Raw genomic sequence first — 122584 nt, 5'->3', positions numbered from 1 at the left:
TTTGTGGAAGCTTTATGGGCTTTGCTTTTGTCAGTCAAAGGAGGAGAGGTGGCACAGATTGTGTCATCCTGTCTGTGTCTAATGCTGTAGTGTGCTTAATATAATAATAATAATAATAATAATAATAATAATTGATACTGTATTGATCCTCAAGGGGAAAATATGTTCCTGCTGTTTGACCCATCCATTCATTCAGTAGTGTGTACAGTTGGAGCAGCCTCTAAGCAGACAGCAGCCGGGGAGCAAGGTGGGGGTTGGGTACTTGCTCAGGGCACTGCAACTATGGACACAGGGGGAGGTGAACCAAGCTGTACCCCTAACCACTACTCCACAGCCCCCCCGTTGGCCATCAGTCTGAAAACCATTTCACTGTAAGCTGAACACTGCACATCAATACCAACCTCCCATCCCCACAGTGAAACATGTTGCTGGGATGCTTCTTCCAACAAGCACCAGCAGGCTTGTGAGAGTAATGAAGCAAAGTAGTTTCTCTTCTCTTTCTGAAATAAGACAAACTAGTCAAGTCAAAAAATATGGTTTTTACAGATGTGTCATGTACAATTAGTCTGCTTTACTCTATCGCAAGAAACTGTCCTTGTTTAACTATGAATTACTGTAAATCAGAATCAGAATCACAATGAGAATACTTTATTAATCCTTTAAGGAAATTGTTTTGTTAAAGTCATTGAATGAGCTTGGAGATTGAATAAAAATGATCTGTTTTTATTCCTATGTTAGCCTTTTTACTTTCTAATCTGCAGCAACATGTATGTGAACAAAACTCTCCCACAAATGAACTGGAATATGAAGCATTATGTAACAAATCTAGGGGATATGACGCTGGTTATCATGTACTTGTAATATTGATTAGGATGAAATGAACAATTTGAAATTGAAATTAAAACAAACTTGGAGATTAAATTAAAATGAACTCTCTTTCTCTCCTCTTAGTCCTCTTACTCATTTTTTTTACTCACACTTTACTTGACTTTACTGTAAAAAGAAAGAAAGAAAGAAAGAAAGAAATACTGTAGCCCATACAATGTTGAATAACTTATTCATGTGTATGTACATAAACACTTTGAAATCAAGAAAAGTTTATCGAAAGTTTATAACTCTTTAGTTAGAAGTTAGTTATTGTTAAGTACACTTAAGTTATTGTTTAGCAAGTATTGTGGAAACAACACAACATATTCTGATTGTTATGTTACATTTAAAGATATGTATTTGTTAATTAATTAAAGAAATGGCAAAACTAGATATAGAGATCAACACTTTATATGATAAAGATCTGTAAAAGTAATTTAACATTACTGAAGGCCTCATTGCAAGAAATTTTGGAAGAAAACTTCACATCTCATGTAAAGAATTTCTCCATGTCTTATCAGTAAAGGAATTATTATTATCATTATTATATATAATCTCATCTTAACATAACATGAGAGATAACCATTGTTAAAACACTCCATAATATGTGGATACTTTAATATCTGTGTCATGTTCTATGTGAGCTTGCCTGTATTTGTATTGCGTTTCCTCCCCCTACTGGCGTTTAAGAGGAGCTCATTACTTCTTGTTTAATTCAAGCCTTTGTTGTGATAGGTCGATTTAGTCACATGACACTGTGCAGAGCGTCTGATTCGAAAAGCATTGGCCTTTACATTAAAGGTGCAGTAGGCAGGATTGCGAAGATCCAGGACTTAGCCAAAAAATTTGAACATCGACAACTTTTCAGTCCCTCCTCACTTTCCGCTAAAGCCCAAAACGGTGTCCCAAGCCCCTCCCCCCACAAGGGAGAGCTGTGCACGATAGAGCGCGTGCATATCGGCCCTGGAATACTGTGCACGAGCAGAGAACCGAGAGAGAGCGAGTAAACAAACTGGCATGGAACACACCGACGTAACAACAACAAAATAGTTTTTATAATAGCCTACCCTTCGTTATTGCTAAATAATTTTAGGTCAAAATATTTAGCAATAGTCAACTTTAGGACAAAACCAAGGTTAGGATGTTTCTGAAAGTAGCCTACATCGGTGATGTTTGCAATCAGTAACAGTTAGAAGCATTCATTGTGGCGTTTTATTCCACAGTTTAGATTTATCAATTTGCTATGTGGTAGATATATGACCGCTACCTGTTGATGTGGTTAGACGTTTGAGAGTGAAGCTGAGGCACAGGCCTCAGACGAGGATTACGTCCCGGCTCCTTCTACACGCCCACGGACAAGTGGTGCGAGGTGGTGGAGGGAGGAGAGGGCGCTATGAAATGCGTGTCCATGAGCAGTGATTGACACTCTGTTAGAGGTCGCGCAAGATGGCGACTGCAGCAGACGTGTAAGTGCGAAGCTCTGCAGCATTAACGAGTATCTGATGGTAATTTTGACGAGGCCAACGGTTTGAACGGCTTGTTAAACGGCTAAACACCAACCAAACAAGGATAGAAGAGTTTTAATGATAGGTTGAAGATTCTGACGAGTGACGACCTACGGACATTAACTCTCTTGACACGTGCGTCAACTAAGCTATAAGCTAGTCTACGAAGCTAACACCAACATTGCACCAGTGAGCCGAAATGACAAAGAGAGACGCAAAAAAAGTCACAAAAGGGAATCTGGTGATGGATATGGAGCCAGAGGAGAGTTTCTACGGCTTGTGTTCTCCTCTCCCCGAGACTCCCAGCAAAAGTCCAAACCCGAAGAAACTGTGTGGAGAAAACAAGGAGAAGGACACGGTTTCTAACTCCGACATCCTCCAAGCCATACGTGAGTTAAAGCGGGGTTTTTCCGTCTTTGAGCAGCAAATGAAACTAAACACTGCGGACATTAAAGAGGCAAAAGAAGTAATTAAAGGGCTAAATTTTCAAGCTAAAGAAACTGAGGATAAAGTGATAACGCTGGATAAAAGAGTGGACGAACTGAAAGGAAAAATCGAAGAAGGAGAAAGATACAGCAGAAGATGGAATCTGCGCCTCATCAACCTCCCAGAAAAAGAAAACGAAGATGTGAGGCATGAAGTCCTCAAAATATTGAGCCAGATTGCACCGGATGAAAAAAGTAAGATGGGGTTCCTGGTTGACACGGTACACAGAGTGGGACGCCCGAGGGATGATAACAAACCGCGTCCAGTCATCATCCAGTTCAACATGCGGACCTTCAGGATCAAGATTTGGAGAGAATCACGCAACGCTGACATCCTGAAGAAGATGAACCTCCGTATGGCCGAAGACCTGACCCGCTTCGAGAAAGACTGCAGAAACAAACTGTGGCCTTTAGTCGAACAGGCACGTAAGGATGGAAAGAAAACCAGATGGCAAGGGCCGATCGTCTTCATCGATGGGGTAAAATTCACTGCGTGAAAAGCCAGCTCTGAAGACCATGATGCTTATTAAAAGTAAAAAAAAAAAAAAAAAAAAAAATTAAGAAAGCTCATTACAAGTAATGTTATGGCCTCAAAACAGCACAATTTATATGCCTGATACTCATAATGTTCAGAGTTTTTCTAACTTTTTCCAAAGGTAGAGTTTTTTTTAAAAAAAAAAAAAAAAAGCTCTTTTCTTGTTGTTGTTTTCCTTTTGATTGTTCAAGTTAGTCGGCATCCAGCTATTTTTTTTTATTTATGGCCACCAACAAGTTCATCAACCTTAAAGTACTTTCTCTTAATGTCAATGGTATACGCAATATTTCCAAAAGAAAGGCAATTTTTTTGTTTTGCAGAAGGTCTAACGCCGATTTATTTTTTCTACAAGAGACACACTCCTGTGAAGATGATCGTAAGTTCTGGAGAAGTCAATGGGGAGACCAGATTTATTTAAGTCATGGTTCTAATAACTCAGCAGGAGTAGCTATTCTGTTTAATAAATTTAAAGGGGATGTTATAGAATCTCACTTATCTGAAGAAGGTAGATGGATCATTTTAGTGCTTAGAGTAAACAATGTGATTCTGGTGGTGAATAACATTTATGGTTATAATTATAATGCTCTAGCAAAAAATATGATTGTCCAGCTGACAGCAAAACTTTTGAAGCTCAAAGAGAAATATAAAGAGGCTCACTTAATAATTGGCGGTGACCTAAATGATGCAGCTGATGACTTAATGGACCGAGTACCAGCAAGAATATCTTCCAGTTCAAGATTTAAAGTGATATCACACTTAGATGAGCAACTTAATGTTATAGACGCCTGGCGATATATCCACCCTTACCAAAAAGAGTATACATGGAGTAATGCTAGTGGTTCTTTACAATCTCGAATTGACATGTGGTTAGTATCTTCTTACACTATGCAATTTGTTTCCGAAATATCACATAGTTATGCCCCCTTTTCAGATCACAAAATGATAGTCATTTCCTTTACTAATCCTCTAAAACAAAAAGCAACACTGCGTGGTTACTGGAAATTAAATTGTAATTTACTGAAAGATGAAGCTTTCTGTAACTCAGTCAAAGCAATTGCTGGGAATATTTTCAATGGGAAAGAACTTAGTAATATACAAAAATGGGAATTTTTTAAATTTAAAATCAGAGAATCAGCTATTAGACACAGTAAAGAAATGAAAAAACGCAGCAATCTTAAAGAATCTGAAATTATGAAAGAACTAAATATCCTAATAAACAAAAGTTCCCCTACTCCAGAGGAAGAAATTAAACTGATAAAATTGAAAGATGATTTAGATAGTTTATATATTAATATGACCAAGGGAGCCTTTGTACGCTCCAGGGCTAAATGGTTAGAGGAAGGTGAGAAGAATACAAGCTATTTTTTCGCCCTAGAAAAAAGGAACTACAAGAGAAATAATATCACATCTCTAAAAATAGATAATTCTGTAACCTCCAACCCAACTGATTTAGCAAATCACACTTTTCAATTTTATTCTGACCTATACAGCTCTAATTATAATTCAATAAAAGGTGAAGAATTTATTAATAATGTTAAAGAATTTACTCCTAAAATATCAGATAATTTTAAATTGGATTGCGAAAAACCTATCTCTAAAGTTGAAATCCTTGAAGCTGTAAACAAAATGAAAAAAGGTAAATCTCCAGGAATGGACGGTCTTCCTGTCGAATTCTACCAGTGCTTTTGGGAAATAATTGAAAGTCCTCTTTTTGAAATGCTGAAAGAATGTACAAATAATGAAGAAATGTCCACAACCATGAAACAAGGCATAATAACTTTGATTCCCAAGCCAGACAAAGACCACCTTCTATTGGATAACTGGAGACCAATAACATTGCTCAATGTTGACTATAAAATACTCTCACTAATTTTCGCCAGGCGTTTAAGAAAAGGTTTAAGTGAAATCATACATGAAACTCAAACTGGCTTTATGAATAATCGCCACATAAGTTGCAACATTAGGTTTATCCTTGACTTAATAGATTACTCTGAATATGTTGATTCAGATGCTTTAATTTTATTTTTAGACTTCTACAAGGCATTCGATAGTGTAGAGCATCAATTTTTATTTAAATCTCTTCAAACCTTCGGTTTTGGTGAAAATTTTGTATCCTATATTAGAATGCTCTATAAAGATATTAGTAGCTGTGTCATGTTATTCCCAAATACCACAAAAAGATTTTCAGTGTCTAGGTCAGTCCGTCAAGGATGTCCTTGCTCTCCATTTCTCTTTCTTATAGTCGTTGAATTGCTTTCAATACAAATTAGACAGAGCAATGTCTTTCGAGGGTTGAAGATTTTTGAGAGAGAGATTAGGATAACTCAATTAGCGGATGATACAGTCTTATTTTTGGAAAATAAACAACAAATAGAGACAGCACTTATGATAATAGACACCTTTTCTGTTGCTTCAGGTTTAAAACTTAATTTAAAAAAATGTGAAATACTATGTCTCTACAACACAAATGAAACACTTATATGTAAAATACCAATTAAAGAAAATATTAAGTATCTTGGAATTTATATTTCTAAAAATATAATTGAACGTCAAACAAAAAACTTCAAACCTAAAATACAAAAAACTAAAAATATTTTCAATATGTGGCTCCAAAGAGATCTGTCCCTATTAGGTAGAGTTCTTCTGAGTAAAGCAGACGGTATCTCTAGATTTGTATATCCTACTCTCTCTCTTTTTGTTCAACAATCCCTTTGTAAAGAAATAAATAATACCCTAATAAGTTTTGTCTGGAAAAACAAATGCCATCGTTTAAAAAAAGAGATCTTGGCAGCCCCGAGAGGGGATGGTGGTATGGAGCTGTTAGACTATATGGATATGAACTATACCTTTAAGACAAAATGGATAAAAGAATATTTGAAAAAACCAGAATCTCTTTGGTATTTTATACCTCAGAATATCTTTGGGAAAGTTGGAGGGTTACCTTTTCTCCTAAATTGTGATTATGATGTTTCAAAATTACCACTAAAATTATCTAAATTTCACCAACAAGCCCTTTCAGCAGCAAAACTATGTTTTGTCCATAACTTCTCTCCACATAAAACTATTATATGGAACAATGAGTTCATAACTAGGAAAAATAAATCACTATTTCTGAAACATTGGATTGAAAAAGGAATAATATATCTTAAGGATTTACAAAATGATGTAGGTGAAATTTTTAGTTATGAAGAATTTCTTCGATCTAAAATCTTCCCTGTTACCTATAAAGAATTTCAAACAGTGATAAAAGCTATTCCCAGTGGCATTCTCCAATTGATAAAAGGTCATTTTGAAAGGCAAGAGGCAGAGAAAGTTGACTTTACCCTCTTTATTAATGGTATAAACATTATGAGTCACTATTGTAATAATAAACATATAAGGAATCATTTTTTCAGGAAAAGGAAAATTACACCTCGAGGAAAATCTGTATGGTCTTCCTCTTTTTCTGACATTAATTGGAAAACAACATGGCTCCTTCCACATAAATTTGTTATCTCCAATAAAATCAAAGAAGTTCAATTTAAAATTATACATAACATTTACCCCACTAACAAATTTGTGTCAAAATTTGTCAATATTGATGTCAATTGTGTATTTTGTAATGCCGAAGTGGAAACGATTAGGCACCTTTTCTTTGAATGTAATTTTTCCCAGATTTTTTGGAAAAAAATTGAAGCTTACATCACATCACACTCCAACATACCAATTAACTTTAATGCCAAAGATATACTGTTATACTATAATAATAAAGATAGGAAAATGCAACACTTAATTAATCTGATTATTCTAATTGCAAAATTCCACATACATAAAACCAAATTTTCCAAAGGTCGACCTTTCTTTCCTGTTTTTGAAATTGATTTCAAGAACTACCTTGAATGTATTAAAAGAATTGATAATAACAAATGTATACACACTGTTAACATAATTGAAGAAATATTTGGAGAAATATAATATGTCCTGCCATTTTCTTTCTTCCTTTCATTTAATTTCATTTATTTTATCACATTTATGTTACCCCTGTAATGACTTATGCACTTCATCCACTTTATGTCTCATACTGTATTTGTTTATTTAATTCCTTGATGCCTGACTCCTTTGTATTGTCCACGGTCAATGTTCTGACTGTGATTGGAACCTTTAAATAAAGTTTTGGAAAAAAAAAAAAAAAAAAAAAGACACTCTGTTAGATACACCCCTGGACTTGATTGGTGCATCTGAATGTGGAGCGGTGGATGTCTTGCAAATCGCGCTACAGGCTCTAGGTGGGGCCAGAGGAGCCGAATTATTTTTTTTAAATGACCTACTTCATGCAATTATACTTGAACATAGGTTCAGTTTCAGCAAATATGACAGAAAGTTAGTTTTATAAAACTTGCCTACTGCACCTTTTACATTCCTTGCGGTCTGCTTGTAGCTCCAGCTGTCATCATAGAGGCGCTGTTCCATATTCTTCCCGCTGTTTGTACCAAAGAAAATGATCGCTTTTGAGTTAAGTTCACATTTTCTCTTAATTCTGTTGTTACACAGATATTCGTGTAGTGCATTACATAAATGTTTAGTTTATTTCCATGTAAATGTTGCTAATGCTAAATTAACAGTGGACTACAACTACAGTTATCTGCGTTATCATGTCTGTGAATATATTATATTATTTGAGTGACCAGTCAGTAATTAGTGTTTTTTTTGTATCATTTCTGTTTTACAAAATTGTTTCATGAGAATGAAGACATCAGTAAAGACCATTCAACTTTACTCCAGCCCCTGAGTTTCTCTTGAAGCTTGTTGGCTATCTGTCGATATGTGTACAGACACACACACTGAGAACAGAATAATCTGCTTACTTTTCTATCCCCTGCTCCTCAAACTGTTGCCCACCTACATAAAACGATCACGAGATGGCGACATTGCTCACTTATTTGGGTTCAGTTTTGTGTAACTGATTTAATAAAACCTGACCATGTCTTCAATTGAGCACTGACTTTTCTTTTGCCTTCTTTTTGTACTGGACCTGGGTGATAAGTTCTGCATTTAGGATGACATTTGGTTGTGTATCAAGAGGTATTTGAAGTGTCTGTTTGAAGATAAAATGATCTTATTTTCAGACGCTACCACTTAAAAGTTAATTTCCTTTGAATATTGATAATTGAAACACCAAAAAGATTGAAGTGCTTTAGTAATGTGAAGATAAACAGTTCTATTTGCTTTCATATGTTTTAACTACTTTTAAGAATTTCCAAAAAAAAAGATAAAACAAAGGCAACCAGCTCTAAGTGGGGAGTTTCCGTTTGTGGGTGGTGCCCACAGATGATGACAAGCCCAGTTTGGTTTTTGAATATATTGTGACCCAATGATTAAGAACCTTCACAGATACTTTTGTGAATATCTTGTCAAAATTATGCTGATTAAATTGATCATAGGGAGGAGAAATAACAACAAAGACATAATATAAAAAATGTACAAACATTTTACATTAACCTACGCACATAGCTGACGCTGGTGCAAGCCATTTATACTTGTGCGCCCACTCTGTAAAAGCTACACTAGATATGTCTTTTTCGGTGGTTAATTTTTGTTTCTACTTCCTGCTTCACTTTTAATTATGGTGCAGGACTGCATTCCCTTCCTCTAGTATACCTAATTAATTGGCAGGTGAGTTTATGTTTAATTTATATCATTTGATATTATCCCTGAGTATGGTACATTATTCCCATAAGCCTGCACTACCACATATTACACAACCAGTCTAATACAGTATCTGAACTGTTTGCCAGCAAAAGTGATAACCAAAAGATTCAGGTGTGTGTTCACCAAAATGACGTTTTCACATTACACTTGTTTTGTCGACCAATAACTGAGAGGAAAAGGGTAGAAATGTAAAGGCCACTGGCACAGAAGCAGCTAAACACCTCTTAACCTGTTGTATCAGAGAGTGATTGGAGGGATTATTAAATACAATGAAAAGTTGATTCTGAGATGAGGTTTACCAGGCTATGCAACAATACAAAGAGGTACATTTAAATAGTCAATTTACTGGGATATCCATCTGTAGTTTTGGCCCTTCCTGACAACACAGGTTTAATCATTTTAGTTGATTGACAACTAGTCAGGTGGAAGCATCTTAATTCACCACTGATCAGCTCCATCTCAGCTGGATTCAGTCTGTCTTCTAGTTCTGCCAGAGGTTTTGTCCAACTTTGTCCTGGCTGCTACTGCCAGGACAAAGTTGTGTTTGTGTTAAATGCAAACATAAACTGAAACTGAACAGAGCCACAGTTCTGTAAATTATAGACAGGACAGGGCATTACAAACTAATGGAAACTGATGACCAGATCCAGCATTTTAGTCAACCATTTTATACTGGTATAAAATAAATAATTATGTTGCCCAAACTCACCACACACATACTACACTATCTACCTTTACATTCTTGATGTGGGGAAGAGAAAATGACTAAAATGGAGGGATGAAAGTAAAGAGTTTTATTCTAAATCAACCAGACACCACAGATCATCTAAACAGTAGTACAATTCAAAGGCTCTATTAAGCTTTTAGGTTTCCCAGTTAGACAAACATTATGCTATAGAGTTACAGTGAATATGCACACAGTGATCCAAACACAACAATACACAAACTATGCCTTAATCACATACATTATTTCATTCAGCTTCCCATGATGTTTCATGTAGTCAAATCCCATCCAAAATCAGAATATTTCATAAAATTACCCATTAAATATTATAATTACCATTAAAACCAAAAACCACTAATTAGACCCCAAACAAAAACTAAATATTCACGTTAAATGACTCTGTCACACATTTGATTCAACTCTTTTAAAAGCCCCACAGTTCCTGACAACATAGAAACAAGTCTGTGACTGATACCTGAATATAACAAACATGACATTTTAAGAAGCCACGTCTGATGGTCAACAACAAAATTACACACATGCTATAAAACAGTGATTAGGTTATGTATTGTATATGTGTCATAAAAAGCTGCAAATGGGAGGGAGTCTAAAAAGAAAGAATGGTGATCCCACTAAAATAAAGATATAATGGGTCTATAAAACCTGAGTACAGGTCTGAATAAGTATTTTTCATCACGTTCACTCTCACTGTACCAGTGCCAGAGTGTTTCTTTCCTTTTTCAGTTTTGAGCTTCAACTCCAGCTCCAGCTCCAGCTCCAGCTTCATGGTCCAAGATCCTTTTAAATTAAAATGAGCAGTGTATAGTGAGAGATGTGATTCAAAAGAACCAAATAGAAACACACACACAAATTAAAATAAAAAATAAAAAACAACTATTGGACAAAACAAAACAACTAGCTGCTTAAAGAGACTGTTATAAGAAGCCTTGTACTTGTTTTTGAAACCCAGTTTCACACATAAAATGTTTAATGTTGTTTGATTTGTCATATTTTGAAGAGGACTGTGCACAGATGCCGCCCCGTGTGCAGGTGGTTCAACTATGTATTAGTTCAGGTGTGTGCAGGTATTTTCCTCTAAGCTTTTGTTTTTATCTTTTTTTTTTTTCTGGTATGTGCCACATTGATTTTCAGTACTGTTGCATGGGTTGCAGTCTTTTAAAGAAATGTACAAACATTCATTCCTTGATGTTTCTACATCACAAAAACCTGCTGATTTAACAATGGTGTATAGACTTTTTATCCCACCGTCAGCCCAGAATCCAGCGGGATCAGAGACTAATAGAACTTACAGTCTGATCCCAAGTTTCTGAAAGGTTTACATTTTTAACTGCTCCTCCTCCCATCACATTGATTGTAATATACTGAAGCTTGTCACTGTTATTCATTAGAACATTTGGCCTGACAACAAAGAGTATCTATATTATAGTTCACATCCTAGATCTAAATCTTACCTCACTACTTCAAACCCGTTTCTCTTGCACCAATCACTAAACACTGCTTGGGCAGCTTCCAGATTTGCCTCATCAGTGTCCTTCCAGTAAACCCGAATGATGTTCTCAGAAAAGCGCGCTGGCAGAAAGCTGGACACCTGACAAGAACAGCAACATAAGTTTGCAAATGAATATGTAGCCAAAGAAATACAGACTAACAGAATAATAACACTAAGATTAAATTTTCATTGTCATTGCTGTAGTTCAGACTTGGGAATAGCTGATTGGGTATGCTCTGTCAGACTTCTCCTTTCCGTAGAAATATGTATCTTTAAGGGGGTCCTTGTCTTTCATCCCATAGTCAAAAGTGGCGACCTAAACGAAGATGTGTGAGAGAGAAACTTGTGTATATATTCACAAATGAATATCATCCAGTGGAGGAAAGAAAACATGTTACAATCAACAAAAGAAGAAGAAAAGTGTAGGGAAGTGATTTTATGAAACACTCACAACAACTTCAAAGTCATCAAGTGGATTTTCAGCCTTAGGAAGGACCTGAGTCAGTTCCTGGTTCAAACTGTCAATAGTATCCTGACAGACAGGAGAGAGACCATGTGTCTTTATATTTATCTTTACATTTTTATGATTATTTGTTTTTAAATCTTAATTGTGTTTTCTTACCTGTTGTATTTTGCTTCCTGGGTGGTCCTTGTTCTTGAGTTTAGGAAGGGTGCAAAGTGAGAGGGAGCAGACATAGTGAGTTACTCACTAGCAAGAGGACATTCACATTAAGGTGTCAGTTTATAAAAGAACCAGCTGTACAGTCTGTTTTGTCTCTTTTCACACTAATACAGGATTTATTTCCAGCTGCAAAATCATACAGATGGATCCTCTCAAACCTGCTCCAGAGGAAAATATTGTCTGACAGGATGATATGAATTTTGGTTTCTGAAAAGAGGTCATCTCTGGAAACAGAAAGGGGTTTAATTGATGCTGTTTAATGGGCTGTCACCTAGCAGAGTGTCTGGAGCCAGCTGCTGTACTGATACACTATAGTTGTCTCTGAATAGTATAACATAATAATCTATTTAGCTGGCTGCCTTTCCATTGTCATTTTTACATCCCTTCACTGGGTACAGAGATATCTGTGAAAACTATTAGAAAACACTTGTGTTCTCATACAAATAACTGCATTTTACCAGTGAGACAGTTGTACATTAGGCCCTACAATTTTAAAATGTTTTACTGACTTCATACACAAACTCAAATAGTGTGTCAAAATGAACATGAACACCTCTCTACACACCATGGCTTCACCCACAAACTTGTACAGGTTTCGAGAGACAATCCTCTGAAGAATCTCTCTTGCCTCCTCCAGATCTTCTGACTCAGAGAAGAGTATTTCTTCGAACAAGTGATCTGCAGAGCAAACAGAAATGAAGCGGAAGTTCGAACTGAATCACTTTTCACAATCTAATTTACAATAGAAGCATTTGAAACAGTAGTTGCTCCTACTCCTCAATTACCATTTTTAACACTCTCCACCAAATATTGTTTCTTCCAATCAAGGCTATTTACAGTATACTACCTATCATTGGTGACTCTGTAGGCCTCAAGCACCCCCAAATTTAGTCTTTGCACTACTAAATGATACTAAGAAGAAAAAATAGACTAGAAGTACTAGTAATAATAATAATCTCGCCAACTTCAAACATAAAAGTTTAATGCCGTGTTCTTTGTGTCAGGTTTGGCATACGGTGCATTCACAAGATCATATTTGCATATTAGTTCTCTAAATCATGTCAAAAACATTGTCTGATGGAGGCTAGTTCAACAGAGATTACTATCTAATATAAACTTTCTTAACTTTTAATCTGCAGGCTCCAGTCAAGCAGCCAATAGATGTCCTTCATTATTTGATTTCGTTTTCTATTGTGACCAAATGGTTGCTTGGTTATTTACACTATGGACAGTTAATTAAAGTACTGAAAGCTACTCTGACTTACTGGAAATGATATTTTTTTCATAGATGAATATATATGTGTTTCTATAGAAACTAAAACAGCCAGATTGGATTAGTGGTGAGAGAAGGTCAAAGTTACTCTTGTCATGCTCTCTTTTGTCGGCGACCAGCTGCAGCCCAATATTATGAGGGACGGCAAGATCAAAAGGTGTCGTATCTCATGCCATAGCACAAGCCAGTGATGGTTGTTATAAACTGATCTGGAACAATTGATGCATTTTGTTGTTTTTGATTGTTATGTTTACCTTCTGGATGACAGCATACAAAGTAAGAGACCAGTATAGTGAGGAAAAGGAGAGAAAGCAGGATGTAGATAGCAAAAGGAGAGAGAAAGAGCCATGTCTAATGAATGAATAATTCTATTTTAATCTCCTGATAATTTGGTGGACTGTGCCCATGTTGTTAAGTGACTGTGATCATTCAAACTAACACTGTAATGTGCGACTGCTTTCCAAGCAGCTAAACATTACTCAGAGTAATTTATTACGTATTATTGTTGTATCAATGTATTAATTGCAAGGCACTGTATGTGTGACATTCTGATCTAGGCCGCCCTAAAAGTCTGGTCCTCTGATCACCCCTGATGTTTGAGACAGAGTCCTGCTCTTTACTGGATCTGGAGGGGAATTACCGTTTTTTCTACCTGGACCTTATTTCTGGCATAAAATACGATTGTTTACTCACCCATATAACTTTGATTTCATTTGGAGTCGTTCGGCAGATATTTAGATCTGCGTATATCCATACAGTGGGAGTGATCGCGGCAGAAAACGCAGCCTCTAAATAACGAATTATCTGCCTATCATTTCATTCGTTCATTTCACCAATATTTTGTTATGATACGCTAGTGCTATTCCCCGTTGAGTCTGGAGTTACCTGTCTGTATATTAATTACTATTCATATAAATGACAGGTAAACCAGCCGACTGTCGTGCTCAGAGATGACATCATCCAGGTCAGAGGTCTGTAGGTCAGTCTACATGTTATGATGATAACAGGTAACTCCGGACTCAACGGGGAACAGCACTAGTGAATCATAACAAGATATTGGTGAAATGAACTACCACTATATGGATATACGCGGATCTAAATATCTGCCGAACGACTTGGTAATTCCCCTTTAAGGAGTCCAACAAACCCAGTCAAACTTGTTAAAAGTGGCAACATACAGTGTGCAACATAGAAACAATAACAATTATTCAAAGCTCAGGAGCCAAATAGGTTCACGTTAAAATGTCTGATAGCTGTTCTGGTGCTCATCAAGACATTTAGATGTTATAGACTGTGATGTCAACTTAAGCACCTCAGTAGTGGATCTCTGTGTGATTAAAGGTGCAGTAGGCAGGATTGCGAAGATCCAGGACTTAGCCAAAAAATTTGAACATCGACAACTTCTCAGTCCCTCCCCACTTTCCGCTAAAGTCCAAAAAGGTCTCGCAAGCCCCTCCCCCCACAAGGGAGAGCTGTGCACGATAGAGCGCGTGCATATTGGCCCTGGAATACTGTGCACGAGCAGAGAACCGAGAGAGAGCGAGTAAACAAACTCGCATGGACACACCGACGTAACAACAACAAAATAGTTTTTAAAATACCCTTCGTTATTGCTAAATAATTTTAGGTCAAAATATTTAGCAATAGTCAACTTTAGGACAAAACCAAGGTTAGGATGTTTCTGAAAGTAGCCTACATCGGTGATGTTTGCTATCAATAACAGTTAGAAGCATTCATTGTGGCGTTTTATTCCACAGTTTAGATTTATCAATTTGCTATGTGGTAGATATATGACCGCTACCTGTTGATGTGGTTAGACGTTTGAGAGTGAAGCTGAGGCACAGGCCTCAGACGAGGATTACGTCCCGGCTCCTTCTACACGCCCACGGACAAGTGGTGCGAGGTGGTGGAGGGAGGGGAGGGCGCTATGAAATGCGTGTCCATGAGCAGTGATTGACACTCTGTTAGATACACCCCTGGACTTGATTGGTGCATCTGAATGTGGAGCGGTGGATGTCTTGCAAATCGCGCTACAGGCTCTAGGAGGGGCCAGAGGAGCCGAATTTTTTTTTAAATGACCTGCTTTATGCAATTATACCTGAACATAGGGTCAGTTTCAGCAAATATGACAGAAAGTTATTTTTGTAAAAGTTACCTACTGCACCTTTAATAACTGAGTCCTCTAGCACTGATAATGCTTAAAGTAATTCAGAAAATTGCAAAATATAAATAAATCTCTATTATGTATCTATGTGAACAAAGCAAACACAGTATGGGATATAACATTGAAGACAGAGGATGTTTTGAAATCATGTAGTATGTTTTAAACATGTAAGAGTTGGCTTCCACTGACCTGTCACCTTGCTGTAGGCCTTCATGTTATTTTTGGCTGTAGAAAGACTGAACATGTGCCCATCTGAACCTTGAATCTGGATGTGATCATCTGCTTTTATGAAGGCATCTTTTATCCTGATAAACAGACCCAACAAATAACAACTTTGTGGAACATTTTGCTGCATCCGATAGAATAGAGAGAATCATTGAGTACCAGCATGGGAGGGGTAGGTACTCACATAATCTCTATATTCACTTTTACTCTATGCTGGTAGGCTCTTCTGTGGAGGTAGTTCCTTGTATGGAACATGTTATACAGATTGTCCACCTCCTGTTGAGAGGAATGTGTATAGTTTAGTCACAGATAATCAGGTTAATTAATTGTTGTTTTAAAGATAAAATCAGGAGTAGACACCTTGTCTCTGGAGCAGATTTGCTTTTCCCCCTGCACCTCACACACCCTGGCAAACTTTATGAAGCGCCAATGGTCAAAGTCATTCTGGATGCCCAGGTGGTGGCAGTCCCTGAGGTGAGAAGATACATGAGTAGAAATATACTGTATGTATGATGTTAAACTCTTCAAACTCTTAGAATGCAACAGAAATTAAAACTAGTCAGGACAGTATTGTAATTATTTATGGGAAGCAACACACAGTAGCTCCTCACTATACACCACAAAGTGAATTGTTCTAAAGCATCTCCACCTGGCAAAGTAGTCAAACTTGTCCACATCAATGCCGTTTCTCTTGTTTGACACAATTTCATAGAGGAAGGATTTGTCCTTTGTACGACCTTTATACGGCCACTGTGGAGGCAACAGCAGAATAGTGGCGTTAGACACTGACAGTAAAGATGATACTGACTGATTTCACAGTATTAGTAGTGACAGTACCTCGCCCTGAGCTGTAGTAGGGTTCAGAGGTCCTCTAATCATCTCCTTGATGAAATCTAGGTCAGGTGGAAGGTCCAATCCAAAACTCTCCATCACTTTCCTCAGATCATCAGAGTCCACCAGGTGATCAAACATTTCTATAGAAGCATCCTCATGCTACAAGGTATGAGAAGTTTAATGGTCAGGTATTAAAAATACAAATACAGTGGCTCACTGCTCAAGTAGAAGATCTCTAACCTCTTGACCTCTGCTATTGTACAAAGAGTTATGCACATGATGTTAGTTGATGTGCAATATGTAGAAACTTCTTTCTTCTTCTTTCTCCCCATTTCTCTTTAAAATTAGTTCTGTTCATTTTGACTATAATGTGTTTTCAAGTTCATTCATTCATTCTTCTGTAACCGCTTGTTCCTGTGAAGGGTCGCAGGGGGTGCTGGAGCCTATCCCAGCTGTCATCGGGCGAAAGGCGGGGTACACCCTGGACAGCTCGCCAGTACATCGCAGGGCTAACACAGAAAGACAGACAACCATTCACACTCACACCTACGGCCAATTTAGAATCACCAATTAACCGGTGGGAGGAGGCCGGAGTACCCGGAGAGAACAGACACAGGGAAAACATGCAAACTCCACACAGAAAGGCCCACTTGGCCCATGGATTTGAACCCAGGACCTTCTTGCTGTAAGGCATCAGTGCCAACCACCCACTGTGCCACCCATGTGTTTTCAAGTTTAAATTCTAAATTCAGAAAGGTTTTTTGTTTGAGCGCAATAATTATCAATGTCAGTTTCATGAAAAACACACACATACAATCAGACACAGATACTCTGATGCAGTTTTGTTCTGTGCTATTAAGTCAAACATCAAATACAACAAAAATAGTAACCCTCCATCTTTCTTGGCCTTTGCATGCTTCAGGAATGAACATCCCATCAAAGAGGTGAGAAAAGGGCCCATGTCCTAGATATGGAGAAATATTAATAAATGAATGAATACATAAGTAAATCAATATTGTATTGACATTAGAAAAAGAAATTTCTGCATCATTGTTTATGTCAGTGCGACGACAACAACAGAAGTCACATGGATATGCCATGCTCAGAAATCTAAAGAAAAACTGGAATTAAATAGTTTCCATGTAACAAAGGTTTCAACTAAACTTTGAGAAAAAAACAAAAAGACTACACATTTTTAGAATGACTTGAAGAGACTGTGATTAATAAGCATCCAAAATCTCAGTGAACTGTGAAATATAATACTCTATCATTGTAAATTTAACACTGAAAAGACAACATCTGGAGGGAACATTTCTTTCCTTCCTTCATTAAAAACAGAAACAATCATTACACATTAGACTTTATTATTATCAATATTATAAAATCGTGTTGTTTCACAATCTGTGAAAAGCTTCACTATATGTTTCACATTTAATCACACCCAACAATAATCCTTTAAAATCAAATTCATGTAGAAGTAGAGAGGTGTGTATCACTTACCCAGGTCATGACAAAGACCTGCAATCTGGACACAAAGGATGTCTCTCTCATCTATGTCGGCCGGATCATCTATGGCAACCTGATCATCTTTCTTGAGTTCTGGCTGCCTTGATTGCAGAGCTTTTGCAAGCTCTCCTGCTAAGTATGCCACCCTGTGTCACCAAATAGAGCACACACATTGTAAACATGATTATACCTCTACTAAATTAAACAGTCTGTTTACTTTGGTTTTATTGTCTTCAGTTGATGCTTTGTCACACACCAGTCTTTCCCTTAATTTGGACAGTGTGCTGGTGTGACTCCAGGAGGACGTACCCGATTGAGTGCTCAAAGCGGTTGTGGGATGCTCCAGGGTAAACAAAATAGCCCCCACCAAGCTGTTTGATGTTTCTTAGTCTCTGGAACTGAGGTGTGTCAATGATTTTGACAAGAAGAGGGTGTAACTCCACATGGCCATGGATGGGATCACTAAACACCTGGTGAATGGAAATGAAGCCAAGTAGACACAGTTCTCACACAGATGTCGGCCAATACTGTCTGAGTCATTATTTTTCCCAGTCTCTGCATCAAATTTGTTGTAGACCGAGAATGCAATCGACAACAGAAAATAAACATGCCCAACTTTAAAGGTACAGTAGGCAAGTCTTATAAAACTAACTTTCTGTCATATTTGCTGAAACTGACCCTATGTTCAAGTATAATTGCATGAAGCAGGTCATTTAAAAAAAAATTCGGCTCCTCTGGCCCCACCTAGAGCCTGTAGCGCGATTTGCAAGACATCCAACGCTCAACATTCAGATGCACCAATCAAGTCCAGGGGTGTATCTAACAGAGTGTCAATCACTGCTCATGGACACGCATTTCATAGCGCCCTCCCCTCCCTCCACCACCTCGACCTCGACGGGTCGCATACAGTGAATGGTCGCACCACTTGTCCGTGGGCGTGTAGAAGGAGCCGGGATGTAATCCTCGTCTGAGGCCTGTGCCTCAGCTTCACTCTCAAACGTCTAACCACATCAACAGGTAGCTGTCATATAGCTACCACATAGCAAATTGATAAATCTAAACTGTGGAATAAAATGCCACAATGAATGCTTCTAACTGTTATTGATAGCAAACATCACCGATGTAGGCTACTTTCAGAAACATCCTAACCTTGGTTTCGTCCTAAAGTTGACTATTGCTAAATATTTTGACCTAAAGTATAACGACTGTATCGTTGTACTTTAAGTCAAATTATTTAGCAATAACGAAGGGTATTATAAAAACTACGTCGGTGTGTTCCATGCTAGTTTGTTTACTCGCTCTCTCTCTGCTCGTGCACAGTATTCCAGGGCCAATATGCACGCGCTCTATCGTGCACAGCTCTCCCTTGTGGGGGGAGGGGCTTGGGAGACCGTTTTGGGCTTTAGCGGAAAGTGGAGAGGGACTGAGAAGTTGTCGATGTTCAATTTTTTTGGCTAAGTCCTGGATCTTCGCAATCCTGCCTACTGCACCTTTAATTTTGTGGTTCATTCACTGACGATGGCCTCATATTACCTTGTCTTGTCTTGTCTTGTCAGCTGCTGTTGCTGCCATTATAATCCCTAGATATAACAAACAAGAAGCACGAGAGAGAGGAAAGACTTTCAGGTTGTTGTCATTACACTGCAGTATTGATACTGTTTGAGAAGGTTTGACTTTGTACACATTTGTTTCTTTATATAGTTGTATAGATGTTGTTGCTATGATTTAGGAGTGACTCACCCTATGCCTGTTAAACCCAGATAAGCAAGACTGGAATCTTGAGGACTGCTAGCAAGTTTTTTCTTATTTTATTTATTTTTTCTTAAGAATACTTAGTTAAAAGAAATGTATGTGTATTTTTACTAAGACAAGTAGGCTTTATATTAGCTGAAAATGTCATTATTTAATCATTAATTACAAATACCAAACCAGAAAGCTCACCTCTAGATAAATCTTCAAATCCTTCTTTTTGCAGGGATGTCCACAAATATGTTAGATGTCAAATCTGCCTCTCACTCATGTAGATCTGGCAAGTGCTGAGCAGATATTTCAGGATAGGCTGATGAGTAATATTCTATCCCACAGTTTAACACAGCTGATCAGGAAAGAAAACACAGTCACCTACCTGGGGTTTTGATACCAGCCTTTTATACATTGGCCACACCTATGAGATTGGTCTCTGCCATCATTCTGAAAATATTTCATATACTTCATACATGATAGTACATGTCTTCCCCGTTCTAACCTTGACAAAGTAGAAAAAAACAGTAGGCTGTTTATAATTCTTCTGCTGCTTCCTCTGCAGCAACATGTATGTGAACAAAACTTGCCCAAAAATGAACTGGGATATGAAGCATTATGTAGCAAATCTAGAGGATAACTTGCTGGTTATCATGGACATATTGATTAAGATGAAATGAACAATTTACTAGATGGTTGTACAGCTGAAGGTTTGCCGAGTCATACACATATAAAATTATGAAAGATATTTAGGACATAATGTCTTCTTATGAGACCCAAAGAGTCCAAGCATAAAACCAAAGGAAGGCATTTAGGAATGTCTACAAGCTCTTCAAGATTGCTTGTTTGTTCTATGTCTCTAGAAAATGCAGAGTGAGGCACATTTAGATACGTGTTAGATTATGATGAGTCATCTGTCAGAACTTATTGAAAGTTTGTAACATTTTAGTTAGAAGTTACTTATTGTTAAGTACACTTGTGTTATTGTTTAGCAGGTATTATGGAAACATTACATTTTGATCATTATGTTTAATTCATAATTAAAAGAGTTTACTATGGAAACATACAAATGATCAAGCCGAATGATATTCACATATGCACTGTTAAACTTTTCATCATAAATTTACAGTCATTTACTGGCAGCAGCTTCGCCAGAAAACTACTGTATTTTAGAATTACAGTATATTACTGGAAAGAAATCTACAGTTCATTGTTGTAAATTTACAACATGATATTGATGTTTTTTCAGTAAATTACTGTATATTTACAGTATTTGAACTGTATTTGAATCTACAGTATGTATCCTGTATTTAATGATAATTATGGAATGTTACTGTACTACTACTACTACTACAACTACTACTAATAATAATAATGATAAAGAAATGACAGCATGACAATATTCATTATGCAGTTCTTTTTCAAATATTAAAAACAATGCAATACAAGTAAAACTAACTTTTGGACCATCTTGCCGCTCTTCTTGCCTTATACCTTCTCACGGCTTTCTTTTGTGTCCCTCTCAGGATTGATGTCAATGCAGCTTCTGAAAAACAATATAGAAAGACAAAAATATTTTTCTTTCAGGTGATATTGGTCTAGGGCGGCACAGTGGAGAGGTGGTTAGCACTGATGCCTCACAGCAAGAAGGTCACCGGTTCAAATCCATGGGCCGGCTGGCCTTTCTGTGTGGAGTTTGCATGTTCTCCCTGTGTCTGCGTGGGTTCTCACCGGGTACTCCGGCTTCCTCCCACCATCCAAAGACATGCTCATTAGGTTAATTGGCGATTCTAAATTGGCCGTAGGTGTGAGTGTGAGTGTGAATGGTTGTCTGTCTCTGTGTTGGCCCTGCGATGGACTGGCGACCTGTCCATCGAATGAATGAATGATATCGGTCTATGAATGCGACATATCAAATAAGAGCATGTTCAGTACAATTTAGTGATGCAGAACGTTGAACTACATTAAAAAGGAGTATCGGCCTTAACAATTTTACTAGAGGCAGTAGTTATGTTTGTAGTTGCTGCAATGGTGTTGTGTGAAGAAAAGTTAATCAAGTCAAGCTCTGTGGTACAATGTATGTGAAAAAGAAGCTACCTCTGAATGAGTTCCAGCATGCATGCTGCATCATGTTGATACTGACGGTTGAAGTTGTCATAGGAGGAGAAGAGTACAGCAAGCCCAAGCACAAAGGACGTTCCTCCTATGCTAAACATCCAACGTTGGTTTGTCTGTGTCATTGGACCTAAGAAAAAGATTACAAGTTAGAAACTAATGGAATCAATCTCTTCTGATGTTTGACCAGGACAACAGTTGTACTATAAGATAGGATATAACAGTCAGAACTGTAAATAAAACAATAAGGACTAAGTTAGACTTACTACCTTTCTAAATTAGTAGCTAAAATATCTACCAGCAAAAGTATCAGTGTTTGTTAATGTAAACCGATAAACAATGCTGAGATTCGCTAATTTTAGCTAACTAGAACATTGCAAATAGAAACTTTTCGTGGCTCTTTTTATCGATGTGGAAACAGGCACAGAAAGCACTATAGGTTAAACTGGCTACGTTACTACGTTACTAGCGTTGATATAAATTGAGACAAAATGCTGACATGTTCTAATTTTGGCTATCTTGCAAAAATGAAACTTTTCAACAGCTTTGTTCTAACACTGTTCTAAATGGCAGAAAATTCAACTGGACAAATCCTGTAGTGGAAATTTTCTGGGTACTAACATAACAAAATATTGATGAAATGAACGTGTTTTTTAGCAGATAGTGTGTTATTTAGAAGCTGTGTTTCGATGCCCCATTCACTCCCGTAGTGGAAAATTCCTTAAGCACTGACTGTCTTGTTTTTGCTCACACGTACCAAAACATATCTGCACCTGCTCAGCCGTTTCTGTGAGAACCTTCTCAAGGTCCCACGGTTGTTGAGAAAACTGATAAAGACAAAACCTCCTACGAGAGGAACAAGAACCAATGAGCAGAATGTACTTGTACAACGCCTTGTTTCAAAGATAAAAACCGTCTGCAAAACTAAAACTGGGGAGAGAATCTGCGGAGTTTTTCACAGATGTTTCTTCCCCCTTCATGAACGGTATACCTTTGTTTTCTGCAATAAAACTCACAAAGACAAAACTTTTGTTTTGAGATCTTTTTATTCGAAGTAGTGAAAAAAATCCACTACAATCCTCCTCCTAAGTCAGAAAAAAATGGTGAATTAATATGAACTTACTCAGTGGAGGACGTCAGACGGCTAAGGACATCTGTGACAAAAGGCTGAGCACGTAGTCCTGTGACTGCCTTCATGGAAACAGAGACTGGCTGGCAGACTTGCACCAAAGTTAAACAAAAATAAAATGCAAGCTGCAAAAAACAAACTTTTGCCAGATAATGAAAAGGTCTTGCTATGTCACTAGATTTACAAATTTTAGTTCCCGCACTTTCCTTTCATCTTCCCATGATGCTCAGTTGCACTGTTAAGAATTTTCCTGTAAAATAACAGTAAAGAACTGGCAGCAGGGTTGCCATTATGTTACTGTAAAATTAACATTTTTTTACTGTCACTAAAACTTAGTTTTGTACTGTTATTGAAAAATACAGTATGGGACTGTTTTTTTTATTACTTTCCTGTAAAATAATGGTAAAGAACTGGCAGCAGGGTTGCTATCATATTACTGTAAAATTAACATATTTTTACTGTCATTTTACAGTTTTGTGCTGTTATTGAAAAATACAGCGTTTACTGTTAAGATTACTTTCACAATACTTTACAGTCAGTACTGCTTTGTTTAAAAATACATTATCAGTCTTCACAAAATCTACAAACTCTGAAGGGTCGCAGGGTCTGCTGGAGCCTATCCCAGTTGTCATCTGGCGAGAGGTGGGGTCAACCCTGGACAGGTCTCCAGTCTATCGCAGGGCTAACACAGAGAGACAGACTCACACCTACGGCAAATTTAGAATCACCAATGAACCTAACCAGCATGTCTTTGGACGGTGAGAGGAAGCTGGAGTACCTGGAGAGAGATGGAGAACAGGGAGAACAGGGAGAACATGCAAACTCCACACAGAAAGGCCCAGTCGGCCCGTGGATTCAAACCCGGACCTTCTCGCTGTGAGGCATCAGTGCTAACCACCTCTCCATTGTGCCACCCGAACAGATCCAGCTTCCCATGTGTAGTTTGGGTTAAATTTCCCAGAATGCAAAAAATACATCATGATACCGTGATAGGTTTGGATGAATGATTAGCGGTAAAATGCTGTATTTTAGGAAAACACTATAGTTCTTTTAAAAGAACAGTAAATCACCAAAATTTCACAGCTTTTTGTTTGTATTAACAGTAGAGTGATGTATTCAAAAATAACAGGTTAATACTGTTGGAATTCTGCTGTAAATTAACCGGCCATCGCTCCCTGTGTGGCCGCCACAGCGCCCTCCTGGCCGCCAGCCAGTTCCTGTCCTCGCCGTCCAGCGAATCCGTTGCCCCGGGGAGTTGGACGGTGGTACAAGCTCAGACCCCGTACATACATACTTTGTATGTACTCGTTATTTAGTGTGTGTGTATAGATCGGCCTATTTTCATATTTTATATGAAGTGGTGGGGCTGCCGGGGCAGGAGTGACGGGCCTGTGGGTGGGCAGTCTAGGGGTGCCATATGCTGCAGGTTAGCCGTGTGTGGGGTGGTGTATGGACTCCGCGTGCTGTGTTAAAGCGTGCCTCAAAAGCTAGTGATACTAGCCTCATGTGCAGTGGGTTCTCATTCCGCGTGTTGTGTTGAAAGCGTGCCTTAGAAGCTAGTGAAGCTAGCCGATGTGTAGTGGTTTGTCATTGAGTGATATTAGAGGCGAGCCTGTCGTTGTTGTGACCCTCCAGAAGGAAGCCTGCGTCCCCGACTGGCATCTCTCTGTCAGATCGGAGCCCCCACGTGTTTTATGAACTCTTGTCAATTATTAATAAAGATTATTCCCTATTATACACCATCCCTGTCTGTGTGTTTGTTCAGAGGTTCTGACATCCTTAGCTTTTATAGCTAAAAGTGAAAACCCAACCATTCACGGTAAGCCTCCTTCTTCAGCCTGACAGCTCCCCTTACCTCCGGTGTTCACTAGCGGGTTTGGAGATTACCGCTGTGAACAGCACCAACAACCTTGTGGTCGCAACTCGCAAAAGTCGCCTCCACAATGGTGGAGCAGAACATGGCCCATTTGGACTCAATGTCCCACACCGCCCCCGGGACGCGGTTGAAGCCCAGGCATTCTCAGCAGACCCTCACTATTCGTTTGGGCCTACCAGGTCTGTGTGAGGTCATCCCTTGCCATCTGATCCAACTAGAGATGTAACGTTATGAAAATATGATATCACGGTTATTGTGACCAAAATTATCACGGTTATCAATATTATCACGGTATTGTTAGATGTCATCGGCTAATATGCATAATTTGTCATTTGGATGTAATTGTGATGGACGCTGTAGGAGAGAGGAATAATGTGAATAACAAAGAGTAAAAAAAAAAAACTAAATATGTTTAGAATCTACTTCTGTTGATTCTTGGTTGTTTTTGAAATAGGCCATCACCTCTCAAAATAATTTCATGACTAATGCTTTGCCTAGCCCCACAAAATTAATTTTGTCCTGTATTATTAACGCTACTCCTTTTTCCGGGCTTCGTATTGGCAACTGACTCTAAAGAGACACTCTGGCAGAGTTACTTAAGTTTTTTTTTTTTGTTAGTTTTAGTTTTCTTAAGTTTGGTTTAGTTTCTAATCTTATGCTCCACTTAGGAGCCTACAACAAGTCACAGCATTTTTTTTTTTTTTTGCCATAACTAGAACATTTTTAACATTTTTTGTATAAACGGTTTTAACTTTAAAAATTAACAATCTAAATGGATTATTATTTTATTATTTATTTTAGTGTGACAGTGAAGAAACATTTACATCCCGCTCTGTAAACGAGGGCGTGATCAGCGGCAGCTTTGCGCATGCGCCTTTCGTTTGCAGTCTGGACGCGGAGTGCCGTGGGTCTCCCTCTCTGCTCTGAAGGTTGAATTATGCTTCCGCGTAGTGATCACGCAATGGTCACGCAATGGCCACGCAGTTGCTTGGACGCAGTGTGAGACCGTGATGGTTCTGCGTGGGGTTTACGTGTCGAAATGCATGCCACACCGGTAGAGGGCGCTATGGTTTTTTGTGACCGACCGACCGACACTCTTGTGACTATCTCGCCTCGTTATTTACCTTCCGGCTTTTGCCGTAGTCACAGTGAACGATGGACACCGAGACAGAGAGACTGGCGTTGGAGCTCCAAATTATTCAAGCAGAGGAAGAAATACTTCTATTGCAAATTAGGGCACGACAAAGGAGACAATTATGTTTATGAGTGGAAACCGGAAAAGCGGTCTCCAGCGGATGTAGTTAGCGGACCAATCACAGCCAATGCCGCTGCGTTGCTGCTGCGTTGCTGCTGCGTTGCTGTTGCGTCGCCTCGACGCGCGTCGAGGATTTTTGGGAGGTGCGCGTCTGGCTCTTGCGTAGGACGCACGGGGGTCCGCAAGGACGCAATAGGTCCGTAATAGGTCCGTACGCACGGACGCGCTGTGTCAACGCGGAAGCATAATTTCGGCTTGACTGCTGCTGCGCGGGGCTACTGTGAGCTACTTTGGCACGGGGGAGGGGCTCACGGCAGCACCCGATGCTTGTTGAGGACAGTAACTGAACCGATATGTGCTTTCACATCAGAGTCTCCAGAACCAGAAAAGTCTCCAATAACACCAGAAAAAATCGCTAGATTTGTCGCTAGTCGCTTTTGACAAAAAAAATAAAAATAAAAAAAAAAGTCGCCAAGAGGATTTGAAAGTCGCTGGATTTGGCGAGAAAGTCGCCAAGTTGGCAACACTGCAGACAGTGCAAACTGCGCATGCGCGCCCGCTTCTGAGAGAGTGCCGTTCAGGTGCCGCTGCTTCAGGAGATGAGCAGTGTCACTGAGTTTTTTGGTAATCAGTTGCGGTAATCAATCATGGTTTTAACGATAATTAAAATTTGAAATGGTAGTACTAACCGTCGGGAATTTTACCACGGTTTATCGTCATACCGGTAATCGGTAGCATGAGGTCGTCCAGGGTGTGTTCCAACTACAGGGGGATCACACTCCTCAGCCTCACCAGCAAGGTTTACACCAGGGTGCTGGAAAAGAAGGTCCAGTTGATGGTTGAACCTCAGATCGAGGAGGAACAACGCGGTTTTCGTCCAGGACGTGGAACCATGGGCCAGTTCTTTACCCTCGCTAGGGTGATAGAAGGGAAAAGGGAATTTGCCCAACCGGTCCACATGTGTTTTGTAGATTTGGAGAAGGCTTATGATCGTGTCCCCAGACGCATCCTGTGAGGGGTGCTCCAGGAGTATGGGGTGGATAGGCCCTTGCTAAGGGCCATTCAGTCCCTGTACCAAAGGAGTGCAAGTTTGGTCCGTGTAGCCAGTAGTAAGTTATGATGTCGAGAACTCGAAGAACCCAGGCACGAGACTCGAGAGTTCAGGCTCTAGGACAGGACTTTAATCAAAACAAAACCTGAGCAGAGTTCCAAATAGGCCAAAAGATCAGGAGGAGCTGGCTGTCGAAAAAGGCTGGAGCATGGGCTGCACCTGGAAACAAAGAAAAGCAGGTTATTCGGATTGTGCACGAAGGAAATAGGCTAAGCAACAATAGCTGGTTCTCATGTTACTACCATGGAGGTAAACTGAAGAACTGGCGATGAGTGGGAGAGTGGAAAGTCTTTAAGTAGGTTTCAGCTTGATTGGACGATGAGAAGCATAACGATCAGCAGCTCAACTTCACACACCTGATGCAAAAAAAGAAACAGCCAAACAAAGACAAAACCAAACCAAAAGAGGGCGACAAGTTGCCTCTTAACATATGTTGCCCAAACTCACCACACACATACTACACTGTCTGTCTTTACATGTTTTGATGTGGGGAAGAGAAAATGACTAAAATGGAGGGATAAAAGTAGAGTTTTATTCTAAATCAACCAGACACCTCAGATCATCTAAACAGGAGTACAATTCAAAGGCTCTATTAAGCTTTTAGGTTTCCCAGTTAGACAAACATTATGCTATAGAGTTACAGTGAATATGCACACAGTGATCCAAACACAACAATACACAAACTATGTCATAATCACATACATTATTTCATTCAGCTTCCCATGATGTTTCATTCAGTCAAAATCCATCTAAAATAAGAATATTTCATAAAATTACCCATTAAATATTATAATTACTATTAAAACCAAAAAACACTAATTAGACCCCAAACACAAACTAAGGGCCCGTCCACACGTACGAAAACGATCTTTTTCCTCTCCGTTTTCGATCATCGTTTCAAGAAATATCCGCGTCCACAAGGATCCGTTTCAGCACGACCGAAAACGCTACTTCCTATTCCAGTGGCGCTGTTTCGGTTTCAGAAATTCACCAAAAAGGGAGAGGAAGATGCGGAGCATGCGCATAAAGCTTGAGCGCTGTTTACAAATCGCCTTTTTTGCTCAGCGTGGTGGCACAGGAGCATGATATTTTGCCCTAGTAACCCTAATAGGCTCAACATCGTCTCCAGCATGAAAACCAGCATGTAGTCCGCCATTGTTGTTGATGTTGTTACGAGACGTCTCGCGGGAGGTGGAAGGCTGCTCGGGAGTGTGGCGATGACGTCATCGTTTTCCCCGTATTCGCTGTCCACATGAAAACGCAAGAGCTGCGTTTTCGAATTTCTCCACCCTGGGACCCGTTTTCAGAAAAGTGCGTTTTAGGGCAATGCGTTTACAGGATACGTGTGGACGAAAGGCCAAAACGATGAAAAATTTATGCGTTTCGGCGTTTTTGCGTTTCGGTGTGGACGGGCCCTGAATATTCACGTTAAATGACTCTGTCACACATTTGATTCAACTCTTTTAAAATCCTGAGAATATAGAAACAAGTCTGTGACTGATACCTGAATATAACAAACATGACATTTTAAGAAGCCACGTCTGATGGTCAACAACAAAATTACACACATGCTATAAAACAGTGATTAGGTTATGTATTGTATATGTGTCATAAAAAGCTGCAAATGGGAGGGAGTCTAAAAAAGAAAGAATGGTGATCCCACTAAAATAAAGATATAATGGGTCCATAAAACCTGAGTACAGGTCTGAATAACCAATAATTCATGTGTATATACTCTTCTAATTTCTTTCAGGCGGTAAAACAGTGTCAAGTACATTAGAGTTTTTGTAGATGAAGGTTTTCTGTCCTCATTAACATTTTTCATCACGTTCACTCTCACTATACCAGTGTCAGAGTGTTTCTTTCCTATTTCAGTTTTGAGCTCCAGCTCCAGCTTCATGGTCCAAGATTCTTTTGAATTAAAAAGTATAGTGAGAGATGTGATTCAAAAGAACCAAAAACAAACACACACAAATTAAAAATAAACTATTTGAAGGTGCAACTACCTGCTTAAAGACACTGTTATATGAAGCCTTGTACTTGATTTTGAAATCCAGTTTCCAAAAATAGTTACAAGCAGTGGAAAATAATTTCACCCTATATTTAGCTGAAAAGACATTAATTGTTTAATGTTGTTTGATTTGTCATATTTTGAAGAGGACTGTGCACAGACGCCGCCCCATGTGCAGGTGGTTCAACTATGTATTAGTTCAGGTGTGTGCAGGTATTTTCCTCTAGGCTTTTGTTTTTATTTATTATTTTTTTTCTAGTTTGTGCCACGTTGATTTTCAGTACTGCTGCACAGGTTGTAATCTTTTAAAGAAATGTACAAACTTTCTGATCATTCCTTGATGTTTCTACACCACAAAATCCTGCTGACTGCTCCTCCTCCCATCACATTGATTGTAATGGACTGAAGCTTATCACTGTTATTCATTAGAACATTTGGCCTGACAACAAAGAGTATCTATATTATGTTCACATCTTAGATCTAAATCTTACCTCAGTACTTCAAATCCGTTTCTCTTGCACCAGTCACTAAACACTGCTTTGGCAGCTTCCAGATTTGCCTCATTGGTATTCTTCCAGTAAACCCGAATGATGTTCTCAGAAAAGCACGCTGGCAGAAAGCTGGACACCTGACAAGAACAACAGCAACATAAGTTTGCAAATGAAGATGTAGCCAAAGTCATCTTACAAAGAATTACAAACAAACAGAATATTAACACTAAGATTAAATTGTCATTGTCATTGCTGTAGTTCAAACTTGGGAATAGCTGATTGGGTATGCTCTGTCAGACTGCTCCTTTCCGTAGAAATATGTATCTTTAAGGGGGTCCTTGTCTTTCATCCCATAGTCAAAAGTAGCGACCTAAAAGAAGATGTGTGAGAGAGAAACTTGTGTTTATATTCACAAATGAATATCGGCCAATGGAGGCAAGAAAACATGTTACAATCAACGAAACCAAATATTTGAAGAAAAGTGTAGTGAAGTGATTTTATGAAACACTCACAACAACTTCAAAGTCGTCAAGTGGATTTTCAGTCTCAGAAAGGACCTGAGTCAGTTCCTGTTTCAAACTGTCAATAGTATCCTGACAGACCGGAGAGAGACCATGTGTCTTTATATTTATCTTTACATTTTTATTATTTGTTTTTAAATCTTCTTAATTGTGTTTTCTTACCCGTTGTATTTTGCTTCCTGGGTTGTCCATGTTCTTGAGTTCAGGAAGTGTGCAAAGTGAGAGGGAGCAGACACAGTGAGTTACTCACTAGCAAGAGGGCATTCACATTAAGCTGTCAAAGAACCTGTTTTAGTCTGTTTTGTCTCTTTTCACACTAATACAGGATTTATTTCCAGCTGCGAAATCATACAGATGGATCCTCTCTAACCTGCTGAGGAAAATATTGTCTGACAGGACGATATGAATTTTGATTTCTGAAAAGAGGTCATCTCTGGAAGCAGCAAGGAGTTTAATTGATGCTGTTTAATGGGCTGTCACGTAGCAGAGTGTCTGGAGCCAGCTGCTGTACTGATACACCACAGTTGTCTCTGAATAGTATAACATAATAATCTATTAAGCTGGCTGTCTTTCCATTGTGATTTTTACATCCCTTCACTGGGTACAGAGATATCTGTGAAAACTATTAGAAAACACTTGTGTTCAGTGGCAGTTCTAGACCAGTTTCACTGAGGGGGCCTGGCTGGGGCCAGGGGTTTTGTCAGAGGGGCACATTCAACCCGGGGCTAAAAATATATATGCAATTATCAATGATATATACATAAAGAACTATAGACAAAAAGCAATGGAGAGGAATACACAACTGGGGTTGCCAACCGTCCCTTGAAAAACGTAATTGTTTTGTATTTAGAAACAAAAGCACGCATCCCGTATCGAGCTGAAACAGGACGCACTTTGTCCCGTATTACCGTGAGAATCACAAATAGTGAGTAAAATGTCAGTGGAAGTAATAAATAACAGGGCACTTTATGTGAACATTTACGGTAAACTTATTATAATGAGCTGACAGCGGGAATACCGCTCGGTACTGTCGCTTGCGAAGAAGAAACAACTTTTCCTCACACTTTCTGTTTGCACTTTTCTTATTGCACTATTACAAGAAGAATGTTCTGCTTTCTATTGTTTTATATTAATTTATACAGTTTTAAGTTAAGCAGGACAGGTTTATGTTTAAGAAATATTCATTTTATTCTGTTATTTTGTTATTTTATAAACTGTTGAATAATAATTTGTTTTTCATGATTAATTCAATTCAGGTTTGAGTCAAATAGTTAAAAAAAAAAAAAAATCTTTTCACACACACAAATAAGGTCTGAAACAATCCACCACGCCGGGAAGGGTGAAGGTATTAGGGTCGGCCGGCCCTGCCAATGAAGTGTCCCTTATTTATTTTTGAGGGAGTTGGTAACCCTATACACAACACTTCAGCAGCCCAGTATATAAATAACATTTATTACATTAGGCTACTGTTGCGAGCTTGTTTTTTTGTTGTGGTAAGGTTTAACTAATGTTAGCTAGAAGCATGCAATCAAGTCAAGTTGACATTAACACCTGGTCTGGAAGGCTGCTATTATAATTCATAAAGTTAGCCAAAAACATTTCTTGACCAGAAGTCTTACCTTATAACAACACAATATTGTAATCGTTTCACTGCCTCTTGTCGGGTTGATGGTATCGAAACTGACCGCCGTTTTCGGTGGTGTAACGCACTAAATGATCCGACTAGAATGTTGAGCCACGCGCATTAGTTCCTCTTTTTGCATCGGCGCAATATCACAATTTTAATAATTACTATATAATCTTCGTTCTGAGGGGGGGCCACAGGGGGGTCCAGACTCAGTGTTACGGGGGCACTGGCCCCTGTTGGACCCCCCTTAGAACCGCCACTGCTTGTGTTCTCATACAAATAACTGCATGTTACCAGTGAGACAGCTGTACATTAGACCCTACAATTTTAAAATGTTTTACCGACATCATACACAAGTCAAGCGTGTTAAAATGAACATGAACTCCTCTCTACACACCTTGGCTTCACCCACAAACTTGTACAGTTTTCGAGAGACGATCCTCTTAAGAATCTCTCTTGCCTCCCTCAGATCTTCTGCCTCTTTTTGATCTTTTGAGTCAGAGTAGAGTATGTCTTCGAACAAGTGATCTGCAGAGCAAACAGAAATGAAGCGGGAGTTCAAACTGAATCACTTACCACAACTTCTTACAATCTATTTTACAATGGAAGCATTTGAAACAGCAGTTGCTCCTACTCCTCATTTACCATTTTTAACACTCTCCGCCAAACATAGTTTTTTCCAATCAAGGCTATTTACAGTATACCACTTATCATTGGTGACTCTGTAGGCCTCAAGCACCCCTAAATTTAGTCTTTGCACTACTAAATGATTATTAAGAATAAAAAATAGTAGTAGTAGTAATAATAATAATAATAATAATCTTGACAACTTCAAACATAAACCAGTAGAATGTCATGTTCTTGGTGTCAGGACATACAGTGCATTTACATTCTCATATTTACATATTAGTTCTCTAAATTGTGTCAAAAACATTAGCTGATGGAAGCTAGTGTTCAATAACTACAACGACAACTGTACATTTTCATGACTTTACTCGAACTTCTGCACGACAACAAGAACGACTGGCTCCAGCCTGGTGAGCTCTGAGTATAGTGTAGCTAAGAAGACTGCACTGTCAATGCCGTTCCAAGTGCCAAAGTCTCTCCAGCTAAAGTGCTTCGAACAACTCTCCTGATCCTCTTCGACTGCCAGCTTATAGGCGAGAATCTTCCAACCTCTCCAAGCAGCCCACCTTGAGTGCCTCCATTTGAAGATTTCCCATGGATGAATCACTGAACACCACCAGCTTTAGGGAGCTGTCTGAAACCTCAAAGTCACTTCCTCCGACTTCAGTTCTCTCATCAGTTTATTTGCACAGTGCAGGGTCTGAACATTGGAGTGCTTTGTACTGGACGCCAGGATAGATATGTCACACATTATGTTGGATCTGCTCTGCCTCGCCACCCACAATATTTGGCCAATCCTTGACTTGAGCATATCATATTCGGTGACTAGTGTCGGTGAGTCTTTTGGGAGCTCCTCTGTTCATTTCCTCAAAACCTCTTGCAACTAGTCTGGCTTTAGGTACAACACCACCTGGTGTCTCCTTGAGTGTGCACACCCACCTTGTAGAGATGCATTTCTGACTTTCATCTTTCACCTCTTAAAACACATTGTTCTGTTTCCAGTTGCTGAGTTCACCATGTTTGGCATGCATGAAGGCATCATCATTCACACAGGGACAGTGCACATTAATGAACTGATCTATTCAGACAGCAATAGACGTAAATATGCCGGATTTTAGCAACAATGCTAATTTGCATCCGCAGTCCCCAGGCAGGTAACACAAAAACATGATAAGACACCGACAATAGATCACAAAAGAGCACGCCACAAGACAGGACATTACTAAGAAAATAAGTCAATGGTTACAAGACTGGTTTGCTTTCAACCACTGGTTGAATTGAGTTTTGAAGGTTTGTAATGTGGGACACTCCCTTATGGAGAGTGGAAGACTGTTCCAGATCTTACTGGCCTTTACAGTAAGAACATTTTGTCCAAAGGCTGTTTTTCTTTGTGGGACCTCACAGTCTCCTCTAGAGGACGCCCTGGTCCTGAGACCGCTGTGAGCCCTTTTTTTAACCCTCGTGCTACCTTTGGGGTCTCTGGGACCCCAAGTGAATGGACAGACAGATAGAGATTATGCAAGAGGGTAGCACAAGGGTTAAGAAAGTCAAACATGGGAGGTGGGGCAAGTCCATGTAACACCTTGTACATCAAACAAGCAAATTTAAGATTTTTAAAATTCTCAAGGCTCAGTATGTTGTGCTTTTTGTTACAAACAGATGTTACAAATGTGAAATGACATTGGTTTTCTATCAAAGATCTTTAAAGATTTTTTATGTGTGAGTGATTCAATGATTTTGCATGTATTTACACCTGAAGGTGACCAACATGTAATACAATATTCAATGTCTGACAGGATTGTTGAGTGTAAAAACATTCTAGCAGCAAAAAGGTCGTATTTGTTTAAAATTTTTCAAATTGAATTTCACTATATTCTTTTAATGTGACTCTTGAAACATAATGTGGAATCAAGAGTCACACCAAGGTACTTGAATTCGGAAACAATTTATACACCTGTATGTTTGATGTCCAATGGTTGCTTTGTGAACATCATACAAACAGTTTTAGTTGTGTTTAGTGGCAGCCAAGATTTATAAAGCCACTCATCTACAGGAACCATAACTGAAGTAAGGACAGAGACTACTTCGTGAATATTTTTTGGACATAACTTAGCATGCTCAGATGGACCCAGTTGAAGATTGTCTACTTGTCCGAAGTCCACTGATGCAGTTGTGCCAGCAGTTTCCTTAGGCTCTGTGTACTGTAAATTGTACAAGTTTTTGTATGTTGCAGTGGCCTTTCCTTCCCAGCTGAGGATTCTGCCAGTGTGTTTTAGGTGTTTCGAAGCATTTGATACAATTAAATGTGGCGACATCTGCTGGTTAAAATTATACATAGCATTCCCATGAAACAAAGGGTTGTGAAACAGAAAGTCGTGTTTGCTTAACAATAAAGGATCTACAGTATATGCATCTTGAAATGCTTGTTTTTTTTCTTTTATAGAAAATAATATACTTGTACGAGCTTGCCATCATATAATACTGTATGTTTTAGATATATGCTTTTTCAAGATTGATAGAAGTACAAAAATATATGTACAAAATAAGTGAAATGCTTGTGCATCTAGGGAAGGTGATGACAGTAGTTGTACAAAATGCCTGTGAAACTGGTAAGTGGATTTGGGTGGTTCAGAGATTTTTATTTAAAAACAAGATAATTTCAGCTGAGTTAGGCTTTAGTCTGTTCCGCTTATATGTATGTATATAGGTATGTAAATCAGTGTATAGTGTGTGAATGCCTATGTGCCAATGTGAGTAAGCAAGTTAATCTAATGTTATACTAGTCTTACCTTAAACTTCACTCCCCCTCGTTCTAAATCAATGAAACTACGTAACATATGTAAAATTCTGCTCCTCTCAAAAACCCACAACCATCTGAGGAATTGTACCCATTTATAAGCATTGTGAGTTTGACAATCCCGCCCTGTATTCAAAACTGGAGTGACACATCGCTGATGACGGCTGATATCAGTGTGACGTAATCAAGCTTCATTTGGGGAGTCACGCGATTTTCGTCTGGTTCGAGCATAACATCTCTACTGTAGCCATGCACATTGGACCATGAACACTTATCCAGCAGTGAATGAAGTGCTTCACTATCTCCTTGGGTTTATTGGTGGTAATAATGCTTCCTGCACTGAATCATTTGAAGTGGTCAAGGATACCACACTCCTGGCTCCGGTTCATGTAAGTCCATAGCTACAGTTTCATTGTAGGTTGAGGCCATGGGTAAACCTACTGCTGGCTTTTGCTTTGGCTTACTGTATCGGATGCATGTCTCACAGTTCTTTACAATATCCTTCAGGATTTTGGTGAACTCATCAGCATTACCTGAGCAGGTCAGTAGTTTTTGCAGTCTGTCAACTGAGGCATGTCCAAACTGCTTCTGATGTTTCAATAGAATTTTTCAGTTTTTCCTGTTTTTTCATACTCTGTCACAATGAGGTTGCCATCTTCATTTTGGACGTCACCTCCATCTGGAGTATGGCTTTGTCATTCTCAATGTCCAAAACTGCACCTGCTCTTTTCCGTGAAGTTTTGCTTAAAAGCAAAGGGATATTGGCTGGGACAACTTCTGTCTCAATTTGACATTTATTCTGTGCTATCACAGCTGGGATTTTCACTTTCTTTGTGGAATGGACAATTCTCCCATCGCCAAACTTGAATGGTCTTGCACTTTTTATGTCCTTCATTTTCAGTAAATCATTCTTCTATAGTTCTATAGTTTCTATATTTTAATTTATCTTATTTTATTTTATTTTATGCGTAACAACACCAAAGCAAATTCCTTGTATGTACAAACATGCTTGGCAATAAAGTCTTTTCTGATTCTGACTCTGATTCTGTGTTAGTTGACTGACATAACGATCAAGCCATTTTTCGCCACACACTGTTCTGGTGCAAGCTGTGTCAATCACAGCAGATCCCAAAGACTTCACCATGAAAAAAGTAATGTTGCATTCCTCAAGCTCTGTTTGTCTTTCATCTTCTGTTAGTTTAGCATGTTCATTTTTGTGGGGGCAGTCCTTTGCCCAGTGATATATGCTTAGGCAGACTGCACATCTCGTTCTCCTAAAGTATCTGTCAAGCGGATTGGTACCTTGACCAGCTGTTTGATGTTGCAGATTTGACCTATTTTCTTTCCTGCCGGTAAACTTTGTGCAGTAGGCAGCGTCAGTAGCATCTCCACTCACCTGCAGTGCATCGGCGCCCCTTTGGCGTAGTATCGCCAAATATCCTCTTCAAGGCGGCCTTCATGTTGTCAAACGTGAGGCTTGGACAAGCTGCAAACGCCAACTGTCTTTAACATTAAGTCCCGCAGTGTCTAGCAGCTTGAATGCTAACACCACGTCTGGAAGCTCCATTTTGAACTGGCGAATTCTGTTGTACCTCTGCTCAAACTCGACAATGTAATCTACCATCGAAACGCCATTGTCTTTCGTTATCCGGTCAAACTCTGTGTATGCCTCGTATTGGCGGTCCTTTTCCTCTTTCAAAAACACTGAGCCCAATTTCATCAGAAGTGTAGTCATTCTATCATCTTTGTTTAAATCCACTGCGGCGATTTCCAGCGCGCTGTCCCTCGCTCTTCCCATTAGTGACAAGGCAACCACCAAGACCTGCTTTTTCTTATCCCAGTCAGTAACCAATCTCCAGATCCAGACCTAATTTGTCCAGCTTTCGTAAGATTTCTTCTCATCAAACGCTGGCGGAACTTTATAATTACCAGCTACCATCCTCTGCTACCATTGTTAGTTCAAAAACTAAGACGACAAATTACTTTACTCGAACTTCTGCATGACAACAACAATGACTGACTCCGTACATTGTATTGTACATTGTATCCATACATGAATACACTTGTGTTTCTAGCGAAACAAAAACAGTCATATTGGATTGGCGGTGAGAAAAGTCAAAGTTAATCTTGTCATGCCCTGTTTTGTCGGTGACTAGCTGCAGCCCAATATTATGAGAGATGGCAAGCTCAAAAGGTTTCTTATCTCATGGATAAGCATAAGCCAGTAATGGTTGTTATAAATTGATTTGGAACAATTGATACATTTTATTGTGAATTAAATTCTTTTTGGTTGTTATGTTTGCCTTCTGGATGGCAGCATACAAAGTAAGAGATCAGTATAGAGTGGAAGAGAAGGAGAGAAAGCAGGATGTAGATAGCAAAAGGAGAGAAACAACAATGTCTAATGAATGATTAATTCTATTTTAATCTCCTGATAATTTGGTGGACTGTGCCCGTGTTGTTAAGTGATTGAATAAATGTTGTGCACTTTCTCCCCAAATCTGTGTTGCTGCGAATTGGTCTTTAACTTACAGTACTGGGGGAAATTCTTCTCTTTTCTTCTAAAACAGGTGTACTGAAATCTGTGATCATTCAAAGTAACACTGTAATGTGTGACTACTTTCCAAGCAGCTAAACATAATTTATTATGTATTATTGTGGTATTACTGTCTTAATTGCAAGGCACTGTATGTGTGACATTCTGATCGGGGGCTGAGACCCCCTAAAAGTCTATTCCTCTGATTGCCCCTGATGTTTGAGACTTTGTCCTGCTCTTTACTGGATTTAAGGAGTCCAACAAACCCAGCCAAATTTGTTAAAAGTGGTAACATACAGTGTAAAAAAAACAAAAAAAAAAAACAATAAGAACTATTCAAAGCTCAGGAGTCAAATGGATTCATGTTGAAATGTCTGATAGTTGTTGTGGTGCTCATGCCGACATTTAGATGTTATAGACTGTGACGTCAACTTCAGCACCTCAGTAGTGGATCTCTGGGTGATTAATAACTGAGTCATCTAGCACTGATAATGCTTAAAATAATTCAGAAAATTGTGAAATATAAATAAATCTCTATTAGTATGTATGTATCCATGTGAACAAAGCAAACATAGTATGGGATATAACATTGAAGACAGAAAGGATGTTTTTAAATCATGTAGTGTATTTTAAACATGCAAGAGATGGCATCCACTGACCTGTCAGCTTGCTGTAGGCCTCCATGTCTTTCTTGGCTTCAGAAAGTTTGTACTTCTTATCTGAACCTTGAATCTGGATGTGATCATCTGCTTTTATGAAGGCATCTTTGATCCTGATGAACAGACCCAACAAATAATAACTTTATGGAACATTTTGCTGCATCCGATAGAATAGAGAGAATCATGAAGCAAATTAAATAAGCTACAGCAGGTAGTAGACCATGATAATAGCTGTAGAGTACCAGCATGGGAGGGGTTGGTACTCACATAATCTCTATATTCACTTTTACTCTGTGCTGATAGGCTCTTCTGTGGAGGTAGTTCCTTGTATGGAACATGTTATACAGATTGTCCACCTCCTGTTGAGAGTATTGAGTATAGTTTAGTCACAGATAATCAGGTTAATTAATTGTTGTTTCAAAGAAGATAAAAATCAGGTGTAGACACCTTGTCTCTGGAGCAGATTTGTTTCACGATTTTCTTCTCCTTGTCTCTGGGGGAAATTTGCACATCACACACCCTGGCAAACTTAATGAAACGCCAATGGTCAAAGTCGTTCTGGATGCCCAGGTGGTGGCAGTCCCTGAGGTGAGAAGATACATGAGTAGAAATATACTATATGTATGATGTTAGAATGCAGCAGTAATTAAAACTAGTCAGGACAGTATTGTTATTATTTATGGGAAGCAATACACAGTAGCTCCTCACTATACACCACAAAGTGAATTGTTCTAAAGCATCTCCACCTGGCAAAGTAGTCAAACTTGTCCACATCAATGCCGTTTCTCTTGTTTGACACAATTTCATAGAGGAAGGATTTGTTCTCTCCACGACCTTTATACGGCCACTGTGGAGGCAACAGCAGAATAGTGGCGTTAGACACTGACAGTAAAGATGATACTGACTGATTTCACAATATTAGTAGTGACAGTACCTCGCCCTCCACTGCATCAGTGTTCAGAGGTCCATTAATCATCTCCTTGATGAAGACTTTGTCATGTGGACGGACCAATTTCTTTCTCTCCCACTCTTCCCACAGACCATTAGAGTCCATCAGATGATCAAACATTTCAATAGAAGCATCCTCATGCTACAAGGTATGAGAAGTTTAATGGTCAGGTATAATAACAAAATCACAGTGGCTCACTGCTCAAGTAGAAGATCTCTAACCTCTTGACCTCTGTTATTTTACAAATACATCAAAAGTTGCACATGACGTTAGTTCATGTGCAACATGTACAAGCTTCTTTTTGGACAGCCCCATTTCTCTTTAAAATTTGTTCTGTTAATTTTAACTATAATGCTTTTTCAAGTTTAAATTCTGAATTCAGAAAGGTTTTGTGTTGAATTGATATTACTTCATTAGAGCAATAATTAACAATGTCAGGATAACATCCAAGATTTCATCAAAAACACACACACACAATCACACACTGGTATTGTGATGCAGTTTTGTTCTGTGCTATTAAGTCAAACATCAAATACAACAGAAATAGTAACCTTCCATTTCCTTTCTTCTTTTCTTTTTCTTTTCTTCTCCTTCTCCTCCTTCTCCTTCTCCATCTGCAATGCTTCAGGAATGAACAGACCATCAAAGAGGTGAGAAAAGGGCCCGTGTCCTAGATATGGAGAAAAAAAATAAAAAAATGAATGAATACCAGGGATGCACAAAATATTTGGCCACCAAAAATTTTCGGTTGAAAATGGCCCAAAAGTGCACTTTCGGTTTTCAGCCGAAAGACTTCTATCACTGAAACAACACGGTCGAAACAGGAAGTTGTGACGGGCATGTCTCCTGTGTGGACATATTTCAATATATAAAGCATTATATAAATATTATATAAAGACCCACTGATAGCAATTTGCAAAACGTGTAATGGTGAAATTTCAAGAGGGGTGGATCTGCAAAGAACTTCTCCATTAATTTATTACCTGAAATACAAACATCCAAGCAAGGAAGTTTCCCAGTGGTGGTGCCGGTGCCCAATTCGTCAATCGCGATAGACCGGTAGATCGCGAAGGCAGTGCGGGTAGATCGCGTGACATTGGGGAAAAAAATGTTTTAGATGTTAGTCTAATCATTTATCTGCTGCACCTCCAAAACAAACAGCAAGAAACGTTCATCTTTTTGTTTTTTTTTCACTTTTTGTTGCGAAATGCCCATTCAGCGGCACACATCCACAGCCATGCACAACTTCAATTAAGACTTTCTTAAAGGGACAGCGCTATTTTTCTAAAGGTGCAGTGCACCAATTTTTGTTAATAAAAATAAAAACAAATATGCTCAGTCTAACCGCACAGTGGATCGATGCTGATTTCCAGCTGCAAAAGCTTCTGCTCCATTATTATTTAATGTACACATGAGTGGAGTCAAGTTAAACATTTTATTTTGAATTTTATTTTATTTTATATTGTGCATTGTTGGAATGTGCTAAATAAATATTTTCAGAATTTTGTAATTAATTTATTCTTTGAAACATTAATATTAATTTATGCAAGTGCAATGCCTTGATTTTAGTGAGGTTAATACACAGTCATAGCTATAAATGCAATGGCACTAATAATTGTCATAATAATTTCTTTTCGGTTTTCGGCCTCAGTTTTGGCCAAGAATTTTCATTTCGATGCGTTTTATGTCAGTGCAAAAGAAACAACAGAAGTCACATGGATATGCCATGCTCAGAAATCTAAAGAAAAAGTGGAATTAAATAGTTTCCATTCAAATGTAACAAAGGTTTCAACTAAACTTTGAGAAAAAACAAAAAGACTATACATTTTATGAATGATTTGAAGAGACTGTGATTAATAAGCATCCAAAATCTCAATGAACTGTGAAATATAATACCCCATGATTGTAAATTTAACACTGAAATTACAACATCTGAGGGATAATTTCTTACCTTCCTTCATTAGAAAGAGAAACAAACATTACACATTAGACTTTATTTGTTATTGTCTGCTACATCATTGGCCATGAAATCATGTTGTTTCCCAATCTGTGAATAGCTTCACTATATGTTTCACATTTAATCACACCCAACAATAACGCTTTAAAATCAAATTCATGTAGAAGTAGAGAGATGTGTATCACTTACCCAGGTCATGACAAAGACCTGCAATCTGGACACAAAGGATGTCTCTCTCATCTATCTTGAGTTCTGGCTGCCTGGATTTCAGAGCTTTTGCAAGCTCTCCTGCTAAGTATGCCACCCTGTGTCACCAAATAGTGCACACACACATTATAAACATGATTATACCTCTACTTATTTAAACAGTTTGTTTACTTTAGTTTTATTGTCCTTTATTGCTTTGTCACACACCAGTCTTTCCTTTAATTTGGACAGTGTGCTGGTGTGACTCCATGAGGACGTACCCGATGGAGTGTTCAAAGCGGTTGTGGGATGCTCCAGGGTAAACAAAATAGCCCCCACCAAGCTGTTTGATGTTTCTTAGTCTCTGGAACTGAGGTAGGTCAATAATTTTGACAAGAAGAGGGTGTAACTCCACATGGCCATGGATGGGATCACTAAACACCTGGTGAATGGAAATAAAATAATACAATAAGACACACAGTGCAGTTCTCACACAGCTGTCAGCCATTTCTCACAACAGTACTGTTTGTATATTTGTGTCTTATTCCTTTGTTGATTGTTTTTTTTTTTTTCCTTGTTATTGTGTTTCTGCCTTTCTATTTTTTAAATTCCGTGGTGTATATTACACTTTCTGCTGCTGTAACGGTTGAATTTCCCCGTTGTGGGATAAATAAAGTATAATCTAATCTAATCTATCTATCAGTACTGGACAGTACTGTACTGTCTGAGTCATTATTTTTCCCAGTCTCGTTATCACATTTGTTGTAGACCGAGAATGGACTCAACAACAGAAAATAAACATGCACAACTTTAATTTCGTGGTTCATTTACTGACGATGGCCTCGTATTACCTTGTCTGGTCCAGCTGCTGTTGTTGCCATTATAATCCCTAGATAAAACAAACAAGAAGCACAAGAGAAAGACTTTCAGGTTGTTGTTGTTACACTGCAGTAATGATACTGTTTGAGAAGGTTTGACTTTGTACACGTTTGTTTCTTTATATAGTTTTATAGATATTGTTGCTATGTTTTAGGAGTGACTCACCCTATGCACATTGAACCCAGATAAGCAAGATTGGCATCTTGAAGACTGTTAGCAAGTTTTTTTTTTTCTTAAGAGTACTCTGTAAATAGAAATGTATTTGTATTTTTACTAAAACGAGTAGGCTTTATATTAGCTGAAACTTTCATTATTTAATTATTAAATACAAATACCAAACCATAAAATGCTTCCTCTGGATAAATCTTCTTCTGCTGCTTCCTCTGCAGCAACATGTATGTGAACAAAACTTTTAGGAGATAATATCTTCTTGTATGAGACCCAAAGAGTCCAAGCATAAAACCAAAGGAAGGCATATAGTAATGTCTACAAGCTCTTCAAGACTGCTCATTTGTTTTGTGTCTCTAGAAAATGCAGATGATTTGTCATCTATAAAACTATATAAAGATAGATATGTTTCTTTATATAGTTTTATAGATGTTGCAGCTAGGTTAAAGGAGTGACATGATCTCAGATAAGTAAGATTGGCATCTTGAAGACTGCTAGCATGTATTGTTTTTTTTTCTTAAGAGTACTCAGTTAATAGTAATGTATTTGTAGACAAGACAAGTAGTCTTTATATTAGCTGGAAATGTCATTATTTAAACATTAATTACAAATACCAACCCAGAAAAGTCACCTCTAGATAAATCTTTTAAGTCCTTCTTTTTGCAGGTATGTCCACAAACATGTCAGATGTCAAATTCGCCTCTCATTCATGTAGACCTGACAAGTGCTGAAGATATTTCAAGATAGTCTGATGAATAATATTATATCCTACAGTTTAATACAGCCAATCAGGACAGACCACACTGACAGATAACCTGGGGTTTTAATATCAGCCTTTTAAACCTTGACCACAAATATGAGATTGGTCACTGCCATCATTCTGAAAACATTTCACATAATTCATACATAATAGTACATGTCTTCCTCATTTCTAACCTTGACAAAGTAGAAAAAACAGTAGACTGTTTACAATTCTTCTGCTGCTTCCTCTGCATCGACATGTATGTGAACAAAACTCTCCCACAAATGAAGCATTAGATCTTCTCTGTCTTCCGGTCGAAACGGTTCAACTGAAGGAGTCAAACTTTTATATAGAAAATGTCTGTTCACTATGAATTGATTCAAGCAATACATCAAGGTGGCTATAGCGCTAGCATTACCGGTAGCACAAAATGTAAACAGTCCGAACGTGTATAAATTCCTCCCGTTTCTCAATATGCAGCTTGTCACTCTTCTCACTGTTTGTCGTGGAAACAACCACAAGCTACAAGTTACACACTGTTTTGTGCACTTCTAACCAACAAACTAACACAGAAAATCTCTGTATCACGCTCACTCTCCGTAGACTGTGTTTCACTTTCCTTGTCCGTGCTGAATCGCCTGAGACCTGACGCTCCTGCCGATCGATATTAACCCCATAAATGCTGGTCGAGACAGTTTCCAGAAATACATTGTCCTTGAAATTAAACAATAAACAACTAATACTTTTTAAAACTCCTTTTAACCTTCTATCATAACTTTTAAAATTAATTTCAACCTTTTTTTTATCTCACTTTTTATATGCTTTGAATACTAACTGATTCTACAGATTCTGAGCATCTCTTATTACCTCATGTTTTTAACCGGGTTACATTCAGATATATCTATGGTCTCTCATTGTACTGTATGCAAGGACAATAAAGGCATCCCATTGTTCTGAAATATATTTTGTCATTGTCGTCTTCTCGATGCCAACGAAATATAGCAGCAGCCTCAGCAGGGAAGTCCAAACACCTCTCTCCCAAGCCACTTCCACCAGCTTCTCCAGAGGGATCCCCAGACGTTTCCAAATCAGACAAGAGATATAATCCCTCCATCGTGTCCTGGGTCAGCCCTGGGGCCTCCTTCTGGTGGGACATGCCTGAAATACCTCTCCCGGGAGGTGTCCGGGAGGCATCCTTACAGGATGCCCTAGCCACTTCAACTGACTTCTCTCAAGGTGGAGGAGCAGAGGTTCTACTTTGAGCTCCCCCCATGTGTCCGAGCTCCTTACCCTATCGCTAAGGCTGAGCCCGGGCACCCTGCAAGGGAAACTCATTTTGGCCGCTTGTATCCGCAATCTCATTCTTTCGGTCATTACCGAATTATTATTAAAGGGGAACTCCGGCGCAAAATGAACCTGGGGTTAATAACACATGTGTACCGAGTTCGACCGTTCTCTGGTATTTATTTTCATGCATTTGTTTTGTTAGTCAAATGTGACCAGTTTTCTTGCAAACCACTAATTAGCGTATAACGCTAGCCTTCGGGGCACACCTACACATAAAAAGAAATCGCTATTTCTATACCACTAACAAGGCTCACAATATCACCACACTTACATGGTAGCATAACTAGGGTCTCTACATGTAAACCGAAGCATTGAGAACTTTGCAAGTATACAGGCAGTGTATTAAAAAAGGAACACAGTACCGTTCATGTCTGGCTCGCATATCCAGGCGGGCGCCATCTTGGGGAAACTGAACTGTCTGTTGCCGGAAGAAAGCACTGAGAGCATAGAGAAGCACTGAACGAAGAGAGTTCAGTTTCCCCAAGATGGCGCCCGCCTGGATATGCGAGCCAGACATGAACGGTACTGTGTTCTTTTTTTAATAAATTGCCTGTATACTTGCAAAGTTCTCAATGCTTCGGTTTACATGTAGAGACCCTAGTTATGCTACCATGTAAGTGTGGTGATATTGTGAGCCTTGTTAGTGGTATAGAAATAGCGATTTTTTTTTATGTGTAGGTGTGCCCCGAAGGCTAGCGTCATATGCTAATTAGCGGTTTGCAAGAAAACTGGTCACATTTGACTAACAAAACAAATGCATGAAAACAAATACCAGAGAACGGTCGAACTCGGTACACGTGTTATTAACCCCAGGTTCATTTTGCGCCAGAGTTCCCCTTTAAGTTCATGACCATAGGAGAGGGTTGGAACGACGTAGATCGAACGGTAAATTGAGAGCTTTGCCCTTTCGGCTTAGCTCTCTCTTTACCACGAGAGCGCCCGCATCACTGCAGAAGCCACTCTGATCCACCTGTCAGTCTCCCGCTCCATCTTACTCGTGAACAAGACCCAGAGATACTTGAACTCCTCCACTTGAGGCAGGACCTTCTTCTCGACATGGAGTAGGCAATCAACCATTTTCCGACTGAGGACCATGGGCCTAGTTCTTTGTCTGGCCCTTTGTCTAGGACCAGTCTGCCTTGCGAGACCCTACCAGGGGCAAATGATATATATTTGAATAGCAAATTCAGCTACATATTTTATTATTTATCCCCATCTATTTTTTAAAGACAAAGTTTTAACAGTGCCGGGGTGGGATTCTTGCTTCCCCCTAGACTCTCTGCCTGTACGGGTTGCTTCCCTGCGCCTTTGGGTCGGGGAACGGGTCCTGACTGTTGTTTACACTTGTCTGCACTCAACAGCAGTTCAGGGTACCCACCCTTTCTGGAAACCCTAGGACAGACGCTGGATTGCGTCCCGAATGGGGACTCCATTGTCCTGCTGGGGGGCTTCAACGCTCATGTGGACAATGACGGCATGTCCTGGAGAGGCGTGATTGGGAGGAATGGCCTGCCTGATCTGAATCTGAGTAGCGTTCATATATTGGCCTTCTGTGCGAGTTGCAGTCTGTCCATAACTAACACCATGTTTGAACATAAGGTTGTTCATCGGTGCTCTTGGCACCATGATGGCCTAGGTTGTCGGTCAATGATTGACTTTATAGTCATATCATCTGACCTGCGACCGTATGTTCTGGACACTCGGGTAAAGAGAGGAGCAGAGTTGTGAACTGATCACCACCTGGTGGTGAGTTGGATCAGATGGGGGGGGGGACGCCTCACAGACCTGGTAGGCCCAAATGAATAGTGTGGGTCTGCTGGGAACGCTTGGTGGAAGAACCCGTGGAAGAAGATGGCCGCCAGGCTGAAGAAGGAGGCCTTCAGTGCATGGTTGGTCTGTGGATCTCCAGACGTACCGACAAGCCGCCTCTTAACATATGTTTCCCAAACTCACCACACACATACTACACTGTCTGTCTTTACGTGTTTTGATGTGGGGAAGAGAAAATGACTAAAATGGAGGGATAAAAGTAGAGTTTTATTCTAAATCAACCAGACACCGCAGATCATCTAAACAGGAGTACAATTCAAAGGCTCTATTAAGCTTTTAAGTTTCCCAGTTAGACAAACATTATGCTATGGGGGTACAGTGAATCCAAACACAACAATACACAAACTATGCCATAATCACATACATTACTTAATTTAGCTTTCCATGATGTTTCATTTAGTTATATTAAAAAGCCATTAAAAATGAACAGTAACTAAGTAACAAACAAAAATGTGATGAAAACCCATCCAAAATCAGAATATTTCATAAAATTACCCATTAAATATTATAATTAACATTAAAACCAAAAACCACTAATTAGACCCCAAACACAAACTAAATATTCACGTTAAATGACTCTGTCACACATTTGATTCAACTTTTTTAAAAGCCCCCCAGTTCCTGAGAATATAGAAACAAGTCTGTGACTGATACCTGAATATAACAAACATGACATTTTAAGAAGCCACGTCTGATGGTCAACAACAAAATTACACACATGCTATAAAATAGTGATTAGGTTATGTATTGTATATGTGTCAGAAACAGCTGCAAATGTTAGTGAGTCTGAAAAAGAAAGAATGATGATCCCACTAAAATAAAGATAAATTGGGTCTATAAAACCTGAGTACAGGTCTGAATAAGCAATAACTCCTGTGTTTATATACTAATTTTGTTGAGGCAGTAAAATAGTGTCAAGTACATTAGAGTTTTTGAAGATGAGGTTTTCTGTCCTCATTAACATTTTTCATCATGTTCACTCTAACTGTACCAGTGTCACAGTGTTTCTTTCCTTTTTCAGGTTTGAGCTTCAGCTTCAACTTCAACTCCATGGTCCAAGATCCTTTTGAATTAAAAAGAGGAGTGCAGAGTGAGAGATGTGATTCAAAAGAACCAAATACAAACACACACACAAACTATTTGAAGGTACAACTACCTGCTTAAAGAGACTGTTATAAGAAGCCTTGTACTTGATTTTGAAACCCAGTTTCCAAAAATAGTTACCAAGCAGTAAAAACTAATTTAACCCTATATTTAGTTGAAAATACACATAAAATGTTTAATGTTGTTTAATTTGTCATATTTTGAAGAGGATTGTGCAGAGGAGATGCCCCGTGTGCAGGTGGTTCATCTATGTTTTAGTTTAGGTGTGTGCAGGTATTCTCTTCTAGGCTTTTGTCTTTCTCTTTTTTTCCTGGTATGTGCCAAATTGACTTTTTATCCCACCGTCAGCCCAGAATCCAGAGGGATCAGAGACTAATATAATTTACAGTCTGATCCCAAGTTTCTGAAAGGTTTACATTTTTAACTGCTCCTCCTCGCATCACATTGATTGTAATGGACTGAAGCTTGTCACCATTATTCATTAGAACATTTGGCCTGACAACAAAGAGTATCTATATTATAGTTCACATCATAGATCTAAATCTTACCTCAGTACTTCAAATCCGTTTCTCTTGCACCAATCACTAAACACTGCTTTGGCAGCTCCCAGATTTGCCTCATCAGTGTCCTTCCAGTAAACTCGAATAATTTTCTCAGAGAAGCGCACTGGCAGAAAGCTGGACACCTGACAAGAACAACAGCAACATAAGTTTGCAAATGAAGATGTAGCCAAAGAAATACAAACTAACAGAATAATAACACTAATTATTATTTTTTCATTGTCATTGCTGTAGTTCAGACTTGGTATCTGTTGATTGGGTATGCTCTGGTAGGGTCCTCCTTTCCATAGAAATATATATCTTTAAGGGGGTCCTTGTCTTTCATCCCATAGTCAAAAGTGCCGACCTAAAAGAAGACGTGTGAGAGAGAAACTTGTGTTTATATTCACAAATGAATATCATCCAGTGGAGGCAAGAAAACATGTTACAATCAACAAAACTAAAGATCTGAAGAAAAGTGTAGTGAAGTGATTTTATGAAACACTCACAACTACTTCAAAGTCGTCATGTGGAATTTTAGCCTCAAGGAGGGCCTGAGTCAGGTCCTGTTTCCAACTGTCAATAGCATCCTGACAGACAGGAGAGAGACAATGTGTATTTATATTTATCTTTACATTTTTATTATACTTTCTTTTTTAATCTTCTTAATTGTATTTTCTTACCTGTTGTATTTTGCTTCCTGGGTTGTCCATGTTCTTGAGCTATGGAAGGATGCGAAGTGAGAGGGAGAAGACATAGTGAGTTACTCACTAGCAAGAGGACATTCACATTAAGCTGTAAGTTTATAAAAGAACCTGTTTTAGTCTGTTTTGTCTCTTTACACACTAATACAGGATTTATTTCCAGCCGCAAAATCATACAGATGGATCCTCTCAAACCTGCTGAGGAAAATATTGTCTGATAGGACGATATGAATTTTGATTTCTGAAAAGAGGTCATCTCTGGAAGCAGAAAGGGGTTTAATTGATGCTGTTTAATGGGCTGTCACCTAGTAGAGTGTCTGGAGCCAGCTGCTGTGCTGGTACACCACAGTTGTCTCTGAATAGTATAACATAATAATCTATTAAGCTGGCTGCCTTTCCATTGTCATTTTTACATCCCTTCACTGGGTACAGAGATATCTGTGAAAATTATTAGAAAACACTTGTGTTCTCATACAAATAACTGCATTTTACCAGTGAGACAGTTGTACATGAGACCCTACAATTTTACACACCATGGTTTCACCAACAAACTTGTACAAGTTTCGAGAAACGATCCTCTGAAGAATCTTTCTTGCCTCCCTCAGATTTTCTGTGTCAGAGTAGAGTATGTCTTCGAACAAGTGATCTGCAGAGCAAAAAGAAAAAGTTCAAACTGAATCACTTATCACAACTTCTCACAATCTAATTTACAATGGACATTTGAAACAGTAGATGCTCCTACTCCTCATTTACCATCTTCAACACTCTCCACCAAACATTGTTTCTTCCAGTCAAGGCTATTTACAGTATACCACTTATCCAGTGACATGCGGTTCGTGGCTGGTGAGGCACCGATTTACAATTATGAACTCAATGGAATAACTCAAATTCGACATTCAATTTGCTGCTTCCACACCAACTGGTTAAGTTTCATATCTCAAATGAGCATTCTTTACACACATATAGGTAAAAGGTACATATCTGGCCAAAGGAACAATGTCAAATCTATAGCAGTTAAGAGAGCCGTTTGCCGTCACAATTCCACAGTTCATACTCATTAACATGAGAGTACCCAGTGAGAAAAAAACAAACACAAATATTTGAATTTGAAACCAAATCGTCACCTTAATCAAATATATATTATATATAATAATATTGAGTTGTAAAATCTTCTGAGGATTTGATCCATTTTAATACAGACTGTTCAACAAAACATCTTCCATCATTTACCACTTCCTGTTTTGACAGAAGGTCTAGTTTTGAGGATATTTTATGCTTAGATTTACAATCTTCTATTTTTGGCTTTCACACAGAGAAAAGTTCCCACTAAATGGACCGCGGCAGTCCAGCTGACTCATCTCGTGCTTTTTCAGCGCGGTTTAATGTCAGATCAACAAGACTAAATGTGTTACACTCATACATGAAATACATTAACTAGGCTATGGGAAATCAGGACACCTGATAAAAATGTGCAAAACCAATACACTGATGACATACAGAGAGTTAGCCACAGGCGTCAAGGACACGAGCCTAGCCCAGTTTGTGAGAGATTGCGCAACTTGAGGGTCAGCTCCGCTCATTTTTTAACTATAAAATGTTTGAAATGACAGGAATCGTACAGGAATTGCATTTATATCACAGACCAATGGACAAATAGTATGATTTATTTTATCAATTTCATTACTTTCCATGATGCCAGGCGAGACACTGTCTCACCTGCTTCACCTGACTGCACGTCCATACATTTATTGTTGGCTGTGTAGGCCTCAAGCACACCCAAATTTAGTCTTTGCACTACTAAATGCTTATTAGGGATACAAAATAGAATAGACAACAAGCAGTAGTAATAATAATAACAATAATTCACATGCTCATATTCAATGTCAAAAACATTGGCTGATGGAGGCTAGTTCACCAGAGATTATTATCTAATGTAAACTTTCTTATCTTTTAAACTGCAGGCTCCAGTCAAGCAGCCAATAGATGTCCTTAATTATTTGATTTAGTTTTTCTATTGTGATCAAACAGGGCTTTATGGTTTATTTACACTATGGACAGTGAATTAAACTACTGAAAGCTACTCTGACTTACTAAAAGTGATATTTTTTCTACAGATGAATATACATGTGCTTCTAAAGAAACAAAAACAGCCAGACTGCATTAGTAGTGAGAGAAGGTCAAAGTTACTCTTGTCATGCCCTTTTTTGTTGGCGACCAGCTACAGCCCAATATTACAAGACCAGTATAGTGAGGAAGAGGAGAGAAAGCAGGATGTAGATAGCAAAAGGAGAGAGAAAGAGCCATGTCTAATGAATGAATAATTTTACTCTGCCCATGTTGTTAAGTGACTGTGATCATTCAAAGTAACACTGTAATGTTTGACGACTTTCCAAGCAGCTAAACATTAGAGTCATTTATTATGTATTATATTGTATTAATGTATAAATTGCAAGGCACTGTATGTGTGACATTCTGATTGGGGGCTGAGACCCCCTAAAAGTCTGGTCCTGATGTTTGAGACTTTGTCCTGCTCTTTATTGGATTTAAGGAGTCCAACAAACCCAGCCAAACTTGTTAAAAGTGGCAACATACAGTGTGAAACATAGAAACAATAAGAAATATTCAAAGCTCAGGAGCCAAATAGGTTCATGTTGAAATGTCTGATAGCTGTTCTGGTGCTCATCAAGACATTTAGATGTTACAGACTGTGACGTCAATTTCAGCACCTCAGTAGTGGATCTCTGTGTGATTAATAACTGAGTCATCTAGCACTGATAATGCTTAAAATAATTCAGAACATTGGGAAATTGTAATGTGAACAAAGCAAACATAGTATGGGATATAACATTGAAGACAGAAAGGATATTTTTAAATCATGTAGTGTATTTTAAACATGCAAGAGTTGGCTTCCACTGACCTGTCAGCTTGCTGTAGGCCTCCATGTTATTTCTGGCTGTAGAAAGCCGGAACATCTGCCCATCTGAACCTTGAATCTGGATGTGATCATCTGCTTTCATGAAGGCATCTTTTATCCTGATAAACAGACCCAACAAATAATAACCTTGCATCTGACAGAACAGAGAGAATCATAAAGCAAACTAAATAAGCTACAGCAGGTCAGTAGACCATGATAATAGTTATAGAGTAAAAGCATGGGAGGGGTAGGTACTTACATAATCTCTATATTCACTTTTACTCTGTGCTGGCAGGCTCTTCTGTGGATTGAGTTCCTTGTATGGAAGATGTTATACAGATTGCCCACCTCCTGTTGAGAGTAATGAGTATAGTTTAGTCACAGATAATCAGGTTAATTAATTGTTGTTTTAAAGAAGATAAAAATCAGGAGTAGACACCTTGTCTCTGGAGCAGATTTGCTTTTCCCCCTGCACATCACACACCCTGGCTAACTTTATGAAACGCCAATGGTCAAAGTTGTTCTGGATGCCCAGGTGGTGGCAGTCCCTGAGGTGAGAAGATACACGAGTAGAAATATACTGTATGTATGATGTTAGAATGCAGCAGTAATTAAAACTAGTCAGGACAGTATTGTAATTATTTATGGGAAGAAATACACAGTAGCTCCTCACTATACACCACAAAGGGAATTGTTTTAAAGCATCTCCACCTGGCAATGTAGTCAAACTTGTCCACATTAATGCCGTTTCTCTTGTTTGACACAATTTCATAGAGGAAGGATTTGTCCTTTGTACGACCTTTATACGGCCACTGTGGAACAGCAGAATAGTGGCGTTAGACACTGACAGTAAAGATGATACTGACTAATTTCACAGTACTAGTGGTGACAGTACCTCGCCTGTCTTTGCATCAGCGTCCGGATGTTTAATCATCTCCTTGATAAAATGTAGGTCAGTTGAAGGGTCCAATCCGTAACTCTTCATCACTTCACTCAGACCATTAGAGTCCACCAGATGATCAAACATTTTTATAGAGGCATCCTCATGCTACAAGGTATGAGAAGTTTAATGGTCATGTATTAAAAATAAAATACAGTGGCTCACTGCTCAAGTAGAAGATCTCTAACCTCTTGACCTCTGCTATTTTACAAATACATCAAGAGTTATGCACATGATGTTAGTTTAGGTGCAACGCGTATAAGCTTCTTTCCGACTGCCCCATTTCTCAATTAACAATGTCAGGATAACCTTCAAGATTTCATCAAAAACACACACATACAATCACACACAGATACTGTGATGCAGTTTTGTTCTGTGCTATTAAGTCAAACATCAACAGAAATAGTAACCTTCCATTTCCTTTCTTCTTTTCTTCTCCTTTTCTTCTCCTTCTCCTTCTCCTCCTTCTCCTTCTCCTTCTCCAATGCTGCAGGAATGAACATCCCATCAAAGAGGTGAGAAAAGGGCCCATGTCCTTGATATGGAGAAAAAAAAAATACAATAAATGAATGAATACATGAGTAAAACGATCAATGTTGTATTGACATTAGAAAAAGTCATGTCTGCATAATTTTTTTTTATGTCAGTGAAACAAAAACAACAGAAGTCACATGGATATGCCATGCTCAGAAATCTAAAGAAAAAGTGGAATTAAATAGTTTCCATTCAAATGTAACAAAGGTTTCAACTAAACTTTGAGAAAAAAAACAAAAAGACTACACATTTTTCGAATGATTTGAAGAGACTGTGATTAATAAGCATCCAAAATCTCAATGAACTGTGAAATATAATACTCTATCATTGTAAATTTAACACTGAAAAGACAACATCTGAGGGAACATTTCTTTCCTTCCTTCATTAAAAAGAGAAACAAACATTACACATTAGACTTTATTTGTTATTGTCATCTACATCATTGGCTATAAAATCATGTTGCTTGACAATCTGTGAATAGCTTCACTATATGTTTCACATTTAATCACACCCAACAATAACCTTTTAAAATCAAATTCATGTAGAAGTAGAGATAGGTAGTAGTAGTAGGTGTGTATCACTTACCCAGGTCATGACAAAGACCTGCAATCTGGACACAAAGAATGTCTCTATCATCTATGCTGAGTTCTGGCTGCCTTGATTGCAGAGCTTTTGCAAACTCTCCTGCTAAGTATGCCACCCTGTGTCAACAAATAGAGCACATACACGCTGTAAAAATGATTATACCTCTACTAAATTAAACAGTCTTTTTATTGTCCTCAGTTGGTGCTTTGTCACACACCAGTCTTCCCCTTAATTTGGACAGTGTGCTGGTGTGACTCCATGAGGACGTACCCGATGGAGTGTTCAAAGCGGTTGTGGGATGCTCCAGGGTAAACATAATAGCCCCCACCAAACTGTTTGATGTTTCTTAGTCTCTGGAACTGAGGTGTGTCAATGATTTTGACAAGAAGAGGGTGTAACTCCACATGGCCATGGATGGGATCACTAAACACCTGGTGAATGGACATAAAACGACAAAATAAGACACACAATGCAGTTCTCACACAGCTGAGTCATTATTTTTCCCAGTCTCAACATCATATTTGTTGTGGACTGAGAATGGACGCAACAACAGAATATAAACATGCCCAACTTTAATTTTGTGGTTCATTCACTGACAATAGCCTCATATTACCTTGTATGGTGGTTTATTGCCACCTTCTCCTGCTGCCATTATGTTCCCTAAACAAAGACGGAACACAAGAGAGAAGTAAGACCTTCAGGTTGTTGTTGTTACACTGCAGTATTGATACTGTTTGAGAAGGTTTGACTTTGTACACATTTGTTTCTTTATATAGTTTTATAGACGTTGTTGCTATGTTTTAGGAGTGACTCACCCTATGCCCATTGAACCCAGATATGCAAGATTGGCATCTTGAAGATTGTTAGCAAGGTTTTTTAATTATTTTTTCTTAAGAGTACTCAGTAAATAGAAATGTATTTGTATTTTTACTAAGACAAGTAGGCTTTATATTAGCTGAAAATTTCATTATTTAATTATTAAATACAAATACCAAACCATAAATCTTCTTCTGCTGCTTCCTCTGCAGCAATATGTATGTTAACAAAACTTTTAGGACATAATATGTTCTTGTATGAGACCCAAAGAGTCCAAGCATAAAACCAAAGGCATACAGGGATGTCTACAAGATCTTCAAGACTGCTCGTTTATGTCTCTAGAAAATGCAGTGAGGAACATTTAGATAAGTGTTAGATTATGATTTGTCATCTATAAAACTATATAAAGATAGATATGTTTCTTTATATAGTTTTATAGATGTTGCAGCTAGGTTAAAGGAGTGACATGATCTCAGATAAGTAAGATTGGCATCTTGAAGACTGCTAGCATGTATTGTTTTATTTATTTATTTTTCTTAAGAGTACTCAGTTAATAAAAATGTATTTGCATTTTTACAAAGACAAGTAGGCTTTATATTAGCTGAAAATGTCATTATTTAATCATTAATTACAAATACCAACCCAGAAAAGTCACCTCTAGATAAATCTTTAAGTCCTTCTTTTTGCAGGTATGTCCACAAACATGTTTGATGTCAAATCCGCCTCTCACTCATGTAGATCTGACAAGTGCTGAAGATATTTCAAGATAGTCTGATGAATAATATTATATACAGTTTAATACAGCCAATCAGGACAGACCACACTGACAGATAACCTGGGGTTTTAATATCAGCCTTTTAAACCTTGACCACGAATATGAGATTGGTCACTGCCATCATTCTGAAAACATTTCACATAATTCATACATAATAGTACATGTTTTCCTCATTTCTAACCTTGACAAAGTAGAAAAAACAGTAGACTGTTTACAATTCTTCTGCTGCTTCCTCTGCATCGACATGTATGTGAACAAAACTCTCCCACAAATGAAGCATCATCTCTTCTCTGTCTTCCGGTCGAAACGGTTCAACTGAGGGAGTCAAACTTTTATACAGAAAATGTCTGTTCACTATGAACTGATTCAAGCTTATACTTCAAGGTGGCTCAGCGCTAGCAGTAGCGGTAGCACAAAATGTAAACAGTCCGAACGTGTATAAATTCCTCCCGTTTCTCAATATGCAGCTTGTCACTCTTCTCACTGATTGTCGTGGAAACAATAAGCTACAAGTTACACACTGTTTTGTGCACTTCTAACCAACAAACTAACACAGAAAATCTCTGTGTCACGCTCACTCTCTGTAGACTGTTTCACTTTCCTTGTCCGTGCTGAATCACCTGAGACCTGACGCTCCTGCCGATCGATATTAACCCCATAAATGCTGGTCGAGACATTCATTCATTCATTCATTCATCTTCTATACCCGTTTAGTCCTGTTAAGGGTCACGGGGGTCTGCTGGAGCCTATCCCAGCTGTCATCGGGCGAGAGGCAGGGGTACACCCTGGACAGGTCGCCAGTCCATCGCGGGGCTAACACAGAGACAGACAACCATTCACACTCACACGCACACCTACGGCCAATTTAGAGTCATCAATTAACCTAATGAGCATGTCTTTGGATAGTGGGAGGAAGCCGGAGTACCCGGAGAGAACCCACGCAGACACAGGGAGAACATGCAAACTCCACACAGAAAGGCCAGCCGGCCCATGGAGAGAAGGTTCTTTCTAAAAGATAAGAGTAAAACCAACCAAGAGTCCTTGATGCCCACCCAGGTTTTAATACGGCTGATTAAAATGGAGTGATCTATAGAGTCAAAAGCTGCACTGAGGTCTAAAAGAATTAAAATTGCACTCTCACCCCTGTCAGCTGCTAAAAGGAGATAATTTGTTACTGTGAGGAGGGCAGTTTCTGTGCTATGAAGAGCTTTAAAACCTGATTGAAATTTCTCAAAGATGTTATTATGACCCATAAAAGTTAAAAGTTGTGAGGAAACCACTTTCTCTAAAATCTTCGATAAAAACGGAAGTTTGGAAATTGGCCTAAAATTGCTAAGAACAGCTAGCCTGGGTGTTCCCATACTGCTTTGCGCGCGATTTCATTCTCGCTGCAAAAGCAGTCTGGAAACCATCGCCCATATTTTCTCCTGAGATAGGGAACCAATCACAGAACGGGGGGGGGGGCAGCAAGACGATGACGACGTCTATGCGCGACACCGAAGCTTGTAGTGTGTTAATCCAACATGGCAGCGGACCTAACGTTACCTTCGATGCAGCCTTAGACAGTGTTTTAAGTAGCTTAGAACGCAAGTTTATTTAAGTTTGCATTCGTTGTTGCTGACGAAATAGAAGCTTTGGAGTTACCGGAATTTATACCCGTGTTACAACAAGCATGCTGTATGCAAAGGATTGTGAATAGCAGCAAATCTACTGAATAAGGATTAAGTAGCATAGTGCTTTGGTCTCCAATCTTGGCCAAAATGAACTGCTGATTAGGCCACTTATTTGAATATTTACTTTTACACCCAAAGTCGTTTAGCACCTGTAACTCCATGAAACGAATTCACAGAAAGATATTGAGATGGAGATTAAATGCCATTTGTTTTCATTTTTAGACAGACAGGTGTGAAGAAGAACCCCAAAAACCTACTAACCGTTAACAAGATTTGAACTTCGGACGGCCGATCGCCAGACTGACGTGTTACCCACTAAACCAATTTAGGATGATACTGAAGAAGCAGTACTACGATATAAGTAAAGGATAATGGACGACACTTCTACAAATTGAATGCACGCGTTCTAGATGGTAAAACGGCCCAACACGAAGCCTTAGAATGTAACCTGCGTTGTGTTGAGCTCTGCACACGCCCGGACTCGAACCAGCAGCGCCTCGGATCGGGAGGCGAGCGTGCTGACAGTTGAGCCAATAGCCCAGGCTAATTTAATTTTCTGATAGTGTAATGGAGTGAAGTCCATTATCTCTCTTATTCTACTGTTACCAACATGTTAAAAATGCCTTTTTACTGTTTAATGGAAGAAATGAACTCTGCATTGAACTGCAGTCAGATGTACAACGTTTTCAGTAGGCTAGCCTACCATTGTTGCAGAAATCACATATAAGAAGGTATCCCTTCGATTTCTGTTCATTTTCGCATATTCCAACATAACGAAGCGAGAAACGTCAAAATCGTCATGAGGAGATTCCTCCCAAACTGCCCAATCACGTCTTTGACCTGACGTCATGAGGGCGGGTTTCCGGTCGTGCAGTTCGTGGAGAGCAGACATTTAATAGAAGTTAATTAAAACTGCCACTTTTGCCGTCTATTGCCGTTGGCGATTGTAATCTAACCTATGTGTAACGGCAACATTAGAAGTTTGCTAACGTTTAAAACTGTCCAAACTGAGAGCTTCCAAGGTTACCGCTGTAAGCCGTAACTAAGGCAACGGGGAATGACGTGACTCGCGGGAGAATAAATACGAAAAGGTAACTTCAGACTGAGGATGGATCTTTCGGAGGAGGCCAAGATGGCGGCAAGGAGGTAGACTTGCTGGTGGAGCTTTCCTCCAATTAATGAGAAGAAATAGCATCAGAAATCTGTTCAGTTGAGCTGCAGTGATGTCAAACGGCCCCCCGGGTAAGCGTAGAAGTGAAACTCGTCAACCTGTCACTCCGACAAAAGTGCCTTCTTCAAAAAAAGGGAAAATGGAGCAAGAAACAGCAGATAACATCGTGGCTGTTCTCAAGCTAGCTATCCAGGAGCAAGGATCGTCTATTGGCAAGTCTATTGAGGAACTCAAGTCTTCTATTAACTTTCTTTCTGCTGACCTGCAAGACATAAAAGGTAATTTACAGCACACGGTTGATAGAGTGAGCAAAACCGAAGAAAAGATTCAGTCTCTGGAAAATAAAGTACTGGAGCTGACACGCTACAAAAAACGGTGGAATTTGCGTTTACGCGGGCTACCTGAAGAAGAGGAGGAGAATGTGCGAATAAAGGTGATCGATATCTGTCAAAACGTTGCTCCTGATTATAAAGAGAAGTTTGTGGAAGTTATTGATTCGGTTCACAGGCTTGGTAGAAAGCACCCAGCCAAAGCACAAGCCCGCGACGTGATCCTTCAATTCTCTATGAGACATGTTCGTGACATGATATGGAAGATGTCCAAACACGCTGAATACCTGAAGCAAAGAAATCTCCGCTTCAAGGAGGACCTGACTCCAGAGGATCGGGAAAAACGGAACCGACTGTGGCCGTTAATTCAGCAAGCCCGTCAGGAAAAGAAGATCGCTTTCTTCGTCGGAGGGAGAGCCTTTGTGGATAACAAGGAGATATTCTGACTGTTCTGATGCCTACATGCGGATTATGTTAGGGGGATAAGTTCTACACACTGTTCATAACCAACTTCCAGGTTATAGTAATAACTGTTCGGTTGCACAATCTCTTCCTTAAAGTTCTTTTCTGTTAATGCTCGAGGCTTGAGAGACATCACTAAACGGAAGGCAGTTTTTCTTTATGCAAAAAACTTTAATGCAGACTTTTGTTTAATCCAGGAAACTCATTCTATAGACAAAGACTACAACTTTTGGAAATCACATTGGGGAGAGGACCTGTGGATGTCGCACGGGAGCCAGCGTTCAGCAGGAACACTAATTCTTAAACACAAGTTTAACGGAAAGATCCTCTTCACTCAAGCTGACCCACTTGGACATTACACTCTAATGGTTTTTTCTCACTATAACCAGCTCTTTCTGCTTGGTAATGTTTATGGATACAACAACGCAAAGGAAAATGCAGACCTCTTTGAAATGTTAACTTCCAACATAGACGCTCTATCAGGGAGATTTTCTGGTATGAAAATTATTTTGGGAGGAGATTTCAACGCTACTATAAATGACAGTTTTGATAGATGGCCAAACAGAAATAAAGAAAATTCTACTCTGATTGACTTCAAAAAAAAAAAAAAAAAAAAAAAAAAAAAAAAAGTTCGTGGAGAGCAACTGCAAGATCTGTCTGCAGGCGAAGACTCCCGCGATATTTTAAGGTCATGTGACATGGTGACGTAGTGGTAAGTCCCTCCCCGTCTGACTCAAGTCGGACAGGATTTCTAACCAGCATGCATTGCGTCCATCCCAGCATGCATTGCGTTCATCCCAGCATGCATCACGTCAAGTCAGACTCAGACAGATCTGCATCAAGTCGAACGCGCCTGTAGTTTCCAGACCAGCATCTCATTGAGATGTGCAGTCGCGTCAGCCAGGCTAAAGAACAGCAGGATCAAGGTTGGGTTTCTTTAAAAGGGGCTGTACCACAGCATGTTTAAAAGCAGAAGGATAAATACCGTCTTCTAAGGATCTGTTAATAATCGATAAAATATTGGGTCCAACTGTGATAAAAACCTCTTTGAGAAATTTTGTGGGAATAAAATCAAGACTGCATGTGGCTGATTTCATATGGGCTATGGTTTCTGCTAAAAAAGACAACGATATTGGTTTAAAAGTGGTAATTATTAACAACTCTTGTGGCCTGTAAAACACGGTCGGGGGGGGGGGGGGGGGGGGGGATCTGTTGTCTAATATTATTAACCCTTTTTATAAAAAAATTAAAAACTCCTCACACAAGTCTTGTGACGCATCGTTAAAAGGACATGTGGAGGGGGTGATGAGTGAATCTATTACAGAGAATGAGGTTCTGGGGTTTGAGTGATTTGCTAAAATGATGTTAGAAAAGAAGGATACTCTTGCTTCTTTAACTGCAGTTTGGTACTTCATCATGGCAACTTTCCAAATGTCATAGTACACAGTCAGACCAGTTTTTTTCCATTTTCTTTCCTTTCTCTTACAGTCTCTTTTTAAATCTTGGATGGATTCGTTGAGCCAAGGCTGTGGTGTTTTATTAGATTTTTTGCCTTTAAAAGGGGCAACATAGTCTAGGATGTTTTGACATGTGAGATTAAAAAGAGAGACAAGCTCTTCTAAATTAGAATGGGGATTAAAAGCAATTAAAGAAGCAGCACTAAAAAGCTCAGAAAATTTACTGGCAGAACTAGAATTAAAAACCCTGTGACGAACTGGTGTACTATGATTTAAAGGAAGCTGGGATAAAATCATACTAAATAAAATGGCCTTATGATCAGACACACAGATGTCCTCCATCTTAAAATAGTTAGGACTGAGACCGCTGTACAGAACGAGATCTAGTGTGTGCCCCTTCACATGAGTTGGCTCTTGTATTGCCTGAGTAAGATTAAAAGACTCTAAAGTATCCAGAAAATCCTGAACGAATGGCTGAGACGGACAACAAACATGAATGTTAAAATCACCCAAAATGAGAATTTTGTTATAAATAGAAATAAAGTGGGATAAAAGCTCCGCAAACTCTTCTATAAAAACACTGTTGGGTTTGGGAGGTATATAGATAATTAAAATAAAAACAGGATCTTTAGAGTTAAGTCTAAAACCAAGGTGCTCAAAGGAGGTGAAATTATTACATAAAATCGGAGTGCATTTAAAATCTTTTCCGTGTATAACCGCAACCCCCCCTCCCCTGCCAGACAGGCGGGGTTGATGGAGGTGTGTGTAATTGGGGGGGTGGGGGTCACCTCAATGAGAGGGCTGCAGTCTCCCTGAGAGAGCCATGTCTCTGTCAATATAAAAAAGTCTAACCTATTCGAGGTGATAAAATCATGGCATAAAAAAGATTTGTTATTAAGAGATCTGACATTCAGAAGACCGAAATTAGCTAGTTTTGCATTAAAAACAGGAGAAACGTGTATTTCAGGGGACGTGAATTAAATTGTTGTGGTTGGCAGCAGAGAGGTGTGAAGTTGAGCGTGCTGCTGAGGGTCCGTGGTGGGAAATGATGGTGGTGATGTGAGAGGGTATGTCAGTCCGATTTTGAAGGGGGGATGATGGAAGTAATATAATATTGCCTACCGTAACGTACCGTATGTTGTTGTGGAGTACTGGTCTGGGCACTTTGATTGTTTTTTGACGGGACTTGGTGATTCTGACTGGAACATGCCTTGATGCAGGAGTAGGAGATGTAGGACCATTAGAAGAAACTGAGAGCTGGCTTTGAGTAGATGTGCGTGCATGTGGCAGGAGGGACCTGAAGGGGGAGCTCTCATGGAAAACAGGAAGCTGTGAATGTGCCGTCAGCGAAGAAGGGGGATCCGGTGTGGGGGTGAGGGATGTAAAGAGTCAGTCACATGGACAGGTGCACGCCACATGCTGCAGGTTAGCAGACAGTATTTGGCTACCCCTCTACCCCCTCTTATTTGGATGGATCCCATCTCGTTTAAAAAGAGAGTCACGATCCCAGAACAAGTTAAAATTGTCAATAAAACCAAAATTGTGCATCCTGCTGGCCGATTGGAGCCAAGTGTGAAGGCTGAGGAGTCTACTGAAACGGCCAGCTCCACGACCCAGAGTCGGGATGGGGCCAGATATGAAAACAGACTTTCCAGAGTTTTTTAAAACAGTAAAAAGAAGATTAAAATCACTTTTAGTGCGCTCAGACTCCCGACGAGTTGTATCATTCGTTCCCACATGAACAACGATCCTTTTGATAGTTGTCGGGAGCGATGGCATGAGATCCAGAAGTTTATCCAGGATGTGGGGGACTGTGGCTCCAGGAAAACAGTGTGTGGCTGCATTAAAGAAGCGAATGTCCCGGGTTATGGAGTCATCGATGATCAACGTGGTGGGGGGAAAGAGGGGACGAGAGGCCAATGTTTCTGGGCTGTCTGGACGATGCTGAGGACGCTCGGTTGACGCTACGCGGGGGTCTGTGCAGGAGGACAGAGGCGAGGAGGCTGCTTAAGACTAGCCCCAGGGAGACCCCCAGACCGTCTGATCACAGCTTCCTTCAGCAACCTACGGCGGTCATTTACCGCTGTAGAGCGACGAGTAGCCTTTTCAAGGCTCGCTGATGACGCAGCTGAAGTGACTTCAGTGCCAGGTGAGGTGGAGGTGGAAGCTGCAAATGCAGCGTCAGGATGGACGGAAGCATCCTCCGGCAGGATGGCGAAGCGGTTGGAGATAGCCAGCGGAGATTGTGGATGCCGACCAGCCGAGACCCTCCTGCGTCCACGTCGCACCACTTCAGTCCAGGATGGCTGGGTCAAGGTACTGGCTCGGTTCGGTGTGGAGCTGTGAACCGGAGCATTTGGACCGTTTCCGATGTAGACCCTTGGATCCGCTTGTGGTGTCTGACAGGCTGTCAACGGCGTTGAGGCCTCCAGGCCCAGTGCAGCAGCCCGGCTCCCGGTCCGATGAGAGGCCGCTCTCCTCACCTGGACGCTCCTCCGGGCAGCGGGCAGGCAAGTGCCAGTGTGAATTGTTGCCTGCCAGGGAAGGGTGGCCGCAGAAACCGAGACCACCGGAGACATGGGAGAAGGAGGTGCTGATGGAGCGGCAAAAGTTGAGGACTGCAAATATGAGATATGTTTTGACTGGGCAGCTGCAACAGAGACAAAGCGCTCAATCAGCTGGTCCCTTTTTCGGAGCGCAGACTCAAGTCGGTGGATCTCATTCTTCAACTGTGAGTAAGAAGTGTTGCAGTCCACGCATACAGCCATGACAGCTGCTACTGTCCAGGTAAAACTCAGACACAAACTTAACACAGTTAAGTTAAAGTAATCCAGCAATCAATAAGAAAATAGCGTTAAAAACTGGTTTTCACTTGGCCGATTAGTGGCATAAGTTAGCTCTAGTAGCGTTCAGATACTGGACTAATGTGCAAGTTGCAGTCTGTCCATAACTAACATCATGTTCGAACATAAGGTTGTTCATCAGTGTTCTTGGCACCATGATGGCCTAGGTTGTAGGTCAATGATTGACTTTATAGTCATATCATCTGACCTGCGACCGTATGTTCTGGACACTCTTCCCTTTTCCTCCCCCCACTGTTGTAATTTCCCCATTGCGGGATTAATAATATGAATAATTCATTCATTCATAATAAGAGGAGCAGAGCTGTGAACTGATCATCACCTGGTGGTGAGTTGGATCAGATGGGAGGGGAGGACACCCCACAGACCTGGCAGCCCCAAATGAATAGTGAGGGTCTGCTGGGAACGCTTGGTGGAAGAACCTGTGGAAGAAGATGGTCCCCCGAACCCACTGGTGGACGCCAGAGGTGAGGGGAGCCGTCAGGCTGAAGAAGGAGGCCTACAGTGCATGGTTGGTCTGTGGATCTCCGGAAGTACCGACAAGTCGCCTCTTAACATATGTTGCCCAAACTCACCACACACATAGTACGCTGTCTATCTTTACATTTTTTGATGTGGGGAAGAGAAAATGACTAAAATGGAGGGATAAAAGTAGAGTTTTATTCTAAATCAACCAGACAGCACAGATCATCTAAACAGGAGTACAATTCAAAGGCTCTATTGAGCTTTTAGGTTTCCCAGTTAGACAAACATTATGCTATGGGGGTACAGTGAACATGCACGCAGTGATCCAAACACAACAATACACAAACTATGCCATAATCACATACATTACTTAATTTAGCTTCCCATGATGTTTCATTTAGTCATATTAAAATAACAAATGAACAGTAACTAAGTAACAAACAAAAATGTGATGAAAACCCATCCAAAATCAGAATATTTCATAAAATTACTCATTAGATATTATAATAAAAAGCACTAATTAGACCCCAAACACTTTTAAAAGCTCCACAGTTCCTGAGAATATAGAAACAAGTCTGTGACTGATACCTGAATATAACAAACATAACATTTTAAGAAGCCACGTCTGATGGTCAACAACAAAATTACACACATGCTATAAGATAGTGATTAGGTTATGTATTGTATATGTGTCATAAAAAACTGCAAGGGAGAAAGAATGATGATCACACTAAAATAAAGATAAAATGGGTCTATGAAACCTGAGTACAGGAGTGAATAAGCAATAATTCATGTGTTTATATACTAATTTCGTTCAGGCAGTAAAATAGTGTCAAGTACATTAGAGTTTTTGAAGATGAGGTTTTCTGTCCTCATTAACATTTTTCATCATGTTCACTCTCACTGTACCAGTGTCGGAGCGTTTCTTTCCTTTTTCAGGTTTGAGCTTCAGCTTCAACTTCAACTCCGGCTCCATGGTCCAAGATCCTTTTAAATTAAAAAGAGCAGTGTATAGTGAGAGATGTGATTCAAAAGAACCAAATACAAACACACACACAAATTAAAAATTAAAAATAAACAACAACTATTTGAAGATGCAACTACCTGCTTAAAGAGACTGTTATAAGAAGCCTTATACTTGATTTTGAAACCCAGTTTCCAAAAATAGTTACCAAGCAGTGGAAAATAATTTAACCCTATATTTAGTTGAAAATAGTGCAAAGACAACACATGTTTAATGTTGTTTTTTCCTGGTATGTGCCACGTTGACTTTTTATCCCACCGTCAGCCCAGAATCCAGAGGGATCAGAGACTAATAGAACTTACAGTCTGATCCCAAGTTTCTGAAAGGTTTACATTTTTAACTGCTCCTCCTCCCATCACATTGATTGTAATAGACTGAAGCTTGTCACTGTTATTCATTAGAACATTTGGCCTGACAACAAAGAGTATTTATATTATAGTTCACAAATCTCCTGAATCTTACCTCAGTACTTCAAATCCGTTTCTCTCGCACCAATCACTAAACACTGCTTTGGCAGTTTTCAAAATTGCCTCATCAGTGTTCTTCCAGTAAACCCGAATGATGTTCTCAGAAAAGCGCGCTGGCAGAAAGCTGGACACCTGTAGAGAACAACAGCAACATAAGTTTGCTAATGAAGATGTAGCCGAAGTCATCTTACAAAGAAATACAAACTAGTTCAGACTTGGGAATAGCTGATTGGGTATGCTCTGGTAGGGTCCTCCTTTCCGTAGAAATATGTATCTTTAAGGGGGTCCTTGTCTTTCATCCCATAGTCAAAGGCGGCGACCTAAAAGAAGATGTGTGAGAGAGAAACTTGTGTTTATATTCACAAATGAATATCACCCAGTGGAGGCAAGAAAACATGTTACAATCAACAAAACAAAAGATCTAAAGAAAAGTGTAGTGAAGTGATTTTATGAAACACTCACAACAACTTCAAAGTCGTCACGTGTAATTTTACCCTCCAGGGTCCGATTCAGTTCCTGTTTCCACCTGTCAATAGTAACCTGACAGACAGGAGAGAGGCCATGTGTCTTTATATTTACATTTTTATTATTATTATTATTTGTTTTTAAATCTTCTTAATTGTGTTTTCTTGCCTGTTGTATTTTGCGTCCTGGGTTGTCCTTGTTCTTGAGTTTAGGAAGGGTGTGAAGTGAGAGGCAGCAGACACAGTGAGTTACTCACCAGCAAGAGGGCATTCACATAAAGCTGCCAATTTATAAAAGAACCTGTTTTAGTCTGTTTAGTCTCTTTTCACACTAATTTATTTCCAGCTGCAAAAACGAACAGGTGAATCCCCTCAAACCTGCTCCAGAGGAAAATATTGTCTGACAGGATGATATGAATTTTGGTTTTTGAAAAGAGGTCATCTCTGGAAGCAGAAAGGGGTTTAATTGATGCTGTTTAATGGGCTGTCACCTAGCAGAGTGTCTGGAGCCAGCTGCTGTACTGATACAGCACAGTTGTCTGTGAATACCATAACATAATAATCTATTAAGCTGGCTGCCTTTCCATTGCCATTTTTACATCCCTTCACTGGGTACAGAGATATCTGTGAAAATTATTAGAAAACACTTGTGTTCTCATACAAATAACTGCATTTTACGAGTGAGACAGTTATACATGAGACTCTACAATTTTAAAATGTTTTACTGACTTCATACACAAACTCAAAGAGTGTGTCAAAATGAACATGAACACCTCTCTACACACCATGGCTTCACCCACAAACTTGTACAGGTTTCGAGAGACGATCCTCTGAAGAATCTCTCTTGCCTCCCTCAGATTTTCTGCGTCAGAGTAGAGTATGACGTCGAACAAGTGATCTGCAGAGCAAACAGAAATGAAGAGGACGTTTGAACTGAATCACTTTTTACAATCTATTTTACAATGGAAGCATTTGAAACAGTAGTTGCTCCTACTCCTCATTTACCATTTTCAACACTCTCCACCAAACATTGTTTTTTCCAATCAAGGCTATTTACAGTATACTGCCTATCATTGGTGACTGTGTAGGCCCCAAATTTAGTCTTTGCACTACTAAATGATTACTAAGTTTTAAAACAGGCTAGAAGTACTACTACCACTAAGACTTCTAATAATAATAATAATCTTTTCTTCTTCAAACATTTTAACCTTCTACACTGTGGTCTGCTGGTGTGGTGGAATCACAGAGAGGAACAAGAATAGACTGGGCAAACTGATGAAGAGGGCCAGCTCCATCCTGGGCTGTCCTCTGGATTCAGGGGAACAGGTGGGGGGGGGGGGGGAGGATGTTGGCTAAACTGTCCAACATCAGGAACAACCCCTCCCATCCCCTGTATGAGACAGTTGGGACTTTAGGAAGCAGTCAGACTCTTTAACATCAGCATTTAGCTCTTCTGCTGCTGAGCTTCTTTTCAGGACCCTCACGAGCACAGTATATACAAACTGTCATTATCTCACATCTTTCTAGTGCAATACTTGCAATACTTGTTGAAACTCCTATTGGAGTTTGTTGTTTTATTCATGATATTCATGAATGTCACCATATATATATATATCTATATATATAACCTCCTTACCACCTCAACCCTCAATCTATACAAGTTATTTGTTTCAACTTCTGATTAGCCACTGTAAACCTGATGCGATATGTAAATATTTTTTGTACCATAACATATTTGTCTGCCTTATTCTATTTTTTTTTTTAAATCTTTTTTATATCTTGCACTATTGTTACCTGCCGCTGTAACACCCTAATTTCCCCATGGGGATGAATAAAGTTCTATCTTATCTTAGCTTATCTTATCTTATCTTATAAACAAGTTTAATGCCATGTTCTTTGTGTCGTGATATACGGTACATTCACATGCTCATATTTAGGGCCCGAGCAACAAAGTAGCAGGGGCCCAACGGGGCCATGCAACGGGACCGCAAGGACCCTATTGTTTTCATACTTTCAGCGTCTTTCCTCTGCTTTATTCGTGCCTAAACATGCACGAAAAGTCCTGAAAATTTGCAGACGCCTTCGTTCGCCCGAAAAATTTAATGTATAAGGGCCTTGAGCACGGGCGTGGCAAAATGGCTCTGTAGCACCATCTTCGGACCACCCCCTGAAGCCCGTTGCGTCTAAAAATCTGGAAATATGTCACATATATGTAACATCCCAGCACGCACAAAAAAGTCAATTGGAGCCATATTCTAGACCCAACAGTAAGTCTGTTATTTTGATAAAACAGTGAAAGTTGGACAAAACTTTGGTTGTGTCTTGGTTGCCCTCAGGCTTGATGCCTTATCAGATTGACTTCAGAATTTAGAAATAAGTTGTCGAAAAAAAGGCGAAGGAAACGGACATAAGTTTTTGACCTTTCGTTGAAGTGGCATGGGTGTTCTGGCCCCTCAAAGTTTCAAGACGCTTCATGAAACTTTTGCATTAAACGTGCTGTAATTCAGTCCAAAGTGCATCAAACTTTACAGTATTGTTAATGGTCCCTAACTGCACACATTCATATGTCAATATTCATACAATTACTGTAGTGCCACCTATTATGAACAGGAAATGTCTGATTTTGGAGCGTATTTGTAGTGTGACCTGCTGTTACTGTCAGGGTGATTGGATTCTCTTCAAATTTTGTCAGGTTGTGAAAGTGAAATGTGAAAGTGAAATGATTCACTGTCTTACTAATTCATCATCATTTCAAGTAGTGTGCTACTTTGTCCAGCAGAAGGAGCCACAGCATTTCTCTCTGGTGGCTGGCTGTCAGTGTGTGTGTGTTGGTTAACCTGTAATAGTTGGTGAAGCTGTTTTAACATACTTTGATGCCACAGAGAGAATAATTATACAATTATTGTAGTGCCACCTATTGAGAACAGGAAATGTCTTATTTTGTAGTGTTTGTAGTGTGACCTGCTGTTACTGTCACGGTGACTGGATTCACTTCAAATGTTGTCAGGACAGCAGATCGAGCCATTACATTTCTTTCTGGTGGGTTGTCTGTGAGTGTGTGTGTGTGAAGCTGTTTTGACGTACTATGATGCCACAGAGAGAATACATTCAAAACAGCCAAGACTTACAGCTGTCACAGATGATTTGCTCTGGAAAATATTGAATTGCACAGACTATGCATCGTGCCACAGTGCACTGTTACTCCAGTGTATCCCCTGAGAACTACAGTGACCCCATCTTTGCTGGTCGCCCCATTTCATGTCAGAAACGTTAGCTGATGGAGGCTAGTTCACCAGAGATTATTATCTATGTAAACTTATGTAAACTTTCTTATATTTTAATCTGCAGGCTCCAGTCAAGCAGCCAATAGATGTCCTTCATTATTTGATTTAGTTTCCTACTGTGATCAAACTGGGGCTTTATATTTTATTTACACTATGGACAGTGAATTAAAGCTACTAAAGCTACTGAAAGCTACTCTGACTTACTGGAAATGATATATATATATATATATAAAAAAATATATATGTGTATACTGTATATATATATATATATATACACATATATATTTTTTTTTTCCACAGATGAATATACATGTGTTTCTAAAGAAACAAAAACAGCCAGATTGGATTCGCGGTGAGAAAAGGTCAAAGTTACTCCTGTCATGCCTTCTTTTGTCGGCGACCAGCTGCAGCCCAATATCATGAGAGACGCCAAGATGAAAAGGTGGCTTATCTCATGCCATAGCATAAGACAGTGATGGTTGTTATAAACTGATCTGGAAAAATTGATGCATTTTATTGTCATTATTATTGTGACATTCTGCTCGGGGGCTGAGCCCCCCCCAAAAGTCTGTTCTTCTGATTGCCCCTGATGTTTGAGACTTTGTCCTGCTCTTTACTGGATTGAAAGAGTTTACATAGATTTTATGCTCCAACAAACCCAGCCAAATGCGTTAAAAGCGTTAACATACTGTTGGATATTGAAGTGGTATGTGAGGGCACAGAACAGAAAGAAGTGTTCTTCTTCTATCATACCAGATGCGGGGTTGTTAACCGCTTTGCTGCAGCTTTGCTCACTAGATAAGATGCGCTGACTCTGTACCAATTCTCTGCGTGCTAAATAAACTGTCAATTGCAGAGAAGTTGTCGGGTGGTTTATTCATAGTCAGACTAACCTTTCCAATAGGTATAAAGAACCTGGGCTGAAGGAGAGGGAAAAATTCCTCCTACGACAATACAGTGTAAAACATAGAAACAATAAGAGAGATTCAAAGCTCAGGAGCCAAATAGATTCATGCTGAAATGTCTGATAGCTGTTCTGGTGCTCATCAAGACATTTAGATGTTATAGACTGTGACGTCAACTTTAGCACCTCAGTAGTGGATCTCTGTGTGATTAATAACTGAGTCATCTAGCACTGATAATGCTTAAAGTAATTCAGAACATTGGGAAATATAAATAAATCTCTATTAATATGTATGTATCTATGTGAACAAAGCAAACACAGTGTGGGATATAACATTGAAGACAGAGAGGATGTTTTTAAATCATGTAGTATATTTTAAACATGCAAGAGATGGCATCCACTGACCTGTCAGCTTGCTGTAGGCCTCCATGTTATTTTTGGCTTCAGAAAATTTGTACTTCTTATCTGAACCTTGAATCTGGATGTGATCATCTGCTTTTATGAAGGCATCTTTGATCCTGATAAACAGACCCAACAAATAATAACTTTATGGAACATTTTGCTGCATCCGATAGAATAGAGAGAATCATAAAGCAAATTAAATAAGCTACAGCAGGTAAGAAGACCATGATAATAGCTATAGAGTACCAGCATGGGAGGGATAAGTACTCACATAATCTCTATACTCATGGTTACTCTGTGCTGGTAGGCTCTTCTGTGGAGGTAGTTCCTTGTATGGAACATGTTATACAGATTTCCCACCTCCTGTTGAGAGTAATGAGTATAGTTTAGTCACAGATAATCAGGTTAATTAATTGTTGTTTTAAAGAAGATAAAAATCAGGAGTAGACACCTTGTCTCTGGAGCAGATTTGCTTTTCCCCCTCCACGTCACACACCCTGGCAAACTTTATGAAACGCCAATGGTCAAAGTCATTCTGGATGCCCAGGTGGTGGCAGTCCCTGAGGTGAGAAGATACATGAGTAGAAATATACTGTATGTATGATGTTAAACTCTTCAAACTGTTAGAATGCAACAGAAATTAAAACTAGTCAGGACAGTATTGTAATTATTTTTGGGAAGAAATACACAGTAGCTCCTCACTATACACCACAAAGTGAATTGTTTTAAAGCATCTCCACCTGGCAAAGTAGTCAAACTTGTCCACATCAATGCCGTTTCTCTTGTTTGACACAATTTCATAGAGGAAGGATTTGTTCTCTCCACGACCTTTGTATGGCCACTGTGGAGGAAACAGCAGAATAGTGGCGTTAGACACTGACAGTAAAGATGATACTGACTGATTTCACAGTATTAGTAGTGACAGTACCTCGCCTGTCTTTGCATCAGCGTCCGGATGTCTAATCATCTCCTTGATGAAGTCTTTGTCATGTGGAAGGACCAATTTCTTTCTCTCCCACTCTTTCCACAGACCACCATTAGAGTCCACCAGGTGATCAAACATTTTTATAGAGGCATCCTCATGCTACAAGGTATGAGAAGTTTAATGGTCAGGTATTAAAAATAAAAATACAGTGGCTCACTGCTCAAGTAGAAGATCTCTAACCTCTTGACTACTGCTATTGCACAAATTCATCAAGAGTTATGCACATGACGTTAGTTGATGTGCAACATGTAGAAACCTCTTTTTCTACAACCCCATTTCTCTTTAAAATCTGTATTTTGACTATAATTGGTTTTCATGTTTAAATTCAGAAAGTTTTTGTGTTGAATTGATGTAGCTACATTAGAGCAATAATTAACAATATCAGAATAACCTTCAAGATCTCATCAAAAACACACACACATACAATCACACACAGATATTGTGATGCAGTTTTGTTCTGTGCTATTAAGTCAAACATCAAATACAACAGAAATAGTAACCTTCCATTTCTTTTCTTTTTTTCTTCTTCTCTTCTTCTTCTTCTCCTCCTTCTCCTCCTTCTCCTTCTCCTTCTGCAATGCTTCAGGAATGAACAACTTGTCAAAGAGGTGAGAAAAGGGCCCGTGTCCTAGAGGTGGAGAAAAATTACAGTTTTTTTCAATCGCTAACAAGCGCTTACCCATACTTCAGCTATTTTTTCTAAACTCTTAACACAAATTCACACCTACAAAACACAATTGGCCAAATGGATAATTTTCTTGTCAAAAACACATTTTGTTAAATATATACTAACTCTTCATTTCAAAATAGAACACATCTTTCTCTGCACACACCAACTTTATACCAAAACACTGGAAATATGACTCAAAATGAAGTTATTCTGTCAAAGAATAACACTTGTTTTCACTTCACAAGGTGCATGCAATGAATCAAAGTACACCAGGTTTCAAAATACTGGCTATTGTTGACATTACAAAAACTGCATAGACTTTTATGTTTCAGTTTTACAGGTATTTGCATGCAAAACATGCAATCCACTGTTTTTTACACTAAATTTCTTGGTTGGTAACTGTATGTCCACATGTATTGTTCGCATTCAAAAGCATTCCAGTAAAAAGCAAATCATTTTTTTTCCTTTACTGTTTACTACAGGAGGCACAGTAGAAATACTGTTTACAGTATGATAGAACAGAAAAAGTTTTACAGTATTGCTTACAGTACAGCAACAAAATATCCATGAAACACACAAGAGCATTCTGAACAAAAAATACAACAGAAAAAAGCCCAGATAAAAAAAAAGGGGGGGGGGGGGGGGGGGGGACTAAAAAAAGCACAAAATTACTGTATCTAATCTTTGCGATCTTCACGGTTAGGCCACATGTTTTCATCAACATCGCATCTGATATTATCCAAGGTGATGCACCTGGGATAAAACCGCTTGGTATGTCAGATCCACCCTTGGCAATCATCAACTGTGATGTCCCTGCAGCCAGCATCCATGGCTTCCAGGAGGGACATCTGGTCATGTGGCTGATGGTCATAAACCTTCCACCTCCATGCAGAAAACAACTCCTCTATGGGGTTGAGGAACGGTGAATAGGGTGGAAGGAAGAGACGTGCCAGTCTTGGGTGGTGAAGAAGTAAACTTTGAAGGGACATTGAAATTGACACGTCTGGGGCAATTCCAGCCATATGTTGATCTCTCCTGCCTCTGCTCCCCTGCTGATCAGAGTTTCCTGATCATACTACCTGAGTATCACTCCTTTGTCCTTTTGTCCTTTTGTTCTGACCACGTCTGGGAGCCACCTCTGCCCCTCCACTGAGTTTACCCTCCTGTGTAAAGTTGCCCTCGACTGACCAATATGCAACCACACCTGGGGACAGGGTATATCTGTGCTCTGGCCCTACATTCAGGGTCAGTCTCCGGTCTCAGACCCACTCTGTGTCAGTAGGCTGACCATGACCTGGAACTCCAATAAACTTGCACCACTTCAGCAAACTTGGAACTAGACTTGGATTGTTTTTTTTTCTTCAACAGAGGACTTCAAACCATGTTGTTAGCGATTGAAAAAATCAGCTGAGATATGTTGTTTTTGAACTGATATCATTGCAGAAGAAGAGGTTTTTATACTGTATCTAAGGTTTGGAATATTGTTTTTGCTATTGTTGGATGTTGTGTGTTAACATTCGTAAATAATACAAAAACAATCCATAATTTTGTTGGGAGGTACAGCTGGTCTGTTAAGAAAATGTAAGCATTGTGAAAATGTGTTCATTGACTGCATATTGTGTGAAAACGACATGAAATGTGTGAATGGTATGGCCACAAAAGTCTGATGCTGTGCTAATTGTGTTTAGAGTTTTGAAAATGTGACCACTGATTGGACAAACGCTTGTTAGCGACTGAAAAAAACTGTAATAAATGAGTAATTGAATCTTTAAATAAATTAATCAATGTCATAGAAAAATAAATTTCTGCATCATTGTTTATGTCCGTGCAACAAAAACAACGGAAGTCACATGAATAGGCCATGCTCAGAAATCTGAAGAAAAAGTGGAATTAAATACTTGAATGACTTGAAAAGACTGATTAATAAGCATCCAAAATCTGAATATACTGTGAAATATAATACTCCATCATTGTAACACTGAAATGGCAACATCTGAGGGAACATTTCTTTCCTTCCTTCATTAAAAAGTGAAAACAAACATTACACATTAGACTTTATTATTATAAAATCATGTTGTTTCCCAATCTATGAATAGCTTCACTATATGTTTCACATTTAATCACACCCAACAATAACCCTTCAAAATCAAATTCATGTAAAAGTAGAGAGGTGTGTATCACTTACCCAGGTCATGACAAAGACCTGCAATCTGGACACAAAGGATGTCTCTCTCATCTATGTTGAGTTCTCGCTGCCTTGATTGCAGAGCTTTTGCAAACTCTCCTGCTAAGTATGCCACTCTGTGTCACCAAATAGAGCACACACACATTATAAACATAATTATAACTCTCCTAAAGTAAACAGTCTGTTTACTTTAGTTTTATTGTCCTCAGTTGGTGTTTTGTCACACACCAGTCTTTCCCTTAATTTGGACAGTGTGCTGGTGTGACTCCATGAGGACGTACCCGATCGAGTGCTCAAAGCGGTTGTGGGAAGCTCCAGGGTAAACAAAATAGCCCCCACCAAGCTGCTTGATGTTTCTTAGTCTCTGGAACTGAGGTGTGTCAATGATTTCGACAAGAAGCGGGTGTAACTCCACATGGCCATGGATGGAATCATTAAACACCTGGTGAATGGAAATAAAACAATACAATAAGACACACAGTGCAGTTCTCACACAGCTGTCAGTCAATACTGTATTCTGAGAATTCTTTGAACTAAAGTCTTGATGAATTTCACTGCAGTGAAATCTGAGTCATTGTTTTTCCCTGTCTTATGACATTCACTGACAATTGCCTCACATTACCTTGCCTGGTGGAGCTGCTGTTGCTGCCATTATAATCCCTATATAACACAAACAAGAAGCCCAAGAGAGTGGAAAGACATTCAGTTTGTCGTTGTTACACTGTATTATTGCTACAGTTTGAGAAGGTTTGATTTTCTACACACATTTGTTTTTTTAAATAGTTTCACAGATGTTGCAGGTTTTGGGAGTGTCATTCACCCTACGCCCACTGAACACAGATTAGCAACATTAGCATCTTTTTTTTTAAATTTATTTTGGTATGCAGTTAATAGGAATTTTTACTAAGAGGAGCAAGCTTTACATTAGCTGAAAGTGTCATTTAATCATTAATTACAAATACCAAACCAGAAAACCCACCTCTGGATAAATCGTCAAGACCTTCTTTTTGCAGGGATAGTTTTCAGTTAGGTCGGACCCAGCGCAGGACACCAGGAGATAAGGCAGGAGTTAAAAACAAAACGGCTTTAATGAAAACTAACAAACAAGCAGGTAACTGAAGCAGGGTAATTAGTAGAGATGTTATGCTCGAAGCAGACGCTCGAAACAGTGTTGAGCTTTCAAAGCAGAGGGATCGGGACAAGATGTTTCGATGCCTCGCTTCATCATTCGGGAAATCACGTGACTCAGATGAAGCTTCATTACATCACACTGATACCGGCCGTCATCAGCGATGTGTCACTCCAGTTTTGAATGGAGGGCGGGATTGTCAAACGCACAATGTTTATGAATGTGTACAATCCCTCAGATGGTTGTGGGTTTTTGAGAGGAGGAGAGTTCTGTTACATAGTTTCATTGATTTAGAACGAGAGAGAGTGAAGTTTAAGGTATGATTAGTATATCATAGATTAACTTGCATACTCACACTGGCACATAGGCATTCACACACTATACACTGATTTACATACCTGTATACAAACATATAAGAGAAACAGACTAAAGCCTAACTCAGCTGAAATTATCGTGTTTTTAAATAAAAATCTCTGAACCACCCAATTCCCCTTCCCAGTTTCACAAGCATTTTGTACAACTACTGTCATCACTGTCCATAGATGCACAAGTATTTCACTTATTTTGTAAATATATTTTTGTATTTCTATCAATCTTATAAAAGCATATATCTAAAACACAGTATTATATGATGGCAAACTCATACAAGTATATTATTTTCTATAAAAGAAAAAAAAAATTAACCATTTCAAGATGCACATGCTGTAGATCCTTTATTGTTAAGCAAACACAACTTTCCGTTTCACGACCCTTTGTTTCATGCGAATGCTATGTATAATATTATCCAGCAGATGTCGCCACATTTAATTGTATCAAATACTTCCAGTGAAGAGCCCGGGGTCTGCTGGAGCCTATCCCAGCTGTCTTCGGGCGAGAGACAGGGTACACCCTGGACAGGTCGCCAGTCTAACACAGAGAGACAGACAACCATTCACACTCACATTCACACCTATGGCCAATTTAGAATCACCAGTTAACCTAACCAGCATGTCTTTGTACAGTGGGAGGAAGCCGGAGTACCTGGAGAGAACCCACGCAGACACAGGGAGAACATGCAAACTCCACACAGAAAGGCAAACCGGGACCTTCTTGCTGTGAGGCATCAGTGCTAAACACCTCACCACTGTGCCACCCAACCTGAACCTTTTTAACACAATTGCAGTTTCTCCATCACTAAGGGTAATCCAAAAACTCAAATACAAAAAACAGGTAAGAGCTGAAAAACGGAAGGACCGAAGAAACGTACAGGGAAGGATAACAGGGCAGAAGCTCTTCACAACATGGGAGGATTACAGACAACACGACACAAAATATAGGGAAAGGCAGGGCTATATATACACACAAGTGGCAGAGGGGTGATGAGACACAGGCGGAATTAATGAGGGTGGAGCACACAAGGAGAAACCAATGAAACAAACAGAAGAGGGAAACACAGGAAGAAACACTAAACAGGAAACCAAGAAAGAACTTAACAAAACAAAACAGGAAACTCAAAACACAGAACCATGACACCACGTAGATCTGACAAGTGCTGAGAAGATATTTCAGGACAGTCTGATGAATAATATTCTATCCCACAGTTTAATGTTCAGTCCATTACAGTCCATTACAATATATATATATATATATATATATATATGTATATACACACATATACATCAGCGTACATGGAGAGACACAACCGAGTGGTGGGAATAGTGTACAGGAACATCTGTACCCAGTATGTAATAGAAGTACCCAAATCCCAATGGGCCGTAGTGACCCCCAAACTGGGGGAGTGGCTCCAACAGATCCCAGGAACAACATCAGAACCCTCAGTTGAGAAGAGCGCAGTCCTAGGAACAGCTAAGATACTGCACAGAACCCTCAAACTCCCAGGCTTCTGGTCGAGGACCCCAGCTTGAGGATGTTCTTTTTTTTTTTTTGAAGCAGATGATCATTTTTGAGGATGTAGATTGTAGATTAAACTAGATTGAATTAAACACTAAGGTGTTTCTGTTATACAGCCGAGCAAAATAACTAGAATGGGATTGTCAAAATAATAGAAACATGTGTCACTACAACACAATACAGATCAAGTCTCTTAGCCATTTTGGACACATGATTAGATTTCGTGCAGGACTGCATTCCCTTTCTCTAGTGTACCTAATGAATTGGCAGGTGAGTTTATGTTTAATTTATATCATTTGACATTATCCCTGAGTATGGTACATTATTCTCACAATCCTGCACTACCACATATTACACAACGAGTGTAATACAGTATCTGAACTGTTTGCCAGCCAGCAAAACTAATATTCACAAGGCACACGTGAACAGCCCCGGGATATTTTCCTGTGGCCGGAGGTTTGCCTTGGCCTCCAAGGAGTCATCTTAACCAGCAGGAATGAGTCTATACACATCTCAGACACACAGGTGTGTGTTTGCCAAAATTAAGTTGTCACATTATACTTGTTTTGTCGACCAATAACTGAGAGGAAAAGGGTAGAAATGTAAAGGGCACTGGCACAGATGCAGCTAAACACTTCCTAACCTGTTGTATCAGAGAGTGATTGGAGGGATTATTAAAAACAATGAAAAGTTGATTCTGAGATGAGGTTTACCAGGCTATGCAACAATACAAAGAGGTATATATTTACAGAACTTGAATAGTCGATTTAGTAGGATATCTATCTCTGTAGTTTTGGCCCTTCCTGACAACGCAGATTTAATCATTTTACCTGATTGGACAACTAGTCTGGTGGAAGCAACTTAATTCACCACTGAACAGCTCCATCTCAGCTGGATTCAGTCTGTCTTCTAGTTCTGCCAGAGGTTTATGGTGCTACTGCCAAGACTAAGTTGTGTTTGTCTTAAATGCAAACTGAAACTGAAACTGAACAGAGCCACAGTTCTACAATACTGTAGTCACTAAAAGTAAAGTGAGGATTATTTTGGTGATTGTATTTTATCAACAAATTAGTTCGTAGTGACTCTGACTTTGTTTTCCTGCTGCAAAAAGGAATTTGTGATCAGATGCCTTCCAGAAGTGCTTTAAATCTTTGAACGGTTCTGTTAATTATAGACAGGACAGGGCATTACAGACTAATGGAAATTGTTGACCTGGTACAGAATTTTAGTCAACCATGTTATACTGGTATGAAAGAATAATCAGTCAATTTAATGTTATGTTGCCCAAACTCACCACACACATACTACACTGTCTATCTTTACATTTTTGATGTGTGGAAGAGAAAATGACTAAAATGGAGAGATGAAAGTAAAGAGTTTTATTCTGAATCAACACCACAGATCATCTAAACAGGAGTACAATTCAAAGGCTCTATTAAGCTTTTAGGTTTCCCAATAAGACAAACATTATGCTATAGAGTTACAGTGAATATGCACACAGTGATCCAAACACAACAATACACAAACTATGCCTCAATCACATATATTATTTCATTTAGCTTCCCGTGATGTTTAATTTAGTCAAACCCCATCTAAAATCAGAATATTTCATAAAATTACCCATTAAATATTGTAATTACCATTAAAACCAAAAACCACTAATTAGACCCCAAACACAAACTAAATATTCACGTTAAACGACTCTGTCACACATTTGATTCAACTCTTTTAAAAGCCCCACAGTTCCTGAGAATATAGAAACAAGTCTGTGACTGATACCTGAATATAACACACATGACATTTTAAGAAGCAACGTCTGATGGTCAACAACAAAATTACACACACGCTATAAAATAGTGATTAGGTTATGTATTGTATATGTGTCATAAGAAGCTGCAAATGGGAGGGAGTCTAAACAAGAAAGAATGATGATCCCACTAAAATAAAGATATATTGGGTCTATAAAACCTGAGTACAGGTCTGAATAAGCAATAATTCATGTGTTTATATACTTTTCTAATTTCTTTCAGACTTTAAATTGATTCTTGATTGAAAATAGTGCCAAGTACATTAGAATTTTTGTAGATTAAGGTTTTCTGTCCTCATTAACATTTTTCATCACGTTCACTGAGTGTTTGTTTGGTTTTTCAGTTCAAGAAGATCTTCATCTTCCTCTTCCTCTTCCTCTTCCTCTTCATCTTCAGGTTCATCTTCAGGTTCATGGTCCAAGATCCTTTTAAATTAAAAAGAGCAGTGTATAATGAGAGATGTGATTCAAAAGAAACACAAAACAAACACACAAATTAAAAATTAAAAATAAAAAACAACTACTAGAAGATGCAACTACCTGCTGAAAGAGACTGTTATGAAAAGCCTTGTACTTGTCTTTGAAACTCATTTTCCAAAAATAGTTACCAAGCAATGAAAAAATAATTTAACCCTATATTAACACGTAAAATGTTTCATGTTTCTTGATTTGTCATGTTTTAAAGAGGACTGTGCACAGATGCCGCCACGTGTGCAGGTGGTTCAACTATGTATTAGTTCAGATGTGCAGGTATTTTCCTCTAGGCTTTTGTTTTTATCTTAAGGTACAAACGTTCTGATCATCGCTTGAAAACCTGTTGATTTAACAATGGTGTATAGACTTTTTATCTCACCGTCAGCCCAGAATCCAGAGAAATCAGAGACTAATAGGACTTACAGTCTGATCCCAAGTTTCTGAAAGGTTTACATATTTAACTGCTCCTCCTCCCATCACATTGATTGTAACAGAGTGAAGCTTGTCACCATTATTCAATAGAACATACGTAGTTCACATCCTAGATCTAAATCTTACCTCAGTACTTCAAATCCGTTTCTCATGCACCAGCCACTGAACACTGCTTTGGCAGTTTCCAGATTTGGGTCGTTCTTGTCCTCCTCGTCCTCCTCCTCCTCCTCGTCCTCCTTGTCCGTCTTCCTCCCCTTCCAGTAAACCCGAATGATGTTCTCAGAAAAGCGCGCTGGCAGAAAGCTGGACACCTGACAAGAACAACAGCAACATAAGTTTGCAAATGCAGATGTAGCCAAAGAAATACAAACTAACAGAATAATAACACTAAGATTAAATTTTCATTGTCATTGCTGTAGTTCAGACTTGGTATCTGTTGATTGGGTATGCTCTGGTAGGGTCCTCCTTTTTGTAGAAATATGTATCTTTAAGAGGGTCCTTGTCTTTCATCCCATAGTCAAAAGTGGCGACCTAAAAGAAGATGTGTGAGAGAGAAACTTGTGTTTATATTCACGAATGAATATCACCCAGTGGAGGAAAGAAAACATGTTGCAATCAACAAAACCAAAGATTTGAAGAAAAGTGTAGTGAAGTGATTTTATGAAACACTCACAACAACTTCAAAGTCGTCATGTGGAATTTTAGCCACAAGGGCCTTAGTCAGGTCCTTTTTCCATCTCTTGATAGTATCCTGACAGACAGGAGAGAGACCATGTGACTTTATATTTATATTTATCTTTACATTTTTATCATTATTTGTTTTTAAATCTCCTTAATTGTGTTTTCTTACCCGTTGTATTTTGCTTCCTGGGTTGTCCTTGTTCTTGAGTTTAGGAAGGGTGCGAAGTGAGAGGGAGCAGACACAGTGAGTTACTCACGAGCAAGAGGGCATTCACATTAAGCTGTCAAAGAACCTGTTTTAGTCTGTTTTGTCTCTTTTCACACTAATACAGGATTTATTTCTAGCCGCGAAATCATACAGATGGATCCTCTCTAACCTGCTGAGGAAAATATTGTCTGACAGGACAATATCCCTTCACTGGGTACAGAGATATCTGTGAAAATTATTAGAAAACACTTGTGTTCTCATACAAATAACTGCATTTTACCAGTGAGACAGTTGTACATTAGACCCTACAATTTTAAAATGTTTTACCAACATCATACACAAACTCAAATAGTGTGTCAAAATGAACATGAACACCTCTCTACACACCATGGCTTCATCCACAAACTTGTACAGTTTTCGAGAGACGATCCTCTGAAGAATCTTTTTTGCCTTCTTCAGATCTTTTGCCTCCTCCGGATCTTTTGCATCCACCAGATCTTCTGACTCAGAGTAGAGTATTTCTTCGAACAAGTGATCTGCAGAGCAAACAGAAATGAAGCGGGAGTTCAAACTGAATCACTTTTCACAATCTAATTTACAATGGAAGCATTTGAAACAGTAGTTGCTCCTACTCCTCATTTACCATTTTCAACACTCTCCGCCAAACATTGTTTTTTCCAATCAAGGCTATTTACAGTATAGCACTTATCATTGGTGACTGTGTAGGCCTTAAGCACCCCTAAATATAGTCTTTGCACTACTAAATGATTATTAAGAAAAAAAAATAGACTAGAAGTAGCAATAATAATAACAACAACAACAATAATAATAATAATAATCTTGCCAACTTCAAACTTAAACAAGTTGAATGCCGTTTTCTTGGTGTCATGACATACGGTGCATTCACATGATCATATTTACATATTAGTTCTTTAAATCGTGTCAGAAACGTTAGCTGATGGATGCTAGTTCACCAGAAATTATTTTCTAATGTAAACTTTATTAGCTTTTAATCTGAAGGCTGCAGTCAAGCAGCCAATAGATGTCCTTCATTATTAGGGGTCCATGCAAATGAAGTTGCAGGATCCCTATTGATTTTGTTGTGATTTTTCTTCTTTTTGCCTAGCTAAAGATGTCTGCCCAGGACAAACTGCAAGGACGAAAGGCATCTAAACTGGTAACTTGGTAGAAGTCCTGGCATGTCACTTTGCCAAGGTGTCAATAAACATGTCTACAGCTAGGTGGCGCTATAATAAGCCATTTTACGTTTTGGCTCATATCTCGAGAACTGTGTGCCCTAGAAACAAAATTCTTTCTCCCTCTGATTCCTTACATAGCCCTGGTTCTAATGGACATTTTGAAAAAAATGCACCTTAAAGCAACATCAGCTCCTCCTAGCCCGCTCATCCAATTCTCACCAAACTTGGCATATATCATTTATGGACAAAGATAATGAAAATTCTTCAAAAGAACTTCAGAAGAATTCTCCAAAGCTAATATTTTGTGAAGTATGTACCCAAACTTAATCAAACTTCATATCATTGATAATAATATGATTTTGTACAAAGACCCCAACTTTTGTGACCCTTGGTCTCTAGGGGGCGCTACAAAGGCAACATTTCAATATCTCAAAAACTGCAATATATTTTTTGACATTTCAATATCTCAAAGACAAAATGAAATTTGGCATACACAAAATATCATGTAGACGCCCATCAAGTTTCATGAAATTACGTCTACAGGGGGCACTACATATGACACGCAGAATATGCTTTTAAGGCCTAGAACTTTTTAGGTATTCACCCAATCCTTATGAAACGTAGCAACTGTCATTATAATATGCTTGTGTACAATCATACCTGTTGTATGGGCTGTAGGGGGTGCTACAACAACTACATGTTTATATCTCACAAACCACAAGCGGCTAGAGAAGGTCAAAGTTACTCTTGTCTTGCCCTCTTTTGTCTGTGACCAGCTGCAGCCCAATATTATGAGAGACGCCAAAATCAAAAGGTTGCTTTGGTCATGCCATAGCATAAGCCAGTGATGGTTGTTATGAACTGATCTATAACAACTGATGCATTTTATTGTCATTATTATTGTGAGCCCCCTAAAAGTCTGTTCCTCTGATCGCCCCTGATGTTTGAGACTTTGTCCTGCTCTTTATTGGATTTAAGGAGTTTACGTGAATTTTATGCTCCAACAAACCCAGCCAAACTTGTTAAAAGTGGTAACAGACAGTGTGAAACATAGAAACAATAAGAAATATTCAAAGCTCAGGAGATAGGTTCATGTTGAAATGTCTGATAGCTGTTCTGGTGCTCATCAAGACATTTAGATGTTATAGGCTCTGACGTCAAATTCAGCACTTCAGTAGTGGATCTCTGTGTGATTAATAACTGAGTCATCCAGCACTGATAATGCTTAAAATAATTCAGAACATTGGGAAATAAACACATTTCTATTAGTATGTATGTATCTACGTGAACAAAGCAAACACAGTATGGGATATAACACTGAAGACAAAGGATGTTTTTAAATCATGTAGTATACTTTAAACATGCAAGAGTTGGCTTCCACTCACCTGTCAGCTTGCTGTAGGCCTCCATGTTATTTTTGGCTTCAGAAAGTTTGTACTTCTTATCTGCTTTTAAGAAAGCATCTTTGATCCTGATAAACAGACCCAACAAATAATAACTTTCTGGAACATTTTGCTGCATCCGATAGAATAGAGAGAATCATGAAGCAAATTAAATAAGCTACAGCAGGTCAGAAGACCATGATAATAGCTATAGAGTACCAGCATGGGAGGGATAGGTACTCACATAATCTCTATATTCACTTTTACTCTGTGCTGGTAGGCTCTTCTGTGGAGGTAGTTCCTTGTATGGAACATGTTGTACAGATTGTCCACCTCCTGTTGAGAGTAATGAGTATAGTTTAGTCATATATAATCAGATAATCAGGTTAATTAATTGTTTTAAAGAAGATAAAAAATCAGGTGTAGACACCTTGTCTCTGGAGCAGATTTGCTTCACGGTTTTCTTCTTGTTTCCGATTTTCACCTCACACACCCTGGCTAACTTTATGAAGCGCCAATGGTCAAAGTTGTTCTGGATGCCCAGGTGGTGGCAGTCCCTGAGGTGAGAAGATACATGAGTAGAAATATACTGTATGTATGATGTTAGAATGCAGCAGTAATTAAAATCAGTCAGGACAGTATTGTAATTATTTATGGGAAGCAATACACAGTAGCTCCTCACTATACACCACAAAGTGAATTGTTTTAAAGCATCTCCACCTGGCAAAGTAGTCAAACTTGTCCACATCAATGCCGTTTCTCTTGTTTGACACAATTTCATAGAGGAAGGATTTGTTCTCTTCACGACCTTTATATTGCCACTGTGGAGGCAACAGCAGAATAGTGGCGTTAGATACTGACAGTAAAGATGATATTGATTGATTTCATAGTATTAGTAGTAACAGTACCTCGCCCTCCGCTGCATCAGCGCTGAGTGGTCCATTAATCATCTCCTTGATGAAGACTTTGTCAGTTGGAAGTTTCAATCCATTACTCTCCATCACTTTCTTCAGACCATTAGATTTCACCAGGTGATCAAACATTTTTATAGAAGCATCCTCATGCTACAAGGTATGAGAAATTTAATGGTCAGGTATAAAAATAAAAATACAGTGGCTCACTGCTCAAGTAGAAGATCTCTAACCTCTCGACCTCTGCTATTGTACAAATACATCAAGAGTTAGGCACATGATGTTAGCTGATGTGCAACATGTAGAAACTTCTTCTTCTACAGCCTCATTTCTCTTTAAAATTTGTTCTGTTCATTTTGACTATAATTGGTTTTCATGTTTAAATTCTAAATTGAGAAAGGTTTTGTGTTGAATTGATATTTTTTCATTAGAGTAATAATTAACAATGTCAGGATAACCTTCAAGATTTCATCAAAAACACACACATACAATCAGACACAGATACTCTGATGCAGTTTTGTTCTGTGCTATTAAGTCAAACATCAAATACAACAGAAATAGTAACCTTCCATTTCTTTTGTTTTTTCTTCTCCGTCTTTTCTTCCTCCTTCCTCTTTCTTTTCTTCTCCATCTCCAATGCTTCAGGAATGAACATCCCATCAAAGAGGTGAGAAAAGGGCCCATGTCCTAGATATGGAGAAAAATTAATAAATGAGTAAATGAATACCTTAATAAATTAATCATTTTCCGAATCATTGTTTATGTCAGTGTAACAAAAACAACAGAAGTCACATGGATATGCCATGCTCAGAAATCTAAAGAAAAAGAAAGTGGGATTAAATAGTTTCCATTCAAATGTAGCAACGGTTTCAACTATATTTTGAGAAAAAACAAAAAGACTACACCTTTTTAGAATGACTTGAAGACATTGTGATTAATAAGCATCCGAAATCTCAATGAACTGTGAAATATAATACTCTATCATTGTAAATGTAACACTGAAACGACAAGATCTGAGGAAACATTTCTTTCCTTCCTTCATTAAAATGAGAAACAAACATTACACATTAGACTTTATTTGTTATCATCTGTTTCATCATTGGTTATAAAATCATGTTGTTTGACAATCTGTGAATAGCTTCACTATATGTTTCACATTTAATCACACCCAACAATAACCCTTTAAAATCAAATTCATGTAGAAGTAGAGAGGTGTGTATCACTTACCCAGGTCATGACAAAGACCTGCAATCTGGACACAAAGGATGTCTCTATCATCTATCTTGAGTTCTGGCTGCCTTGACTGCAGAGCTATTGCAAGCTCTCCTGCTAAGTATGCCACCCTGTGTCACCAAACACACACATTATAAACATGATTATACCTCTACTAACTTGAACAGTCTGTTTACTTCAGTTTTATTGTCCTTTATTGCTTTGTCACACACCAGTCTCTCCCTTAATTTAGACAGTGTGCTGGTGTGACTCCATGAGGACGTACCCGATGGAGTGTTCAAAGCGGTTGTGGGATGCTCCAGGGTAAACAAAATAGCCCCCACCAAGCTGCTTGATGTTTCTTAGTCTCTGGAACTGAGGTGTGTCAATGATTTTGACAAGAAGAGGGTGTAACTCCACATGGCCATGGATGGGATCATTAAACACCTGGTAATGAAAATGAAATAATAAAATAAGACACACAGTGCAGTTCTCACACAGCTGTCACTAATACTGTACTGTACTGTCTGAGTCATTATTTTTCCCAGTCTCAACATCACATTTGTTGTAGTCTGAGAACGGACGCAACAACAGAAAATAAACATGCCCAATTTTAATTTTGTGTTTCATTCACTGATGATAACCTCATATTACCTTGTATGGTGGTTCATTGCCACCTTCTCCTGCTGCCATTATGATCCCTAAACAAAGAAGGAACACAAGAGAGAAGTAAGACATTCAGGTTGTTGTTGTTACACATTTGTTGTTACACATTTGTTTCTTTATATAGTTTTATAGATGTTGTAGCTGTGTTTTGGAAGTGACACTCACTCTATACCCAACATTGGCATCTTGAAAATTGCTTGCAAGAATTTGTATTATTTTTATTTTTTTTTATTTTTTTTATTTTCAAGTGTTTTTAAATTCTGAAAACATTTGACACACTCCATACATAAGATTAATAATACATGTCTTCCTCATTTCAAAGCCTGACAAAATTGAAAACAGTAAGCTGTGTATTTGTGTTCTTACTAAGACAAGTAGGCTTTATATTAGCTGAAAATGTCATTATTTAATCATTAATTACAAATACCAAACCAGAAAACTCACCTCTGGATAAATCTTCAAGTCCTTCTTCTGTTTGCAGGGATGTCCACAAAGCTGTCAGATGTCAAATCTGACTCTCACTCATGTAGATCTGACAAGTGCTGAAGATATTTCAGGATAGTCTGATTAATAATATTCTATCCCACAGTTTAATACAGCTGATCAGGACAGAAAGCACAGACAACTACCTGGGGTTTTAATACCAGTCTTTTATACCTTGACCACACCTGTCAGATTGGTCACTGCCCTCATTCTAAAAACATTTCACGTACTTCATACATAAGATTAATAGTACATGTCTTCCTCTTTCTAACCAAAGTAGAAAACACAGTAGACTGTTTTCAGTTCTTCTGCTGCTTCCTCTGCAACGACATGTTTGTAAACAAAACTCTCCCACAAATGAACTGGAGTATGAAGCATTATTTAACAAATCTAGGGGATATGCTGCTGGTTATCATGGGCATATAATATTGATTAAGATGAAATGAACAATTTACTAGATGGTTGTACAGCTGAAAGTTTGGAGAATCATACACATATAAAATATGAAAGACATTTAGGACATAATATCTTCTTGTATGAGACCCAAAGAGTCCAAGCATAAAACCAAAGGAAGGCATTTAGGAATGTCTACAAGCTCTTCAAGATTGCATGTTTGTTTTATGTCTCTAGAAAATGCAGAGTGAGGCACATTTAGATACGTGCTAGATTATGATGCGTCATCTATAAAACTATATAACGAAACACGTTTCTTTATATAGTTTTATAGATGTTGTAGCTAGGTTAAAGGAATGACCCTCAGCCTATACCCATTGAACCCAGATCACTAAGACTGGCATTCTGGAGACTGCTAGCAAGATTGTTTTTTTTTATTAGTATTAGTTACTTTTTTCTTAAGAGTACTCAGTTAATAGAAATGTATTTGTATTCTTACTAAGACAAGTAGGCTTTATATTAGCTGAAAATGTCATAATTTAATCATTAATTACAAATACCAAACCAGAAAACTCACATCTGGATAAATCTTCTGCTGCTTCCTCTGCAGCGACATGTATGTGAACAAAACTCTCCCACAAATGAACTGGAGTATGAAGCATTATGTCACAAATCTAGGGGATATGACGCTGGTCATCATGTACTTGTAATATTGATTAGGATGAAATGAACAAATTACTAGATGGTTGTACAGCTGAAAGTTTGGAGAATCATACGCATATAAAAATATGAAAGGTATTTAAGACATATATCTTCTTGTATGAGACCCAAAGAGTCCAAGCATAAAACCAAAGGAAGGCATTTAGGAATGTCTACAAGCTCTTCAAGATTGCTTGTTTGTTTTATGTCTCTAGAAAATGCAGGGTGAGGCCCATTTAGATAAGTGTTAGATGATGATGTGTCTTCTATAAAACTAGATAACGAAACACATGTTTCTTTATATAGTTTTATAGATGTTGTAGCTAGGTTATAGGCATGGGCGTGGTAGTGGGGGGAAAAAGGGACCTGACTACCCAGGGCCCGAGTAGGGAGAGGGCCCATGAACATCCTGATTTATTTATTTATTTATTTGAATGAATTGGGCCCTCCAATTAATTGGTGTCATAATGTATTTCAAATATATTAATAACATCAACTGAGAGAATGAACTTTGTGTCACAGCCCTCCCAACACATTATTCTGGGGGCCCCCTCTTGGAGACACAAAATGGTTAGTCCACCCATAGACAGCGGCCGGCGACAAGTACGTCAGTGAGTGCAGATTGAATGACCTGGAGGCTAACTGTCATCATGCCGCCCAAAAAACACAAATCGGGGTAAAGAAAAAGAAATAGGGCAGAATGAGGGGAAGCAATTATTAACTGCGTTCTTTCCGAAAGGTGAATCGAGTTTACTTGTTGTGTAACTGCATCCAATTAACATTAACGTTGTTGTAGTCCAGAGTCAGTAAATTACATTCTTACATCTCGTGAAGGCTTTAGCAAGGCTTTATTTCTTTTTCTGCAAGCAAGAAAAATTTTATTGAAAAATGAGATAGTTTATTTGATTTGATTCTCTGTGTACAGTTGTTGGCTCCTGTTCAAGAATAAATGTTTTTAAATCAAAATGTGTCATGGATCAAAACGTTAGTACACAAACCACATGTAGCCTAATGTTTATAGGTGTTTGAGCACGAGTCGGCCAAATGCATCAATTCAGGTGGTGAATGAAAGAACCAGTCATCAATATAATCTGATCTGATTTTAGCTTAAAACCCGATTTATGCATGTTTATTTATAAATAAATGCCTCCATTTTTTTTTTCGCTCACTGGCATAGGGGCCCACTGACATTAAGAGTGTACAGGCCCCAGAATTTGGTGCTACGCCCCTGGTTATAGGAGTGACACTCATCTTATGCCCATTGAACCCAGATCAGTAAGACTGGCATCTTCAAGACTGCTGGCAAGGTTTTTATTTTTATTATTAGTTATTTTTTCTTTCGTGCACTCAGTTAATAGAAATGCCTTTGTATTTTTACTAAGAGAAGTAGGCTTTATATTAGCTGAAAATGTCATTATTTAATCATTAATTACAAATACCAAACCAGAAAACTCACCTCTGGATAAATCTTCAAGTCCTTCTTGTTTTTGTTTTTTTTGCAGGGATGTCAACGTTTCCTTCAGTCCCCAATCCAAAATTTGGTGGCAGCTCTATTGAGTTTGTTTTATAGATGTTTTGAAGCTGTCAGATGTTAAATCTGCCTCTCACTCATGTAGATCTGACAAGTGCTGAGAAGATATTTCAGGATAGTCTGATGAATAATATTCTATCCCACAGTTTAATACAGGTGATCAGGACAGAAAACACAGAGAACTACCTGGAGTTTTAATACCAGCCTTTTGTACCTTGACCACACCTGTCAGATTGGTCACTGCCCTCATTCTAAAAACATTTCACGTACTTCATACATAAGATTAATAGTACATGTCTTCTTCATTTCTAAACTTGCCAAAGTAGAAAAAACAGTAGTCTGTTTTCAATTCTTCTGCTGCTTCCTCTGCAGCGACATGTATGTGAACAAAACTTGCCCAAAAATTAACTGGACTATGAAGCATTATGTTATGCATGAAGAAATAGAAGCTCCTGTACATTGTGGAACTCTGCAGTCGATGAGGCCTACGGACGTAAAAGCCTGAAGTACACAGAGTTAGCAGCCGAAGCGAAGCTGCGTGGCTGGCGTACACAGGTGCTCCCAGTAGAGGTTGGATGTAGAGGATCTGTAGCCACATCAACAACAAGACTCTTAAAGAGTATGGGGGTTCGTGACCATGCCCTCCGATAAGCCGTGAAGTTACTATCAGAGGCTGCGGAGCGAGGCAGCAAGTGGCTTTGGATGAAGAGAAAGGACTCCATTTGGGCTGCAAGATGTCAAACACGAGGAGAAGTAGAGGAGAAGCACCCCATTTTGGATCATCTCTCCCTCTTCCCCCTCCTTTCCTGTCCTCTCTACCTATGGAGTGAGAGTGAGAGGGGAGCAGGGGAATAGATGCCTGTTTGGTGTCAGGGGATGGATCGGGAACCACCGACCAATCCTCTTCCCACTTCTCTCTCTCCTTTCGTCCCCATTTTAGCGTGAGGGGCATACCTGGGACGCCAGGTGTTGCTGTTGAGCCAATCCTGAGGTGTCAGCGAAACACAGATGATGGAGAGTACCCACCTGATGACGCAATGAAGCGATTACCACTCCCTCATAAAAGACACCAAGCTACCCAGAGCCTCTGTGTTTCATACCGGGATGTAGTCACAGGTAAGCTACAGGTACGGACTCATCGCCCTTTCAACACCAGCCAAGTGCTTATTCTTAGGGATTGTAACATCAAGTCCTATGAGCTCAACAAAACTGTATGAGACCCAAAGAGTCCCAGCATAAAACGAAAGGAAGCCATTTAGGAATGTCAACAAGCTCTTAAACATTGTTCGCTTGTTTTATGTCTCTAGAAAATGCAGGGTGAGGCACATTCAGATACGTGCTAGATTATGATGAGTCATCTGTAAAGCTATATAAAAGAAACACATGTTTCTTTATATAGTTTTATAGACGTTATAGCTAGGTTATAGGAGTGACACTCACCCTATACCCATTTAACCCAGGTGAAGTGTCATCTGCCAGAACTTACTGAAAGTTTATAACATTTTAGTTAGAAGTTAGTTATTTCTAAGTACACTTATGTTATTATGTAACACACATTGTGGAAACATTGCATTTTGATCGTTATGTTGAATTCACAATTAAGAGAGTTTACTATGGAAACATGCAAAGGATCAAGCCAGATGATATTCACATATATGTATCTTCTCTTGTTGTACTGCGTGCAAGGACAATAAAGGTATACTCACCATGGTTCTGATATATATTTGAATAGCAAATTCAAGTACATATTTTATTATCTATCCCTATCTTTTTTTTTTTATGACGTTTTAAAAACTTTCTTTCTGCTGCCTATGTGCCACATACAGTAGGTTATCATAGGTCTTGACTGAGTGACCTCTCTAGTTCTTGCTCATTATTTTTTAGGATAGATTTACAGTTGTTTATAACTTGTGTATGTCCCCTAACGTGTAGTTCCCCCTTCTGACAGTGCTGACTTGACTTTTCTATAAATATAACATGATATAACCTATATGCTGTGTAATAAGCAACAGCAATGACTACAGTCCAGTTGTTTCCTCACAGGGAGGCGTTGAGTCGTATGTCCTGAGGAACAAACAATCTCCTCTACCTGTCAGTGGAGCAGGACAGAGACAGCATCCTGTCACTGAAGGAGCTTCTCAGCCTGACTATGGTGTCATGTAGAGGGTGGTTTACATTGTTCATAATGGTCTGGATTTTGTTCAAGGTCCTTGCATCTGAAAATGATGTCAGGGACTCCAGCTCTGGCCCCAGCACAGAGTCTACCTTCTGTATCTGTTTGTCCAGCCACAAAATGATTTGGGAAAAACACTGGACAGTAATATTAATATTTCTCACTAGTTCTTCACATCTCATCTCATGTAAAGAATTTCTCCATGTTGGATCAATAAGAGATTAATTATTATTATTATTATTATTGTTGTTATTATTATTATTATTGTTATTGTTATTATTATTATTATTGTTATTATTATACCTCATATCATCTTAACATACCATCTGAATAGTCAGTTTGAGCATCAATTAATAGTACAAAATATGTCTGCAGCATTAACACAGTTCAGAAGTTCCTTATACCCATTGTTAAACCACTCCATAATATGTGCATACTTTAATATCTGCTCACTTTTCTACCCACTGCTCCTCAAACTGTTGACCACCTACATAAAACGGCCACAAGATGGCGACATTGCTCATTTATTTGGGTTCAGTTTTGTGTAACTGATTTAATAAAACTTGACCATGTATTCAATTGAGCACTGACTTTTGCCTTCTTTTTGTACTGGACCTGGTTGATAAGTTCTGCATTTAGGATGATATTTGGTTGTGTATCAAGAGGTATTTGAAGTGTCTGTTAGAAGATAAAATGATCTTATTTTCGGACACTGCCGCTTTAAAGTTAATTTCTTTTGAATATTACTCATTGAAAGCACCAAAAAGGTTGAAGTGCTTTAGTAATGTGAAGATAAACAGTCCTATTTGTTTTCATATGTTTTAACTACTTTCATGAATTTCAAAAACAAAGATAAAACAAAGGCAACCAGCTTTAAGTGGGGAGTTTACGTTTATGTACTTTACAGATGTACTTTACATACAGCACACATACAACTACAAAACAGCACTCATATAAAACTCATATAATCATGTAATAACAATCTTATGCTGTGTTGTTCTTTTTAAATGCATACATTCTCCTGCAAATATTTGTGTCACCCTCTATTGGTTTAGTTTTGTCTTTTTTTGCTGCTGATCGTTATGCTGGAGCTGAGATGTCGTCTCACCTGCTTCTCATCGTCCAGTCAAGCTGAACACTACTTAAAGACTTTCCACTCTCCCACTCATTGCCAGTTCTTCAGTTTACCTCCATGGTAGTAACATGAGAACCAGCTATTGTTGATTAGCCTATTTCCTTCATACACAATCCGATTAACCTGCTTTTCTTTGTTTGCTCCAGGTGCAGCCCACGCTCCAGACTTCTTCACCAGCCAGCTCTTCCTGATCTTTTTTTGTGTCTATTTGGAACTCTGCTCAAGCTTTGTTTTCATTAAAGTCCTGTCCTTGAGCCAGGACACTTGAGTCCAGCGCCTGGGTTCTTTGCCCCGAGTTGTGCACACCATAATTCCTTCAAATATTGCATTTGAATGCTCTAACAAAACTACTACATGGACTATTTGGCCACAGCCTGCGGGTAATTAAGTATTTCTCCACTGTAATGCTACTGTTCCCTAACTGCCTGAGGCCTAGTAAGCAGACTATAAACCAGTAAAGTCTCAGTGCTTGTGTTCACTCAAGCCACACGTGAGGGAGTGGAAAGAAAAGCCTCTTGGCCTTAAGGCTTAAATGACGCCGTCCACTTGGTTTGCATTAGGATTTATTGCAGATATTTGAATATATTTAAATTCCTTGGACATTAAGTCCATGATGCTTAGGGAAATTATCAATGTGACTGACAAGAGGCCCATAAACAACTTTAAGCTGCTCCATGGTTATCCTCCTCTATCGAAGCCCAGTCTTTGTTTAGTGTCTTGACCTCCTCAGTTAAGGATCCCATTTCCAGGCTTACTGGGCAAGGGAATGGGACGAGAAGAAGGATTGAGATTATTTGCTTTTAGCCTAAAGGAGCAATTTAAATGAAATCACTGGAGTTTCAATGGAAAACGTCCCTTTGGTGAAACTGTTAACAGGCCCTCAAAGTAGATGAGAGTTGGTTGGAAAGTTGGTTTCTTAAAATATAAAATTCAGTTTAATTTGTTTATATATTTATATATTATATTTATATCATATGTAGGTAACTCTTGCTTGCACTTTGACTCCTTGCACTTTGAGCCTGCAACAATCAGGAAGAGGCTGCACAGATTTGACTCACATATGAGGCGTGCAAAGGAAAAAGCATTTGCCATTCATAAAGAACTAAAGTTGAACCTGAAGTGGGCCTTTAAACAGGATTATGATCCTTAGCTCACTGGCAAAGAAGTGACTCATAAAGAAGAAATGAAGATTTTACAGATTTTCACACCCATGTAAATATTAGCTAAACACAGTTAAATGGTGGTTGTTATGTAACAGAATGGTCCCTGTTTTACAGACGGAAGATAAGGACTGTTTTGAAAAGTCACCATCAGATCTCCGCACTGGGCTTCAGCTAGCACCGGCTAAAGTGCTTTTCGGTCATCAGTTACGCAAACTGTAGATTCCATACAACTGCAGGAATACTTAAAGCGTCAAAACCATGCAAGTGGGTGGTATACCGTAAGCTCTATGTTTATAGCAGCCATACCAGGCCTCTTCATATCTAAACAAGACCTGCTGGTGAGTTTTGCTTTGTTTCACCTTGGCTTATGTTGGGACGGACAACTATTCATGAAACAGAAAATGTTACTGAAGACATTTTATGATCCAAGAAAGTCCTCAAACCTGGAGTACTTCTTTGAGAACTAAAGGAGGTTTTTGCCTGACAGCAATGATTGACTCGCTCCATTACACAGATGAAAGGAAAGTCCTGCAAAACACAAGGACTGGGTTAAGGAAACAAAAAGAGAAAGAGAACATGTATCATTGTCAGTGGCCCATTGCTTACTTCTTTCACATCTGTAGTTTCAGTTTGTTAATTGTTTTTCATGTAAATGATAAAAAGTAAACTTGGCCTTTTATTTCACTAAAGCCTTATCTTACCACTTGTGCTGAGTGTTTTTCTTTTGCAAGTGCATTTTATTTAAGTGCATGAACTGTTCATAAAAACAGTCCGCAGGCTCCGTGTTTACAGAGACACAAGAAGTGGAAAGTTGATTAAATGGATAGGGCTTTGTCTTCCATAAGCAATGTTCCTTGAGTTCTTGTTATTGGCTCCTGCTCAGAGAAGTAACATCTGGAACAGACGGCATATTTGTCTGAAAATGTGTTTTTACAACATCTGTTCCTTGTAATATGTACCTTTGCACTTTTAACACATGGCATATATAGTAATCATTCTCCGGCTGCATTTCAGAAAATAAGCAACTGGAAAGCAATCAGTCACATCATTTATTTTATTTTTACCCCCAAAAGGGAAAGTATGAAATAGTTTAACACAATTAAAAGAATTATTTTCTCACAGTATGAAAATTTGATTTAGAATTGCATACATCTACTGCACACATCACCCTATCAACATCCAGCTGCATTGGTGGAGTCACGGTAACAAGCAATGTGATCCATCTGCAAATTCACACTGTGTGAGTGTTGGTGCAAACGAGCAAATTGTGCACAGTGCAATACGGTGTCATATAAATATACTGGATAACGTGAATTAAAAACACTTTACTTCCTCTATGTAGCATTTACATATAAGAGGGATATAAACACAAATGAATGGTTTACAACCCACAGTCATATAGTTATACAGTTAAAAGGATTTAATAATGTATCTGTAGAAATGTTCAGGGTTGTAAACACTTGAAATATATTCAGATCTGCATATAGCTCTATTTTAGCGGACTTCATACCATTTTTTAATGAGGTCAAGCATCACAAAGTTTCTTTTTTAATCAGAATTTATGGTCACAATGGAGCTGTCTAAAGCTCTACACAGCTGCCTGTTTTTGACTGAATTTACAGAAGATCAGGCCGACGTCAAATGCAAATGAATGTGGTGTGAGCGTTGAGCACATCAGGACGTTACAGAGTTGAAAGAGCACCAGTAAAACCAACAGCAGTGTGAAGAAAACAACTTTCATCACACGTACAGTTTGTTTTCATGGTTCATGTTCAGTACATCAGGATTTATTTAATACGCTGATCAGTTACACAGTGCTGTTCCTTTGCAACTTTTCAACCTTTGTTGAAAGTAAAAATCTAGGTTAATTTTTCAGAATTTATGCCATTACCGCTCATGTTCAAAAAAGCAGGTGGATAATAAACACACTTTTATGTTTTGATTTTGACACAGATTAGAACAAAAACGAGAGTCAGTTGTGCAACTTCAGAGTGAGTTCGTTCTTTAAACAGAATAGTCTGCCACATTCAGGTCTCATCTCTGCAAATGGGAAGATACTGAGTCCGCCTGTCGCTCCATGCATAGGCTTACATCCAAGGTTACAAACTAATTTATCATTCAGTTCAGCTACAAAATGCCAAGAAATTGTGCCATACATTGACACTGACATTGCAATGCTTAGGAGAGTCAGTGTGCTTGAGATGCAACCTTTCCACAGTTCATTAAGTCGTTTCGAGATGGCAACCAGTGATTACCAGAGAGAAGTGAATTGACAGATTTGCACTGCATTAATGTCTCTATCTTTCATTCGACTTATATTAGCATTTCCTTCTGTCCTTTTCCGTCCCCACCAACCACGTCTGCCTCGGCTCTCAGCTGCTCCAGGTCATCCTCAGAGCTGCAACCACTGTGCTGCATCCCCCGGGAGAAAATCCTGCGACGTGACTGGGAGCTGAGATCCAGCAGATCAAAGGAATCAGAGGACAAGAGGCTGTCCTCACTGACCACACTCGAGGGACGGCTGCGGCGGCCCTCAAGGTCCCCGGTGGCCTGGAGGAGCTGCTGGAGAGCCTCCGGGAATACTGCTGGGCATGAATAAGGAGACGAGTGGTGGCTGTCGGGAAGGTCCAGGCTACGAGAGAACTTGCCGTTGCGTTTCAGAATACCTTTCCGTCTTCTTACTGCCTCTGTGCGCATGGTGGGACTATCTTCTGCTGTTGCGAGACGAGTGTGCGGTTTGCAGGTGATTGACTCACCTTCCTCACTTTCAACTCCCCTTCTTTCTGAGGACGAGCCATAACCCGACTCCCCTCCATACAAGTTCTTTAGTATCCCCTTCTTGGGCATTTTTGATGAAGGCTGACTGAATGTAGAGGGAGGTGGCAGGCAGGTGGACAAGACATCAAGATGTGCATGAGTGGGTGTATGTGCTTGATAAGGCTGGGGAAGAGTGTTACACAGCTGGGAGGGAGAGTTTTCCTTAGGAGGGCTGTGAAAGACTGAATCTAAACTTCTCTGGTGTTTTAGAATACCTTTGGGTTTTTTTCTTTCGACGGAGGAAGTGGAGGAAATTGCAGTGGACGACGTGGCTGTCGCACTAACGCCACCACAAACTCCCACAGTCTGGGGAATTATATTTTCCTTGCGTGACTTCTTTAGACTTGATATTCCTCCACGCAGCCTTCCTCCCCCTCCTCCACATTCATTCTTCAGGGGTAAGGTGAAGTAAAAGGGGTTTGGAGCGAGTTGAGGAGGAGGAGGACAGGAGTCTGTGGACGGGCAGCTTGGGTCGACAGTCATGCTGCTAGCTGCGGCAACCCGATTCTGCCAGTCGATGTAGCGAGCCAGAAGCGGGGAGGGGCATTCTTGGTGTGGAGATGACGGGCAGTCGCACACACTCTCTTCATAACCCCAGTTTACCCACCAATGGTTGGCCACGTCCTCTATCGTGGCCCTCTCATCTACACGAACCGTCAAGAGCGAGTCAATAAGAGCACAGGCGTCTGGAGGGAGCAGAGTCAAGAGTTATTTATATCAGCCTAAGCACGCATGTAAATATAATGTTGATGCAGACACGGACAGTGCAAAGGCTTACCCGAGGGAGGGTTTGGTCTGCGATAGCGACCTTGGCTGATCTGCTCTGTGAGCTTGGAGTGACTGGCCCCATCAAATGGCATGCTGCTGTACACCAGGGCATACAGCAACACCCCCAGTGCCCAGCAGTCCACCTAGCACACAAAAGCACACATAACAAAGACATACAGTTTTATTTTCCTCTAAAACATTATAAGTTTAATTAAAAATATATATATATATTTAACCCTACTTTAAGGACGAATAGTGTCAATGTGATATCATCTATATTTATTTGAAACAATCATCTTCTGTACCAAAACCTGGCACCTACATTACCCACAATGGAGCATCACCATCAGCTGTACAGCCAGATATTTAGTGTATTAAAGTGGTATGCTAACTTAATACTGCTTGTTTTCAGTAATGCAACCTAAAATCCCTAATGTTTGGACACAGTTAAAAAAAGAAAAACCATGAGAGCTGACCCACCTCTGGCCCCTGGTATGGCAGTCCTTTCACTATCTCTGGTGCAGCGTAGAGTGGACTTCCACAGTAGGTCTGCAGCAGAGTGCCCCGCTTGAAATTATTTGACAGGCCAAAGTCGGCCAGCTGCAAAGAAAGAGAGAGTGAATAGGTTTTTTATACCATAGTGTAGTTCCTGAGCCTGTTTAAAACATACAATATTCAATACAATCAATTCATTCATAAATCAAACGCTGACAATAAGTGATGCTCCTGCAAAAAATGTACCAACCACCCCTTCCCTCAACCCATAGGACCCAAAGGCCCCCATTAAAAACATTCTGTTGCCAGACACCATGGGACACCCTCAGAAGGCCCATGTCTATTGTCTGATGAGTCAGAACAGTTTTGGAGGCACAAGGCAGATCTACACAATCTTAGGAAGGTGGTCATAATGTTATGCATGATCGGTGTAACTATCCAACAGCTGTCATACTAAAAACCCACAGACCTCCGTCCAGACTTCTGTCTGCATGAGTCCAAAACACAGCCCTCCAACTTCAAAACACAACGGAGTAATCGTTTAACACCGGACCCTCCATAAATTTCATTCACTTCAGCACTCGCACTCATCCTCACGCAATCCACATTCTTTTTCTGTGAGAGTGCGCTGCAAGCATTCAGTCATGTGGCAAAAGCACAATGATTCAAAGCCATTCCTTTGAAAGGAGCCAGAAATAGGTTCGCTGAGCTTCTGCCAATGTAAGTGTGAGTGAAGAAAGAGGGGAGGGCCAAAAACATTAGGCCGCTCGCACTCACGTAACGGAACAATCACTCAGCTCGAGGACGCGAGAGCCATACACAGACATACCGCGGCTCCTCTCTATCTGAAGAGATCATTAACATGCACACTAGCTCACTATCAGCCACTGTGGTGTTGAAAATACTTGATGGCTTTATTTCCCCAGAGCAGAGGAAGAGAGAAATCTGTGTCCACATACAAGAAAATTACATTGTGTATAGGAGGCAGCTCACTGTTGTTACACATGTAGTGGTAATAATGATGTGTAGACACATTCCAAATGTTGAATGCTTGTATAAGACACTCGTTCCTCTAAACAATCTACTGTACACGGGGAATAACATGGACTGTTATGACAGGCCACTGTCTCCACAGGCTGCCGCTTACTGGCAAAAGTTCTAGCTGTTTCATTTCTTTCTCTTTTTTTGAGGGTCTGGATATAATATAATTTGAAAGAAAGTAAAATTCAGTCTGGCTTTTCAACTACAGCCATGAGTTGAAAAGCTACACATGTTCTGCTAATTTTTCACCACCTGGGTTACACAATGTACAGCTGGTTGTACTCAGAAAGCAAAAAAAAAAGTTACCCAGCATGAAGACTAATGTCTGGCCCAATGTTATATCTACCGTGTCTAACTGTTCCTCAGATGCCATTATGCATGTAACCCACACGCGCATTACGCAGTCCCTTTATTGCAGCCGATGCTGTCATAGGCCACCGTGGTGAATCTGTGGTCAGTGAAGAAAGAGCTGCTGAGAAGTCTGTGTTTGTGCTGCTTTCTTTTGACAAACAGAAAGAGAAGACATATATTTAAACCCTCTGACTGGCACAGATGCCAAGATTTCCGCTAAATTCCCTGCATTCCCCTTGGGCCATGGGCTGCTCCCATATAAGGAGATGAATATCCAAATAAGGGGAATAATATCCACCCCGTTTTTTTTTTTTACAGAATTTACAGGGTGTTTGCTCAGGTTCCTTGTGCATACCGTAACAACCTATTAAAATTACTGTGGGCAGAAAGTGCTCCAGTGTATGTTCAGAATGTGTTCTTTGTTTGCACCTTATTTCCAAAGGGGCAAAATAAGCCATAACTATCTTTGTGAAGCTGTAAGTGGAAAAGAAGTGGAAAACAACTGCTTTCTGAAAATGCATTTGCCATAAAAGTGCTTGTGTGTGTTCAAAAATAAACCTAAATCAGTGGTAGGATAATTACCGGAACCCACAAAGTATCCGAAGCTCAGTTCAGCAATGCTTCTGCCATGTCCATTTTTATGCAGTGGTAAAAATATTTCTTTACGAAGGACACCCTCTATTACAGTACATCTCAAAAACTTGCATCATAAGATGTTAAGGAACAGGATATGGAGGCTGAGTTTGCATATTTTCAAACCTACCTTCACGTTACAATCTTGATCTAAAAGGATGTTCTCCAGCTTGAGGTCTCGATGCACAACACCATTCTGCAAGAGAGCACGGGCACACATGAGTGCTCGGAGCACCTTCGGAAAAGTTAATAGGCCGTTTAACTGTCGTCGAGGCATGAGGAAGTATTTTGTTTGGGTTAATTCATCTTATGATGATTTGATCCGTCGGTTGCCAGCGAGAGGCAGACAGCTACGTAGGCTGGAGAGGAAGAGCCAGAGTGCACTTAAGATCCAAAGGCAGGAAAAGTCTGTTGCGGGGTCAAGTGTTTCACTGATTCTGAGTAGGTGGTAATTCATAAGAAAGCCACACCAGTGTAGCCAGCCAAGATGTCATGTGACGAAGGCAGACTTGAGACACTGCTGTCAGTTTGTCTAAAGAGCCTCATTGGTTATATTAATTACATTCACTCTGGTGGAGGAACTGACCTATGATCATCAATGCTGTGGGCACTGTCTGTTTATTTGCATGTGTGCAAAATCAATCATTTAATCAAAATAAATCTGAGCTGATTTGGAGAATAGCAAAAAAGCAGCAAATGACTTCCTTTCTCTTGAAGCCTTGATAATCTCTCCATGTGCCCTGCATACCTCTGAGGCTCTGAAGCACATTCAATAATTAATTCATGCCGAAACCTTCATGTCTATTTTGGGACAATATTCAAGGGCTCGATGAGCATTAACATCCACCCACCAGTAAACTACCAACTACAGCTACAGGATCTGATCTCTGAGTTTAATATTAGGGATTCATGAAGAATCTGAACTGTCAAATAATTTTGTTTTTCTGATATCCAGCTCAGCTGACTGCCTGGCTCACTAGATCCTCATTTCTATTGTATGGCACTTGAGTATTGATAGGATTTATGTATTTCCTTCATAATTCCTGTTTCCTGGCATTGATGTTGATTGCATGCGCACAACAATAAACACAATGAAACAAAGAAGAATCTGTTCCTGTGGCAGTGCTTACAGTAATGTGGAAGGAGGACGGAAGCTTATTTAAGCAACGTATTTGTGTCAGTGTGTGACTGGAAGGAACAATCAAGACTTAAGGCCTTCTTAGCCTGGAGAGATCTGAAAACACAAGTCAAGTTTTTCTGCAGTATTAGGATTAGGATTTAGTGGATTTAGCAGTGCAGCATTTGCTTATGCACGGTTAAATACTGCAGCTTTCCATTCAACACGTGCCCACATGTGCTTCCTTAATTTATACTGACTTGCTGTGGAGCAATCGCTGAATGCATGTGTTTGTCCGTGTGGGTGTTAACCTTGTGGCAGTAGTGGACAGCAGATGTGATTTGCCTGAAGATGCCTCTGGCTTCTGTTTCTGGCAGTCGCCTCCTCTCCTGGATGTAATCATACAGCTCTCCTCTGCTGGCGTACTCCATCACTATCACAATCTTATCTCGGCTCTCAAACACTGTCAACACAGGACACGGGGAACATTAAAGTATGTCATTACGCAGGTGTGTTTATATTCAAATCCACGCTATACAAAACAATAAGGGATTTGTAATTTGATATGTGGGGATCAATGTATGATTGCAAAATGGAATATGTACATTCAGGCTGTTTAGGTAAACAACTTTTTGAATTAATGTCTGTAAATGTAGCTCTGTGGATTTTCTGCTGCAATCCTTTGTCACAAGAGTTCACGCAATGTTGATTAAGAGTATCAGTGCCAGGTAAACATCTCAGTATACCAGGGTTTTTAAGTCTAGTGTCTGTTGTGAAGATTGGATAGAGCAGTCTACGAAAAAAAAAACACGAAATGTCCAAGAAATGTTTCTGATGCTCCACATAACAAAGAAACTAGAAATGACCAGTAAACCAATGTGACACATTTCTCTCTGTCTCTTTCTAAAGTCCAAGCAAGGTTAGTCCATCTCTTAGCTCACGGACTGAGCTACTAACCAGTCAGACAATGAGAACTCAACCGTGTCAATGTAGTTACTCTGATTGCCAGCAGGGGGAGACAAATGTTATGCATTGTAGCTTTAAGTGGAAAGTATGTATACAACATACAAGAAATGCCATGAAAAGATCAAACTCAACAGTGTGTTAGATCACCTATCAAAGGATTCAGTAACATACATTTGATGCTGTTTCTTATAACTGCAAGGGACTGTAGCTTCTTGCAATCAAAATTGGTTGGGGACTATTTTAATAACTCATTAAGCTACTTAGGACTTTGTGTGTGTTTGCAGTTTTACCTTCATGGAAGCGTACGATGTTGGCGTGCCTGAGCGAGGAGGTGATCTCGATCTCTCTCTGGATATGAATTCTGTCCAGGTCATCTGTGATGCGCTCCTTGCGGATTGACTTGATTGCCACCTGGGAAGGAAGGATCACACTTTCATCGATCAGTCTAGATTAAGTGTGGATTGTCAACAGCTTTACACTTTGGACTAACAGCTAATGTGTTGATAGGAAACACCACTTGGTCATCACAGGATAGTCGTTACTATGGTAACAGTTTGCACAACACTATGGGGCCAGCATTACAACCACTCGTTGACTCACATTCTGCGAAACAATTCAATTCATTCATTCGAACAAATAAGAGAAATGCAGATAAATTTGTTTATGTGTCACTTGCTTAGCCACGCACAGAAACAAAGACACACATTTACATGGTGGATACAACTGCGTACAAACACGCAGATACAATCTCTTGGTATTAGTGATGATTATGTGGGTTTTAAAGGCTATATAGTGAGAGCAGGTCTCCTGTGATGTGAGCACATTCGGCGGCATAAGGTTGACAGCTGCCCTGTTCACACTCCGCTTCTTTAATCCAAGGCGCTCACTGTACCCCGATGTACCCCCCCAACCACAGAACGCACACACAGACACACAACAAAACAGACACCCCAACATGAACCTCTTTAGACAGAGCAACTGTCACACAAATGACAGCATACAAGGAGAAGGCAACACACATCAGGACTAAAAGACTTAATACACACTGATGTTGGAATAATCTGTGAGGCTGACATCCAAGTACAGGACTGATCGTACTGCCTTATATTAATGTCAGTTCCTACAGTGTCCCTATGGATGAGCTGACCTCACCCCCCAGGTCACAACTCCAGCATTCTCAGCTGCCGGAAAAACATCTATGAGACACAATTCACACGCTCCATCAACTGCAGCAGTTACGCAACACAAACGCACTCCAATATCTGACTCGAGTGACCTCCTGTAACTGATGTGCATGCTACCCAGTGAAGAAAAATAAGAGTTATTTAAGGTCTGTATATTTTCTAACGTGCCATATAGCAGCGTGACAAAGGGAAGGGGAGAGTATGAAATAAGATGCAAGAATGAGGAGGGATATGTAGCTATCAGAGCATATATAAGGAGTATATTAAGTATGACAAAGTGTCCAAACAAGTCCTAATTTACATCCCAGATTTTGTCATTAATGCCTCATCACAGGAGCACAAAGTGACACAATCTATGCACTGTTTAGCTCTCGAGGCAACAAGAACATTTGTTTATTGGATGCATGTGTGTGTGGAGGAAGTCTGGGTGCATGCGTGTTTGTGTGATCTCACCCTTGTGCATGCAAATATGTTGCATGTGCGTCATGCACAAGTGTGACCTTTAAAGTATCCTTCTCACCATCAATGTGTCATTGTTCATCCAACTGATGTGCTGCGTGTGAAATATCGACCTGAAACTGGAACTTGACACACGCAGGAAACATGGGCAGAGTAATTCAGATTTGCAGAGAGATGTGCTGCCATACTTTAAAAAGACTGTGGAAAAGTGGAACGTTCATTCTCTCTCCCTCTTCTTCTTTTCCTTCATATTCATAGCCAGTGGCTTGGTTGTGTCTTGATACCATGTCATTAAAAGGGCTGTGGGGTGCCCTGCCTTGCTGCCCTGTTATTCTCCCAAACACATGCCCATGCACAGGAACACGTACGCATCCCTAGAGCTCGAGCATCACTAAGGGCCCTTGCTTCATCTGCAAAAGATTCGACATTAGGATTGTACAGGCTCCTTGCCAAATGCACCCTTGACCTCAGCGTTCAGCTACACACGCAGAGCCTTAAGCTGGCCCTTTCGTTAACTAGGAACTGGTGAAGGATGATGAGACTAGACCAATACAGTTTGTTTATCTTGCCTTGATCCTATGGTGTGGTTTATTGGTTAGGAACAAGGACCCAGCCTGATGACCTCTATTTATTATTTAAGAGATGTGTTCATTCTTAATTAGCGAGCAGAAGGAGCCATTCCATCAGGAGAGCTTGTTATACCTCCTCCACAACACCTTTCTGATATCAGGTTAGCCAGGATTGAACTTCTTTGCTCTTTTGCTGAGAACAACAAAGTACATCTCTACAGACTGTGTGCCTTCCACCAGAGGCAGCCTGACAATGTGCACCATTATCCCAGTATTTAAACAATGCCGTGTCTCTACCCTTTCCAAGTTGGATTTTCCTTTCAATCCAGGAATAAACACCTCTGGATTCTCACATTGTCCGACCACACATGTTGAGAACCATGTCTCTTCTGGTACAACCCATCCATTAGAGTTGCTGGCAGACAGATTGTGTTACCTTGGTACGGAGCCAGGCTCTCTGTCCCCTCTGGCTGCTGAGTCCGGCTTTGTAAACAGACAGATATGAGAAGGGCATCTATCTTCACATGACGTGCAAGAAAGCAAACAAGTGATTTTCCAAGAACGAAGAGAACCATCAGAGACTGATGAATTGTCTGCGTTTTGTTCTCAGGAGATGAAAGAAATAGCTTTGGGTTGTGATGAAAATCAGGTCAGAAGTTACACATCTGTTATTTGTTCTAACCGTGGTTCAATTTAGAAGCCGAGTGTGGTTCCCAGCGAATGTGAGTGACCTATTTATACGGCACAGATAACTCCTGTAGCTGGGCAGTACAACACACATTTTTACAGATACAGTCTCAAGTCAGCTCTTTAATCTAACACCACCGCCTCCTCTTCCTTCTTTTCTTCCTCCTTGCTCTAAAGCTGTCTCCACCTCTGCCTCCGCCCCACTCTTTAACAACAGGCCCCTGGTCTTGTTTCCAAAAATAATGTCCGTTTTGTTTCAAAGAATCCTTGGTATGCGCTGGCTAATGGCTCAAGGAATTCAGCATTTTCCCCTTGCCCTACCAAACCCACTTACCCTGCACACAAACACAAACACACACACACACACTACATAGCAGCTCCTCTCTCTCCGTATATTCCTCCATCAATCTCTTACCTGTCCTGTCTTTCCCACAAAGCAACAACAAAGGCATACAGAGGAATTGTGAAAGTTTCACTTCTACAATCTGATTTCAGAAAAGATTATCCCTGTGACTTTGTTTACTTAAAAAAATAAAAAAAATAAAAAATGGAGGGGGAAACAAATCCTGATGAGGTCTATTTCTCTTTGTGCTGAGATCACAGCAGTGTGAGGGATTAAAGCCTGACTAGACATAAACCCACAACTATACTAATCTGGCACTGTGTGTGTGTGTGTCTGTTTTTTTAACCCAGATATTCAAGAATTTAAATAAGCATCTTAAGCCATTATGTCTGTCTGTGCATGCCTGTGTTTGTGTATACAGCCTGAGTGTGTTTCTGGTGTTGGGGTTCAGACTCCTGAGACTCCAGACTCCAGTTGGAGAAATGTTATCCCCTTGTTCAAGTGGTGAGTGAGTCACACCAAAGGCATCTCAGCCTGGCAGCACAGGAAGCAAGAACTGGGTTCAGTAATAGTCAATGAGGTCTCTCTCTCTCTCTCTCTCACACACACACACACACACCCACACACACACACACCAAACACACACACACAGGCCACCCAAGAGGTCATCTCCACCTCCAAATAAATATTTAATTACAAATGGGCAGCACTCTTGGAACTGACACAAATACTGTATCTTGGCACACGTAAAGTTTTTTTTTTTTTTTATTGCATGGGTCATGCAGGAAAATAGGTTAAGGGGTCAGTCATTAACATTAACTGACTTTTTATACATTTATCTATCAATATCAAAATGTAATTCTTAAAATAATGCCTCCAGCTCCAGTATCTTGATTCGACTCACCGTCTTCATGCTCACTCTTTCCACCGCTTTCTTCACTTTGCCATACGTGCCTTTCCCCAGAGTCTCCATCACCTCATAGCGGTGTTTTAAGTTGTGCTTGTGCTGGTGCTTCTTCACCTCCATTGGCGCCCAGCTCATCGCCTCCACGTCTGCGTGTCCCTTTCCCTGCTTGTCCTCGCTGCATGGATGACGGCTGCCCGTCCTCGGGGACTGCGCACCGCCGCGGTGGCTACTGGATTCCGCGTCCTGCAGACAACCGAGCTCGGAGCGGTCGCTCTTGTTCATTGCGCCTCTGCTGTCTGCCTCACGTCTGCCCATCCTCTCTGCGCACTGTGCGCACCTGTCAGGAGGAGCAGCCTTCACAGGGGCTGGATGCCCAAATTGCTTTGAGTTCTGAATAAAAGCAGCCGAATCTCTCGTCAGTGATCGAGTCGCCCATACAGAGCTGTGCCAAAGCCTTAACTATTCTTATAGTGGGAAAACAAACACATTCACAAAGCCCATTTTATCCATTTGAGTAGCGGTGGTTGTCTTCTGTCTCCGTCTCCCTCTCCTCAAAAACGCAGCAACAGGAGCGCTGGGAACCACATGGTCCGGAGCGCTGGGTGGAGCCTCCCCGTTCCCGCACCAGCTCTCATAGCAACATCCCGGTGCGTCACGTTCATTTGGGATCATTTTGGGTTTTCCGACAGCTCAGCTGCAGGAAAGTGGGGAAGAAGGCATGCACGGAATGTCCTGTGGGCCAGACTAACCCCAAATCCACCACTTCAGTGAGACGTGCTGATGCTTTGCCATGCGGTGAGCTCTGAAAAGAATAAATCACGGGAGAGACTTTGGAGGGGTTGGTTGAACTCACTTCAAAGTCAGAGAGAAGGGCAATGGTATGGAAAGACTGCAGGAGTTTATCGTTTTATCTCATTTCAAAATCACCATTTGTATAGTTATAACAAATCATTATCTTTATTCAGCCAATAAACAGTTTTAACAATACTAAAATATTAAAAGTAGTTTCCCACAATGATCCTCAACAGCAACATATAAGCCTCACTTGCAGAAGTGATTATAGCCTCTTTAGTGCCCTGGTCAGAGCCAATATTCAAAGCCAGTATAAGTATGAATATAATATGTAAGTCTCAAACCACACATGCATATTTTTGCACAATTAATGCTCGTCACTATGCACAATGCATGAACCTTTCTGAAGCAGAATCAGATCTATTTCAACTCATTTTTGAACTAGCTAGCTTAAGGTGGAATGTCTTGGTTTATAAATATAAAATATATAAATAAGTAATAATCACAAGTTAAACAATTAGTCATGTGTTGTGTCGTAGCTGTTTTCTCTCAGGCTGCGTATTATCATTGTAAACGGCGTGAAATTATATCCACTTTTATCCAACCCTATTTCATTATTACATGAATAATATCATTATCATAAAGAGATGACAGCAGCATATTTTTATCTCTCGCATGTCTTTCATCCTCCTCTTGGCTTTGGTGGTGTTAACACTTTAATGGTGTTAATTTTAGCCCTGGAGAATCACTACATCAGCCGTCAGTCAAGAGTCGGGACTAAACCAGTTCACGCTGATGGTGTACGCGCTGCTTTTGTATTGACTTCATTATTTAACACCACCCAAATGATGAATCTATTTAAACAGTAGAATGAATTAACTGACGAGTGGTTCATTTGAAAGTATTTCGTGGTAAATGGTAAATGGCCTTGCTTTTATATAGCGCTTTTCTACCTATTGGTACTCAAAGCGCTTTACAGTCATACCCATTCGCTCACACAAGCACACACACATTCACACACCAGTGCCACGCACTGGGAGCAAAGTGTCTTGCTCAAGGACACTTCGGCATGTGGCACATTCCGGGGATCGAACCGCTAACCCTCTGGTTCGTGGACAACCCGCTCTACCTACTGAGCCACAGCCGCCCCATGTGGTGTCATTTCAAATGCATAGTAGCCTCCTGTAGATGTCTGCTATTCGATAGATCCCTGGCCCCATCTGAAAACCCGCCCCCGTCTGCATCTCCTTCTGTGTCTGTTACTGAGCTCTTGTGGCCTGGAAGCTGAGGGTTACCTACTTATCCAAGAGCAGGAGCGTGTCCACTTTGATACACAAAGTGAAATCAAGTCGATGGGACGCTGTGTCACATCACTTACAACAATTACCTTAAGCTCAATTTGATCAAAATCCTTTGGCTTCTGGTGGAGAGGAACAGGAGGGCGTCTTGTCCATGTTGGCATAGGTGAAGAAACTGAAGAGGGCAGAGTTCTATTAGACACCCGAGTGATTAGTGTATATATTCTTGAGTTATCGCCAAAAGTTGTGGGCAGACTGTAGCCTTGACCTTTGACCTTTGACTACCAAAATCTAGCCAGTTCATTCTTGAGTACAAGAGAAGGTTTACGCAGACAGTCAACGTGTGGACAACCCAAAAACATAAAGCCTTCTTCCAAGGCTGTTGCTGGCACGGAGGCTTAAAGGTTTGACTGCATGCTATTAGTGGACGTATTGGTTTGGGGAGATGTAAAGAGAAACCATAAAATCAATACATGTTTTCCTTAATAGTGCATTTGAACCTGAATTATATGAAACAAAGGACCAGAACCTTAGTAGGGATTTCAAGAACCACATTAATAAAACACATTAAAGACAACGGTCAGTAAAGGAGCTGCAAAGATTTGGGTTTAAAGGATTCCTTATACTTAGAAACAGCATTAATAGTTATATAAACAATAAGGCCAGTTTACCCTCATTGTTTCTTTATAAGAGATAATTTAGGGCTTCCCACAGCAAGTAACAGGTTCTGTTTTGTTCTGAGCAGGACAAATAAAGTTATAAATTGAGGTTTAAATAAATTTTAAAAGATTTTTAAAAGATTATTTTATTGAAGGTTTCTAGAAGGGTACTACGTATTCACTACCCAGAATTCAACCTGAGGAAAATGTACTGAAAAGCTATACCATACACACACAGAGAGAGAACAGCACAAACACTTTTCACTGTATAAACAACTAGTGACCCGGAAAACCTAACCATAAAAAATCACAGGGAGTAAGAAGACTGAAGAGAGACTAATCTGTCCACAACACGCTGAGCTGTTAGTCGGGCGTCCGGCTCAGAGTCCCAACACTCAGTCAGGATCTCCTTAAGTCCAGATCCCTGGGAATGACAACAGTTCTGTCAGTTCAGTGCAGGACTGCTGCTATCTAACCAACACAACTGTATGTGAAAGACACCTGTGGTAGCAGTTCCCAGTGTTCAGGTATGGACGGCCTCTTGTCCATGTAAGACACGTACAAGATCAGGCTCTCCAGCGTTACACTGGCTGCCAGCTCCAATTCATAAGGCAAGAGATGCTGTGGCACAATGCCGCCTGCAGATGGAAGCATATTTTAGACATTTTTAATGTTCATTTTGGTGCCATGAGCTTTAAAGAAAAAAAAAAAAGTAAAATTATTTGCCCCAAAAGTGTTTCTCCTGATGGGGTCAACGAGTCACTGAGCCCTGAGATACTGAAGCCGTGCTTTCATCGCGATGCGTTATGCAATGACTCACGCACATTCAAGCTGTTGTGTGTTTGCCACTTCTACTCTCACTTGCCAGTTCATTAGGTACACCAGTGAAAATTAATGGATTCTAACATAACAGTCCTGAATTACATCTTTATGTTGAAACAGCGTCAGAAAGGTGGTAATTCAACCGTATGATCATTTTGGAGGTTGTATGGTCTTATGATGCTGTTAAGCTCCAAAATGAAAACACAGTAGAATAAACAAGTGCACCTAATGAACTGGAACTGCAATGTAGACATTCGTTCGGGTTTACCATCACTATGCTACAGGTTTCAAGTCACAGCCCGTCTGCATGATGATCTGCTGGATAAGCTATGTGATGCTACACTTGCTGTATGTGAGGTAGCGGCAGAGAGAGCAGGAGTCCGTGCTAGGCTGTGGCTGGTTTACCCATTCATTCCTTTCTCTGTGACCAGTACTTTTAACCAACACTTTCTTAGGAAGAACTACATTAATATCTATCGCTATGCAGATGACACTCAGTTGTTTTTTTATATGAAGTGAGATTAAACCAGTGAGCTATACAAACTTTGAACATGTCTTGATTTCGGACACGTTATCATAGTTGACCAAAAACACACTGTCTGAATGGCACCACTATGGCCTCCAAATAATCTTAGTTGCTGACTAGGATTTTTCCTTCCAATTAAGTTGACTTACTTTCAAATAAATCAGAGCAGCGCATCCAGATCTCCCACAGAAGCAAACCCAAAGCATAGACGTCCCCCTGCATGAGAAAATATCTGCTGCTCAGGTTTACAGAGCCTTCCAGGATCTCGGGGGACATGTAGTTCAGTGTACCCATCTGAGCATGGCCCTACAGAAAACGTGAATAGGTTATTTCTAAATGATGAATGCCTTATTTTATTAGGAATATTAATGACTACACAAATAGTAGCAATGCAATCTTTGTTGGATTATTCTGAACGAGATGATCTACTGTGTGTACTAAGTGTCCCCCATCAGAATGTGTCACCTTCATGTTCGTGGCGTGGCCCTGCCAGCATCGACACCGGGAACAGGAGCACAGGACGGTGGAGCTTCCGAAATCACACAGGGCACAGGTACCATCTGCTCTCACCAGCACGTTGAAGCTGCTGAGGTCCCTGTGGGCCACGGGGGGTTTGTGCACATCTGAAAGAAACGAAAAGACCCAGATGTGTAAATGTAAAAACGCATATGACGTGTTTTACAAAAAAATGGCTACTACATGCACACACATCTGTTGGCTTTATTCAGGGTAGTACCATTGCTGAGAAGGTCAGAGTGGAGGTAGGAAAGTCCCTGCGATAAAGACTGGCACAACTTCAGTGACGCCATCCAACTGGAGCTTTGTTTACACAGGAAAGAATGGAGAGAACCCTGAAATCAAAGGGACACTAATTATTAAAGCATTTGTTGATAACATCAGTTTGCTACAGTTAGAGTGACTTATATTTTCCAAATATGTTGATCGAAATATTTTATATAAACTTACATATACTTATATTGACTCATATATTCTTTTTCTGCTTTTAATATTCTCGTTTTGACTCATATCATCTTATGTTAACTATAGTCTTATAGATAGTTGTATATATTCTTAGATGACACATATATATATTATATTGACCTCTATATTCTTATACTGCCTAACATATTCTTATTTGCTTTATATATACTTATATATAAGCATTTTCTGACATTAATGTGCTTATATTGAGTATATTGAGTAATATATTTTTATATTGACTTATATCATCTTATACTAATATATTCTTATTTTGCTTTACATATCCATATACAGACTATGTTCTGCTTTATATATTCCTGTATTGACTTATATTAGCGTATATTAACTTATATATTCTTATAGTCTTATATTTTTTCATATTAAACCCTTAAATTTGCTTGTATATATATTTTTTTATCTTTTACTGAGGACAGTTAACAGCATGTTGTACCATACATGATTGTATATGTGACGTATTTGACTTATTGTTTAGTTAATTCATTTAAAATGGGTTTTATTAGATAGTTTTCTTCTATCTATCTTTTACTGCAATCTTTAGTCTGATATGTATCTTTCAGTATTATACTAGGTCTGTCTCAGTGTGCATTAGTCTCCCAATCATTATTTACATCCCTTTTCCAGTCTCTTATAATTTCATAATCTTATTTGTCACGTATACCACGTATACAGTTTTTTCCTTGTCTGTCTGTCTGTCTGTCTGTCTATCCCTACCCCTGTTTGCATGAATAACTATTGATCTCTCGGAAAGTGTGAAATGCGGTTAAGGAATCGATTTCACTCACGTATTCAGCGAATTGCAACACAATGAACCAGCTGTTGTCGTCTGGTTTCCTCCCAGTGCCCAGGAAGTGGACGATCCCACAGTGCTTCATCAGTGGCAGTTCATAAACCTCCTTCTCTGCGGCAAATTTATGTTTCCAGTCTGCAGGTAAAACTTTCACAGCCACCACAGATCCTTTGTATTTCCCTTGAAAAACTGTTGCAAAATTCCCCTGGCCCACAACCTATAAAACATACGAACAGGCAAAACCTAACCGCGTGGCTTGCCAATACTTTTGGAATTGAAATGCATTTGACAGCGGGCCTTACCTGCTGCAGCTCAATGTGATTGATGTCAATCTCAGAGGTTCTTGTCGTGTGACAGGAACATGGTGGTAGGACACCGAAATCAGGGTGGCAGGAATGTAGACTTGCCTCTAAAATATAACATATCAGACTTATATTCACCACATCCATTGAAGGTAAGCTGGCACTGCAATGAAGCCACCATTCATTTGAAACTAGACACAGTGTGTGAATTAGGAGCAACAGGCGAAGGTAGAAGGGAGTGCACGGTAGAGATAAACCACAAGGTCAGGGAAACAGAGAGCACAAAGCTTTTCCAAGGCGAAGTAAATACATCATGAGAACTGAAACTATGTTATAACAATCACTGCACGATGCTATTCTCTAATCCTCCAAGCAAGTAAATTGAAATGAATATAATAAATAAATACAACATTATTTAGCTCTATAAAAACAACCTGCATATTCCTTTCATTGCAGTAGCCAACAGAATTAATAAAGCAGACAATCAAATGGAATAATGCCCCCGGACTGGGACTGAAGCGAAGTTAAAAATAATTTATACTCGATGTCGTTGAATAGATTATGGACCTTACTTTTCCATTTGAGTGCAATGATCCCGAAACAGATGAGGAGCAAAGTCACCACCAGAACCTTTACAGCAGTTTTCTTAAGTTCTGCTAAAAAGAAAAACATGAAGTTTATGTTAAATATTACATCACAGTGTAACGACTAACATCCCTTTGTAGCTGAAAAAATGAGGTTTGCCTGGATCACATTTTTGCGATGAAAATAAACCATAACCATAGCTTTTCTCAATTGTCTCTTTATTATTATCGTCATCATCATACTTTCAGAATAGGTGTGTGGAGGATGTTCTGACTCTGGGGTCCAAGTAATGTTGCTATTGCAGAGGTCTGTGTTGCACACGCACATAATGTAGTTATTGTTGACGCGTGGTTGTCCCCTGCATGTTGCATCTGGGCAAGACTTTTCAACCATATCACAAGCTGCAACAGAAAAAAACAAAAACGTAGCACAATACACAATTTATGTGAAAAAGTCTGTCCACATACTTTAATAATTAAAGGAAAATGTGCTACTGTCAGTTGATAATGACACAGCTATCCAGCATGAGGTTTCTTACCGAGAACATCAACTTTTAGCTGTCCTTCGGTCATGCGATAAAATCCCACACAGCACCGGGTGTTCTTACAAAGCTGCACAGACCCACTCACGTTGCCTGCAGCAGAGTACTCCGAGGTCTGTGGCGTCACTTGGAAGACACATTGTCTCTTTTGAAGCAACGCGTGGCTGGAGATGCACATTAAGGTGCATTCTGGGAAGAGCAAGGAATACAAAGCACTACTGTATGTTGACAATGTTGATTAAGTGAACCAAAAAGCTAATTTACTGCTTTAATCCCATCCCGGATGTCAACAAATGTCCCCTCATGCTTAATAATGCAGGTGAAATTATTCACAAAACAATGTCCCCATCTCAGTAGGTGGCATCTCTGGTGGCATCTCTACCCATGAGATTTTAGTCATGGATTTCCCATGTGTGTTCATTTATTTTTTTTACTTTATTATAATTAATAAGTCAAAAGTATACTCAAAGATAGTACAATAGACATTTTCTAAACAGATATAAATTTACAAGTTGAAGGAAGAACAACATGGATGCAGGAAATTACACAGTGGACGACAACATCTATATTCTTTGCAATGCTGTGTGGCATTGGATGCACTGACCGCTGCATTAAAGAAATCTTAAAAATGAAATGAAATGAAATAAAGTTTGGAGTTACAATGTGAACCCTCTAACTGGGTTGCCACTCAACTGCAATTAGCTATTAAAACTGCAATTTAGGATCAAAAAATGGAAAATGCAAGTGACACACTCACCCAAAGCCAAAACCAGCCATTGTTGCAGGATCATGGTCACTCTGCCCAGAGACCAAGCAGGGAGTGAGTATTTATCAATCCTGGGAATGTGAGAGGAGTTTCTCACGGTTGCCTGCATCACTCCCACTGACACGCACCTGCTCCACTGACACCTCCTGGTCGGGTTAGCTGGCGGCTTACATATCTGCACCGTATAGATTTGTCATTTATTTGATCCGGGAGTGGTAAATATTTCAGAAGGTATTGTAACAAACCTAATAAAAAAGACAATAGAAGAGGATTTTTTCCTGTTTCATTTTGTTTTTATAATTAAGTGTGATTCAACCACATTAGACAGTATATTGAAAATAAACAGTGGCTTGTTCTCTTTCATGAGGTCTTCATCTTCTACCTCTAACATACACAAACATGTACACCCTACAAGTGATTAATAGGACACAATTTCCCGATTTTAAGAGTCGGTTCTCCAGTAATGTATTTTTGTCAGTCAGTTGATAATCGGATCGTAATCTTTGAAAAATCGTAACACACTCATGTCTGTTTGTTGAACGTGAAAACGGCACTGGACAAGGGAAGAAATAAAAGTAATAAAGACTGGGCAAAGTTAAAAGCTGTAAACTCTCCAACAGCCCAGCCCCGCTTCTCTCAGACGAGACGACGACGGACACCAAATGCTGTTCACTGTTGTCCTGTTACTGCTTCACTGTTAGCTGCAAAAACATTAAAATGTATATCACTGACCACCGTGCACCATTTTCCTTTTTGCGTTCACATGGTTCAGTTAAATATGAATTCACATCAGAGTGAAAAAGAAATGCATACAAGAACACTTTTATATGGATGATACTAAATATTAAATGCTTGGTGTATAATGCATATTATTGCATGATTTACACAGAGAAGAAGAAAAGGCTAAATAATAAGGTCCTATATAGTCCTAAACAATTTCTTTATTTGAATATTTAATCTTTTTTAGTCTCTATATAATTTTTTCCCCCAATACATTCAGAAGAAATTCTCATCTCCAGTTACGTAAGGTGCTGGGATTTTACATTAAAACAACAAACCTATAAGAGCTAATTATTATTATAACGAGCATGTCTTTGGACGGTGGGAGGAAGCCGGAGTACCCAGAGAGAACCCACGCAGACATGGCCCATAGATTCGAACTCGGAAGAATAAAGGGTCAGTTAAATCCAACAGATTTTTTTACTTGTGTCTACTGTCAAAAACCATGTCATTTGAACCAGTTAAGTTGTCACACATGTCCTAAAGTCACCTTTGAATCACTGTGACATCTATCAGCATAAATGCCCTAACAGTGGGTCATGTGACATGGAAGCTATTCAGAAAACCTTTTAACCATGAATAAAATATTACTTTAAAAATGAAGAAACCAATATAAAGAGGTGTGTCTGATTTGTCCCGTGTAGTAGTAATTTAGGTCCAGTGACTAAGACTAAACACAAAATGGCTGTCAAAATTAACACAGTTTCCAATAAATGTATCAAGACTAAGGTACAGTTTAGTGCCTCGTTTTGTTTAAAAATCAGGGATTTGTCACACTTTACAGATATATTCATAAAAGAATATGTTATTTTGATTTTCCTTATCATTATTAATAAAAATGCCGGCAACTGATCATCTGATTTTTCCAAGCTGCCGTATGAGTGCTTAATGTTCTTAAGACAACATTAGTAACATTACTGATACACGTATGAAACACAAATTTACCTGTTACAGCTTTCTGTCACTTTAAAACAGACTATTATGGAAAGTTCAAATTAATGTTGCATTTCTGTGAAAAGAAAAAAATAAATAAATCCACAGACGTTAAAAATGAACACCCGAACAAACACCAGTCAGTTGTAAGTAAAAATTATGATTTTTCCCATAACATATTAATATAAAATAGTAACAGCTATTGAATCCTATATTTAGAGGTGAGTTTTATTTGTCCAGTGTACTAGTACAATTCGGCATAAGTTTGGAGTCAGTTGGTCACATGACGCTGTATCCGGAGCACTGACTGTATCCGGAGTGAATACGCACACTACTTGCTCGAGCAGGCTAGCTAGCACATTTATCTACACGTTATTGTTGGGAAGTTACTTGGGAAGCAGTTGCCATGACACAGTGAACTCACTCACAAGTCAGGTACATAAAACAATACTTCAAACACGTGTTTCTCACCAACAACTTTCGGCCAGTGCAGGACTCCCCCTTACGTCCGGTCACGTAAGGGGGATACGGCGCAGCCTTATCCTGGACACTACTACATCTACAAAGATGATGATCCAACTATCCAAACAAACACAGCACAAGTGCAGTAATATTATCCTGCTGCTTTATTCATGTCTGTGTCGCCACAGAGGATCTTGGAGCTGGTGCAGGTCAGCTACTGTAGCTTTAAATGTCATGTACCATGAGGAGTTTTTACGACGTTCACACAAACCAGCTAGCAAGGTGACGCAGCAGGCCGACTACAGCAGGACTACAGTGTCATACGTACGTACGCTGAGGACGTCACGCCAAACTGATTTGAATTTTGGGAAATTTAGCAACCTCACGGAGGTACATTTTTTAACGTGTTGGGAGTCATTTTTTGACCTCTGTATAAATTAGTTAAATAAAATAAAATAGACAAACTACATGACCAGTTAACTGTATGAAAGTTGTTTGATGCAGTTTGTTCACAAAACCATTCAAGTATTATCGCATACCAGCCAACACTCCCGATTTATGCGGGAGTTTCCCGATTTTTAAAAATTTCTCCTGCCCTGCTCCCGATTTGTAATTTCTCCCGCTATCTCCCGATTTTAAAGTGAAATGAGTCAATGGTGTTTCATGTGTCCTGGTACCTGGCAACCTGGCAATCAAACCCAAACGCTCCCGCCCTACGTGCCTTGTGTGCCATACGTCACTGTTTGTGCCAACTGTCTACCATGCCTTTTGTAATGTGTGTCGGGCCGTAAAAACGATGTGCTAAACGCAAACAAGCGGTGGAGGCACAGAAAGGAACACCAACATCGGGTCGTTCTTGCTGAGGGGCGTGATGGCAATGCTGGTCGCAAAGAACAACATCCCTTTCGTTTTCTGTGATGGCTTAAGTAAAAGTGTGTCTTTATTTTGACCCCATTATTAAGGGGGTAACTATATATTAATTTCATTTCATTTAATTTAAGCAAGTGCTCAACAGACTTCTCACCCAAGTGTAATGTGCATTAGACAGACATGACAGTGGTATTTTCTTGTCAAGAAAGCAAATAACCATATTTCCCACAATGCTCATTGAATATTTGTTAACATTTTTATGTGAAATTAACCTTAAAATTGAATTACATGTGGATTTGTGCTACAAAGGACACAGCACGTCATTTTCATCCAACAGAAAGTAGTTTATATTGCTCAAACCTTTACCAATAAAGTGGAATCCGAGTCATTTCTTTAAAAGTCAAATACAAACAATACCTTTTCAGTTTTTTACCTGAGTTTTAACACGCACACGGAAAGAACACAACGGCACCCAAGGAGAGTTCACATGCATTTTGACCTTGCTGCTGATACATTAGAAATTCAGGAGCGAGGCCGAGTTTGGATAAAGCTTTTGTGAAGTTCAGTGAATAGTTGCACAGTTCCCACACACACTGGGCCCTAGCTTTGTTGCTCAGACTGTGGCGGAGGTGCATTAGGGCGTGAAGAGGTCTCGAGGATTGAGATTAGCCACCAGACAGACGTCGTAGCTGTCGTGCATGGCAGCTTGTATTTCCACCACAGTCCACACATTGTCCGCAGGGTCCAGTTCCAAAATCTCCTTGGTGATGATCTCATGACGGCCTGCAGCCACGGGAGAAAGTATGTGAGTAAGTGACGGACGACCAAAATCTGATTTCCAGCCTCATCATTAAGCTGGCATTCCCTAACTCTAACAGAGACTGGTGTTTGTGCAGCTGAATTTAAGCAAAGGGCATTTACCTCCAAGTGAATCTGGTAGAAATATTCATGACGACACTGAAAAAAGGATTGTTAAAAAGAAATTCACAGACATTCAGCAACTGACCAGCCCCTTTGTAGTATCCACACAAGTAGAGCTTTCCCTCTACTACTCCTATGTTGGAGGCATTGGTTCGAAGGGAGAGTACAGATGTGGGGAGGGTTGGTCCCACCCTCCAGGTGTCTGTATCTGGGTTGTAGATCTCCACCGAGCTCAAACAGCGTCGTGATTGTCCACGGTCCTCTCTGTCGCATCCTATACCACCTGAGAACACACACGCTTAATCTCACTCTCATGAGTAAAATGCTGTAACGCCAATACGATGCTTAATTCAGTTGTGTTTTCTGACCTAATATGTAGATTTCTCCATTGAGGACGGCCGTGCCGCAGCGGTACCTTGAGTACTTCATCCTGGCGCACTCCGTCCACCTATCTTTGCCAGGGTCAAACTGAAACACACGGTTACTCAGCTTGTCAGGCTCGTCATCCGGCTGATGCTGAGGGACAAAAACAGAGGTAGGAAGAAGAAGAAGACAAAATACAAGAAAATGGGGTGATAATCTGAGAGATGGGAAGCAGCTTTGGAGAAAATGTGGCAAACGTTGGATTGAGTCTTTCAGACTCTCACCAAGAACCAGTACTATGATACTGTGATGTTTTCTCATACTCATCTCAGAGCCCTTGGGTCTTGGTAATGTCTTTAACGCACCTGCTTGATGTTACCAACAGAGGGTGCCAAAGACTTGATTTCAATTTAAACTCACTGACGGAAAATCTCATAATCACATTTTGACTCAAATATCACAAATCCTGGCATGTGAGATTTTGTCACATTGCCTTTTTTTCCCACCCTTGACAATAGTTATAACTATTCATACTTTATGACAAAATTATTTTATCATCTTAATCAAAGAAACTTTGCTACTCCCTTTTGCTCATTTGCAACTAACTGCGCAACAGGTCTGTGTACCTGCGGTGTCCAGCCGCCCAGCACATAGATATGTTCGTTCAGGCTCACAGCACTGTGGCAGGCTAAAGGGAGAGGCAGAGGAGAGAAGCTGAGCCAGCTGCCTCCTCTCTTCAGCGACCATCTCTCCACACTGTTGGTGATGATGTAGTGATTACGCACTTTCATCTGACCTCCTATCAAATAGAGGGCATCGCCTACCAGCCCTAAAGCATACATGTCCCTGTATGCTGCTGAGCACAGCTCCACCCAGCTGTTCTCCTCTGAATTTTTGTACCTGGAACATAAACAGACGGTTCTGATTTACATTGAATGGCAAAAAAGTTTTATCCACATATGCTGTATACACCGATCAGGCATAATATTATAACCACCTGCCTAATATTATGTAGGTCTCCCTTGTGCCTCCAAAACAGTTGTGACTCATCAGAGAATGGACATGGGCCTTCTGAGGGTGTCCTGTGGTGTCTGGCAACAGATTGTCGTTAGTGGGGGGCCTTTGGGTCCTATGGATTGAGGGGAGGGGCCTCTGGGGATGATCCCACATCAGTTTGGGATCTAGGGAATTTGGAGGCCAGGTCAACACCTTGTGTTGTTTTTCATGTTTTTTGAGTTGTTCCTAAACCGTTTTTGTGTGTGTGCCTGTGTCAGGCTGCATGCTGGGGATGGCTGCCACACAAACACCAGGTGCAAAAGTTTCCCAGTAGAACATTATATTGTCACAAGATGGTCAATGTTATTTACTTCTTACACTTCCAGTGGTTTTAATGTTGTGGCTGATGGTTGTATGAAAAAACTATATATTAACACATACAATACACACCTGTAGATATCAACCCTGTTCATCCTGTGTTGGTCTTCTGCCTCTACGGCCACCACTATGTTGTTGTCTCGAGTGACTGCTCCTGCTGTGATCTGTCCCAAGCCTCCACAGCCTCTCAGTGGAGAGGGGATGTAGTAGATCTTTCTTCCATGGGGGGCAAAGCAAAATCTCAGGTCAGCAAGCCCTCCACGTCGGGCAGGGACTCCCTCCATATTCACTCCGCCCAAACACAGCAGCAAGTCAGTTGTCTCCATGCCATAGCGAAGAGCTGGGCGAGGTGGAGCTGATGTTTCACAGAGCTCTGAGGTCTGCAGAGCAGCGTCAATCATGCCAAAGCACTCAGCATCCCGAAGAAGCACCTGGGAGACCCATTTTTAAGCATTAAAGTTGGTTATCTCTAGATAAAAGTCATTTTCGCTTGGCCCTTCTATCTCTTCCCTCACCGGGTTTCTTCTCCATAAAACAAAGTGAGTCACCCCTGCGCTTCTCCACCCAGCGCAGCACAAGCTCCAACACAACCTCTTCCTGTGATATGTTGAGATCATCTGAACTCAGCAGATCCCCAAGACTTTGGGCATCCAGCTCCAGCACTTCTTCTTCCTCACAGAACTGAAGAAGGAATGATAACCAGTCCATACTGTAGGGAAGCCAAGACTGTTGAAGCAAATTTTCATTTCGTGCCATGAACTATTTTTGAAGCCTCATCTCTGTAAAGTGTTGGCAGAGATATCTGAAAGCGCAGTCAGCCAGACCAGTTGCTCCCAGGTCCCTGGCCCAGTGATACAGACCGACACAGCTGGATGGATCCATGCGGGCCTCCATGTGACTCTGACACAACCTTTATTCGATAAGAGGAAGGTGATGTGAGAGGAAAAATCAGCCCACTTTCTTCCCCTGTTTCTTCTCCCACCTGAATGCTCCTTCAACGTAGAGCAGAAACGCAGCAGCTGCCACTCCCTGGATGTTGTCATTGGAAAGCAGCAGTTCAGCACGGTACATGTAGTCCAGTAGAAGCTCCAGGATCTGACTAGGAGTGTATCTGAGAGGTACCTCTGCTCCTCGTGTCTCCTTCAGACCACAAGTAAACATGGCCTGGACAAAATTATTTATCAAAATATTACAACTACGGCCTAATGGCATTGTAATATAATTTCAATAACTTCCCGTGTGTGCGTCCTGCATGGCTCTACCTGAAAGTAAGGGCTGAATGCAGACAGTACCACCTTGTGGCAATGAAAGGGAATCCCCTCTGCCAGCAGCACCACGTCAGTGAGCTCCTCGCTTGCTCTCATCTTCTCCAGCTGTCTGAGCAGAAGTGAGCCATGCTCTGCCTGCGCCAAGTGCTGCACCTCAGGATCCATTCTCGATTGTCGTTCTGGACGCCTGAACCGCTTTCTCTCAGCATAGAGGCGGAGAATCTGTGGTGGATTTGTGCTAAACACATCAGTCAAAGAAATTAGAAAAGACATGAGGAGGTAAGTCATACACACTTGTGCTTGAGGTACCTATTGACTTTCCACTGCTTCATTTGTGCTGTTTTCAACTCAGGTCAAGCAAATATACATTATGTCAGCGTATTTCTATCAGATCATTGTTTTTTGATTAATTTATTTTTTATTCTACTATGAAGGAATGTTCTCATCTGATTCCAACATTTTATTTACTTTATCATCTCCTTCTCATACAAATTTTAAAGTGAGGTGATTCAAGAACAAGTGGAAACGAATACAGCTGTTTGAAACATTGCATGCAAAAAAAAAAAATGTTTTCTTCAGTAAAGATTGATAGGCCAAATTGGAAAGTAATCCCTTTCATTCAGTTTAATCCGCGTAAAGACACCCATTTGGTTCCACTTTCTGTTTCTTCCAGCTGAGCTAATGAATCACTGGTAGGTGATTTGCCTGAGTGAATTTCCCGAATGTTCAAAACATAACGGGCACTTGGTTTTTCCTGAAACACAAGGGAGAGACTGCAGGTAAAATCCCTTTCTGACTTTACATCAGTTTAACCTGTAACCTTTACCAAACACAAAAGAGAACACAACAGATTGTACAAGGGGAGCACTGACAAGAATATAATGTGTCGTACTAATACATCTCAACTTAAACCAGTACTTTCAGCAACATCCATTAGTCAGAGAGTTATCTGAAGGCCTCTGAATAAATATATAAACCAGCAGTAATGTTTACTACAGTAAGTACATTTTTTGGTTGGGTGGCCTCTTGTCAAATTTCAGAGGTTTATGAGGTTGTCTTACTACTGCTCCACAACAATGCTCCCAGAATAACAAACTGCTGCTTAGAAATTAACTTGTTGGAAAACTTTTTTACATTGCTGTACTTGCATCTTTGTGTGACTTTACTTCATCCATCTCAGGGACTGTGTCAAATGTCAAAGGTTTTTCACTTTTTTTGTCTGCCACTTATTTAGTTACTACTTTGGAACATTACATATGGAAGATTGGAAAGTAAAAAAGGCATTTCATATTTTAGACTCATTTTGCAGACTACCGTCAATATCTTAAACAACTTCCTGAGCTCATCACCTGAAAAAGAGCAA

At 39.7% G+C, this 122584-nt stretch overlaps 7 protein-coding genes and 2 pseudogenes across 14 annotated transcripts; 1 reads left to right on the top strand and 8 right to left on the bottom strand.

Annotated features, from left to right (window-relative positions):
- Positions 1-2321: 2321 nt before the first annotated feature.
- LOC311494201 (uncharacterized protein) lies at positions 2322-7652 on the top strand. Its single transcript, XM_084553124.1, has 2 exons — positions 2322-3389; positions 3713-7652. The coding sequence occupies exon 1, from the start codon at positions 2572-2574 to the stop codon at positions 3352-3354; it is 783 nt and encodes a 260-aa protein (XP_084409250.1). The 5' UTR covers positions 2322-2571; the 3' UTR covers positions 3355-3389; positions 3713-7652.
- A 2207-nt stretch (positions 7653-9859) lies between these two features.
- LOC311494127 (deoxynucleoside triphosphate triphosphohydrolase SAMHD1-like) lies at positions 9860-20189 on the bottom strand. The gene is made up of 16 exons (XM_084553015.1): positions 19940-20189; positions 19532-19578; positions 18308-18468; positions 17993-18144; positions 17383-17456; positions 16496-16651; positions 16308-16408; positions 16019-16127; positions 15843-15934; positions 15623-15738; positions 12562-12674; positions 11937-11969; positions 11766-11846; positions 11526-11630; positions 11277-11413; positions 9860-10602 (listed from the first exon to the last, which is right to left on the bottom strand). The coding sequence occupies exons 2-16, from the start codon at positions 19568-19570 to the stop codon at positions 10545-10547; spliced, it is 1527 nt and encodes a 508-aa protein (XP_084409141.1). The 5' UTR covers positions 19571-19578; positions 19940-20189; the 3' UTR covers positions 9860-10544.
- Positions 20190-28181: 7992 nt separating this feature from the next.
- LOC311493884 (deoxynucleoside triphosphate triphosphohydrolase SAMHD1-like) lies at positions 28182-44433 on the bottom strand. Of its 4 annotated transcripts, XM_084552689.1 has the most exons (14): positions 43569-44433; positions 42437-42474; positions 41867-42027; positions 41589-41704; positions 39994-40112; positions 39428-39583; positions 39240-39340; positions 38941-39076; positions 38761-38852; positions 38494-38606; positions 32272-32402; positions 30410-30442; positions 30239-30319; positions 28182-30096 (listed from the first exon to the last, which is right to left on the bottom strand). In XM_084552689.1, the coding sequence occupies exons 2-14, from the start codon at positions 42464-42466 to the stop codon at positions 29986-29988; spliced, it is 1380 nt and encodes a 459-aa protein (XP_084408815.1). In that variant the 5' UTR covers positions 42467-42474; positions 43569-44433; the 3' UTR covers positions 28182-29985. The 4 variants fall into 4 exon arrangements, with proteins under 4 accessions (XP_084408815.1, XP_084408816.1, XP_084408814.1 ...); XM_084552690.1 differs by lacking the exon at positions 43569-44433 and having other exon boundaries at positions 42437-42679; XM_084552688.1 differs by lacking the exon at positions 43569-44433 and having other exon boundaries at positions 41867-42679.
- Positions 44434-46751: 2318 nt separating this feature from the next.
- Positions 46752-56058, bottom strand: LOC311494078 (deoxynucleoside triphosphate triphosphohydrolase SAMHD1-like). 3 transcript variants are annotated; one of them, XR_014699261.1, is made up of 15 exons: positions 55644-56058; positions 54485-54531; positions 54142-54302; positions 53872-53987; positions 53163-53287; positions 52708-52860; positions 52524-52624; positions 52252-52360; positions 52072-52163; positions 51816-51931; positions 49432-49544; positions 48878-48916; positions 48704-48784; positions 48204-48561; positions 46752-47614 (listed from the first exon to the last, which is right to left on the bottom strand). XR_014699261.1 is itself a non-coding variant. In XM_084552934.1 (14 exons), the coding sequence occupies exons 2-14, from the start codon at positions 54521-54523 to the stop codon at positions 48451-48453; spliced, it is 1356 nt and encodes a 451-aa protein (XP_084409060.1). In that variant the 5' UTR covers positions 54524-54531; positions 55644-56058; the 3' UTR covers positions 48168-48450. The 3 variants fall into 3 exon arrangements, 1 of the variants encoding a protein (XP_084409060.1); XR_014699262.1 differs by lacking the exon at positions 55644-56058 and having other exon boundaries at positions 54485-54688; XM_084552934.1 differs by lacking the exon at positions 46752-47614 and having other exon boundaries at positions 48168-48561.
- A 9274-nt stretch (positions 56059-65332) lies between these two features.
- Positions 65333-74917, bottom strand: LOC311493799 (deoxynucleoside triphosphate triphosphohydrolase SAMHD1-like; the record flags this gene model as incomplete). Its single annotated transcript, XM_084552583.1, has 13 exons — positions 65333-65503; positions 65587-65691; positions 65834-65911; positions 66609-66733; positions 70429-70541; positions 70697-70788; positions 70877-70985; positions 71166-71266; positions 71354-71509; positions 71992-72038; positions 74266-74381; positions 74547-74831; positions 74883-74917. 13 exons carry the CDS (start codon positions 74915-74917, stop codon positions 65363-65365), a joined length of 1503 nt encoding a protein of 500 aa, XP_084408709.1. The 3' UTR covers positions 65333-65362.
- A 5354-nt stretch (positions 74918-80271) lies between these two features.
- LOC311493798 (deoxynucleoside triphosphate triphosphohydrolase SAMHD1-like) lies at positions 80272-86283 on the bottom strand (the record flags this gene model as incomplete). The annotated part of the gene is made up of 14 exons (XM_084552582.1): positions 80272-80528; positions 80671-80748; positions 80848-80930; positions 81231-81422; positions 83471-83556; positions 83712-83803; positions 83898-84024; positions 84188-84288; positions 84376-84531; positions 84944-84964; positions 85019-85065; positions 85606-85721; positions 85877-86091; positions 86245-86283. The coding sequence occupies 14 exons, from the start codon at positions 86281-86283 to the stop codon at positions 80418-80420; spliced, it is 1464 nt and encodes a 487-aa protein (XP_084408708.1). The 3' UTR covers positions 80272-80417.
- Positions 86284-95991: 9708 nt separating this feature from the next.
- LOC311494880 (NUAK family SNF1-like kinase 1) lies at positions 95992-106612 on the bottom strand (annotated as a pseudogene). Its single transcript, XR_014699965.1, has 7 exons — positions 106168-106612; positions 102312-102432; positions 101367-101518; positions 100069-100134; positions 97899-98018; positions 97429-97561; positions 95992-97336 (listed from the first exon to the last, which is right to left on the bottom strand). The product of XR_014699965.1 is annotated as an NUAK family SNF1-like kinase 1 (transcript).
- A 2600-nt stretch (positions 106613-109212) lies between these two features.
- LOC311493797 (bone morphogenetic protein receptor type-2-like) lies at positions 109213-113960 on the bottom strand. The gene is made up of 9 exons (XM_084552581.1): positions 113482-113960; positions 112931-113014; positions 112359-112465; positions 112052-112273; positions 111004-111118; positions 110733-110890; positions 110417-110573; positions 109421-109557; positions 109213-109343 (listed from the first exon to the last, which is right to left on the bottom strand). Exons 1-9 carry the CDS (start codon positions 113660-113662, stop codon positions 109227-109229), a joined length of 1278 nt encoding a protein of 425 aa, XP_084408707.1. The 5' UTR covers positions 113663-113960; the 3' UTR covers positions 109213-109226.
- A 3969-nt stretch (positions 113961-117929) lies between these two features.
- Positions 117930-121424, bottom strand: LOC311494758 (kelch repeat and BTB domain-containing protein 12-like; annotated as a pseudogene). The gene is made up of 9 exons: positions 121216-121424; positions 120936-121117; positions 120731-120863; positions 120469-120634; positions 120026-120384; positions 119206-119479; positions 118585-118732; positions 118302-118499; positions 117930-118078 (listed from the first exon to the last, which is right to left on the bottom strand). The product of its transcript is annotated as a kelch repeat and BTB domain-containing protein 12-like (transcript).
- Positions 121425-122584: the final 1160 nt, after the last annotated feature.

Source organism: Chelon labrosus (assembly GCF_963514085.1).
Source record: "Chelon labrosus genome assembly, chromosome: 10".
NCBI lineage: Eukaryota > Metazoa > Chordata > Actinopteri > Mugiliformes > Mugilidae > Chelon > Chelon labrosus.
The sequence above is the reverse complement of the archived record's forward strand: the minus strand, read 5'-3'. Positions and strand labels throughout refer to the sequence as shown.

Excerpts from the sequence above, each read along its gene's own strand:
- LOC311493797 (XM_084552581.1), bottom strand. The coding sequence starts at position 113,662 with ATGTGCATCTCCAGCCACGCGTTGCTTCAAAAGAGACAATGTGTCTTC. Across the intron at positions 110,891-111,003 it reads CTCTGACCTTCTCAGCAATG|ATGTGCACAAACCCCCCGTG; the intron begins GTACTACCCTGA and ends CGTTTCTTTCAG. Across the intron at positions 109,344-109,420 it reads ACTGGGAACTGCTACCACAG|GGATCTGGACTTAAGGAGAT; the intron begins GTGTCTTTCACA and ends TGTCATTCCCAG.
- LOC311494201 (XM_084553124.1), top strand. The coding sequence starts at position 2,572 with ATGACAAAGAGAGACGCAAAAAAAGTCACAAAAGGGAATCTGGTGATG.
- LOC311494127 (XM_084553015.1), bottom strand. The coding sequence starts at position 19,570 with ATGGCAGCAACAGCAGCTGACAAGACAAGACAAGACAAG. Across the intron at positions 15,739-15,842 it reads AAAGTGAATATAGAGATTAT|GATAAAAGATGCCTTCATAA; the intron begins GTGAGTACCTAC and ends TCTGTTTATCAG. Across the intron at positions 11,414-11,525 it reads ACCCAATCAGCTATTCCCAA|GTGTCCAGCTTTCTGCCAGC; the intron begins GTCTGAACTACA and ends TGTTCTTGTCAG.
- LOC311494078 (XM_084552934.1), bottom strand. The coding sequence starts at position 54,523 with ATGGCAGCAGGAGAAGGTGGCAATAAACCACCATACAAG. Across the intron at positions 52,861-53,162 it reads AAGAAGAAAGGAAATGGAAG|CATGAGGATGCCTCTATAAA; the intron begins GTTACTATTTCT and ends CATACCTTGTAG. Across the intron at positions 52,361-52,523 it reads AAGTTTGACTACATTGCCAG|GGACTGCCACCACCTGGGCA; the intron begins GTGGAGATGCTT and ends TTCTCACCTCAG.
- LOC311493884 (XM_084552688.1), bottom strand. The coding sequence starts at position 42,093 with ATGGCTGACAGCTGTGTGAGAACTGCACTGTGTGTCTTATTGTATTAT. Across the intron at positions 39,341-39,427 it reads CTGATGCAGTGGAGGGCGAG|TGGCCGTATAAAGGTCGTGG; the intron begins GTACTGTCACTA and ends TTGCCTCCACAG. Across the intron at positions 38,853-38,940 it reads AAATCTGCTCCAGAGACAAG|GAGGTGGACAATCTGTATAA; the intron begins GTGTCTACACCT and ends TACTCTCAACAG.